Below are 144,179 nucleotides of genomic sequence, written 5' to 3' on the forward strand. Positions count from 1 at the left end.
CCGTTTTCTTGCGGGATATTTTGATTATAGCAAGCCGAGAGTGTGATGATATCAAAGGTCGTATGAGTGTACGATCTTTGATGGTATCCACAGAAGCAAAAAAGAAAAACAAAATTTACGTACCCCCTAGGCAATTACCCCTATGATTAGTGTCTACGGGAATTATTCAATGCAAGGGTTGAATGCAAATGTCTACTGCACCAGTATTCGGCCACCAACGAGCGCCGCAACGTCCCCGGTGCAATTTTGCACCAACAGTGTAGAGCGCGATGCATTTTCAGCGGCCTTGCACACGCATTGACATTGAGCACGCATATCGTGCAGTGTGACTGCGACCGAGCAAAATGCTCCTCCAACGAAAAAAACAATCAATGTTAATTTGAAAAATCATCAAATATCAAAGGTCGTATGAGTGTACGATCTTTGATGGTATCCACAGAAGCAAAAAAGAAAAACAAAATTTACGTACCCCCTAGGCAATTACCCCTATGATTAGTGTCTACGGGAATTATTCAATGCAAGGGTTGAATGCAAATGTCTACTGCACCAGTATTCGGCCACCAACGAGCGCCGCAACGTCCCCGGTGCAATTTTGCACCAACAGTGTAGAGCGCGATGCATTTTCAGCGGCCTTGCACACGCATTGACATTGAGCACGCATATCGTGCAGTGTGACTGCGACCGAGCAAAATGCTCCTCCAACGAAAAAAACAATCAATGTTAATTTGAAAAATCATCAAAATACGGGCCAGTTTGTGATGACGGAGAACGAACTTTCATAAATCTAGAAGGACATAGTCCCTCAAATAGGCCTAAACGTAAATTTCGGAATTCTTACGAACATTTGAGCAGCGAAGTCGGATCGTTGGGGAGTTTATGTGTTCGTATGGTAGCGGAAAATCGCAAAGTGAGAAACGGGAAATTTTCGGAATGGTCACTATACCATGGGGTCAAAACTTCAAGGTCACACAGAATTTGCAAGGGTCAACCGATTATCACCAAAATCTAATCGATTCTTCCCTGTCATTATCCAAACATTCCCTGAACATTTCGTGCAAATCCGTTTACCCGTTCTCTTGTTATCTTGTACACAAACAAACAAACAAACAAACAAACAAAAAAACAAAAAAACAAACAAACAAACAAACAAACAAACAAACAAACAAACATACGGAACCCTTTACATAACCCCCTGCCGATTTTCATCGGCGTGGGTAATTAGTGGATGCCATCACTTAAAATGCTGGAGGACAAATTCTTCATTTATGTGCAGACATACCTGAAATGACCGTGAGAACTGCTACCTTCAAGTGAATCATTCTTAAGACCACAATATATTCACTGATTATTTTATATCTTTTATTTTCACTACATTGAACATTTCTCGGGTCTCATCCTGGAAATTTACAGAATTGTTTAAATATGTGCACCATCTTTGTCTATATAACCACTCTTTTTGAGGGCTCCAGCAAAACTGAATCAGTCATTATTTTTTCAAGTTTTTTTCTTTTTTCCATATGATATCATACTGTCCTTTCTATACCTACATAATCAACAGACATATTAGTCTTGTGTTCTGTTTCAGTTAACAAAGTCAGATCAGCCTTTTAAGGGATGTTATAGTTTTAGTGGAGATGGGGCTTCAGACCTTTTAAGGGATGTTATAGTTTTAGTGGAGATGGGGCTTCAGATTTTTGATTTAATTTATTTCTGTGAGATGATAAAAAACTACTAAAGATATATACAAGAGCATACAATTCTACAAGGAATTCAAAGTTTCTTTGATGAAAATCGGTTTTGAAATGGCTGAGATAGCCAAAAACAAAGTGGTCCTAATGAAAGGTAGGGCCCACTCACCTCAACCACAACTGTACCATCCCTTTAATGAATGCATGTGATACAAAGGGAACATTAAATAATCTGTACCACATAAAGCACCCACGTCCCTAACGGGGCTAGTGTACCTATAGTACAATTGTATATGGACAACAAAGAAGACAAATGCCAGGGCCCTAACGCTGAAGACAAGACGGGGACAGGCTGACACAAATATCATCGCAGGAATCTTGATGAGAATTTCAGAGGGGGACAGGATACATGAGAAGGACATCATGAAGTATGACAATAGCCATGATGATCAACATCTTTAATCTTATAGATCTTTTGGCGAGGTGGCACACAAGGACCGAAATAAGCCAATTCATTCTTTCTATTCAGGCTCAATGGTGCTGGGCGGGGGCAGCGGCGAGATCAAAGGACATTCTGTGCATTCATTGGTATTTGGAGGTGTAGGTAATGGTGCCATATGTGCACATGATTACAAACCGGCATATTCATGAGCTTTGCACAACACCCCCTTGTGTGAAACTTAGGACCACTTAAAGCACCCTTTACACAGCTACCAATAAATGCTTGCCATTTTGCACACATTATTGCACAATCAAAAAAAAAAAAAGTCAAATATAGGTATGTTTCTCCTCCCATTTGTCTGATAACACAGCTGATAACTCAAGTTTTTGTTTGCATGTATCTCTTTGCCCCTCAAGATTTTGCCTTGTCGTACAGGTGCATTACATCGAACTTGTTTGGGCTCCATATCTCTCATCAGTACTGTCTAAATGTGCTTTTCACTGGTTGAAACTGTATCCATGTACATAAATATTGAATCTGAATCAATGTCATGTGTCAAATTCCTAATCCATATGAAGACACAGGAAAGAGAATTGCCTCGTGGTAAAGTCACTTTGTCGCTATGCGATCACTTTGTTTCCAACCACTCTTTTTTTCACGTACAATGTAGGCCTCTCGCAAAATATTCCTGTCTACTAGTATTTGAACTTTGCTTGAGTGACTGATGAATCTAAAAACATTCTTGTCAAGGAATGCTTAATACTTCATGTTGAGTTTGGAATTTCATGGCTAAAAATCGAATAAAAAATTCTTTCATGAAGAGTTCATTTTGATGTAACAAACACTTAAGAATGTTATTGTCTACACTACTGTGCAAGCAACAGATGTAAAGACCTCTTGATCTTTTTTTTTTTTTTTTAACCTCAGGCTCAATGGACCTACAAAGACATAACTTCCAGACACTGAGTCGTATGGCATTACAGCCTCTTCTGGCAATATACACTACAACATACAAATCTGATCTTTTCACAAACAAAGACTACATTGCTAGTATATGTACCAGCAGAAAAGAAAATATGTCAGTATGGTATGCATTTGATACAAATAAAGAAAAAAATAACACCCTAAGTGCCAGAAAAGTGCAAGCACATTTAAATCACAGTTGATCTGGGTCTGCATCAGGAATAAAATGTAACCAATTCTACTAACCACTACCGTGTGTGCATATCACATGTTGATCCTCCCCAAACACTGCAGCAAGTGTAAGATGTTGACTTTACCACATGCTGGACCACTAATGTTGTCAGCCAGAGTACACTTTATCTAAAAGCGCTCTGATACACTGTGCACCGTTATCGTGAGAACAAGTTATATGAGCACTTAGCAAGCTGTGATGATTGCTTGTATCACATTTATTTGTATATGTGTGATTGTTTGTTGAGATTTCAAGGAAAACAGGGGCACCCAAAAATTTAATCTTTTTATCTGATTGTCAAGTAACATATACTGTGAGATCATCACATTCGGCTGCAAAAAAAAAAAACCAAACTAGTAACAGGATGTTACAGAAAAGCAAAGAACTAAAAACTAAACTTGGTGTTTAAAAAAAAAAAATATCTCAGTACGCGAATGGGAAAGTTGTGTGTGGTTCGTGCAGTGCAAAAACTGAAACAGAATATTCTGTAGCTTTTCTGGGTCTGTATTTTAGAAAGTAACACAGAATTTTGACCACCATGTACTGGGAAAATGAATTTTGCATATGCTAGCTCAAGCCAACCCCGCCCCGCCCGCCCCCCCCCCCCCCCCCCCCAATTGAATTAGCACCCTTGTGACCGCACACATTTTCATAGTTTGTCCGGTTCGCCTGGTGTATGCAATTATGATCTTCATCCTGAAACCTCTCTCCCATGAACTCCTGCTGAAAGACTGATCAAACATGGAGGGGACAAAAAAAAAGTAAAAAAGTCACCTTCCTCACCTCCTACTCATTGTTTTGGGAGTTTTATGATAGTTTAACGGTGGTTCACGGTGAGACCCTGGTCTGAAATGCCCTCATGTTGAAACAAGAACTTTTGATTTTATTCCCTTTTTTTTTTCTGTTTTTTCACGGCTGTGAAATTTCACACACAGTTGATTCACAAAGGGACTTAATACTTCTTCTTTTTTGGCACTATAACACTATATCAGGGTCTAAGCACTTACTGTTTGACAAGTGGGTGGAGTAAATTTGCATAGCGGTAATTAATAACTGATGGTAGGGATTTTTTTTTTTTTTTTTTTTTTTTTGGGGGGGGGGGGTTCAATCACTGCGATTTAATAAAACCAACAGGTACAGTCAGTCTGAAAGGTGTATGATACCAAGGAGGTACCAAGGAGGTACTCGCCTAGTACCTCCTTGATGATTCTAGAGTAACCACACAATAAAGAAGTCCAGAGTATTTTGCTAGTGGCTGGATTAGAAATATAATGACATTCCCTTACTTCTAAGGGATGCCTTTCAGCTAAAGATCATCAAAAAATGTTCTGTGAAGAAGTAAACAAATGTGTAGACATTTGACTTTGCTATTAAATGAATTATGATTTTAGTAACGACCCCAAACTTTCCGATTCCCGCAGTGAAAGCTAGTAGGTCATGTACCACTATCATCATGTACAAAATAACAATGTTGCGAAAAAGTCTGGCGCATTTTCTATCCACTTTCAAGGGTATTATCAATACTCTCTCTATTAATGTTACATGATCCCTAGTGCTCTTGATGAGTGAGAAGACACAGTTCATTTAAATTGAAAATTATACCATCTGTTGCTCATGATGGAGATCTCATTCTTGAAACCAATGTTTCATTTGCAAATTTCAGCCAGATTTCATTACATAAGCAAAATTTGATTCTACATTTTCTCAGGTCTACATGTAGCAATAACACAGCTGATGCTGCTGATACACAAGATATTTAAAGAAATGAAAGGAGTATCTTCATTTCACGTTATAAAGTCTTGACCAAAAATGGCTTGGGGTATGTTTATTGATTATAGTTATGTAGAAATATCAATCTGTTACAACTCTACAATGGGTCTTGAATTGATGGAGCCCTATTCGAAACCTTTCCAAACCCAGTTATTGTTGAAGATGATAGACTTGCCACGGGAATATGATTGGGTTAAACTAGATAAACTGATTTTTTTTTTTCCCCTGCAGGCTCATCCTTTGCTGGAAGCTACAAGTTAAGATGATCTGTGGGCACTCTAGGGATGATGAATTGCATGATGATTTGCAAACACACTGGGCAGTTTACAGTCCAAAGCTGTTTGTTCTGTGAACAAACATTTATCCTCCCTGGTTACCACCCAAAATGATACGATTCCCACGTTATCTGGCAGGACAACCTGCAAATAGTGATTGCACACATGTGTATGGGTATATGTACGTGTGTGTGTGTGTGTGGGTGGGTGTGTGTGTTTGGTGTCAAGGTGTATAAGACCATATATTTTGGGGTGGGTCCCAGGTAAGGACTAGACAAACATCATTTTGTGGACTCTATTTTGGAGCGGCAGGACTTTTGTCAATATTCCCCCTCCAAGGTGTCAATGCCTCCTTACTGCTAATTTAGTCGACAACAAAAGGTGCGTGTAACTACTGAAAAAGAAAAAGAAAAAAGAGAAAATGATGAGATGGTCTTGTCAATCTGATAGAACCTGGACCTCGGCACGAAGAAAAATGGGGGGTGGAACAACTGCAGAGAACAATGGCGCTCACAAGGGGGCCAGAAATCAATGGCTTCATTAAAAATGCATGGTGAAGAGGGGACCGATTCAATGGATATCTAGCACGGGTGCTAGGTGATGGTTTGTGTGTGTGTGTGTGTGTGGTTGAGCCCTCCCCGAGTCCACCGTCCCGCTGGCTGCGTGTGGACGCATATGGGAGCTGACTGCTGCCATCGATGGGCGGCAAAAGGAATTTGCAGGTGCGAGATGGAAACGAGGTGTGAACAATGTGTAAACAACGGGGTCTTCCATTTTCACATTCAGCACAACAATTATTGCTGACAGCTTTAGGAAGGTTTGGCCCCTTTATGAACAAAGCTACCCATGTATCAACAATTATCTTCCTTTGCTACCATACTTCACTCCTACTTTCCTTGGCACAGCTAATCAATTTGCCTGAAAAACCACAAATACCCTCTGATAACATGAAAACAAAGACTGACGAGACTATCATCCCAGGAATGCAAGGCCTCCAAATAAAAACACAATACAAGTGTGTGTATGTCATGTTGATTGCATCTGAGCATGCAGCTGGCAAAACATCCCCCTTTTCAGTTATACACATTTAATTAACATTTCATACAATCTAGAAGCTTCAATGTTAAAAAAAGCTTCAATGTTAAAAAAGAATGAGTACACAATGTCTTACAGGTAAATAAGATATACAGTCTGTACATATTGATTACATACAATATTCTCTTCTACAACTTTGCCATTGACCTACACACAAATCTGTACTACAGTTTCTGTTGTTTTTCTTTTTTTCTTTTTCTTTTTTTTGCATTCAAGGGAAGCAGGCTTCCTTAACATTTAATTATGAAATACTAGACAAAAGTCAACAATTAAGACTTATGGGACGTAAATTTGATGGGTTTATTACAGAAAACAATGATTTCTCTCATATGTTGATTGTATTATATACATCCATCAATAGGAGAACTGTGATGTGATGACATTATCATGATATCTAATTTGCATGTACAGTGATTGTGAGCAGCATTCTAGAATTGTTTTCATAGGAAAACATACAAAATTGTTTGAACTCCTTCGCCAGCTCAGTTCTGGTCAAACGATACCGACACTTGCATGGGTTCCCTTTGTTCCATTTTACTATCTTCAGTCGAGTCAATCTGAACATGGAGTTAAGTGTCCCTTACGAAAAACCTAAAACGCAATTTGTGTTCTAGGAAACTGCTGACTTTGAACCCAAACGCAATCACACTCTGTTTTTTCAAAGGGGAGAGTGAGTGAAATGTTTCTCAACATTAAGCATCCAAAATGAATTATGTACTTGCACAAATAATAACCATTGACCTTGAATCTATTGTCTGATATAAATAGTTCCTTGTTCAGAATTGCACTTTTTTCCCTTCACTTTTTTTTTTGTCAGATGCAACAGGAGAACAGTAATTGCATACGACCACCAACTATTCCCAGTGTCAAGGGTCACCATGGCAACGACCATAAACTTTGAAACTACTTGGAGTGCATTAGCCTCTTTCAATCACGAGGGCATGGACCTAGTCTATATTCTCAGCAAGCATTTTCACCCTGCTCCTTCTTTAAATGACTACATTTCTTTTTCTTTTCTTTTTTTTTTGTACACTGATGCAACTGATTCAATGGAAGTAATGATGCTTGAAGAAGTTCCCATATAATTCAATGTATGCAATGGTATTCATGGTAGCTGTCATGTCCTGCTATGTCCTCTCCTTTCAATCCAATTTCTTGATGGCATTGAAAAAAACAACACCAACAACAACAAACTTGGGTCTGGGCCTCAATTCATCTGAATTTTGGAGTGTTACAAAGACTGTAATTTATACTGGCTGCAGTTGTCATAGGAGCAGCCAGTAACCAATACCTGTGAGGTTTCAAATTTAATTTTTTGCTATGGTAAGTGTTATAATTGTAACATTATGAGTGCTGTGAATCATTTTTCTTTGGGTAGGGTGGGGTAGGGGAGCTCAAAATGCACAACCATTACATTTTCAACTATAGATGACCGATTACATACACGTACAGTTGTAGCAATGCGCCCAATGCACAAGTAATCAGGAGACATGCTTAAAAAATAAAAAAGAATAACATGATAAAGCATTATTAGGTATTTGCTGTAATGTGAAAACACATACAGAAAAAAATGCACTTAATAAGAATAACTTCATCATATCTATGAGTTATGTGTCAGCACTAAGATTACTGATGCAACCCAACATAGATATATCAAAGTCACTATAAATGAGACTGTGCTGAGCTAAGAAAATGGGTCTGTTTTTCGGAGACTTTAAAACCACTTAACACTGGGTTGAGAATCCCTAGCTGCAGAATACACTTGTAAAGAGTAGTCTTGAGTTGAACTTCAAACAAAAGTCTTGTGTAAACTTTCTGATCCCAGGAGTAAACGAAGGAATCTGGTTTTTGGTCCAGCTAAAACTAGCTCCATTGCAAGCAATTCTGGGGAGAGCAGGTGACTACTGCAACATCCATTCGTGACAGAAAGGAATGCGAGCAGATTTGTAAACTAGAGCACACACTCCATATTTGGAACTGCATGAACTTTGGGCCACAAATTAGATGTTTGATAGACTCTAGAGGGTTTAAGGTCATATTTATGATATACCTGTTATCTGATTAAACTCCTCATCATGATAAAAAGAGATACAAACTGCAAATATTGCCTCACTGCACATCTATATCTCAAGTGAACTTGGAAACGGATGTGATTTAAAACAAAAAATTCCATACATCAGCTTTTTCATTCACTGTTTTGTAGTGACAGCATGTAGCCTGTAAACAAAATAAGATGACTAATATCTACAAGCCAGACTGCTGACCTAATAACTTATGGTATAAGAGACATACAGTGTAAAATGACACAGTTAGCCTGGTCAGGAATTCTTTCATATGCAGTCGTTGATTATACTAAAATTTAAATTAAAGCCTAGAGCGTACAAAATGTACACCTCGAACAGTTGCCTCTGAGTGATATGAAATATAAGTGCCGCTAGCTGCAGCTGGAATGAAAAAGAGACACTTCAAAAGCAGGGTGACCTATTCTGCAATGCTGTAAAACAAGAAATTTTTCTGAATTGGAGCTGATGGCTTTTGTCAATGCAGGAATTTTCACGTTCACAAATGCAGAAAATAACTTTCACATGCATTTTAATTTCCTGAATCTTAGCTCTCGCAATATCAAAATGCATGTGAAAATTTCTGGTTACAGAGTAATCAAGATATTGAACTGATAATATGGCACATCTGTGCCCTTGATACAGCTTTCCTTTTTACTAAATGAAACCATAGACTTCATTAGCAGCATACTAAAGGAGTTCATCATTACACTAGTATCCCTCAACTCCTGTCAAACTATGCTGCAAACACAGAAGTGTACATATTGTCTTGGGCTTCCACTACAAGTAGCTTGTTGTGTTGGGTAACCAAGCGCCATGTTGATGCTTTTTTCTACTCCTGCCACTGCCAGTGCTCCTGTTTACAGCTCAAGCATAGCACTTGACAATGGCTTTAACACTGGGGGAAGGAGAGTCTCAAATCCTCCTGGGAGATAGCCTCTGTTATTGGAGCAATGTGACCCACAAAAGAGTCAGGATTGGGGCAAAATCAATGGTTTCTTGGGATCTTGGGCTCTCACTGCTCTTGGTCCCACTTTAGGGGGATTGTAAATCAATAACAAAAGGGGGCTCTTCAAACGACAGTTAGCTGGACAAGAAGATGACTGACCAGAGTAGCCATCACTCTTTTCTTCGGCTATTAACAGGTCACCTCATAAATGACAGGGGCTGTTGTTTCCTTCACAAACACAAAAAAGGGGGAAAATTGTAACAAAAGATATTCTTGTAAATTGCTTCAGTTCAGTGTGAGGATTATGATGCTCACATGTCAGAGTGTGTATGGGGATGGGCTGGGAAAATGGAACGGGAACAAATGGATTATCTGCTTTACAGGCTAACTGCCTAAAAGTAGGTACTAAAGACATTGTGAATCTATTTTAGGTTTCAGGAAGTCAAACTCTGACAGCCCTACAGTGTCATAATTCTTCAATTTGTCTTGCTCTCCCACATTTTGCATACCAAGAATGGTAACTGACTAGACAAAATTCCACAAAGTCAAAATTATGGTTATAAACAGGCCTACACAGTAGATCTCAAAATTTTAAAATTCTAAACTACACAAAATACTGCTTCAAAAACCTTCAGTAATGCACCAAAATAGTACAAATTCAAAGAGAAATGTTCTGCTGTAGAGCAATTTCCAGGATGAATTGATTTTTATCAAGTAAACAAGATATTTACTTGAAAACAAGAGAATAATGAATGTATGAATGAAAAGAGAACTCACAAACAGAAGTTGACATCATGTACATTTTGTACATGTACACTTACACAGATACAGGGGATATAACTTTATTTTTTTTAAGTTACATCTATATAACACATAATAATAATAATAAGTTTAGAAAAAAAGCAAAGGGTTTATAAACTGGACTATGGTACTTGTATTTGATAGAGAATACAAATTTGATTGATCTAACAATTAATATGTCTTGTCCAAGTACGCTTATAGAAAGAATTTGACACAATCCATCCAAACACTCTTTTCCACATTAATCTCCCTGCCAAAATCCATCGCTGCCTCAGTGTACAATCAGTTGTGGGAAAGGGATGGCACTGATTTCCTGGGAATACAGCAGTAATATCAACTGCAATCAATCATAATCAAAACATCTGTCCTTTTCTTTTATTCATCAAGAATATGCATTATACTTGATCTTTGACTCATGGCCACTAAAAATTCATTCACTTGCATACTACCAAATTTAGAACTTAATTTAGTCATTCATACATCGTTAAAGAGAAGTTGGATTCCCACAAACTAGACAAAATAAGTTGAATTTCCCATTTAATATATCATTTGTAGTATGGGTTTTAGTGCAATGTATAGATTATCTTAAATATTCAAGTTTATCTCAGGCTTTCCAAGTTTCACACAGATTGTAAGACCACCTCAATTTTTACTCTTTTCTTTTTTTCATTGAAAGATCACCAGCTGGCCTCTTGTTAGCTATCACCATTGTTAAAAGGTTGAAGATGATAACTTGTGATAACAATATTGATCAGGTGGGAGATTGGCATGTGTAGATAACATACAGTGCACTTGCCTTGTTTACATCAAAGAATTGATTGGACATTACAGAGCAAACAATTGATTGGGAACTTTGCCTCAGATCAGCTAGCTGGCTACAATATACACCTTCTGTATGGTATCTACAGCACATTGTTTGTAAGACAATGGACTAATTCATACCAGAGGACAAAAGAAAGCATGCTGTAAAAGAGAAATCTACTGTGTTCATTCACCTGTAATACCACTCATGCATACAAGACATAGTTATGTGTACAATGTACCCTATGCATCACATGAAACTAGCAGAACCTCTTATCAACTCCATCACAAAAGAACTACAGTTCCATACTGTAGCTAAGAACTATCAACTGATCCAGTAGTTTTGCATACAACTGCTTCAATGTTTGATGTTGGTGAAAAAAAGTTACCATAACAGTGAGTGGATGACTTTGTTTTGACTACTGTGGCTTGCTGATCGGAAAATCGTCAATCAAAGAAAAAGGGTGTGGGCGATGTAGCAATATGATTTTTGTCTTTTGATGTACATGGAAAAAAGTTAAACTGTCTACTTTTTGCTTGTCTAAGAACTTTCTCATGTAGTACGTATTGCATTTTTCCACCTTGATTACAGCAAAAGAGTGAAATGACCATTCTCTTCATCATCCGTTTTAATGCCAGTAATTTTTCAAAAAAATGTCAACAGGCTTCCCCATAGAGGTCTACATTATGTATGCATCAATTGCAATGTGGTAAATGGAAAAAGTAAAAGGAGACTGTACTTGCACATTTTCATATATTTGCAATGCCACATATTGTGCAATTCCAGAAAACTTCTCTGCAGTTGCCTAACTTCTAAGTTTATATGTTTGCCAACATGACATTTTGATATGAAACAACTTATAAATACAACTGCTTTGTTTGAATAGCACCATATCTCTTTTTCTGATCAATACTTTATGTTCTCAAGAAACCCTTTGTCTGATATAACTTGATCTAAACTGCAAGAAAAGAATCCTACGTCAAGCTTTGTTGCATGCAGCGGACTTGTCCATGAAAATCTAGGCAATTGATTTTACCGCAAACAATAATCCTTGTCACAGTCATCGGCCACAGGCGACGCCTCCGGAGTAGATGGCAGCTTCCAAGAGGGGAGGGCGAATCAATACATTGGTTTTGGTGGTCACTGCAGATTATTGCCCATTGGGAGACCTCTAAACTAGTTTGTTTTGGTGAACTTCATTGAGTACTAAGGTCGCTTTTTTCAACCTTACATCAAATGAATGCCTTTGGTACTCTTTGCGTTTGTGCCATTATGATGTGCATGATCCACCGTAATGTAGAAAAATGTTTATTTTATCATTTGACTTAAATATTTTGTCTTTGGAATGATGATTGATTAACTTCTTTCTTCCAGAATAGAGCTATCGATGAGTTCAGTGTAGTTGCTAGTATAAATCTCAATTTCATTCTGCTGAGGACTACTGTATGCATAGTGAGTGATCGTCACCAACTCACTAAACATCTATTTTCTGAAAAGCGAAATGTTACTGCTCTCTCTTGAGGTGCATGCTATTCATGTCAATTCCAGTGCTATCCCGATATCATTTTGATGAGTCAAAATCTGTGTACTCACAGAGGTTGATATGAAACTCAGTGAAAATTGGGGAAAAGTACAGTAGCACATGCCTGCTGTCCTTGATGGATTGCATTAGATACACAAACTAACCTTGTTGTGCTCTGTGATGTTCTCTGCGGTTTCACGGAGCCGTAACCTGTGCAACACGGGTTGGTGCTTCGAGGCACAAACAAGCTCTCCGAAGCAATGAATTACATTGGAAATATTGACTGATTACTCTTCCATGAATTTCACGACACAAGTTGGACAGCAGGAGGAAAGCCGGTTTCCTTGTGTACAAACAAAAACAGCTAAAAAGAACACATGGAGCGTAGCACCATGTAAGATATGACGCATTCCATCAATGGCATGTTTGATTATGCTTTCTTTCTTTTTTTCCTCACTTGCTCATTTTCAAAGAGTAGGCAGGTGAGTATACCAAACTAGAAGTAAAAATAAAGTGCAAAACATCCTACAATAACAATGCATTCCCCCCCCCCCTCAAAAAAAGGCATACTATTCACTAAAAAGGGGGTTAATGCTGATCGTAATAGCTTGGTTGATAATCATATCATCGAAGTTATCCATTACAGAGTCACTCCAAGGTTATGACAAATGATACAGCGCCCCACTGTCAGCTTGGTTGAGAAGATCACCCTCGAAATGAAAACTGCCCTACTCTCGGAACAGCTGCCGCCCTCAAGTACCTTGATATATATTTTGTGAACAGGTAGGCCAGGAGGAGAGCGACGGTCTTCCTTCCGCTCACGTCAAGTTTCAGAGCATGATCGGGAGTCAAAGCTGACAAATAAGTGGGGATGATGAATTGAATTGTCTCTTTGACACATTGGGGAGGTTGGCAGGTGCGCAGCAAGTATCTCGCCACAATGAGCTGTCAATTTTCTGGCCTGCCCAACCTCTCGTGTGAAAGTGTTACTAGCCAACAGTTGTCCTGTTGCTATCCGGCAGTTCAGGAGGAACAAATAGGCCAAAGCGCTCTACGTCAATCAGATCAAATATCAAACTTTGATATTACTGCAAAATTGTTTGTAGGCCACAAAGTACAGCTGTACACTGCTTGGCCTGCTTTGAGGATGCCGAACAACAATGGGGTCTGGACATCATCATCTACAATTTATTATAACCACATTTAACATGATTTTAATATAATCAACCACTGTTTCTGACTTTCTTTCTTTTTTGTGCTCAGATTGCATGGTTCTTGGACAGCATAGTATGAAGTTAATTTGTAATACATGATATGCAACCATACAATAAACAGACAAATGTCTTTAGAAATTAAAGTGAACAACAGGCAAAGCAAAGCAATTTAAGTTTGAGGCAAGAGACCTTGTCTCATAGTGCTTAATTACAGTGTACACTACAACTGATAATTGAACAATAACCATCAATTCCATTCTACCTGATGTAGTGACATACAAAATGATATCACAGTTATTTCCAAAATTTATAATCTATTTTCTTTTATGATACCAACACAATTTTTACATAACGTTTTTCATCTAATTTACCTCTATTGTGTGTAGAGGTGTTTTTGGAGGTACATATTTTGAAAATACAATGTCAGTTACAAAGTACAAAGTGACCAATATGGCAATTTCAAAGTTCACACATACACGTGTAATGTCCCATATGAGAGCTCAACTAAATATACATTCATAAATATTTTTTTCTTGGAACTTGATTGATTTTTGGGTCTAATTCTAACTGACCTGCACAGGTAGCTGTGACCTAGTTGAACGTCTACATGTTTGAATGCTAGAAACAACTTTCCTCATTGAGGTAAGTCTCCATTCCATGTAATTCTGCAGTACTGCAGATAAATGTTTATATAATGTATGAAAGCTACATTCGTGTGTATTGTACACTGTACACTTAAACTTAAACAATGTGGAAAACTGAGATAAAACTTAAATACATTGTATGTTTAAATATTCTTCATGGTACAAGGTTGCACTTCTTTTTGCTGATTGTGACTAAATGTTTCACAGACAGGCCACTTTTGAGGTACGGTTGTATTTCAGTTCCAGAGCTGAAATATTTATTAGTGGGACTCTTTCATTTCAAGATGCATTCACCATGCTACTAAATGCAATTTTCTTTAATATTGTTGAGATTATGATATGTATTCAATACACTCAAATTCTAAATAAAGTGTACAGTACAAACATATGCATTGCTAACAGAGCATTGTACAAGGGCACACATTCCTTTGAACTTCTTTAACGTGCCGCAACGGAGAATGAGGAACTCTTATTTGGTATAAAGTTAAAAAAATTGACTATACTGGTATATCCTTACAAAAAGTTGAGGCGTTAAGATGGGATTACCAAATACTCTCATCCACAGCCATAAAAGGTCAGAAAACTGACAACTGCAACTTGCAGGAAATTGCTGATTGGACATGCACAAAAGCAAGATGCATTGTCACTTTGTGAAGCAATACTGTGGTGATGATGTGATTGCACTATTTGGAAAACTATTGACATGGCTGTGAGTGCAAATGCTGTAATTAGGGCTGTTTTCTTTTCTTCATTTTGAAAAGGACTACCGGCATACAGAGCATGGGTTAAATCTACAGTATGGCACAGTATTGGCATGATATGCTTCATGTATATTACAGTTCAAAGTTCAGTGGGCTCCCTAGAGATGTAAATTTCTACATACATTACACTTGTACATTATGTATCCATGTAAATCATGCTACAATTTTTGTACTTAGTAAACTATTTAATGATGTTGTGTCACTGACAAATTGGCTAGACATGCAGACAGTGGGCAACACACAAACCTGTAAACTAAGATTCTTGACCAAAATATGTCCTTTAGGAATTAACAAAAATCCTCTAAAGTGCCAATCATTGGATACACTTCTTGTACTAGTAACTTACTGTGACAGTCTAGAATGGCCAGCTACAGCTGTAAAAGTAGACAAGACGGTGACATCTATGATACTGGACAAACTTGTGACTAGAATCAGCAAGTTTACCCTACCATTTTTAATACCATGTGGGGATTTTTTCTCAAGAAAAGCAGAAAAGAAAATATGATTTTAAAAAAATAAACAAAAAGTGCACAAAAGTGAAGTCTGCAGAAACATCGCAGGAAATCCATGGGATTCTCTCTGAGAAAAAAGAAACAAACAAGCAAACAAACAAGAGAAGACATTCCCCTAATCAATGCACAAGGTTTTTTACCTGTCTGATGTTACAATCTGCAAACTGTTAGGCTGGCCATGGCAAGCAAGCACCCACATACAGAATGTAATACAAGTGCTTGTAGGTTTGTCACACAATTTGTATCTAGGCATAAGAACTCTGTACATTATGTATTAAATGTTCCACATCATCAAGCAGCTGCTTTGATCACAAGATTCTAGAAACAGGCTAAGATGAAGTTCATTTGCTCTTTGTCCCAGCCAATTCTACAAGACTTACGTACAAAATGATGAAAATGTTGAGGCATACAAATTGTACACTTTAGTTCACAAGCATGAACAGTAAACAGGATTAGCATAGAGGCTATCAGTAATACAAACTTTTGTGGAAGAGAGGTGTATGAAAATGCCAATCATTTATTATTGACTGCAAACAACTCAGCTAAGAAGAGACTTACATGTATGATCACTTTGGCAATTATATTGATGTAGATTTTGTACATGTGGATGCGAAGAATCCCTCACTAAACAAGGGAGGGGGACTCCGACACAACCTTTCACCAACATACAAGTCGGTGATCTGGAAAATTCCTTGATGAACAGACAATAAAGGCAGTAACATCGCCCATTCACCCATCATGGGTGAATGCTCGCCAGCCAGACAGAGCTGAAAAAGTGACTCAGATGAGTAACGAAAATGTTCTCTCCATGATTTTCACAAGTAAGTCCAATTAAACATATTTAGCTTTTCTCTTTGTTAATCCACATTTCATTTTAAAATTAAGCCTGACCAGATACCAAACACAGTGCTCACAGTTTCTGATGATGAGGCAGGACCCATGCACTTTCATTGAGACACCCTTGTAACAATAATACTACAGGAAAAGCAACAAAAACATTTACATTCTAAGCTGTATTTTCAATGCTACTTTCATGTTTTTGCAAGATTTTTTTTTTTTTTCATTCCTGTCACAACATCTGGACTGACATTGATAGAACAAGTTTTACTCACTAAGTATTAATTATTCTACCGGGGTTCTACAAAATAGTATTGACGTTGGTTTAGAAAACATTGATCTTTCTAAATACTGTAAAATGAGGAATGTTCGCATGCATTTTAATTTCACGAATTTCACGAGCACCAAGATTTGCGAAATTAAAATGCCCGCAAAAGTTCTTGTCTGATGCATTGAACGCCAGTGGCAATTTGCGAAAATTTCATGCCACAAAAAAAGCAGTCGGCTCCAATTCGTGAAAATTTCATGCCGTGAATTTATCATGTTTTACAGTAATATAACTGAGCAAAAAATCTCACTCACTTTCAGTCATAACATGTAGTCTATTAAAAGACCCTTTTTACAATTAATGTAAAGTACATTCTGCCTTCCAATCACCATCTATTTTCTGTTTTGCATTCAGACACACAGAGTGAGACCAGAATTTGGACAGGTGCTACAGCGAGCGCGTTCAATGTACTGTATCTGCGCGTGTGAGGCTGCTGAAAATGCGCTGCAGCATACTTTGTTGGAGCAAGGTTGCAACAGGGATGTTGTGCCGCCTGTTGATAGAGCTCTGAGTTCTGGCAAGTTGGCACTTGCATTCAACCCCTGGGCCCTGCACATTCACGATTCAGTAATTGATTCACTTTGATTTTACCTCGACATTGGGCATAAAGTATTCAGAACTTATTTGCCCCTCAGCATCCTCTTGAGTCTTGCTGCAAATATTGTTTTGCACTTTTATCTACATAGTATTATTCACATGGGTAGGGCAAGAGCATCATCATGGGAATTTAGTGTCTGGGTCATAACAGTAGAACTCAATACCTTTCTAAATAAGATTTGAAGGAGTTTGCACTCAACTTTGTTGCTATTGTATGCCAGTGTGTAAAATTATGTGATATGTCACTTTATGTATTAGCCCGACCAGACGCTGTTAGTAGTACTGTAATAGTACGCTGTGCGAATACCTAGCGTGCTGCGGGGCTTCCTTGTACATTAAGAATTGTAGCTACAGTTTGCTACAACTTAAGCCGACCGACCAGTATTGGACAACCTGCCAGAATCTGTCCACTTATCAACTCAAGCCAGCAAATTCCATCGTCACAACACACACATGTATACATAAATAACTATACACAGCCCAGTCGCTGTAAGTAGCGACAGGTATGTGCGCAGGCAAGTTGTCTACCGGTAGCTACTCATCGGAGGGCGAGGGTGGATGTATGCATCAAACACACAAACACACAAAAACACACACACAACCTCATTTAGGTCTACATCATAATATACTTACACTTCCATAGTTTCCATGGGCAATGCCAAAATATTCCGGTTCCTGCCTTTCTTCCCTGCCGCCATCCTGGGTAATGGGTCGCGAGCTGACGGCCCTTGTCCCGGCGGCTGGTGATTATGATGGCTGTTCTGCGAATGAATTCTCAACATGAAGAACTGAGAAAGGGTTCATGTGTTCATCAGACGATAAAAGCGTAACTCCCGAGTCATACTTGAGAAGTGTTCTGCTTCTGTCTGGCTCATTGTCTCGTCGTACACAAAACGCTGAGGTATGGTCCTTTGGATGCCTACATATTGAAGGTGTAAACAGATACGTTGACGGAAATGTCAGATCGTGCCATGCAGCGGGCACTGCACTGTACTGCGACCGGCTACGTTGGGGCAACTATGCACGCACTATCTCGTTGAACGCAGCTGCTCTTCCGCGGCTATGGGAAAGCGTACCTAGCTTCCATGGCGACGGACGGAAAATCGGTCGTAAAATTCCTCGAACAGTCCTCACTCATTGATATGGTGTAAAATCTATCCTTTAAAAGATACTGCAATATCTATACTGGTATCAAAATGTCTGACAACAGCTTAAGTTTGTCGGGCTTCGACTACGTCGACTTTCGCAGCCCATCACTCGAAACCGGTGTTTCTTTGCGAAGGCAAAATGGCCGAGGTTAGCCTGCAAGATCTAGATTGATCCCATAATGCACCGTCGAGCGGTACTCGTTGACTAGGCGACTGGTAGTCTACTTGTGCGTGGTGAGTACACAGAGTTTTGATAGGTCGAGATTTTATGGTACAGTACCTTGATCTGCACTGCACCTGCTAATATAAAACTACGAATTGTGGAATTGAAGCAGTTAATAAATGTGTTGATATCCCTATTCAAGGGTCAAAAGTGTGTTCGACGCGTTCTTAATCATTGGAAAGGTTTTATTTTGCTGAATTTACTTTAAAATGTTTGAAAATGGCGCTTAACTTTTTTTTTTTTGTGATCAAGCCCTTCATTTAATTGTGTAGATTAATGTAATGCATCATTATGTCTATGGAAGGATTAGATATTGAAGACAAACGGCTACAGTTTTAAAATGAAGAACTTTAAGGAGGTCCTATGATATCATGAACGCTACTATAGGCCTACTAATAGTCACTACAAAACTTTTTTCCTGTTTACCTAAAAAACGGGGGTAGGCCCAATACTAACAATCTGTATTGTTGGAAAATAGTAACAAATGTTAAGCGGCATTATTCTTTTTATTTCCTGTCTGTCTTTTATGGAAAATATAAGATGAAATAGACCTGAAACTTGTCACAGCACGAGGACCAGGTAAAGTCTTTGCCAGTCAGCATATTTCGACTGTGTTTACGTAAACATTGCCTGTCGAACTTCTGAAGGTGTCAATTTATCCATTAAAGCTAATTCGATTTGATAATAAAGCCAAGTACGGAAGAATGTCGCCACCAACCTGAGAGAGCTTTTCTTTCTGTATGATATACCCCTCTTCAACCATTCAAAAAAGAAAAAAAGCCGATGATTGCCACATTAGAAGCATTCAAGTCTCCCAAATATTATGAGGATAACACAGGGGGCAACAAAACATTGTTTGTGAGTTCGTTGTGTGTTCCAACCAGTCTCTCCCGCGAAGGGGTACTGTACCTAACAGTCAAGTGTGTGACCCCTGAATGTACCCGAAACGTGACTTCATTTGTCCCCGACTATGTCGCGCCGGGGACCTGTAGAAGGTTGGAATACCTTCCGTAAGGATGGGTTCAGACTTAATGGGATGGTTGGTTTTAGTATTGGTTGAGGTGAGTATTAAGATTTTAACTTTTGTGACGTACTTAGAAACCACTTTATTAAAGGAGAGTACAATTCTGAGAGGAATTGACAGTTTATCAATATATTGAAGAAAATCGGTTTTAAAATAAATGGATGAGATATCCAAAAACCAGTAAAACAAAGGGATCCCTATAATAAAAGGTGGGTCCCATTTATCATTAGGGTCGCTTTGTTTTGGATATCTCAGCCACTTCAAAATCAATTTTCATCAACCTTCGAATTCCTCTTAGAATTATCTATATCCTTTTTCATAGTTCATAAAAGGTTTATCATTATCTTTTCTAAGAAAAAACCCGTTGGAAACCTTAAAACCCATCTCAATGGAAACTGTATCATCCTTTTAAGGTACATCTCACTTCTCACATCTGCAGTATACCTTATATTAGGTATAGGTGGGAAGTCTTCCCACCTGCCTACCAAGGGCCGGATCGCCCTGATGTATAGTTATATTTTTTTTTCGATTTTATTTCTGCATTTTCTTTCTCAAATATATACACAATGAATTTCTAACAATAAATCGATATCACGGAGGCCGACCTGGTCACAAATGATAAAATCAGTTACAAGGATGAACCAATATTTACATATTTGCATATTATATCATATACTTATATATTCATATATTTTCTTTTATGTCCTTGATTTTTGTTATTGTTGTTGTTTTTGACGCTTTTTCGTTGACGCTCATTTTGATAGTAATGTTGATGACGTTATGATTATGATTACTTCTTTTTTGTTGCAATGGCAAAGTGCGCGATGTGCATTGTTCTTTTTCTTCTTTTCTTTTCTTTTTTTTTTTTGGGGGGGGGGGGTTGTAATACCATCTGTGCATATATTTTGTATTGTGTTCAATGATCTGTCCGTCCCAAGTGGAAAGTCGAAATGACATATGTACCGCTTTGCATCATGTTTTTTTTTTTTAATGGAAATAAAAATTAATTAACTATTGAAGCCGGCTGAAACAATGAAGCAATGATAAAGTTGTTGTAATTGCTTGATTATAATTTTGGGGTGATGACGATTGTAATTTCGGACGATAGTGACGATGATGGTGGTTATAATGCTGATGATGACGACGACGGCACTATGGCGATCGATGATGACGACCATGATATATGCTGGTGTGGTCATGACGATGATGAAGTCGCTACCAGTTATTTGATTTTATTTATGTTAGATTCTTTTTCAATGGCCCATTGACATTATTTTGAATAACGTGGTGAACGGCAATCATAAGTAATCACGGAGTTGAAGAATTTACAATAAGGCCTATATACACCTTGACAAATAATGTGAGATCAAATACCCCTCCCCAGTCCTCTATATCGATATGACTATATATAGCTGCTACACAATTTATAGCGAATGCTGGGGAGATTGCAATGGGAAACTCTGAATGCTTGAGAAAAATCGCTAATCTCTTCATGAGATCTCACCTAAAGTGACCAGCCCCAGCTTCATCATTTTTTTCGTACCAAATATACTAAAATAAATGTTGGAAAAAGGCTTATATGAAAAAACAAAACCCGCCCAATATCAGCCTGTTACGGAGTAATTAAATGTGGTTAATGTGGATAAATCTCTATACAAAATACACTTCATTTGGGAATCTGGACAGGCCTTCTTTTGATTACATTTGTCTCGGCATATAGATTCAGAAAACAAGTGTTATTATTGTTGTTGTTGATAATGATATTATTTTTGTTTGTTTTGATGATGATAATGATGATGATGTAGTTGTTATTGTTGTTGTTGTCATTGTCGTCGTCGTTGTCGTCTTGAGACGCGTCATTCCCATGATCGAATATTTTTGCCCCTTAATATATATAATCTTAGTCAGTTAGTGATTCACATCAGAACAATAATCCTGCAAAGCGGGAGTATAAACTTAAAATAAATTTATTGCGCAAGACCACTCTGCTCGCATTTAAGAAGTACAGTTGAGGTATGCGCCCTGTGCATGATTAAACTTCTGCGTGCCAACTTGATTACCTCTTCATAGGTTTGCATTCAAAATTTGTGCTCATTTGACTGGTTGGCACAGAAAGGGTTAAAGGCAAAATCTGGTCGAGTGATGTGAGTGAAGAAACCGTATTGATAATCTTTTCTAAGGATCTCTGAGGCGTCACCCCCTTGCAAATTTCAGGACTTGAGTGAAATAAGTTGGTCTGCTTTTAGAAATTAAACAGGAAAGACACTGAATCTTTCTTCTACATTTTACACTTATTATTTTTGATTTTCAACGCGTGTGTTTCTATGGAGGATTATTTACAAGTGTTAATGAGACCATAATTCATTACTAATACTCTTTAAAGTTTGGTTGAAACCGCCCTCTCCAGCTGGAAATCATTAAAATATATATTCAATTAAATTCAAACAAAGAGACATTAACACACGTATACATACATAATATTCTGCGAAAAACAAAAAATGGGGCGCCCCCTTTAAAAAAAATTTGACTTGTGATAGAACAAATGTGGGTACCTCGCGGGAAAAAGAGGAAATAGGAGGGTGGCAAGCTTACAGCTACAAAAAGCGCAGAAAAAGGAGGAAAGACGGAACAAAATTAGAAAGAAAAGGAAAAGTGTTTAAAAAATAAAAAAAGAGAAAAGAGAAAATAGAAGGGTGGGGAAAGGTGAGAATTTAATTGTCGTTAAAAGGAAATAACAAACTTGATCAAAACCTAAATCAATGGTCAAACCCCACGAAGCCGAATAGCCACACCACTGTTCATGACAGTGTAATAATATGTGTATAAGAGAATAAGATATGAAATGAATCACATAATTTTTCTGGAAAAGAGAACGTGCACTTGACCCAGTTCCTCCGGTAGGCATGTTATGGAGTATATGAAATATACCTTAACATAATATGGCAGTAAAAAAGTCCAAGTTAGGGATTATATAATTATGCATTTTCCATATAAATGAAGATTTGTGAAAGTCCCATTTCCTTTGCCTTGTTTCACTGCAGTGACATTTCAATCTCTGTAGAGATTCCACTCTAACGTTGGTGGCGCCTATTTATCATAAAACGAATAAGACTCGTATAACCATTGATTGTAATTTTCCGCAAAATTTAAATGTAAGAATATTTAAGAAATCTTTGTGCATTCGCTGAATGCATGTTAATCGTACAGGGAGGGCGATTCCTTAATTAGTTATTGAGAGTGGCTCAGAAAATATTTGCTTGTCAAAAAGTTTTCTGCCGTTGTATCATTTTCAATCAATTCTACTTGCAACAAACGAATGGACAAACTTTGGTGGTCTAGCTATTGAGTTGAATGGAAAGAAATCCCACCAGTATATAAATGACAAACGGGGACGTGCACGGCTGATATAGCAAGACGTGAGTCTCCAATAAACAAGAATATTAACATCAATGCAAGTTGAAAAAGGCATAAATATACTTTGCTCATTCAAGTTTCTTCTTACTAAAACCATACAGAAACAGAAAATGGGTATACACATACTTTGAATTATACATGTATTTTTATTTCCACGAACACATTATGGGAGTACTTTGTATGTAGCTGAATTGAATACTCAAGTACAAAATAATTATATTCTAGTATTATTACCCAATATACGTTCACATAGACAGCAAGGCTGATATAGCAAGACGTGAGTCTCCAATAAACAAGAATATTAACATCAATGCAAGTTGAAAAAGGCATTTATTTTGCTCATTCAAGTTTCTTCTTACTAAAACCATACAGGAACAGAAAATGGGTATACACATTTTTTGAATTATACATGTATTTTTATTTCCACGAACACATTATGGGAGTACTTTGTATGTAGCTGAATTGAATACTCAAGTACAAAATAATTATATTCTAGTATTATTACCCAATATACGTTCACATAGACATAACAGGCCAAATAAGTAGGAAAGAGCAAGTTTGTACCTTCAAATAACTACTGTCTGCAATATGTTGTGAGTGCATCAGTAAACTATATCTGCAGCTGTCAAGATAAATTTTGGGATGGATATGTTATTTGCATATTAGTTTATGGAGTGATCCATCTTACAAGCTCCACTTTTCAGAAGGTCGCTCTTTTCCATCACTATACTATTACACTTCTTTGTTTTCTTTGCAAAGTGTGTATTATTCTCATTATGTATTCATTCGTACATAATTGTATTTTTCATCATACTTTGTGTCTTGTACTTTTTATAGAGCCCTACGAAATGTTAAAACTGATTTACATTGTCAAATGTATACTTCGTATAACCATTTATTACCTTCTGTTGGATGGAAATAAAGTAATCGAATTAAGTTATGTAGGAGATGAGGAGTATTACATTATTCCCCGTATGCACTAGATTCAACATCTTTTTATCAAAAGTTTTGAGTATGATACTCAATATACAGTGTAGTATAATTTGAGTAATAAAGCTCGCATGCTCAAGAGGGAGGGGAGACAGTTATCCGCTTGCTTTTTATGACCCTGTATGACGTATTCGCATACGCAGGGGACTGAATACACAATCTTGAACATGTTATGCAAACAGCTTAAACGATATGTGTGTTTATCAAAGCTCTTTGAAACGCACAAATCATTCTTCCCCTCCCAATCGTGTCTAGCGACTATTCATGTAAACACTGTAACATAGAGGGCGCTATTCCATTAACACTCGTGGGGCCGTTTTTGTCTCTCTTCTACCACGTACATGGACTACTGGTATATCTTGTGTAGATGATTTCTGAATACATTCCGAAGTGACAGGTCCAGCATATTGGGTTCGATTTTATCTATTTAATTTGTTTATATCAATTATATTCTTAGCAGTTTTCACACCTTGATTCAGATCTTCATAGGTACTACAGCAAAATAAGTACCCGACAATCCGGACATACATTTTGGTTAGGCCCAATACAATAATATGGTTTTGTCTAGACTTTAGACATCCATATCCGACTGATGAATGTGCGTGAAACAGAGCACACAATGTGTTCTCAGCTTCCCTTAGCATCTCTACTACCCAAACAAAGTGAGGCATGCTAATGGCAAATTCATTTGCGATGAAAATACGAATGATATTTTTTTTATCATTAACTTAAATCGTTTTTGAATAATTGTTAGTACATGTATGTTCTCCACTATTAAGACTTCCCATGTCTCTTCTGAGGAGAAACAGCTATGTCGAGTTTTTTCCACTATTGTTCAAAGCGTATTATTACACCATATTGTTAACATCGCTAAAACAACTGTTCATAGGTCTGCAGAATATGGTTGTTTGTTTTCACTATATGTCATTGAGAAGAATCTTTTATATCCCCGGGTATCCTTGCCTTTCATTAAAAAAAAAATAAAAATAAAAAAAAAATGGTCCTGTATGTTGCACCCGTGCTCCTCATTTGTTTTTTACACTCTGTTCAGAATTTGGAACCTATGCTTAACAAGCTTGTTTTTAAGTAGGTTCCATCATATATATATATATATATATATATATATATATATATATATATATATATATATATATTTAGCAACTATACATAGAGCCAAACTTACGAAAATTGACCGCCATGTTTTATATGTTTACATTAATTAAATGTGCATCCTAGCCGGATATTGTGATTCACTTCATTTTATTATATTTGATGTACATTCCTTCATTGAGAAATATGAAATTGAATTGAGTTGAATTGAATTGTACACAAACATATAATATCATATATGTATATATATATATATATATATATATATATATATATATATAATCCTATATATATATCATTTCAAATAATGCACATGATATCAATCTGGGTAAAAATGGTAAAGAAGCTCGCAGTATCTAGTTGGAAAAGTATCTCATTTTGTTATGACAGGTGATAAACAATATTTTTGTTATTCTTTATGTTACTGCTCTGTGGCAAATGCAAATAGATTTATTGTTCTTTATACTAGTACTTATACTGATTGAACTGATGACATTCAATATTTTCTCAGTCTAAACAGATCCTCTGCACAAAATCACAAAGCAAAAAATGATGATGATTACAACTATAATCTTTATCATAATTGTTATTATCATAATTGTTATAATCATCATCCTCATTTTGATTAATATCATTCATTATTCTAATGTTAATAATGTTGTGGTTGTTATTATCATGATGACAATTTCTCTTAGATAAGATTATAAGGATGTAATTATGATTATGACAACCCATTGGGGCAAAATAAACACTGTCACAGTGTGAATACTGCATCTAGATTACTAGAATATACATATCTGATTCGATATGTTGATTTACGAGTACGATTTACTAACACGTAACAACTACAGTATACTCAGTACTTTGTATCATGATGTTGCCACATCATTTATAAATACAGTACGTGTCGTAGTTACTGCACCCCTTCGCTCCAGACTGCATGCTCTTCAATTTGCACCCTTTTCAGAGCCTGACCCTTTTCACTCATTGCGCCCTCTTGTGCTCAAATTTAGACACGAGCAGCCGGTGTTTGCCACGTTGAATTGTCCAGGAAGGGCCGACCGGTCTGAAAGTTGCTGGAATCGTCACGTTTTTCACAGAATTTGCAGAACTGAAATACATTTTGACTCCATGAACATCAACGAGTACTAGTATCGAAAGATAAAATCGCCATTTATTTCGTCTAGGATAGTGCTAAAGGTGAGGTTATGTGTATTTTATTAACCTTGTATGTTATCTGTCTGTCGTTTATGTTGGCGTTGAGCTGCTGTAATTTCCTGTGGCGACTTCTGTCTGGTCTTGCCCGTAGTGCTGATGTGTACAAAAAGCCAGTGTGTGTGTGTGGTGGTACCGTGACAGCTGCCATGTAACTCCCACACAGGATAATTTCACAAACACGATGTTGAAAGTATTCACAATTGACGTTAAATGAATCAATCTAGAGCCTTAGTGTCATATGATACAATCTACTTACAACTTGAATGTCAAACTTATTTACTTGCCTGTTTAGTGCAGTTTTGCTATCGTGACTTGCGTTGAGGTTCTGTTTTATTTTTGTATAGACTAGGTCTAGATCTACATCGAATTCTAACTGTAAACACACCTAACTTGGTTAAATCGTTTACAGTGCAGTCAGTGCGTGCAACTATAGACAGAAAGATCCGTCTATCCGGAGAAGTCTTCTATTTTTATTGACGTTATCACTCTCCTCTGATCCATGAAGCCAGACCGCAGACGCAGTCTCCGCGGAACATATCCTCGACGACCAGATACAGACCGATCGATCCTTTCGCCGGTCGGTCAAGTGCTGCTAAATTACTGCCACTGAAGTGTCTTAACCAGGAAAGGCAGGCCTGTACCAGTGCAGTGGCAATGCATGCAGCTAGCAGTGTAGACAGAAAAATCTGTCTGTCGAGAGGAGTGTTTTATCATTTTTACTGCTCTCCGTAGATATAGGGAGGGGATAATTACATGAACATATATGAAGCTGAAGCCAGTCGCAGTCTTCATGAAACATATTACAGCTGGCATGGCGCTATCTGGTTCTTGCGTGCATGTCCATTATTTTGCATGTATGGCGTGCATAAAATTTGGCTCTCTATTGCAAAGCAAGCTATGACTTCTATGGGCAGATGGGTGGATTGATAGAAATCCTTTTTGCCATAATATACTGTACAGGGGCGGATCCAGGAATTCTGTAAAGGGGGGGGGGGGCGTGACTAATATTTGTGGTGCCACTACCGGGTTTCATTTTATTTTTTTCTTTTTATTTCTTTTGTGTTTAAGGAGAAATAAAGGGGGGGGCGTGCACCGGTTGCGCCCCCCTCTGGATCCGCCACTGCTGTATACGCCATATATTTTGCGAGTCTAAATTTTCGCGAATCGGGAATTCCCGACAATTTCGCAAGTGGTAAAATTCGCGATCATGGAGTCCTGTACTGAACGAAGAAGTGTACACGCGTACGTCACATTCACATCAGGATCAGAGTCAATATTTTCGCGCGTCTTTAATTTTGCGAATAGCACCTGACTCACGAAATTCGCAAAAATAAAAACCTCGCGAAATATTTGCCGTATACAGTAATCAGGTCAAATCACTCTAACAGTGGATTTTTCCATAATATATAGAACTCTACAATGTGTATGTAGATATCTACCTGAAATTACCATCGCTGGCAGTGGTTCTGTAAGCAGGGAAAATTCATAAAATTTGATCAGTTTTAACCATTGTCAGGCCAATTTATGCTACTTTTTTGGGTCAATTTTGTGAAATTACCAACAACTTCTACCACAGGCAGGCACACAATTCAAATTCTGCACACAAACGGGAGCTGTCTGACGAGATTTTGGCTAAATTCCCTGCAGCACTGGTCCATGGCAGCAATGTTTTGCTGGTGCACCGGGTCAGCACAAATGTGCATGCACTTGACTGCATATACATGCAAGCAGTATGGAGCATGCCAAACTACATTTGTATGCCACTAGATGAATGAGGAAAATCAGAACAGATCAGGGGATCAGAATGCTCTGTTTTGCACAAATATAACAGATTTTATAAAGAAAAAAAAAATTGTGAATGTCTACATAAGGTATGCAACTATGCATTTTTGGGCATAATTTATCTTCCTGCAGAACTTCAGTTCTCTGATGGTTTTGACTAATACAACAGAAAGCAGAAAAGGCATAGGCCTATTGCTGGTTTGTAACCGTGGGTCAAAGGCAAATGCAATGTACAATGTACTGTATCTATTCATGTTGCATTATCCATATGATTACCGTGCCACTTGTCTGAAGGAACTTACTGTAAAACGAGAAATGTTCGCGTGCATTTTAATTTCGCGAACTTTGCGAGCGCCAAAATTCGCGAAATTTCTTATCTACACTATATGCATTGAACGCAAGAGGCTATTCGCGAAAATTTCTTGCCACGAAAAAGGCCGTCGGCTCCAATTCGCGAAAATTTCGTGCCGCGAATATATCATGTTTTACAGTATTCTGCAGTTCACACATCACCTGACCAAAAGTCTGGCCCCTTGAGAAAATGATCATATTGAAGTTGAGGTATCATCCATGCTGTATTGAATGTTTTATGTTGGTAGTATGTTAACGTATGTAAGATTTCTGTCTTCTTTTTTATGTATTTGAGTTTCTTGGAGTGATATTCCAGATAGCTGTTTCTCTTCAAGATAAGGGTAAACACTACCAGTAGTTGATCCTGCCAAGACTGTTATTACACACTGTGAAATACACAGAAGTCATAAAAAGTGCAGTTACTGGTCAGGTGGTAATAACAGAGTTGACATACATGTGATTCAAAGTTATTCTTACAGATGTTTGAATCTGACAGTATTCATTGAGATGATTTATGATCTGATTGCTGCATTGCTTATTTGTCAAATACAGGTGTCTGCACAGGGGTTGGCCAGAGCCTTTCTTTCTGCTGGTGACCGGGAGAGGCGTGAGCCATGAAGGTCAAGGAGATCAACCGCACCGCCAATATGGCGTGGAGCCCGGCCGAGCAGTATCCCATATACGTTGCCACGGGAACGGCAGCCCAGCAGCTGGACGCGACGTTCAGCACCTCAGCTGCTCTGGAGATCTTCTCCCTGGATCTCGCAAAGGATGGAGTGGAGATGGAGCGGGTAGCAAGCCTCAATACCCAACACAGGTAAATTGTTTTCACATGTAATACTGCTGTACCTGGTAGGCTTGTTTACTGTACATGCATCAGTGTGCATAGTGAAACTGTGATGGTGGCCTTGGCACATCCTGTTAAACCAGATATTTTTTGCGTGCGTGAAACTGTTGTGAATTTCACAAGGAGCCACGATTCGCAAAAGTAAAATGCACACAAAAGATTTTGTCTATACAATCCATTACATGTAGTCTACTCAGATTGACACACACACACACAAAAAAAATGTGTAAGCCTCATTTTGCGAAACATTCATGCTGCTATTGTTTCTGGTTTTGCAGCTTGTGCACATTTGAAGAGATCTTACTGGCATGAGCTTTGAATCATAGGATGAAAAGATCAACTACTTGATGCATTTGCGCATATGGCTCATGACAAATTATTGTAAAGAACCAAAGCAAAACGAGCTTTGATAAGTATTCCAAGAGAGTACTTTGGTAGTGTGTGTTCTCACACAAGTGCTACCTTCTTGCCCTGATGTGACAGTAATTTATAATTGCTTGTCATCCTCAAGTAATGACATATGGCATCTGTGCAACACAACTGTGCACCATGAGGCATAAAATATTATTTCATGCCTAAATCAGCTTTTCAAAACGGGTATAGAATGTAAAATGTATTAACAGACTAACTAAATTAACAGATCCTATCATTTTTTTTTCCTGTGGGCTTTTATTTTTTGAGATTGAAATGAAAGAAATTATTAAAAGCAGGCTGGCTGAATAAACATCTCTTCATATCCTAATGAGAGAATACAAAGTCTACCCTAATATGGGAATTACATGTACATCATGTTTGAGTTGAGTTTGAGTTTGAGTTTGAGTTTATTTAACAACAACATATGTACAGGAAAGTTTGAATACATGTTTGTACATCAATATTAATACATAGCACTTGTAATTGTCTAAATAATCTAAACAAAACATATTGAATATACTCTATAATATATAATTGATAAATGATTATGTAATCTAAAACTATTAATCTAAAAAAAGAGCTACAATATGGCAATGTTGTACACAATGAGGTTGCTAAAAGAACCAAGAGGTAGCACAGGTGCTAGTAGGTGTTGGTCCTTTTAAACACGTATTACATAATGAACTATTGAGATACATTTAAAACTACTGTTATAACATTATTGGTTTGTAGTACCATTGTCTATACAGATTTAATGTGTTTTGCTAAATTACTTCGGAAATTTTTCCTGGTATTAATACTCCTTAACTTTTTTGGCAAAGCATTCCACAGTTTCATACCTATATAAGAAAGTGAGAGTTGGCCATACATAGTTTTACTTTTTGGTAGATAAAGCAAGCCTTCTTTTTTACCCCTTGTTACATGTATGTATTGCAATGTATGGAAAAGACACAAGCATCTCCCGGATATCCCTTAGGAATTTAGATTAGATTTGTGTACAAATTTTGGTAGCCCTGGAGATCACAACAGTCGGTTGAAGAAATGATGTTGTTAAAGGGTAAAGGTGACAGATCCTCTCTCTCCCCCCCCCCCCCCCCCTGCATTTGTCTACTTAGATTTCACACCTTGGTATGGGGCAAGCATGGCATGGCCAACGGCACTCTGGCTAACGGGACAGTAATCGGAGGTACTGACAATGGTGGTATCTACGTCTACAGTGGTGAGAAGCTACTTGCAGGCGAAGATGGTCTGATCACCAAAATGGAGGATGTAAGTTTAACCTGGGTGTGGGGTCTGTGTCTCTTATATCTTCTGTAGAAAAATGAAATACAGGAATCCAGGTATTTCGCATATTGTATACACGTTGGTTATATTTCACAGTGTCTTTAATTTCGCTAATTTTATGATTTGACTGATATTCGCAAAATAAACAACCTGCAAAGATACTACCCCTAACCTGTTGCAACACAAATGCGCTGTATGTATCATCTCTGAGAAGGAAAATCACCAACTTTTCTCCTGTGAAGAGATATTATTTATTTTTCATTAAGTGGCTGTGGGTCTTGATTGTGAGATTGTCTTTGCAAATCCCAATCTGTGAAATAAGATATTATACTCGCAAAATATGTAATGAGTACAATGACTTAGGAGGTCTTTGACTTTACAAAATCAAAGAATATAAATCATACATTGCATTCAGAACGTAGAATACAAGATATCCTAAACTGAATGGGTATTATCCTGTACCTAACCCTAACTGTATCTGTAGTAAGACAGACCAGCCCATTTATACCATATAAGACAGTGAACTAACCGTGAGCTGCTCTGTACCTGTTTGTTGTGTGTATTTCAGACGTGTCACATTTTGCAGAGGGCCTTTGTTATTGTGGCAGTACATTTTTTTTGATATATGGTGGAATTAACGAGAATACATAGCAAGGCCAATGTTTGTATACAACATGAAATAGTATACAAATAGTGAATGGTCACGAGTGCAATGGTACGAGATTTCGCACGAGGTGAAAGATAGAGGCGCTCTATTCAACGAGGCGAAGCCGAGTTGAATAGTGCGCCTCATCTTTCACCGAGTGCGAAATCTCGTTCCATTGCACGAGTAAAGACCATACACTATTTGATTTATACAACGTCCAAGTAGATCTTTTTGGTCTAAGTAGGCCTAGAAGTCTATATATGTATGAAAAATATAGCCATACTTACATGCGGATCCACTGCGATTCTCTTTCTGGCTTGTGCAATCAGTGTAGATACAGGTCACAGCTATACTAGCGCTCATACACGTACACTAGCACTACGTAGGCCTACGTACGCGCATGCATGTACCGCACGCGCACACGTACACTGGGCTAGCTGCATGCGATCCTCAATATGCAACACACAGTACACGCAGTACCGTACAATTTCTCGAACCGTGGAATAGAACGAAAAAATCGAACCAAGTTGCACGCAAAAATAGAACCAAAATTGCACGGCGCGTTGAATGGAGTACTTATTGAATATCACGTCACCAACAATCCTCCAATCAAATTACAAGGATCTACTTGGACGTTGTATAATATCCCATGAAGAGTATCATTAACTCATTGAGGACGAGTCCCGAGTATACTCGGGCAAGTGTCTATGAGAAATGTGTGTTGTGGCAAAATCAATCTGTCCTCACCAGGTTAATGTATGACGGTGTATGGTTGCAACAGGCACTACTGGGCAAGTTCTTATTTTTATAATTATTTTTTGTAAATATCAAACCTACAGGAAGAATGACAGATTTCAAGTTGTCTGCTCAGAGCATTCAGAGATCATGTATTGTAGTGCGGTGAGAATGGGACAATAAAACATGAATTTGTTGTGTGTACGTTCACAGCATTCAGGGGCAGTGAGAGCCTTGGACATCAACCCATTCCAGCCCAACCTCCTGTCCTCCGGAGCAAGTGACTCTGAAATATTCATCTGGGATCTCAACAATTCCGGCACTCCCATGACGCCGGGAGCAAAGTCACAGGTGAGTTCCGCTTAGCCCAGGGTAGGGCCCTAGATCTCAGTCAGAGGGAATGTCATTTGTTAGTTGTTGTGAAGTATGGCTCAGTCTGATGAGGGCGCCACTGCAACCTCGGGTCTCTGACACCAATGAAAGGTAATGGGTAACTTGCCCCCTGGTAAGATCTCACTGCAACAACAAGAGCTTGTGAAATACAAATACCAATTCTTTCCTTTTACAACATTCCTCACTGCAAATTGGCTCATATAGAGAGAAAAAAACACTATTTATTTGATAGATATACTGATTATTACAGTGTCACAACATTAGCTCTAATATTACAGTAAATGGTTTTGTTATATATTTAAAAAAAAGTACTGATGTTGTACCATCTCTTTATTTCCTTTCACACCTTTGGGCTGTGAGTCCAAGTAATGTTGCAGTACATAAATGTGAATATGAAAAACTTGCATCAGCTAAAAAATAGAACAAATTGTTGCAGGGTATAAAAAGGAATTTAGTTCTCCATTATCCTTCTCTTAAATCATTCAGTTTAGAAAAGTGTGCAGTGTTACAATCTACACATAAGAAAAAGAATATCTGACACTGCTTGAATGCTCTTCTTCACTGATAGCCTCCAGACGAGATCAGCTGTGTGGCGTGGAATCGTCAAGTGCAGCACATCCTGGCCTCCACCTGCCCTGGAGGGCGCTGCGTCGTCTGGGATCTGAGGAAAAACGAACCAATCATCAAAGTCACAGATCATAGCTCAAGGGTGAGCATTAAGAGTCTTTTATCCCACAAAATCTGTGTTTGTAAAATGAATTATGAATGTATCTTTGTCTTTTTTTTCTGCACAATAGAAATAGATGAGCTCACTGGACTAAGTTTGACATTTAGGGACAAGAAAGCCCATGTCTGTTAGTTTGACTGTGTTACCTCATAATAGCCAGTTCCATGGAAGGAACTGGAAGAGGACATTCGTAATAGCTCATAAGATGTTTAAATTGAATGTTATAGCCTTGAGGGGAGTTTAGTTCTCGTTTGTAATATCCAAGCATCAATAAAATAACAAAAAAAACAAAACCAAAATTGTATGCTGTATAGTGTTAGCATTGATTTCATCGTCAACCTTTCAGCCATAGGGTTAGATCTTACAAATTGATCCAGATCTTCATTAGAAAGTTGTTCCTACCTTCACCTGGTCTTCTGTCCTCACCGCTAAAGGTGCTTGTTTGTTATTCGTCTGTGTTTGTGCGTAGATACGATGTAAAGCAGTTGCATGGCATCCCGAGGTTGCCACACAAATGGTACTGGCGTCCGAAGACGACCACTCGCCCGTCATTCAGATGTGGGATCTTCGGTTTGCTACCTCCCCACTGAAAGTGCTGGAAAACCACCAGAGGTGAGCTAAAGACTGTAGCAGTGTTCTGTTTGCTGGCTGTAATCAATATGGGCTCATATTTCAGACTGACTATGCATGGCAGTTTTGCAATTCATTGACTGTCAGATAATGCAAGATGATGAAATTAAGAAAAAAAGCAACAAAAAGAACACCTCGGTAAATAAATGTTTCTGCTTTAGAGCTGCCACATCTCTGTGGTTGTGCAGGAGTCTGTATGAAAACTTCAGTATCTCGTCATGTCTGGATGAGAGACTGTAAAAAACTCCTTGACTTGGGCATTATTTTTGCCCACTGAGATGCATGTGACATTGCAGTATCTCCCTGATTGCTCTTTGGAGTCTGCATGATTTTGATAGGGAAATGCTGGCAGCCATGCAGTGTGTGAACAACAGTTTGATATGGAATGAACAATATTTACTTTCCTCCGAGGGTGATGGTCTCAGTGAAACAGAAATGCCTGAGGGCCAATTTTGCAAATTTGAATTTATACAGTGCAGTACAGTGCACTACCTTATTACAATGTCTTATCAGGAGTGCATGGCCAAGATGTTTTTAAGTACAGTATATTGTTTGTGATCTGATGAAAGGATATTGTTTCACTGCCAATATACCAGCGGGTAAGTGAGTAATGTGAATCCTTTTGATGTGTTCAGGGGTGTACTATCCATCGCATGGTGTCCGCAAGATCCAGACCTCCTCCTCTCCTGTGGCAAAGACAACCGGATCCTCTGCTGGAACCCCAACAGTCCCCTGCCGGGCGGGGAGGTGGTCTACGAGCTGCCCACCTCGTCCCAGTGGAGTTTCGACGTCCAGTGGTGCCCACGCAACCCCGGTCTCATCTCTTCCTCCTCTTTTGATGGCCACATCAGTGTGTATTCGTTGCTAGGGGGAGGCGGCATGCAGAATGGCCCTCGGCAACAGCAGGTTGACAAAGTAGGTTTGCATCATTTCAGTTGATAAGATGTAGAGATAGAAAAAAAAAATATCCCATTGGTAGAATATGCAAGGTTTCACAAAACTTGGGGATGCCAAATGGAATCAAAGGTTAGCACTGAGGAAACATGAGCTCAAAAGAGTTTGCAACATTTGCAACTAGAGATGTACTCTGAGAGCGCAGACCTCCGCCAAGCATGCAGCTCAATTCAACCACTGATCTTGTTCTTCCACAGAGATCAGTGATTTCCACCCATACGTACTTATAGGATTGTGTGCTGAAAGCCGCCCGATTTCCCAATATAGAAGCTTTTGTTATGTCATAAACCCTCAGCTGCACGGCGCGCCTCGCCCTAGCAGAAACTAGAGCATGCACTTTAGTGCGCGCATGCAAACCTCAAATACGCGCAGCCTGAACTCCCAAGTTCATTGACCCTACCTGCCAAAATATCAAAAATCCTTCATAAATTCCCCCAAAATTCTCGGATCACTACCAAAAGTTAATCATTTGTCACTTGTGTCATTCTCAACCTTTCCTGCAAGTTTCATTCCAATCCGTTAACTACTTTTTGAGTTACTTTGCACACGGACAAACTAACACACAACACACAAACCAACGGTAACGAAAACATAACCTCCTCCCTTGGCGGAGGTAATAAGGGGCAAAATGACACATAAAATTTTGCTTTTGTATGAATTTTGCTGTGCCGTCTTGCTGTTGCACATAGAAAACAGTGTGTATTACCCTGCAAGTGCTAAGCTGAGATCATAAACTGCTGCCTATGACGTATTGACTTGCTTTATGCCAGCGTTCAGTTTCAGTGAACCTCTTCACTGTTTGAGACTTCTCATGATGCTTTGCAAGTGACAGCTTGCTTGTTACTTGCATCTAAAAATTTGATTTTGTTCCCCATTACATTCCAATAGACATCATTTCGTTGTAAATTATAACAACATCTACCATAGAAACATTCCTGAAGTTTAAAGGATCTAGAATGTTTGTTGACATTTGCAGTTTCAGTCACTTGAAAATCTTGTGTCCAACTGGACCAAGAAATATTCATTGTTGTATTATTTGGAAGTGATAGAGAGATAGATAAGAATAAATCTGGTTTGATGATGAAAGTTGTTTTGTATGAAAAAGAGCTCCATCCAAGAAGAAATGTTTCTTGATGGAGTGTAGAAAATTCAATTCAGCTACTTCAGAACACACTGCAATCTGCTTTCATCACTCTTGTATGTAATGTATAAAACTGTTTGGAATTGTGACAACACTCACAGCTCCAAAGGTTGTGAATCATGTGTCATTTGTAATGTGAATTGTGCAAAAGAGCAGTGGAAACCTGGAGAAAAAAAAAAATGATGAAAAACTATTTAGCAGCAGCATTAAATTTTTCTACATTTTTTTTTCTTTCAGATTGCATCTTCATTTCCTGGCACAGATGGTTTCAACCAGCCTGCCCCACAGACTCAGGCCCCAGCAGAACCAGTCATCCTCAAGAAGCCACCCAAGTGGCTCAGAACTCCAGTCGGCGCTACCTTTGGGGTCAGTATCACACACAAACGGACATACTCACCGACAAGTGCACAGGCACATCCATACACAGATATACACACGGGTGCATCCACACATACAGGCACACGCAGAGATACACTGATTACAAATGCAGGAAGACTTCCAAGTGTGTTGCAAAGATAAGGCAGGTAATTTGCAAGTGCCTTCAAAAAATGTTGTGGGGCTGGCTGCACACAAGTTTAAGACTCATAACAAATATTCATGCAGAAGGAATATGGTACTCATAGTAATAATTATATGATTGTTTGGATCAAATTGTTACATCACTTTAAGATAACAGCAAGAACTTCCACTGCATCAGAAATTAATCATGTACATCATGTGTTTATTATTTGCATGTTTCAAAAACAGGGCAGTGTTTATTATAACACACAAAATGATATACTATAAATAGAGGCATATTCACATGCATCTTAATTTCGTGAATTTGCGTCATTAAATGCATGCGAGAGTTCTTGTGTACATTATATGTATTGAATGTTAGAGGCAACTTGCGAAAATTTCATTCATGCTGCGAAAAAGGCTGTGGGCTCCAATTTGCAAATATTTCGTGCTGCATAAATATCATGTTTTACTGTATGCACAATGCAATATATCACCTATTAGTCTTGGAATGGTGCACTCTGAGCACACTGCCCCATATGTGCAATCGGAAAGGTCAGATGTTATATTTGTGATTCTTTTGCTGTTTCATGTGCAGTTTGGTGGCAAGCTGATCTCATTCACAAGCCCCAAGATGCCGTCCCAGCAGCAGCAGCAGCAGCAGATGGCGCCCGTCTCGCGGCCTGTCCACATCAGCCAGGTCGTCACGGAGACCGACCTCATCAACCGGTCCAACTCGCTAGAGGATGCCCTCTCACGTGGGTCCTTCACTGAGTTCTGTAATGGCAAGATCAAGCAGTCACACAGCGAGCTCGACACACAGATATGGAAATTTTTGAAGGTATGGGCAGACCTTTTAGCAAGAAATCCCCTGTGTGGAATTGTCTTATGGATGCAGAGTGAGAGACACTTCTATAGGTCTCAGTAGGGTTGCAGGATATCATTTGAAAAAATATTCATGATCATATATATTGGGGATCATATTTCAAGCTGAATGTAGTGTGCACACATTTTAAAGCGGTACTGTGGCTTCAAATATTGTGCTCATAAGTGAAATTCGAAATTTGCACTTGGCTGGTGGCATTCATGTGCTAGTATGTGAATGGCAAAGCATAACTGTGGCTTTAAATCATATGCACACTAATTAATTAGTCAGACCTTAGAGAGTTGAATGATATGCAATGACATGATCTACCTAAACCCTATAGACTTGTTGGAGAGTAGAAAAAAGTGTGAAAAAAATAAGAAAACATCATGAAAGTCTCGGTCGTGAAGATTAAAACTCATGTTGAATTCACAAGGAAAGTGCTCTTTGTGATAAAAGAATACATTTTTTTACTTGATTTCTACTTGATTTTTTTTCCCTCTCCGCCATTTTGGGTGCTAAAGGTCAACTTTGAGAAAGAGCCCCGCAGCCACTTTGTCAGTCTGCTCGGACACGACGCCCACGAGCTGGCGCGGAAAGCAGCGGTTGCCACGGGAGCCACATTGGGATTGACCAATGGAAGCTTGGAAGGTGGGTCCAGACACACTCCCATCTTCATCTTAGCAATTCTGAAATGAAATTGAAATGATGTATGAGCATGCAATAGCGTCTTCCACGTGTGCATGTATATGAAAATATCACCTTCCCTTGGCTGGATGTGGTCTCTGCCACATTATCGTCATTACTTTTTTTCAATACATACAGGTGGAAGCCAACAACATGCTGAAGATTATTTGCGCACAATACACAGAACATTTCATATTCTTAGAAATACATATCTCATCATTAACCATATGCATGTTCATATTTCTTTTGAAAACCCATCATATTGACACAGGGAGGTGGAATGTTGTCATTATTGTCCTTCGACCTAGCATGTAACTTCTAGACCGACTTGTAGACAATGATAAATTAAAATTTCTCTTTAAAAGGACAGATCCCCCCCCCTTAAATGCATTTTGAATTAGAGCAGCACTTTGTAAGTTTGAACACGAAACTTAACTGAACTTCCCCTGTAGCAAAATGTTGACCATGTTTCTTACCAGTTTGTCACAAGAGTACTGACATGGTGAGGCATACTTGTCATTATCTGCACTCTGCAAACCTGTTAGAGAGAGTTAGATATATATTTTGGTCAGAAATTTAGCTAATGTAGTCAAATGTTCATTGAAAAATCTGTATCTGAAGGTTTTCCTCTGAAAAGATACTCTCATTGTGCTCTTTTTTGTTTGAGATCTATTCATACAGAATGTTTCAATCTGTAGACTATACAGGCAGAAACCCCATGATGATTCATTTTGAATTAGAAAAACACTTTTTCAGTGTGAACACAAAACTTGCATGAATTGCCCTTGCTGCAGAATGTTGAAAGTGTAAGCAGACCTTTTTTAAATAACTGGCCTAATTACACATAGTTTTCATTGTTTAATATTTGCTGGTTTATTATCTCTGAGTTAAATCTAGGTGGAGAAGTTAGTCACAGTTTGTCATAAATTTAGACTGTGTAGTAAAATGTTCACTGAAAATTTGTGTCTGCATGGAATTATAGCAGCCAGGCTTTCCTCTTACAAGACACTTTCATTGTGCTATTTTCTTTCTGGTTTATTGCCTTTACAAAATGTTTGAATATCATTTCACATTCCACATTGACACTGAAAGGCACTTGGTTCTGAAATAGTGCAGGACTGCCATTAAAAGTGTGATTTTAGTGGGTGGGCCACCGAAAGTGAAAGTATTAACTGTAGTATACCACTATCTGAGTCATTTACTGTGGTCAAGGCAGTGTCCTTTAGTGAATGGTTTCAACAACTCACCAAATGTATTATGTCGAACTGCTAGCAGTATCCCAAAATATGTCACTGCCTTATCAACATTGGCTTGAAGAATTGCCATAAATCTGAGCGTTATGTTAGAATGAAGCTCCTGCGAAATATATTTCATATCTGTTGTCTATGGTTTTTGTTTTGTTGTTGCATTAATACATAAAGCCTCGGGATCTCCAATGAATCGACATAACGTCCGCCCATATGCCTATTCTTCACACAAAAGGGCCAGCTGTAAGTTACTGCCCATGTGTAGAGCGTATAAATGTTTAGCTGATTCAGCCTGTGCGTAGATGTCAGTAACCACTTCCTCCTAAAGCAGTATGAAAGTGTATGTGATCCTAAGAACTCTTCTGGAATGCGGACTTTTATTAGATGAAAAGCATTTGGTGTAATTTTCATTGTCTCATGGTCTGTGCCGGTAGCAATTTCTGTAGACCTCTGAGTATGCCATGTAGGTGGATGATGTATAGTCAAACGTTCAATCACATCTGTGTGTGTGTGGAATGAATTGTAGGAGCCAGTTTGCTTCTGAAATGACACTCAGCTTGCTTTTTTCTTTTAGAATTGTTCATAAATCCAGCCTACAATGCTTAGTAGATATTGTTGTGAATAGCTAAAAAATAATAAAAATAATAATGAGAACAGACAACCCCTTTAAACTTTTGAGTTGCCAATTCGCATTCAAAAATATATTCAACAGTGTACGGAGTCTTTGGTGCAAATTCAATTAACATGAAATGTAGATATGATGCTTAAGAAGTTTTTCGTTACACGTGAAATGCAGAAGGCATTTAGATAAAACAGACAAACAAATTCTTGAAATCCTTTTTGATGGTATCGAAATGAAGAGTTATGTAAAAAAAAAAAAGAGAAAGATTCTAGTTGCTGATGTCCATATTTAAAAATGCCCTATCAGTGAAAATTTTTAAAAATATTTTGCTTTCCCTTTGCGATTTTTGCTGTATTGAAGGACCATCATTTGAGGAGGGCAAACAATCTTCCTCAGAGTGTCGTATTCGTTGATGCAGTCAAAAGATTTGTATTCTTTAAAGTCATTTGTTCACTCCATTGTACGTGCAATCATGCCTTGATGTTACTTTTACTTCTTCTCCTAGCTCTTGTCTATTTCTGGAGGTGTGTGTGTCACAAGAGCCAAGGGAATTCTTGAGTTATATGTGCTGTATAAGGATTGTGTCTGATTCTGCATCTTATAGCTCAGTTACCATCTATCTATTAAAAAAAAAAAAAAAAAAAAAAAAAAATTGAAGAGAGTTCCATGCAATCAAGATGTTACTGGAATTATATTTTCTTTCATACATGCTAATAGTACTGTATTTCTGCAAACTATCCCATATCAAGCTTTCGTTTCAGCTCTTCCTTTTCTAGCGCTGGTAACTGCCACTGTTTACCTATGTTAATGTAGCTACATGTATGCTTGTTGCCTTCACATTTCATTGCCACATGCATTTTGTATGTAGCAAAAGGCATTGCTTGCCAATTTTCAAACCGAGGCTCCTCTTTCAGTCATATTCCAAACCATTATAGGAAAAAATGAAAAGCAACAAACATCCAGGAAGTCAAATCACACGTGTATGTAATTTTGTGGCCTCAGTAGCAGCCATTTGGTGGCCTTTATTACAGTGAGCTGTTTTACAGAATTTGAAGACCTTCCGGTCCTCAACTGTCACTGTGTCACACAGGTGGTCATGTGTTGTGTTCAAATATATCACATGATTCAAACAGCACTGACTAAATGTATGTAGGCTAAATGTATACAGGCATACTTAATTACTATGATACATTTGAACCACGGCAATGTTTGCTGTGCACAATAATGACTGACCCTTTATAGAATTTGTGTAAAGAAATGTGAGTGAAGGAAAAGACTAAAATATCTCAAGCCCAGTTTTAGCAGACCTTACCGTGTCAATGTCGGATAACGTCTGGAGAACAGAATTTCTCGCCTCGGACAATAGAACACTGCGACAGTGCGACAATTTCCAAGCAACAACCATTTTGACAGGCAGGGTGAAAATAGATTACCTGGATGATGCTACAGTAAATCTAGTTCAAAAGGCTCTGTTAAAACAGGGCTTCATTGCCCAGCTGTGGATATGTACATTTGTAGTTTAAATCAGAGCAGATTAGCTTATATGTAGGTCATCTTATCACATGTAGTTGTTGGCACTAAGGCATGTCTTTAATTGGCTTGGAAATACTTCAACAAGCAGGGAATAAATTATGAGTATGCATAATACAGTGATATGTAGTTGATTCATATGTAGTTCATTCGTGTGGATCTTAATTTAACTACTGCATGTCTTGAGAAAACTAACAAAAAAAGTACAAAAATGTTTGATACTGTCACCAGGTGAAGGTGGTGTAGATGCGGAGGAGCTTGCCGAGAGAATGCAGAGATTATCATCGGGAGGCCTGGAAAAGGAGGCTAAGCTTGGCAGTGGGTCAAAGGTCAGCATTGCTTCACTGAAGCCATGTTCTAGTTCAGATGATTTTAAGGGAGATTAATGGATGCATTAGTTTTTTGCGCAATTTCAATGTAATGGGAAAGGTGTGTCGTGTATACTACACTGGAATGGAATGCATATCAAACATATATCCTGCAATTTCAGCAGTGCACATGTGAGTTACAATTTAGTTGATAATGATTTGAAGTAGGGTTTTATGGACTGGAATATGCTTTTCCTTTTTGTTCATCTTTTCTTTTTTTGAAAGAAAGGAAACAGGAGAAAGTCTTGACCAACCCTGTGCAGAAAGATTTACGGGCACATTTCATATCAAAAGGATTACAATTACTGGAAGTTGCAATGATTGCAGTCACCATAGCTATGTGACTTAAAGATTTTCTCGTCTGATTGGTCATATCAAGATGCAAAAACAGTTCGCCAAGAAATCTGCTAGAAGTTTTCAGGTATATTGGAGGGAATTTTATGTGTAATGTCCATATTTTTGTGCCTTGATTGATGTAGACACCGAATGACATGCTTGGAGACGGTGATGGGGCAGCAGCATTTGATGCCATCTCGGCTGCCGGTCCAGTGGAGGTAGAGAACAGGACACAGTCAGAGGACAGCCGGGCAGCCTCCCCTTTCACAATATCACAAGAAGACGGTGAGTGGGGCACCCATGTTATGTAACACACCCCTTCCAAATATGTGATGATTAACGGTCATAGCTGTTGGAGTAATGTTCCCCCCTCCTAAGCTTGGTATGTTGGCCACCTTTGTCGTGTTTAGGAATAGCTTCTGCCTGTATACAATTTGGTTATTGGTTATTTCATGAAATATGTGTATCAATGAGACTTGTTAGGTGATAGAGTTGTATAATATATGTTGCTATGCCGGTTTTGAAGAGTGTATCACATGCAAAGGTAAATCTTACATGTGAACAGCCATTGCAAAGTATTATGTGCTATTGATTTTATGCCCACCGATAATCAATTTGGCACACTGATCAGAGTTACACATGTAACCACAAGATGCGCATTGTCCTAGGATATTTGGCAAAGCGTCATATGGTTTCTTCTTGAATGGAATGCAGAGTCCTGAAGTTTTGGCAATCAGGAACTATCTACTTATGTTACAACAGCTCTAAGAAAGTTTGAAAAGGCCACAATGTTAAGCAAGCTGCAGCTTGCAACCAAGAAAAATTACAGTGCATAAAGCTGAGTCTTTGAAGGTCAGGAGCACTGGGATTTTTACCAGAATTTGCAGCCAAACCCAATTTTATTGAAGCTAGTAGATGTCAAGCAGATTGGTTTGTGTGTACAGTGTTTAGCTCTTTTGGGATGCACAGCATGTGGACATATTTTAGATTTTGTTGTCTTTTGTTTTATCTTGTCATATTAAACTTTGGTGGCAAGTCAAACATTTCATTAGCCAGGATCGGTTGTTTTCAAGTCAAAACATTGTCTATGCCTGTAATGATGACATCTATTTTTTTCATCACTTTATATATTCTACTCTCAGATACGAATGGTCTAGTAAGCCAAGCCATCCTGACGGGCAAGTTTGACATCGCCGTGGAGCTGTGTCTCCATGACAACCGGATGGCCGATGCCATCCTCCTGGCCATTGCTGGTGGTCCCGAGCTGCTGGCGAAGACGCAGAGGAAATACTTCCAGAAGAGCAAGAGTGATGTATCGAGGGTGAGTCTAGCAGGATGAATTCTGATTATTGACAAGAAAAAAAAAGGTAGAATAGCTCCTTCTTCATTTTTTAATCATGTTTAAACCAGTATCATATAGCAGACTTCCGCATTTCTTATGTTTTTACAAAACAGTAATATATATTAGTAACCACGTCTGAACATAGAAGAGATGATAATATTGTCACCTCACAGATCTCCCATTGGTTTGCATGTTATGAATGTCATTATTTCATAGTAACTGTAGTAGCATAGTAACTTCAAACCCTTTTATCGCAACAGTTATCATTTCCAGATCATTGCAAAACCACAGTTATTTCAGGTTATTTCAATGAAAAAGATTTTTTTTTTTTTTGGTATTATATCATGCCCTCCCCCCCCCCCCCCCGAAAAAAAAAACAACAACAACAACCAAAAACTTAGAGCAGGATGTGAAGACTTTATACATACAGGTCACTGAAGGAGTTGTGAAGTGATGTCATGATCTCCTCTAATTGACATATGTCATACTCCATTAAAGTCAGCATTAATATGAAATAGAATTTGCAATGCAAGATGATTGAAACTCACCGAGACCTACATTTTTGTGTCCTTATCTATGACAATATTGCTCACACATGTAATAAACACGTATGTGCATGCATACACATTATGTTTGTACATGTGGATTATGAAGTTGTGTGCCATCTCACAAAGATTCATTGCCCCAATCTTGTGTTTTATTTCCAGTTAATATCATCAGTGGTGACGAAAGACGTGACAGACATCATCCAAAACACAGATTTAGAAAACTGGAAGGAGGCCCTCACAGCTCTGCTCACCTACAGTTCACCAAAAGAATTCTCTTCCTTGTGTGGTAGGTTAAACACTCGCCTCCTCTGCACTGTTGGTTGGGCAGCCATAGTACAGCATTGCTTTATCTTTATTCTTTACTTCTGTGGAGATACATTTTGGGTTTTTTAGAATTGTTTCTCTATGCTGATTGCCATTTTGGGGCTTTGTTGCATAAAACAATTATTCCCAAGAATAGCAGCTACTGAAATTAAAGCCACAATTTTGTTGTTGTTGTTAATTTTGAGATTCTATGTTCTTTGCTACAATAGTTCATGTCACTGTATATTATCTATGTAGCAAATCTTACATGTAGTAAAGCCCAGGTCTGTATTTGATTGCAAAGAATAAAGATTAAATGATGAAATGAATACTATTTCCCCCACTCATCTCATTTAAAGATACAAAGTTTTTTTACATTTTTTTTTTAGCCCTCCATTTTATGTATCTTTTCTTGAACTTTTATGCTTATCTGGTGAATATTGCTTTGTTATTTTTTTTTCTTAGATGCCCTGGGTCAAAGGTTAGAGACAGAGGGAAATGGAAAGATGGCACCCCAGGCATGTCTATGCTACATCTGTTCTGGCAATGTAGATAAACTGGTGTCCTGCTGGGCTCAAGTCAATCATTCACCTAACTCACCCCTGTCACTACAGGTAAGAAATACCTGGATGTAAATCTATGAGTTCTAGCGCTGACGATGAGTGAGCAAGATTTAGTAACAAAAAACAAAAAACAAAAACAAAAAACCACACACACACACACACACACACACACACAAATTCAAGCATCTTTATTTAATTGTCATTTTTGTTAAGTTTTCTTCATTGAATGCTGGTGTAAAAGAAACAAATCTGCACATTTTCAAGTTGGCTGCTTGACATCCAAGAAAGCTAGAGTAAAGTGTGACAAGCAAAAAGTATTTAAAGATTTATCTGATGTCTGTAGATGTCAATTTGAGATTCTTTGTTTGGGTACCTGATTTGTGTGTGTGTGTGTGTGTGTGTGTGTCTTGTTTAACTACTGAAATCCTATTCCATAAAAATAGAATGGTCCTCTCCCGGGCCAAACTTGTGTGTTGCATAATTTTTCTGCATGCGTAGAAGTGAAAAATTATGATGTCCCCTCCAGAATATGCTCAAGTGAACAAACATCGATATCATCAAACTTTTTTTTTGAGGGAGCAGCAATGAAGTTTCCAGTGTTTCTCAAACTGCAGTTCTGCTTTATCTGAGTCACGGTCTCAAGCTCATACCAGAAACTGAGTTATTTTATTTGGCAATATGACATCCATATTGCTTGTCTTGTCTTATTGATACTCTTAGAGACACACTTCATATTCGCCCTCTTCTTCCTTTCACAGGACCTGGTTGAGAAAGTTGTAATCCTGAGGAAAGCCATCGAGCTCAAGCTCGGATACACCCCTGAAATTCAGTCGCCGATTCTGGCGACGCGGCTGACAGAGTACGCCCACCTATTGGCGTCGCAGGGTAACCTGGCCATAGCGATGAATTACCTTGGGCAGTCTCAAGAGGTGAATGTTAGCGTATGATCATATCTATTTCAGAGAAATGCTGTCTTGTTGCGGTGTAACAGAATAGTCCGTAGGTAAATTGTGACAGATATAATATATATCTTTAAAAGTTTCCATGATGGTAGAACAGTTAGTGGTGGATGGTTTCACGGTACACCATATGTATTCTTCCATGGATGCGAGTGTGTTCCTGAAAAGGACCTACGCATTCTTGATGTTTAGGAAAAGCATGTTCTTACATTCTCCTGAGGACGGTAAGATAGTGCTCACCAAAGCGTCGAGATTGAGTAGGTCCTTTTCAGGACCACACTCCCAATGATTGTTCTGGAACATTACATTATATTGATATGTAGAAATTTATAAAAAATTTACTGTGCTACATGTTTACCCTTCAAAATTGATATTATTTTATTGATTAAACATTTTTGCAAAATTTGATCACCAAAGTATTACTGCTATTGTACAAGGCAATAATTTCTAGAACATTCTAGATGAGTAGTCTTTAAAGTAAATGGTTTGAATAAATACAGAGGTAAGCCATGTATGCATATAAGCAATGGAATCTTTAGAGAATTCTATTTGCGTAGCCAATGCAAGGATCAGATAAAAGCACAAAGATAACTGGGAACGGAGTTAAACACTTTGACTTCATGACCATTGTTTCTCAGATATCATCAGACTGGGAGTCTTACACTTTTATATCTTGGCAATATACCCTTTGTTGTAATTTAACACCACTTCTGTTCCATGCAGTCAAAGATTCTTGAGCTGAGGGACAGACTGTATAAGGCACAGGGAAGTGATGCGACAACACAGTCACCATGGAAACAAATGGATGTTGCAGCTCAGCCTGCTCAACCAGCATCTACGCTGGTACATTTTTTTGTTCTTCATTTGTCTATTGTGTGTGCGTGTGTGTGTGTGTGTGTGTGTGTGTGTGTGTGTGTGTGTGTGTGTGTGCAGGGATGCCAGTTTTCCGGCAATAGCCGGAATTCCGGCTTTTTCATATTTTGGTGTCCAATTTCCGGCTTCGTGATATTATTTCCGTCTGTGTGGGAAAGCCGGAAAACAACGAGAAAGAAACAAAGAAAGAAAAAAGAAAAACGAAAAAATATGATCATCTAAACTTACGGGACATTCACTTTCACGATTTCCGTAGTATGTTTCGCATATACTTGGGCATGAGAATATCACAAAACGACTGTCATGCAAAACTAACGCAATATTGCTGCTGATAGCTGGGACATGCAACACGTGCGATGATAGCGATCGAACAGTGTGTGGTGTTTCTATGCGATGTACTATGTGCGGTCGCGGTGCATGAATCATACTGCGCTCGCTATAGCTACAGCGCTGAGACGGTGTGGTGAGTCGATTGAGTCAGCTGAACAAAGCAAAACTACGGATTTTACGGCACTAGGACTTCTTTATTTTTGCTACAAATTCCTTTTTTTTTTCTAGAATACGACCACATTATTGTCTGGAAAGCGTTATACCAGCACGTGCGATCGCGATCGAACAACGTGTGGTGTTTCTAGGCGATGTACTATATGTGCGGTGCATGGATCATGCTGTGCTCTCGCTATAGCTACAGCGCTGAGAGAGTATGGTGAGTCGATCGAGTCAGCTGAACGAAGCAAAACTATGGAGTTTACGGCGCTAGGACTTCTTTATTTTTGCTACAAATTCATTTCTCTGGATTAGATTTGAGGGAAGAAGAGCCCTCAGAAATGCTCAGATTGCACCAGAGAGCATCTAAGAACCCCAGAGCTTCCAGGGCCCTTGAGCGGGCCCTGGACCCCGGCCAAAGGGACTTCGCGCTTCGCGCTCGTGATGTGCGCGAAACAATTTCGTTCACAAAAAAAATTTCCGGCCCAAGAGCAATTTGCCACTGGCATCCCTGTGTGTGTGTTAGTGTTATGACTTTGCTTGATGAAATTGAATCAGAACATAATGAAAGAAAAGCTTAAAGGGATAGTACAGTTTTGGTGGAGATGAGAATTGGGTTTTTAACTTTTTGTGAGATACAAAGAAAACACTTATGATATAGTACAGAACATACCATTTTAAGAGGAATTCAAAGTTTATTTGACGAAAATCGGGTTTGGAATGACTGAAACATCAAAAAACAAAGTAAAACAAAGCGATGGTAATAAAGTGTGGGTCCCACACTTTATTAGAATCGCTCTTTTTTGATATCTCGGCCATTTCAAAACCAATTTTCATCAAATAAACGTTGAATCCCTCATAGAATTACATGCTCTTTCACATTTTATAAGAGGTTTCTTATTATCTCACCAAAAAATGTTAGAAACCTGAAATTAGGTCTCAACCATAACTGTACAATCCCTTTAAAAGATAGGCCTTCATTATATCCTCCAGTGAAGCTACACAATCACTTCTATCAATCTTCAACCTTCCCTTTAAAGAGTTGCTTGAAGAGCTCTTGAATGTGTAAACATTTTCTTCACATAAATAGCAGGTACTAACTGTAGTCAGCAACCTTTGTGACAAATTAAAGTGTAGAACTTGTTCAAAAATTCTTCGCTGCAAGTATACTTTCATGTGTTCATTGTCTATTCAAGATGTGTTTGCCATTTCATGTACAAGCTAGGAAATAAAAGCTGATTGTAAAAAGATGCATTGCAGATGTTTCATAGAGTGAAGCTTACAAGAGAAATTTTCTCTTGTAGTCAGAAGAGTGTGTGATCTTGAACTTTTTTCCCTGACTGTGTTATCGCAACCTAATGGTGACAATTTGTAATATTTTGTGGACTTTGCATGTGTCCAACCATGTGATGCCTAACCCAACATTGACTGACTCATACACACATGCATCCAATGGTCCTCCTACCATGCCTGTATCTCCCAACTCTCCAGGGAACAAATTCCTTCCAAACGACCACAGTATCGAGCAGTTCCTTCTACAATTCACAGGTCAGTTCCAGAGCCCAGAAGACAGCCTATGGCAGCCAGGCCTATGCCCGCGGACAGCAGCAGCCGCAGCAGCCAGGGCAAGGGCAGCAGAGCCAGGCTGGCTACACGGCGACCCAGACCTCAGCAGCAGGAGGTGCATCCTCTGCACAGTCCCCTATGAGGGCCAGCATGGGAGGCCCGAGGCACTACCCGTCGTACCCCCAGACCGGCATGCAGCAGTATTATGCAGGCACCAGTGCCAACGCTGGGACTGCGGGCCAGTACGGGAGTCAGCAACCAGACCAGACCTCGTCGTCGTATGGCCAGCCACAACCGTTCTACGGTCAATCCAATGTCCCCACCACGGGCCAGCCGACGAGCAACTTCTATAACCCCTTGGACTACAGCGCGCAGAACCCAGCCATCTCCCAGGCAGCACCAACTCCGGGACTGAGTGGCTACTCTGCCCCGCAGCCCACCCAGCCAGTGTCCACTCCCTCTTCAATGTACAGTGCACCGCAGCCCTCAGGTGGCCAGGGAGTTGAAGTCAATGACCCCTCCAGGGCATGGAATGATCCTCCGGCCCTTAAACCCAAAGCAGTAAGTAACTGTGTTTACAGATGTTACTCTCTCTCTCTAAGGGATTTTCAGTTCAGACTAAACATTGCCTGAGGATGATCATCTGTTCATCACAAGTTTGCTGCGTGTGCAGTGTGAATCATGTAAACCTCAAAACTTTATATCACAGTATGATAAACCATTATGAATTTGTCCTTCCTGTCTTTACTAGTTTTGTAAGCATTGCATACAGTTTTTATGTGACATGGCCTCAGACATCTTGTTGATTCTTTCCTCATTAGCAACCAACGGCGTACGTGCCACCCCAGCCCATCACAGCACCCATAGCAGGCGTGCCAGCAGAAGAGCAGCAACCCGCAGCCCAGCCATACGGGGGAGGACCACAGCCAGTAGGCTACCAGCAGCGTCCACCGCAGCAGCAGCCGCAGTATGCGCCACCGCAGCCCAAGGTACAGCAAGAAGTGAGTGGTGGCGTGTCATACTAACCTCTTCATGAGTTGAATGCTTTGGAATTATGTGCATGCTAACCCTTGGCTCAGAGCTTAACATCTTGTAGCAAATTATCGTGTCAGTCATTTGGTGGCAGCTTTGACATCTTTGGTGTTTCCTTGCTATCCGTTACATATCTGTATCTGTATTGAAAGCAGCAAGTAATGCTGTATGCTAACTAAAAGGGATTGGTAATGGTTACAACAAAATATTGTGCCTGCTTTCGGCAAATACACTCGAGAATGACCAAGTCTCCCTGATTCTGCAGAAATCTCCTTGCAAACTGAAATACACCCCCACATCCTGACAATAGAATACCAAAGCCCTCCTGATTTAAGAACTAATTTTACCTGTTGAGATGCACATGGCAAGTATCTCCTGCAAGATTTCAGGAATTTCCCTGATTTTCCTTAGTTGTTTCAAACCATGTGAAGTCCACAAAACTTTCAAATTGTCCCTTTGATGATGTTTCTTCTCTGTTAGCCAAAATTTAGTAAGACTACTGCTTCATGTGCACTGCTTAAATTCACTTGTACGCCATTGTTATGACAGTAATGACAATGTTTGGAGTGTAAATGAGCACAGCTTGCTGTTGTTATAATGCAGTCATTGCATTGACACTTCCGCTTACATGTCTGCCCTCGAGAGGTATTTGCAACTTTTTTTCGTTTCGATGTAGAAAAATTTAGTCCAAGTAATCATTGATATTTTGTAGCATTTGTTGAATGGAAGGAAGTCATACACCCGTATTACTTTCCGTATTGTGGTTGAGAAGAGATACGAGATTGGTTTGTTTGTACATTATTTCACACTCAAGGCAGAGTGATCCACAAAAAGTGATGCAAGTGTGTGGGAGTGATATGCTAACATCTTTATGCGATACTGTCTGTGCTGTGCCAAAAAAATATTTGACATGCTGTAACAAACTTGTATATAAACCATATGTGCCCACAAACAATGTAATGGACCAAAATAGTAATTTTGGTTGACTCATCCAAATCTTTAAAGTTTGTCTTACTTTGGAGAGTAATCCCTTCTCTACCAACTGTCAAAATTTGGCGGTGTAAAACAAAACCAAAATCAAGGTATTAGCAGTTTTTCTTGATCATATTTTTTTTTGGACAGATGCTGTGTTCACTGTGATTTTCATTGATACTTCTGCACAGAACGCCTGAGTGACCTGAAACTTTAAATCCTCCTTTCTCCCTTTTCTATGAAACTGCACCTCCTAACTCTCTCTTTTTCAATCATTTTTGAATGGGTTAGGATGGTCCAATTGTATCAAGTTATATATCATTTTAAAGATTAGACCTTACTCTTTGAAACTATATAAAAAAGTGAACATTCATTTTACTGTTTGTGGGTTTTGAGCCGGGCGATCACATATAGGACAGCATAGCAGTGACTCATTTAAATACTGAAGATTAGATATGAGACATTGTCCCTCAATGACAGTGACTAATGAATGGGTGTACAGTGCACCACATGACAGTCCTTCATTGCTTCTAATTCTTCCATGCATCTCTCATCATATGCCTGATACTTTACACTGTCCCCACCACAGACTGCCCCAGCCCAGCCTGCGAAGGAGAAGCCCAAAGCCCCAATCCCTGGGGAGCATCAGGTCCTCTGCGACACCTTTAACTCCCTGGCACAGAGGTGCAGCGCCTCGCCCTCTGTCAATGCGGTGAGTCACTCCCCTTCTCGGAATTTGAGAGTTCAGAGTTTAATCTGATTTCAGATTTAATTACTCTGCCCAAAATCCACTTCTCAGACTTTTGGCAATTAAAATGCATTGAAATGTTTCCAGTTTAATGCACTTCAGACATTTTTTGTCCCCGCCGAACGAGTTCGAGCAGGGGACTATGAAACGGGCTCCGTACGTGTGTGTGTCCGTGTGTCCGTCCGTGTGTCCGTCCGTCCGTCCGTCCGTCCGTCCGTCCGTCCGTCCGTGTGTCCGTGTGTGCGTCCGTGTGTGATCAAAATCTTCAATTTGCTACTTCTCTGTCATTTATGAGCCAATTTTGATTCTGTTTGCTTTATATGATAGCACTACATGGGAGCTTTGAAACTTCTACACAGAATTTCAGTCGTGACCTTTGACCTTGACCTTTGACCTATATTGTACATTTTGCTACAAAATGCTACTCCTTCGCCATTTCTAACCCGATTTCGATTCCGTTTGCTTTATGTGATGGCACTAGGTGAGGGCTTCAAAACTTCTACACAGAATTTTGACCTTTGACTTCTTTGACCTTTGACCTTGATTTTTTGACCTATATTGTACATTTTGCTACAAAATGCTACTCCTTCGCCATTTCTAACCCGATTTCGATTCCGTTTGCTTTATGTGATGGCACTATGTGAGGGCTTCAAAACTTCTACACAGAATTTTGACCTTTGACTTCTTTGACCTTTGACCTTGATTTTTTACCCATATTGTACATTTTGCTACGAAATGCTACTCCTTCGCCATTTTTAACCCGATTTCGATTCCGTTTGCTTTATATGATGGCACTAGTTGAGGGCTTTAAAACTTCTACACAGAATTTTGACCTTTGACCTCTTTGACCTTTGACCTTGATTTTCGACCTATATTGTGCATTTTGCTACAGAATGCTACTCCTTCGCCATTTCTAACCCGATTTCGATTCCGTTTGCTTTATGTGATAGCACTAGGTGAGGGCTTCAAAACTTCTGCACAGAATTTTGACCTTTGTCTTCTTTGACCTTTGACCTTGATTTTTGACCTATATTGTACATTGGCTACGAAATGCTACTCCTTCGCCATTTCTAACCCAATTTCGATTCCATTTGCTTTATGTGATGGCACTAGGTGAGGGCTTCAAAACTTCTACACAGAATTTTGACCTTTGACTTCTTTGACCTTTGACCTTGATTTTTTACCTATATTGCACATTTTGTTACAAAATGCTACTTCCGGCGGGGACATATGTTACGCACCGCGTAATTTCTACTTTTCCTTGTTTTTCATGATTTTCAGATTTGTTTTCAGATTTTTTTTTCAGATTTTTTTTTCCCTGCAAGTACTCCCACACCCCTGCCCCTCCTTGGTGTGTGATATTCAGATATGTGCACATGTTTGAATCGATAGTTCATCATGGGGGCAGTGTGGTATAGTGGATGAGACTCTTGTTACTTTGAAATGGAAGGCCTGAATTTGAGTCCTGTATCTGGCAGTGATGGGGGTAATGATATAGGCAGGGCCCTCTGAAAGAACTTTTGAACAGTGCTAGCTAGCACTGAAGGAGTTGCCATGATTAGATGTAAAGACCAGTGCCCTGTTGCATAGAACCCTTACCGCTGGACTTACCGCTCCTTTCTAGAGGTAAGTCTTCAAATTAGCGGTAAATTTTGTAATCCTTGATGCTGATTGGCTGTGACGCCTAATTTTGACGGTAGTTACCATTGAAATTCAATGGTAAGTTTTATGCAACGGGCCCCAGATCATTATTGATAATTTATTTAGTGGCACCTGGGTGTGTTTTCTCAATAAACTTCAGTTTTCCAGGCGGATAAAAATCGAAGAAGTCATTGGGTTTCCTTTTGATGTCTCAGAGCTCCCAGAGTGAGTGAATTAGTCAAAGAGTCAAATCATTCAATAATGGTATGTCAAAAATGAGATTCAATGGACGATCTTTGTATTCTGCAGACCCGCCCCCCAACCCACCCACCCCATCAAAATTCAGATTTTGCGTTAGCTATACATTATTTTCCTCATTGGGCTTAAGCTTCATGAAGTGATGAAAAGCAATAAATTCGTCCACGGTGAAATCTTGGGAAATATACAGTTTACTTGAAATTTTGCTACCACTACCCCCTCTTACCTTCACAAGTGGAACTTTCTAGTTTGTTTTTGTGAACTGATGGATTCTTCAGTTTATGAAAGGAATATTTGCACTGTTGTATTGAGCAATGGAGTATTGCATGCAAGTCTTGCCTTAAAACAGGAATGAAAATCAAAGCATTGCATTTGAAGAATCTAGCATCTGTACTTTCTATGTTTTCCCCTGTTGACTTCCAACACCCAGGACTTAAATTTGCTTGTTGTAAGATCATTTTGTATCTGTGTGTTTATTTAATTCTTTTACAGCAAATGAAGAGGAAACTGGATGACGTTCACAAAAAGCTGGAAGTTCTGTATGATAAACTGAGGGAAGGGAAGGTGAGTCTTGGCAACATATGTCAAACAAATCTGAACTTTTGAAAAATCTATTCTGTACAATGAACATCATGTACTGTTAAAGAAGACAGTTTTGCATGAGTAATTTTTTTCGCACATTACCGAGTAGTATGAATTTTTGTGTGTTTTTCATTCCGCATGATCTAGACATTGCATTGTGGCACATATAACTTCAAAAACAAAAATGTTTGCGTGCTTTTATTTTTGTGCTAGTTTCTGGTCATGCAAAATGCATGAAAAGTTCCACGCCGCTAACATTTCCAATGTTACAGTATAATGTATAGACACTGTCACCACATGGGGATTTGATTTTTTTCCAACATTGTCTTTCATTGGGAGCCAATTCTCTTTCTTTTTTTTTTGTGGGGGGGGGGGGGGGAATGATGGGGTTGATATTTAAGGGCAGATGAGGAGCATATCTGTGGACACTATTGATCTGTCCGACATTCAGATGTCCGGAGGTGATGTCATAAACCCACAATTGAACTATAAACTTCTGCAACAGGAGGAGGAGCAGTAGTTTTTCTTCCAAGTTTAGCTTCTCACAGAGATTTTAATTTTACCTTGAGCACAAGGGACAAAATCTTTTGAAAAACTCTGGAGTATATTGTTATGGCTGAGGCTTGCCAACACAAACGTATAGGACATGCTGACACAAAGTACACCTGTTCCAAGTGTCTATTTGCATGGTTGTTGATACAAAAAATAGTATTTTCACCAGTCTCACAAATGTAAACACTCCTACAATGTGCAGACACACCAAAAAAATTCACCCTTTTAATGAACTGGTAGATGTTCTTGTGGCCAGTAGATGGCATTATTCATAGACTGTCAGAATGTCACTGAGCTACCATTTATTTTGTCTTGTCTGTGTTTGCACCGGACTAGGTGTCTCCCATGATACTCAATGGCCTGCATGAGATCGCCCAGGCCATCTCGGCCTACAACTACCAGCACGGCCTGGCCGTCCACACCCGCCTCGTCACCAGCGGCAACTTCTCCGAGATCAGTGCCTTCATGCCGGGACTCAAGGTGCTCATGCAGCTGGCCACGCAGCTTCGAGTGTGATCGTGGCTAGGCACAACCCCTTCCCTTCCCCTCCCCTCCCCTCCCCTTCGGCCCCCTTTCTCCCCCTGGTTCCGTTCTCCTTCCGTGTGAACCACCACTGCCAGCTATCTGTGATGAATGAACCATCTGAAGGACATTTGTGTAGAGGTAGTTTGTTGGACATTACTTTGTTGAGTCTGCAGCCATTATCCCCAAAGGAGAGCTCGACTCAGATGGGCTTTGACGGAAGCAGAAAGCCAAATGTGTGACATGGGAGTGACGGATTCAGTCAGTTTCAGCTCGCAGAGCATAGACAATGGCATCAGTGTCATCCTTTTTTTTTTCTCTCTCTCTCTCATTGTGGCATATTTGCTCTTGTGCCATTTTCAGGGAAGAGTAATTCCAAGTGTTTCAAGAGACAGTTTTGCTTTTCAGGAAAATGCTAGAATGATTTTTGAAATTCTTATCATTTCAAAGTGTATTATTTGACTGAAAGAGTGTGTCGATAGGATTATACATTTTTGTTCTTGTAGTTACCCATAGCGTCTTCTCGTAGGAATTTCTCATTCTACAGTGTAGATGAGCCAATATGCCGTCTGCCATTAATTTTCCTTCATTTGCTACCAGATACTGGTGATTCTCCCCAAAGATACAGAGGATTTGATACTGCTTCCAAGGTCGAGGATGAAAAGAGTCGGTCACATTGCTGATAGATTGTTATTTATGTCTGGATGGGAGTAGAATCTCTGTGCATGATCTTTTTTTTTTAATGTGGTAGTTTGTGCTGTTTCCATTCCTTTCCCCTCTTTTTTTTTTGTGGGCCTGCCTCAGTAGATGTTTTTATTTGCATTCCAAACTTTCCATAAGCTGTGTTCTGCTTTGATGTAGAAGGCTTACCAAGGTCTAAAACGGAGTTGCCATCTGACAGTGGCTATGTTTGAGGACACATTGCGGCTACACAGAGTTGCTATGTTTATTAGTTACCGTTAGTAGAATGTGGAGATGCCAAGTTGAAGTGATGGTTATTATGGACCGGCACATGAACATTGGCAGAGGTAATGCTGGGTTCAGGTGATGGGTGCATGGGTGGAAGGAAGTGTTGGCTTGGGGGTTCCACAGAATGGAGAGGACAAGGTCAAAAGTTCAGCAGCTTTTCACAAGTCAGATGAGATATTATCCATGGCAAAATTGAGTTTTCCCCAGCAAACATCGCTATCGCAAGCTGGCCGGGATTCCCAGTAGCAGAAATTGTAATGTGAGTGAAAACATCTAGATTTTTCTAGAGCAGCCAAAGAATCAGGCTTCACAGCATCTTTGGAATTCCTTGTGTCACAAATGAAGCTACTGGAAAATTTTGCAGTAACAAGCAACTTGACAGTATGGAAGTTATGAGAATCTGATGTTGCATGTGGTGGCAGAGGAGAGATGGTCATTTTGTGTTCCTTTTCTCCCCTGTTTAGCCCCCATTGTCTTCTCAAATGTGCAGTGTCGATAAATACCCATCTACATTGGTAGTGCTGTTGGTTCTGATGCAGTAACAGCCATTCCTGAGATGGTGATGTTGATGTTTCCCAGAGTCGTGTGTCCCATAATGTCTCAATGGAACAGGTCAGGGGTTTACGGGATGTGCAGCTCTACCGTCAAAACACCTCTTTACCAAACGCGGGATGGTGTGATTCTTTGCCGTATCAAGAGTCGGTGGTTTACGAGGTTTTTGAAAGGATTTCCCGCAATTTCCTGGAGGCCTCATTCCAACAATATGCAACAAACCAAAAGACAAGGATGATATGTATATGGAATTCAAATGTATAATTGTGAGATTGTTCGAGGAATTTTGAATACTTGCCAAATAATATGCACACATGCATCACATACTGTGTGTCAATGACTATGGTCTGTTAGCATTTAGAGTAGACATTGTTTTGTGTAGCTTATGTCGACTTGTGCATGTCATAGAACTATTGTCTTATACTATGTGGCATATCTTTGATATTTTATTTTTTTCGTATGATTTTTTTTGCCTTCATATTGCATTAAAACTTTGTGATAAAGAAGTAAAAAAGCAGTCAGAGACTGTGCCACTAACTAATTATTTGCCAACATTCATAGATATGTCCAAGATAATGAAATTCAAAGGCATTTCTTTACAAAGTTCAAAATTAAAGAGTACATTAGTGTAGACTATCTATATCAGATGTTCCTTGTGATATTTCTTTACGTTGAAATGTAGAGGCAGGCTGTTTTCTTCTGTTTGTGTTCGTTGGACGTGCAGTAGGTCGTGGAAATGTTATATTTATTTGGAGGCGTTCAGCATAAATCGTGTGAGGCAGGATTGGCGAGTTCAGAATGTGGAGAGGTTCACTCACCATTTCATGTTGGAGGTTTACATGACACGATGTTAAGTGAGTTCTGTGTATCACTATTTCTTTTTTTCATTCGACAGCAAAATAGCTTCTTCTTTGTTGTATCTGCAAAGTTGGGGGGGGGGGGGGAGGGAGGGCAATTGAAGGAAGTGAAATTTCTGTTGGCTTGTTCAATTGTTGAAACATTTTAACTTGATTCCAGCAACGAGCAGCATTACAGAAGTAACATGCAGAGGTTTGAACAACGACAACAAATTTTACGTGATGATGTACGACTTGACGCGCAATGGGGTAGGGGTTGTAAATAATGTGAATAGCAAAGGCAGATTATCTGCGTCAATCAAGCCTATACACACATAGTATCAACTATCAACATGTGTGTCAGAAGCCTATTGTATCACAGTTCCTGTAACAATAGTGTGTTTGTGTGTGTGTGTGTGTGTGTGGGAGGATGTGGGTGAAGAGAGGAGAGAGGGAGAGAGAAAGAGAAAAAAAGTGAGAGAGAAAGAAACTCGTAAAAAATTCTTGGAATGATCGCATGTGTAGAGCGACATATTAAATGAGAAGTTTGGTTGGCAGAAATAAATAGTTTAATTCATGCTAGCAGAGGAAAGATGACGCTATGTAAAATTCATCATTTTAATACATGCAGATATTTTATAACTGTGCTCATGTACATCTTCTGTGGACTGGAGCATGGAGAGCACCTGATTCACTGTGACTTTATATCCAAATATGAATAGAGTGACGAAAATAAACATGAACTCTTGGTAAAGTGTATGATATACTGTATATCAGTTGTTTCTGTGTATTCTTGTTTTTTTTTCATTTAAGTGTGCCAGTATCACAATGCTCTGTGTGTGTGTGTGTGTGTAAATATGTGTAGGTATGTGTGTGTGTAAGTATGCTTAATCTGATATATTTATGTATATAGCGTGTGCTCTGCAAAAAAAAAAGGAAGTTATGTTAAAAAAGGTGATTTGGTAGCACATTTTTTTTTTGGGGGGGGGGGTGTGTGTGTAATAAGGCACATTTTGATTGGCTTGATAAGGCTCATCAAAATAGCTTTTTCTGAGAGTTATGCAGAATTTAATGTCATTTTTCTTATAAAAACATGGTATGATTTGGAAAAAAATCAAAATATATTGTACTGTATGTTGGAAAAATGATTCAGCAGCACAAGAAAGAAGAACACAGCTGTTTTTTTTTTATTGGTAATATCAATTTCATTGTTAATATGGATTTGATACTGAATGAAATTCAAATAAAGAATATTATTTTAAAAAATGTGTGTGTGTGTGTGTCTGTCTGTCTGTCTGCATGTCATAGGTGAACGGTAATTGAGAGAAAAGAGAGGGAGAGAAAAAGATCATGATGAATTATCATGTATATGTCTTACTGATAAAAGCAAATAGTGCTGCCTTCTACTTGAATAATTCTGGTGTACTGGTGAACTCTTTCATTACAATGAATTGGTTTCATAACAACTACATGTTTGGCTAGGAATGTATGGCACGTGAAGATTATGGGTCACATGTGCTACCATCCAACCAGCTGAGAAGTTTACAGTTGTATCACTACCAGTACCTGTTAAGAACAGCGAATGGAACGAAACTGTTGCGGAAAAAGTGGAAATGTGCTAGAGATGTCTGTGTGCGTTGTGTACTAAGTATGTTGCTAGTTAGTAGAGTAACGTTTGTTTCTGCTGTTGTGAATGTCGGGGTTAGTGATTTGTTAACTGGGAGAGTCGTATAGGCATGTGTATCCTCTCTTTAGTTAAATTCGATGTGAGACACGCAGATGCTTTCACTGGAAGAACGATATTTTTGTAAACGCATGTTTATCAAAATGTTTTACTAAGGTGTTTAATCGCATTTAACATCAAACAAGCATTTCATGACAACATTTCACTTACACAGTTGTTTCTTAACTTACTCAGGATAAACAATTTCATTAACTGCTCCTTGTAAATCGATGTTCTTATCGGTTTTACCAAATGCTTGCATCACATCGAAACACTTGACACTTTAGATTAAAGCCAATTTCAAATACCATCATCCTAATCACTGGATTTTATACAGCGTATCTGATATACCTTGCATACATGTATTGGTGTTTTGCTCGAACAATTTGGCGAATCCCCCACCATTCACATTCCTGATATTTAAAAACACTTCACAGATTGTATAAAGAACAGATGTTCAATGGGAACAGGAAAATGGTAATACGTAGCTTGGATTGAGATCAAACACTGTAAAATGTCGAAATCTGTGCAGTCAACCTCTTTCTTCCAGACAAAATATACAACGAAAAAGTGAACCACGTAATGACGGGATAGTTGGGACAGTGAGATTTTCTTGTTACATGTATAACAAGATCTCGTTAAAATAGATGAAGTAAATACGGTATGAAATTACAGTAAAAAAAAAGAAAGAAAAGAAAAGAAAAAAGATCAGTCAGACCCTGTAGCGCAAACGAAATCTCCTATCCGTGTTTGCTATGTCATGACGAGATTCGCTTGTAACATACACCCCCCCCCCAAAAAAAAAATTGATAAATAGATAAATGAAATAAAAATAAATAAATAAAAATTGTGATCATCTCGATCATGCTCGTGTGTGCACATGATTCAACCTGAGCGATTGGTCCATTGTAGGATAATATACAAACACCAACTACGGTATTTACAATAAAAAAATGTATGGCCGCAACACGATGAACGTTGATAAAAATGTAATCAATTTCAAGTGTATAGGATAAGCTAATTTCGTCGTATACAGAGTAACCTGTTCCCGATACGGGACTCTCAGTGTGTGCTTCCACATATACAGTACCCACCGTGGGGAGGGGGGGGGGGGGGGGTAATATTGTGAACTTGTAAACATTCCTGAGGGAACATGACATTTAGCTTTGCTGTAAATGTAATCTAACCCCTCATAAACATATTTACGACATTATAGTCTCTGAGACGCCAGCAATTATACAGTTCTTAACTGTTGCAGCATTTGAAGGGGATCAGAACGGTTGCTGTTACCGGCGTTTAGATTTGCTTTCCAGTGACAAAATTCTACTGTGTATTTCAGTTTCAAAGGGGACAATAAATTTCTTGGTTCCGTATCCAATATTCAGTATCACAGGCCATGCCTCTTTCATTATTAAGTGTTTGAAGAATTTATTCCGCCATTAAAGACTTGTTCAATCATTAAAAGATTTCTGAGAACAGAAATGGACAAAATCTAATCGTGTTGATATTAAACTTTTACATTTATATAACAACATTGAGCTGTACAAAAAGAGGAATTGCTATGTACATTCCCATCAAAGAGGTCTTATTTCACCTACAGCTGACCCTGAGTACAGTCAATATTCCAGGTTTAGATTACAATGAGAATGAATGCGAATACTTCCATCATTCAAATCACCGTGTCATCGCCTTCTTTCAAATCCTTTATTTATTGTTGTCATATCGTAATGTACGAATTCTATGACAACCACAGTCTCCTCTTCGTGCAAATTTCCATTATTTGACCATAATCAGGAAATTTGAAGCGACTCCATTCCTTTCACTGCACAGAACTATCAGATCGAATAGCACATTTTAGGTAAGTATAATAACACATTATTTATACAGCCTTGGTTTTTGTATAAATGCCAGTAAAGCCACTTAGAGACCATTTCACAGTGCAATGATCTTGTTCATTTTCCTCGTATAGGTCAAAGGAAGACTTGTGACTGGTCCATGAACATCACACGTCTCGTATACTTCCATAACATTCAGCGCCGTTTCCGTTTGTCGTCGCACGTCCTACAACACACCTTGCTGTACCCTGGGAAATTGCAGAATGTCTCAAAGCTTGACTCTTCGCATAGTACACTGTCTTGTGGTACGCACTCGTTTACTGCAAGAGGACAAGGAGAGAGAAAACGGAGTTAGATTGTTTTGGTATTAGTCAAACCATATTTTTGTACATCTAAAATTTAGCGTACTCATTTTTTTTTTCATGGTTTTGAAGGTATATAGGGTAGTTAAGTCTTGAGGACAACTGACAAGCCAAAAAGGCAATTTTGAAAATAGAAAAACACCGAAAAGACATTTGAAACTGGAAATTACAAAAATCTGACCACATAGGCCTACAAAAAAAGCAATGACACCATTCATGCTATTACTATTATACCCATCCATCCATACACACTCTGAAATACAGACCTACCAACCACCCCTCCCGCATACACAGGCACACATACACACACACACACACACACACACACACACATACACACATACACACACACACACACACACACGCACACACACACACACATACACACACACATACAGAGAGAGCACAACTAACCCCCGCCCTACTGATGTCACACATCAAAGGGTAGGTGAGGAGCGCCTAGGACAAGTCCACCTTCATGTGGATTGAGTGAATGCAACAATATCAGTAGAACACATCCGTGAAAATTTGAGGAAAATCAGACAATTCTTTCAAAGGTTATGAATTTTTAAATATCTGCACAGTCACTGCTGGATGAGGAGACTACTACAGCGTATGATGTCACATGCGTAGAACGATATAAGGAAAATATATATAGGCCTAAGAGAATTTCATAAAATTTTACTTTTTGAAAAAAAAAGCACATTTCCTCGACTTGTCACTGACGTATTTTAAAGGTAATATTACCTCCCCCCCTGCCTTCTGAAAGAAGGAATTCAAGTCTTCTTTTATTAGAAAAGTGAAAATATGTTGAATTTTCTTTACATTTTCTTTATATCTTTTTACACATGTGACATCACAAGCTGTAGTAATCTTCTCATCTAGCAGTGACTTAGCAGAAACTTCAAAAATTCATAATTTTTGAACGGATTGTCCGGTTTTCTTCAAACTCTCACTAATGTGTTCTACTTATATTGGTGCATTCACGCAATCCACATGTCTATGAAAGTGAACTTGTCCTTTAATCATTTCGTTTGTCAATCATGTCTACTTACCGGGACATGCATCCTTCTGACACGACTTTGTACTGGGCGGCTGCAACCCCGTACATTCGTAGTCGTCTTCGGGAGCGCCTTCGGGCACGATACACGTGACGTCCCGTTGTTTGACCCCCGGTCCACACGTTACGGAACACTGTCGTTTGTATACATGGGAATGAATAAAGAATAATGCAAGTTACACAGGTGGTAAGATAATTTTTGCTGTCCTCACGTAACGCGAACACAAATATAAACATATTCAAAATAATCATTAAAAGTTTGCCCTTGTTCGTTGTCTAAGTTGTAGTTTAAAACATGCGATACAATATCCTCTGTCATTGACAGTGAAGAAAGCAAAACATACAAACAAACAAACAAACAAACAAATGCTGGTGGTATATTAAATATTTTTTGAAATATACCTTTTGAGGGTTTTTTCTGTGTAAGGAGTCTTTCGTTTCACTTAGACACTGAAACATAATATGGATAAAGATCTTGAAGCATTTTTCTCATAATCATCTTCCCATCAGGTCATAATTCAAATCAATTTGTTGCATTCTTTTTCTACGAAGACATGTGATGCTGGAATTGATTCTATAGGTTTGAGAACCAATCAAAATCAAACAAGATGACTAGAGGAATGATGGTAGGAAGAGTGGTCCTAGGGGATAGGTGTTTTTTTTAACAGAGTCATTACATACATTAATGCTCTGAAACGTATAAAATCGGTTCTGCATAATCAAGGTGGTCGCTATACAAGGTAAGTCTTTCTGCTTAGCATCCAAAAACATACAAACATACATAATATTATACACTCACGCAGAAGTAACAAATAAACTATCAAGAAATCGATTGTGGGCACATACCGGTGACCACGCCCCTGTTTCCCACGTGGACGGACATTTCGGTAACCCACACTGTTCGGTCTCGGGTGGGCGGGGTGCTGTGCAGCTCGCAGGGTCTGCGAATTCTTTCTCTTCACCGATGAACTGGGGATTGAATAGAAGAACATGGGTGACAAGTCTTGAGATCAACTGTGATGGAAGATTATACAGTTCAGATTGAAGATAATGCCTGTCATAGTTGATATAAGTGAACATCATGTTTCTGGGAGTTAGTTTTTGTTGTTGTTCTTTAACGAACAGGAGCATTTTTTTTTAAAACAGAGAATCTAAAACCCACAGAATTGGCAGAGTTGACTAGAAAAGTGTCATCAATAACCCCCCCCCCCGAAAAAAATCAAATAAACAATGGGCCAACAAAATTTGTAATTAGACTAATGGACGGGAGGTGTAGAGAGTGAATTTAATACCTGGAAGCAGGCGACAAGTCGTCTCCTGGAAGCACTACCCCCGCAGGTGGCGCTGCACTCACTCCAGTCAGTAGCTTGCCACTCGTACCTACACAGGGCACCAGAAGCATTAGAAAACAAAACTGGTTTCGTATTATCTTAATGTATGTATATTCAATTTGATTATGTATATACGAATGTAGGGGTGCATGCATGTTTTAATGTAAAGGCCCTAGATATGAATACAGCATTATACAGCAAAACAAATATACAGACAACACCTTTCACCTTCCTGAGCTATCTTTAGAAGATTGTGAAGAAGCGTTCAGTACTCGTAGACATATATCTTATCAAAATAACAATTTCTCTGAAAGCAGCAACATATCCTACCACTCACGAAAACAAAAAGTTTTCTCTTCTCATATTCCTTAGACAAACCCCCCCCCCCAAAAAAAAAAAAAAAAAAAAAAAAAAACTCTAATCATCGCAACTGCCGTACGCGAGTTTGTAAAAGAAATGTCTTATGCTGCTCCGTTAGCTTGTCGTCTTCAGAATCAAGACTTATACTCTGTTACAAATAGTACAAGTTCAAAGTTTTCGGTATCTCAGCAGACCCGTACTCACGTGATGATCAGAGGTTGGGTAGGGCACGGATGCTCGTTACATGCTCTTCGCACACCTTTCGGGTTGTAGTTCTTTTTCCCGCATCGTTTGTTGTTCACTCGGCGGTTGTCTTCGATGCGCGTGCACTGAAAGCGATGGAATGCGTATCCTGTATCGATAGAGAAACAGTGATAACGTGTCCAGACATATCACAATCAATGATTGCACAAACAATGGGAGGAATCTAATTACAGTCTATTCTTGATTTAAACATCCTCTGTAATGCCTCTTACAACATCAGGAACCTAATTACCCCCATCAGCCTCCAGTAATTAGCGAACTTTAGATTTGCGATGAGGACGTTATTTAAGACGACAGTTGCCTAAACCGTTCTCCTCTCTCCCTGGGTTGTGTTGCAAAGTAGCTTTAGATTTCGCAACGACGCAGCCTATACAAAGTAAAATAGTGCCCCCATGCTATGTGGTTCCTCAAAATGGCATCAAGCAGCTCTCAGCGTCGTGAATTTGAGCGGACGCCAAAATGGCCCAGAACCGCGTGGCAGACCTAAAGCTCCCTAATAATCAAGAGCGCAGACTCAAACGTCCCTTCACGTCATCGGAAAGACCACAGGGACAATAAGCCTTTACTTATTATTTTCTAATTAACGTCACATGAAGCTAAAGAACATGAGCTAATTAACAACCCGTTCTATGTGCTTGCCGCCTTTACTCGGAAACATAAGGTAACCTTTGAAATGATTAACAATTCCAGATTGTTCTCTTGCTATAATCTGATCAGCTCTGAAATTATTTGAACCTTTCTTTCCTCTACGAATTGTATTAGATAGTGTGGTCATTTCCATTCCTACTTCATGTCGAATGTTGCATCCACTGTCCCCATTCCGGTGGTTTAGTGGTTTGCTTGCTTGACAGGTTATGGCTTCGAAACTCTGCCTGCATGAGCAGAAGTATACTTCTTTTTGGTACAACTATACTTCTTTTGGTTGCTAGAGAGGTTATTACATGTACGAGACTGCAAAGGAATTCTTACTAAACTTCATAGAAGGTTAACGATAGGACGAAGGTTTAAGGGATACATCTGAAGCGACAGAGATTCTTCTTTTTACCTCAAGGCTATGTCAAACGTTTGTAGAGGTCGTAGTTTCTCAAGTCTGTGAAACATCGCGCTCACTTACCGCCACCACATTCCCTGTTACAGTCGGTCCAACCCATATCATCCCACGAGTACTCCGGGTCTGGTGCCTGCGTCGCTGCGGGCGCCTGTGTCACTTCGGTCTGCTCTTCTTCCGACTGTCCAGCTATCAGCGTATCGGTTTGAATCCCCGCCTCCTCCGCAATAACGGGCCCGAAATCTTCGTAGTATTCGACGCTGTAATTCATTGGACGGGTGTCTCTAGCGGCGAATGCCTACGGGGGAAATGAAAGATGGGGACAGTCGACGCTGATGAGTAATGTGTTCACTGTATCAACTCTTCCTGTCCCAATGAGACAAATGTGCACAAATTTCACACACAAACCTATGGAGAAGAAACTAATGTGGCACTCAGAAGCTTAACACAACTCTTCAGTAGTCTTGCCATTCATACATTCAGCTATCTATTTTTTTTTTGATATCTAATATAGATATCAATGAAGCATAGCTACCTTTTTTAATATAATTTATCTTTAATATTACTTCAGTTGAAAGTGTGACGGAGTCTTAGTACAGCTGAGTTCCTTTCCTTAAAAACACAAACATTGCGAAACAATAACAATCACTGAGATGATTTCCCTCTATTCTATATGTTCAAAACACTCTACCTATGTATCTCTATCTATCTATCTATCTATATATATATCTATCTCTCTATATATCTATCTATCCATTTATCAATCTATCTATCTATCTATTTATACATCTATCTATCTATCCATCCATTTATCTATCTATCTATCTATCTATTCATCTATTTATCTATCAATTAATCAATCAATCAATCAATCATTCTATCTATCTATCTATCAATCTATCTATCTATCTATCTATCTATCCAGCTAGCTAGCTAGCTAGCTAGCTATCGATGGATCTCTCCGCTTCAATTCGTGCAATTACCACTATACCTACTATACTTACCATTAACAAGAGGGTGAAAGGAATGGGTCCCTTAGCCGTAAGCATCTCATATTCGCCGTCAGTGTTGTAGACAAAGCGGACCCCGGACTCGATGAATGCGTGCGAGTGAGACTGTTGCTTGCCCCTGTTTAAAATGTACTTGCCCGTCTCCTCAATCTTGAGAGCTGGGTGGGAGAAGGATGAGTAATCAAAAATATTATCACATGCTGTTTTTTGAAAAGTTCTAGATGTCTTTGTCGTGTTTGTATTGTCAAAAAATGGTTTCTCTCGTAGAACCGACAAAAAAAGTGTGAAAACATTACAAAGAAAATCGAATTTCGAATTGAAATGGTTTATTGATATCAACATCGTCGCAGCCAAAGGCCGAATTGTGATGGTTTACAGCAAATGATATAAAATAATACATAAAAAAGCTCAAAAGAGGAATACATGTACAAAGAGATGAACTATACACATAAATATCCATAACAAACTCAAATGAAGTGTACGACTTATTCTATAAAATATAGAATATTACAGTTGAAAAAAAAATCGCGAGATTAATATTGCACAATATCATAATATACATTTCAGATTGCAAAAAATAACAATCTTTTTTGTTATCTTACTTCCCATTTCTCTCTCTCTCTCTCTCTCTCTCTCTTTCTGTCTTTCTCCCTCACTCCCTCCCTATCCCTCTTTCCTAGGTATGTTTCACAGTGTCTATGTTTCCCTCTTTTTCTCCCTCTCTCCCTCTCCTCTCATCTCCCTCTCACTCCCTCCCTCTCTCTCTCTATAAATAACTCAATGTTCATATCAAATTAAAATCATTCGATATCATCCAATATGGTAATTCTTCTAATACTTACATATATATAACAATAACAAATATTTTGTATATTATATACATTATCATGAATATCTTATAACTTTAAATATTTCAAAAGATACACAAGCCATTATCAAAATCAGTGACAAGGACCCGAAAGTGTGAAATAATAAAAAAACCAAGGATACCAGTATTGCATGTGTACAAAATGATGTCTTAACCCGTGTATATCACTATTTTATCTATCAGTTACACACGAAAACAGCACAGTATACATAAAAAAGTATTGACCTCTATTCTCCTTCAATATCCCATGATATCGTCGAATTCATATAGGATACAACATATTCTTTTAAACAAACACAAAATACAATCATACAAAACTGATAAACAAAATTCACTGTAATTGTAGTCATACAAAAGATTTGCCGTGATCAAAAAGGAAGAACCAAAAGGGAACCAAAACATCATCACATGCTGGTTTCTGAAGAGTTGTATATGTCTCTGTATTGTAAAAAAAAAATTACTCGAGTGTCATAATCTCTCATTCATTCAAACACACACATAATATAAGCGCACCTCGCTGTTCGCTCTTTTCATTTTTTTTAATGAGAGATATGTTGTAATTTGCCTGTAGTACATGTTTGTGTGTGTCAATGTATGTGTCTTTTTGTTTGTCTGTTTGTGCATGTCTGTCTGTAGCCGTGCATATACTTAGTTGCCATTTGTAATTTGATCTGGTTCACATGCCCCCATTTGGTAATGAATCGTATAGATTTATGGTCGTGCTTGCTACAAACTGTGCAGGTACCCCCTTTCCTTCCTTTGCCCCGCAAACATATAATTATTGGCAAACATATCTTCTTTTTCAAAGTCTATGATATACTCATAGTATACGAGTCCATGTAGAAATGAATTATGTGCCTATCATAATCTAACTACATGTATATTCATATGCGGATACTTTACTTTGCAGATTATGATAGGAGAGTTCACACTCTGAAAGTAGGCTGATAGACGCTGATGAAAATTCTCTGGGATCTTTTTTTCTTTTTTCAACATGGTTTGATTGTTTTGTATTGCTTGTGGTTTTGTAGTTTGTTTTCTGTTTGTTTGTTCGTTTCTTACCAAGAAAGTGCGATGAAGGCACAAGCTTGGTGACCTGCAGGTTCCACATCCCCGGAGACAGGGTCATCAGTTTCTTGTATTCTGCAGAATGATGGATGGTTGAAAATTTATGAGAGTGACAAATACAAACAGATGATTACAGATTGAAACACGTATCACAGGCATGAAAAAATCGGGGTTGCAGTAGGAAAGGAAACAGTACGACAGACGCTACCAGCAAAACGTTATGTGTATAGTAGTTGGGAGTTTGTTGTACTCTCAAAATAACGAGAAACCAAGAAGGCAGAACTTGAAAAATCGGCTTTAGGTGAATGAAAATATGTTCATATAGGAAGAGAGTATGATTGATCTATAATTCCATTTTCCTCACGCACTAACTTTTCTGTTTCGGCTTTTTATCGGCGATGTTGTTGACGACGTCGTAACACGTGGCGTTGCGCCCGTCGCACACGCCACAGTTGTCCCACATCTTGGTGGAACCAAGCTGCACATCGCATCCGATATTCTGGAGGTAAGAATAGGACAGGAAGTGTGAGAAACAAAGAAAACAACAACAACAAAATCTCTAGGTAGAAAGCTATCCTTAACCCAGCAATAAACAATAAACAGAAGCATAAAATTCCCGTTAAATTCATTAACGTGAATATTAATATTTTGATCTTACACCAGCAACAACATTGTGTCTGTCGAAAATATGACTAATAGAAACGACCATATCAAAAGTAATGTCTGTTGCCTGGTCTACGTTATCAGAATAATGTCAAAATTGAGTGGCAGAAAAGAAGTGACGCACTAGGATCTTCACATATTTACATTAGGTCAAATTCATAGTCACTAAACAGTACTCGGCGAGGGTGACAAATGGAAGAATTTACGATACAACAAATAATTTCATGACGTGTCGCTGTCCCGAGCTTTTAGTTTATTTCATCACAATACGTTTATTTTGAACCACCCCCCCCCCTTCGACTATGAAATATATATCATTGGTTCCCATTGATATTTAAACAACTGAAAATCAAAAACTCTCACCACCACTTCACCGTTGACGCAAATGTACTCTGGGTAGTCGTGAGAGACAGGCGTTCCGTCGATGACATAACTGTCGGACACGTAGACTTCTCCCGAGCTCTCCGAAATGCAGGATAATTTACACGTGGCGCGAGCTGTTACAATGATATCGTATGAGTATAAGAAAAGGAAATCGTTGGACAGATAAGGAATCAGGAATTGAGCGCGACTCTGAAAGTATTTTTTTTTCCGCATCAATAATTCTCTCTCTTTTAAGCACACCGCGCCGGCAGAACTTAATCAACTTTGAGAGCTTAAACTTCAGGGAGTTTCACCTGTGTGACAGTGGCTTGAGTTTGTTTTGCAAGTTGAGAATTTCCCGTGGAATTTGACAATGACTTCACGCATAAATATGAAAGAAAAAACGCTCTTATTTCATTTTCATTTAATTTCATTTCATTTATTTATTTTAGCACGGCATATGATTCAGCCAGACGGCTGTTCTTCCTCATGTCCGTGTATCATAACGTAAAAATGACATAAACTTATTTCAAAACATATACACACGTACATGAAACATAAAATATACAACATACAATTACATGAAACAAATCAGACCAAAAGTATCCAAAAAAAAAGATTTTTTTTCTTATTCCATAGTCCCTACACGAGGGCCCGCGTGACAGTTGATAGAGTTTGAATACTCACGGTCAGTGTTTGGATAGGCCAGTAAAGTCTCGCCAGATGTTCTCTTCGAATGACGAATACACTGTGCTAAATGCTTGTCTGTTGGACCATCGGGACATACCTGTGAGTGGGAGAAAAAGAATACGGAACAGGGAATCATTAAAAGTATATTATTGCGATAAAAAAAAACAGTGAGTCCAAACACTGCAGGTATTCATCAGTATTCTGGTAACAAAATCACTATCAAGATTGACTTTCAAGTATGTTTCTTTTGTGAATAGAATAAAAAAAGAATTTACTATTAGAATTGTAATCTAAACAGACGTGCAGTGAGTCATTCTTCACAAATTTTCAGCAATTTGTTACGATATACATGAAAACAGAAGATATTTATTTTTGCTTTCTAGTACAAAAATGCCAAAGTTTACTGACATTCTGATTCATGTCAAATCTATCCAACCCATGACAGACGTTAGAAAATATTCCATGGGATGTTCTTAAAAGCGATTTGTGTATCTTACCTCGGTATTACAAAGCCGAATCTCTTCCGCGTCACCAACGCAGTCTCTCCCGCCATTTTGGGGCCTGTGGGAACAAACACAGCCATTCGAAATCTGATTTATCAAAATATAAAACACTTACCCATCTTTCAAACAATATTCATGTTACTGGCACTAGTTGTGATGATCGAAAACTCGAGAGGTATTAGAACTAAACGTTTTTGTTTTTGTTTTTGTTTTTATGACAATATCTTTCCGTTTACTCCATGAAGACCCGATTGTTTTCTTTCCCAGAAGAGTCATTTTTCTCTTTCTGAGTCATGGTTATGAAATAAAATGGATATGAAATTTTAAGCAGTTCTTCCCATACAAAAATCTTCACGGAAATTGAAAGAATAAAACAGGTCATGTGTGAATCAGGTTTTAGTATTGTAGCACTTCTCGAGCGACAGGCAAAATCCTATACTATTATTTTTTTGAACAGAGTGCAACTTCGCGACTCTACATGACATGCTAATAGTCAAACAAAAATAATAAAAAAATGATGTCTTATTTTGCTCAGATTCTTATTCATGAAGTCTTTTTGATTAACAACTCTCGTGCAGATCGTTCCTGTAAGGTTCCCCAAATTGAAGGGGGGGGGGGGGGAGCCTTGACATAAGAGGCGATATTACATTGTGCGCTGTGATTTTCAGATAGGCGCACAGTATAGTATTCGAAATGTGGGGAAAACCCGCTTCCATAACTCTATGATGGGTCACGGTGAAAAGGTCACAATACAGACATCTCGTCGATAGCTGCTCGAATAGCCATTTTGTGAGTTCTACGTCATCTCTCGGTAGTCTGTTCGGATCTTTAAAGTAAGACCTTATTCAACCTCTTTATGCTCGCATCTTCCTACAGGCTGAACAGACTACACGGTCGTTGTGATCTCATGCCTAAATGTAGGCACTACTTCGGAACCAGACAGAATCCAACCAAACTAACCACGGAGGTACAGCATACTTGGTAAGCATACGAAACAATATACCCGCACACGCATGTTACTTGTGCCTGACACGGAGTGTAGTTTACAAATGCATGATCCCTACATGCCTATAGAATTAATTCTCCCTTGTTCGTTTGGTGAGTACCTCTACTATGATTTCGCTGATTTTGTTTCACATGTTTAACTCCATGTGCAAGAAAAAATGGCATAGCCTGTTATAATAACGTTATTTCAATAAAGATATTCTTTTGGAAATAAATCACCGTCTACGGATTCTATCACAAATTGGTGAGATGAAAGCCCTTTCCTCATGACAACACAATCGACTAAAAGGCTGAGTCTAGTATACTGTAGTATTCACACGCAAAACAAGGAAGAAGGTGCAAGTCATCTGAGGGTCGTGGGAGGATTCGCGAATGGCCTGGTTGTATTACCCACTTAAATATTAAATAATCAATATTGAATTACTTAAAATTCACGAATTTTATGCGTTTCTGTTTTAGTTGTCAATACTGCACTATATTACAATATTGGTTTTATGGGTTTGATTATTCATATAAAAAAAAAACAATTAACGTATAATCGCTTCCTTTAATTTTTTAAGAAGCTTTATGAAGAATAAACAATAAAAGAGAATTTTGTAAAGATTTTTCTTTTTTTAATTCTACTTTTAGATTTCTTAGGGGGCATTCCATACATCCGGTCCAGAATGTCTTGAGGATTTGTGAACCGATAGGACTTTCGGGTTATTCAAATAAATGTGATTGTGGGTACACATTTGATATGAATGACTATTCTTCTTGAGTTTTTGTGTATTTGAACATGGATGTTGTTGTTTGAGAAACATTGATATCTAATATGAAAACGTTTAATTCGTGAAACAAAGGATCAGTAGTGAAAAATGTTGCAGCCTCGTTTTGTATAAATGAAAATACTGTTCATATTGGGAAAAGCCCTCAATTTTCTCATGTTAGATTCGAGTATGATACGCAGATATTACACAGAAGAATTTTTAAAGCACTCCGTGTTTGTTTGTTTGTTTTTGACAAAAAGTGTTTTACCCTATAGGCCCTATACAATATTCCTATTCCTTGCCTAACTGGGAAGATGTATACGTGTATTAGTTATAAATGTATACATTGTATGATTCCAGCTTGAATTGATTATCAGTATAGTTACTCCTAAAAACTTGTGTATATGATCCCTTTTGTCTAATAATAAACCATCATTCTTTATACCAGAATCAATCTGTGGATTAGCATTGCAGCGTGTTGTTTGAAAATGCACCAAACTTGTTTTACCGATATTCATAGATGATTTTTCCCAGTTCTGCATTTATTATCCGAAAACTAAAGTAATACTTAGATGGTTCTTATGAGAAGCAGTGATATCATCCGCAAACATGAAGAATCGACGATGAATTTATCATATCATTTATATCAAAAATAGTAAAGGAGTAGTATGGACCCTGGGGGTTCCACATTGGATATTTGATATGGAAAAATCATATGACCTTGCACACACACAATTTGTTGCCAGTCAGACTGGTATCAATTTCGAAATCATTTGCAAGTTCGAGCAAATCCAAAACAGTAAAGGCGTTATTAGATATTGAAAGGAGATGCAATTGTAGAAAAAAATGCTGTTGAATCTTCATAATTAATCCATCTTATCTATTTGAAGTCTTCGGTTTCAATGATTGAACAACAAATATAATTTCATTTTGAGTTGTGGCATTAGAAAATATATTGTTTTATTTAATGGACGTGATACGAATTCAGTGTATCCTTCAAGCTAGATTGGGTCCGATGGAGAAAACTCATCCTATGACAGGCTCACCAGATAAATCAGCATTGTTGAGCCGGGAAATAAAACATATTTCTTGGGGTTTTATTATAAACGGTAGTCACACGCGTATCGATGCTAACTTGTGCCTCATTTTGCTTCAATAAATTTTACAAAATGCAAAGAATGCCAGAGCATGCCTGGCATTGACCCTCCAGTTTCTGTCTGGTAAATAACCACGCTATTGATTCTGGTTGTTCTATTTAATGCTATGTGTTTCTCTTCTCATAGACAAACAATCACCATGGCAACATTTCATCAAATCAGCAGACAGAATTTGGAGTGTCCTATCTGCCTGACACTCTTTAACCAACCTAAATTACTGGCATGTTCTCACACTTTCTGCATTGACTGTGTGGAACGCATCGTTCAAACTCAGCAAAAGGAACAAACTATAACCTGCCCTGTGTGCAGGAAAGAAACGCCCCTACTAAGTGGAGATGTGAGGAGGTTACAAACAAACGTACCGCTGAATTATCTCGTGGATGAAGTGAAAACCAAGAATCCAACATGCACAGTTTGTGAGATGGACGAAAAACCACCAGCTGTATCCTTTTGTCAGGACTGTGGGAAATATATGTGCGAATCGTGTGAGAAAGGCCATGGTACTTGGAAACCGGTGTCCAACCACGAATTGGTGCCCATTAAGGAGCTGCTCGAGGGCAAAGTTCCTCTTAAGAGGCGACAGAAGTGTAAGAAACACCTTACTGATGATGAAGAGTGTTTCTGTACCGGATGTCGGGAGTACATTTGTTGTAAGTGTGGGATGCTGGAGCATCTGCAAGAGGGTCACAAGCTGGAGCATGCAGCCATCCATGAGGAAAATTTAATGAAAAATATCAAGAAGTTACAAGAAAAGGCAAAATCGAAGAAAACAACTTTTGAAAATCATATCGATTGCATAGAAACACAACGAAATGAAATAAAAAACATGATGAGAAAGGTCAACCATGACATCGACAAGGCGTACGAGGAATACATGCAGCTATTGTCAGCCAGAAGAGAGGCCCTGAAAAGCCAGGTGAAACGATGGTCTGAAAAATTCACGTATAAATTACAAGCCATGGAGGAGGAGAGTCACCAAACAATTCGTCACATAAACGCTATGGAAGAGCTGGTAACTTATGGTATGAAGGTACCGCTAGAGAAAGACGCCGTGTTTGCACACGACAAGCTATGCGAGAACTTAAAGAGTTTTCTGGGACGAGATGATCCTGACGACCAATTACCGAGAAGTGTGTCAGAACGAGCTCAGCAGATTTCATTCCGTAAGGATGTAAAATTCAATGAACTTTGTCTTGGAGAGCTGGAAGGTTACACATGGGAAGTCAAAGCAGACGTAGAGCTCCCTATAAAAGACGGCATGGATCGTATCACTCGGGCGCCAGACGGTAAGATGGCGGTGGGGTTGTACCTTGGCGGCGGAATCCATCTCTACTCCCCTGATGGCGAGTTACAGCATACCGTACTGAAGGATGTCCGCATTCGTCAGTTTGGATTCCTGTCTGATGGTCGAAGTGTTGTACGTGAAACAAACAACAAGATGTCACTATACACTCCACAGTGGGAGAAGCTAGACGTCACGTTCGAGACAATGAGTGACGATGAAGGGGGTCATGGTGGTCTCACTGTTGACAGAGATAACAATATCTACGTGAGTTATAAAAAACCCAAAAAGATTCAGGTATCTAGCCCACAGGGTGGTAGGGCAGTCAGGGAAATAATGTGTTATGGGTATACACCCCTGCAATTATTCTCTTTTCACACCACCGGGAAACTGATATTAAAAGACTCATCAGCTGTCGTGTGCCTTGATGGTAAGGGGAAGAAGGAGAATGTTTTGAAGAAGGAGGGCATGTATGCCTTCCCAGCTGTGTGTCGAGATGATTCGGTCATCGTAGCCTGGGTGAAGCACAAGGAGGGTCTCGTCAGTATAGATCGATATACGAGAGATTTGGCGCACCTGTGCAACATCGTCACCGATTTCAAAATACGGAAACCAGAGAGAAGAAATTGGTATTACCTACAAGAGTTTGAGAGTGGTGAGATAGCTTTCTGCACTACCGATAGACTCTACATATTATCTGGTGCGATATAATTTGGAAATGAAGTTATCTCCACCGATGTTTGTGTGCTGCTGTTTGAAGTTAGGAAAATAAAAAGATTATCTCTATGGGATATTCTTGGTAATTTGCATGCAATGTAAATAAAGTTAATACTGTTACCATGGTTACAGATTTACGTTTGCCACGTCTGCTTACATGAATATGCATACAACAATGTCAGGAGGCAAAGGTATACCTCATAATGATAATGATGCTTGACAATTCCAGTAGTCACGATTTATCAACGTTACGTGTTTCCAGATTGCGTTAATTCGGGCCAACGTGTCACTCAGCATCCATACCACTCCAAGTATACACTCTCCATATTTGGATTTGATTTTTTGATTTTTTACTTTTTTCATTTCTTAATTTTTCACAAAGTGAGTATAAATTTAACAAACCGTTTTTCAAAAATCATACCTTGGATACACAGATATAGTTACGGTGTGATAATGTAATATATAGTAATGCAAATGTATGTTGGGACCTCATCCTTCCCAAGGTCTGCTGACAATGTCTGTCTCCTGCAGTAGTTTCTGTAGTGTGTTATGTTCTTTATAAGGGACAGTCTTGTTGCGAAATTAACGATTCGTATATTGATTTGTATCTTATTTTTGTGCATATTATGTATTACTTGGAAATACGATACAGAAAGTGAAACTAAACCAATAAAAACACCAAACAAACAAAACAAAGAAGTATGACAAGACAAGGAGTACAGTCAACACCCGCTGGAACTACGCTGAATGGCGCCCCCATCCCACGAGTGGTGTTTGTACAAAAAGCCAACGGAACTTGTACAAAATAGTTCGAGTTGTGTTTCTAAGAGAGAATGTCATTGTCGTTCACAGTCAATTCCGTTCCAAGGAAAACCTCCCAGTCGTTAAGTGTTTCTCTTTGATATACATCACTCTGCAGTAAAACATATTTGACAAGGCGTATCCATTATACGATTGAAAATACTTAGATATTGATTATACAACAATGTTACAACGATAACCTTTGAATAATATCAGAGATACACTTTCTTCTTCACTCTGCTTGATTTTATATTAATATGAGCCTTTATACAGTCTCGTGTTGTACATGATATAACGCCATACGAGAGTAAGGAGAACTGTTCTGCTTCGTGCTCACATTGGTTGGAAAATCGATGCTTACATGATTACGATGTAAATTGTCATTGACTGTGTATTTGTATTGTAATGATTGTTGCATGGTATGTGATCTGATACTTTGTCATGTAATTTCATAACAGTATAACAACATCGAATTACATGCCTAGAACGAATATGGTATCCCTTATTCTGTTCTAGCTGTTTGTTAATAGCATGTAATATGATGACATGTAACATGATGACTGCTTGCTGTTCTTCCATGGATTCAACGAATGAATTCCCAACAGGAATGTCACCAATTGTTTGTAAAAGGTACACGGAAAATTAATGTATGGTGTATCATGTGTATGAGTATGTATACATGCATGCTGTCTCTGCTCTGTATGATTAAACAACAACTTCAATGCAAATGAAATCGCTGGCCATTCAGTAATCGTTTCCTTCCTTGCACTCGTATTTTATTCACGGTTATTAATCTTGTCTTTGTCCATTTTTTTGTTGGACATTTGGGGTTTGTTTCGGTGACTGACATGAAATATAGGAAAATGATCTGAAATATCAGAATGAATAAGACCACTCTTGTAATCTATATCAATACAATTACAAAATATATTATCGATCAAAGTAGCGGTATGGCGCGTAATTCTTGTAGGTTTTGTAATAGAGGGAAACAAACCAAACTGAAAGAGTGTTTCGAGAAAACTATTTGTTTTGTTATCTCTTTCATAATTGAGTAAGTTAATGTTGAAGTCGCCCATAAAATAAAAATCTTTATTACCAATATTGGTATCTCTTAGGTAGTCGGAGAGAATCTGCGCGAAAATAGAGATGTCAGTATTGGGTACTCTACATAACAACGACCTACTATAATGGATTTATTTGTTTGGGGTATTTCAATAAACACTGAATCACAAACACTACTACTGGCTGGCATTCTAGAACAGAGTGTGAATTCCACACCGTTTCTTACATAGAGGGCGACGCCGCCACCTTGCCTGTTCGGTCTGTTAACATGAACGAGTGTGTAGCCATTGAGAGAGAAAGACTCAATTGATGTATCATTACGAAACCAGGTTTCTGAAATACCAATGACAGTAAATTTGTAGTCTACAGCAAATAAGAGTAGTTCCAATTCTTCATGGTTTCGGACAAGGCTTCTTGCATTTACGTGTAATAATGCAAAATCATCAGAAGTTGCCTTAGTTTTATGAAGGAAATCTTCACAGAACAAATAATTACAAAAATTGGAGTCATTGACACTGTCGTAGGCACTCAATGCAGCATTAAAATCATTGGTTATCGGATTAAACTTGTTCATGCTCATTGGATTCACAGAGAGGGAGCAGAATCTTTCTTCATCAACAATTTCATTTAACTTAAAATATGAGAATAATGACCACAGAAATTGATCATTACTATCGTAGTGATTAAATGGAAACAATTCAGAATTACATGTACAACAGAATGAATTATAACGTAAACAGTTCTGTTTGGAACAATATATACAATGGTATAACGGATTCGATTTGACAATACCAGGATTTCGGTCAGCAGTAGAAAAAGGTAGCTCACAAAACAAACATTTGTCACATATCCAATCACATGTTTCATTAAAAATGGCGATGCTTGAGGGTGTACATTTCAAATGGCACCATGACTTACACGAGACACAGAGGAGTGCGTTTTGATTGTTTCGCACGGAGGTATTACAAACGATACATGGGTATTTCGGAGGCATTTATGAAATTGAAACCAATTAGACGAGAATGTAACTACGAAATGTGTATGTACAGTTGCAAATATAGAGAGAGTGAGAGAAGTAGAAGACGGTAGAGAGGGGAAAAGAAGTCTCAGACTTACACGTTTCCGAGTTTTTCGAGTTCGTTTACAGTGTTTATTGGTATTTTCCTGTTGTCTGTGGTTAGAACTGTGATTCGTCCGTCTTGGGTCCACGTTCTTTGTACGTTCTTGCGACGTTTTGCTTGCATCAAAAGTCGTTGCCTGTAGGTGGTCAGAGATTCATTGATGTAGATTCCCTTCCCTTTCAGCTTCGCTTTGGACTTGTAGACGAGTTGCCTCGCGTTGTACGTGGCGAAGCGGACAATGACGGCTCTCGGTTTCGGAGGTCGACTTGTTCGCGTCTTGTCGGCTTGTTGTCGAGGTCGCTGTGTAAGTCTATGGCTGCGGTCGATGTCCTTGGCGTGGAGGTCGATGCCCAGTTCCTTCTTGGCGAACTGCGAGATGACAGTGTCTGTGCTCTCGTTCTCGTTCTCGGGGAGACCATGGATGACTTAGCAGTTTCGACGACTATATTGCTCCTGGTCGTCGATTTCCTCGTTGACTTCATCAAGTCTGCGATGAAGTTGTTTTAGCTGGTTGGAAAGAGCCTGAAATTCTTTCTCTTGTCGTTCCATGTCCAAGCGGAGGGACTCGTATACCTGTTGAGTGACGTCTTCCAATATGGCTTCTTTCACGGCTTGAATGAGGGCCGCCATGACAGGTTGAGAAAGGAGAAACGTATCTTTTCAGATAGGAGACAATCAAGGTCATTGTCTCCTTTGTCTGTTGACTGATTGTCCGTGGGGTCGGTTGGATGACCAGCTGAACTCCCTTCAGGGCCGGTGGGAGTGGAATCTACCGCAGAGTTGCCGGGGCCAGTTGTGGTCTGATGTCGTGTTTCCTTGCCTTGTCGTGTCACAGGCATCGTCACCACTTCAAAGTTGTCACAAAATTCAGTTATTTGAACGGAGTTGGTGGTAACAGAGCTTATCCAATATTTCTTGAGCTCGACATCGTCGACGTCAGGCAGAAAAATATTTCTCAGATGTCATTTCAGTCACGTTGTCAGAGAGAAAACAGTAATTTTAGTGGAGCAACAAGCAGTGCATGACCCTGCGATGTAGACGTTGATGATATATATAAGTCCTTTTTGTAATTCAACCTTAGAAACACCTATGCACATATTTTATGACTGTGAATCTGTTCGTAAGCTCAGTCAAGAATTAATTTTGTACACAAAATTGGTGAAAAATGAATATTAAGTTGGAAGATTTTACGAGGAAACGACTGATGTTTGGCTTCGTCGGACAGGACCCGACGAAATTATTGGTGTTAAATCATTTGATAATTATGTTCAAAAGATAAGATATATTTATATTAGCAAATCCCAAAACACAACACCGTGTTATGTGTCATGATATCATTGATATCATTATTCAGAACACAAAATACATAGAAAGTGGAAACAAAAGAAAACTGAAAAAAAAAATCATTACGAGAAATGGTTTCCTGTAAAAAAAAAATACTTCGATCCTTATCCTTAATCTATACCGTTACCCATTATGCATCCTACTATGCTGTTTGACTGAATTTCTTTCAATTTTTTCGTTGTGTTTGTTGTATGTTTCTTTTTTTTCACTTTCGCATTTTGATCCTACTGTATAAATTCATTACATGATTATTGTTGTTTCGATGGATATGTCTATTATCTGAACAATAAAAAGTTTCAAAAGGAAGAAAAAAAAAGTTTCATATCGAAATGCAAGTCAGAGCAGCCTCGATGCTGACGTGGAAGTACGTCATACTTGGTAAGCATAATACGGTGTATTCACACAGATATACGTGACCTGCGTCACTCTAAACATGCCGGTATAGGCCCTACTGGGCCCTAATATTTAACGTTTTAAGGATAGGGGTTTGTGTTTGTGTAATGACAGAAAGGCCCATGACATCGTTTTATGAACTTATAGAACCCTGAAAAAACCAACGCTTTTGTTGGGTGTTTGCTGACTTTGCTGAACATTGTTATTTCTTTTTTAGCCCCACAATTATTGACCCAACAATTTCGTACCATTGTACAGTGTTTATAGACCCAGTTTATCTAGTATAATAATATGCATGTTTATTATATTTTGTCGGTTTTCTTGTTATTCAACCCCTTACATTGCAATGTCATGATCTTTCCTTTGACCCTAAACACTGGTTCGTTCTAAATTCATGAGTTATAACTTAGTTTATAGTTTGCTATATTTATGAATGTAGGCACCCTATTCTGTAAACTATTCATGCATGCTTTATCAAAACAAACACAGCCATTTGAAATCTGATCAAAAGAGAAAACACTTATCCATTTGTCAAACAATATTCATGTCACTGGCACTAGTTGTGATGATCGACAAGTCGAGAGGTTTTCTAAACCTTTTTTTTTTTTCATGACGACATCTTTCCGTTTGCTCCATGAAGTGCCAATTGTTTTCTTTTCCAGAAGATTTATTTTTCTCTCTCTGAGTCATGTTTATGACACAAAATGGAAATAAAATTCTAGGCTGTTCTTCCCATACAAAAAACTTCACGGAAGCTGAAAGAATAAAACAGGTCATGTGTGAATCAGGTTTTAGTATTGTAGTACTACTCGAGCGACAGGCAAAATCCTATACTATTATTTTGTTGTGAAATTTTGAACAGAGTGCAATTTCGCCATTTTACATGACATGCTAACAGTCAAACAAAAATTATTTTTAAAATGATGTCTTATTTTGCTCAGATTCTCATTCATGAAGTCTTCTTGCTTAACAACTTTTGTGCAGATCGTTCCTGTAAAATTCCCCAAATTGAAGGGAGGGGGGGGGGGGAGCCTTGACATAAGAGGCGATATTACATTATGCGCTGTGATTTTCAGATAGGCACACAGTATAGTATTCGAAATGTGGGGAAAACCCGCTTCCATAACTCTATGATGGGTCACGGTGAAAAGGTCACAATACAGACATCTCGTCGATAGCTGCTCGAATAGCCATCTTGTGAGTTCTACGTCATCTCTCGGTAGTCTGTTCGGATCTTTAAAGTAAGACCTTATTCAACCTCTTTATGCTCGCATCTTCCTACAGGCTGAACAGACTACACGGTCGTTGTGATCTCATGCCTAAATGTAGGCACTACTTCGGAACCAGACAGAATCCAACCAAACTAACCACGGAGGTACAGCATACTTGGTAAGCATACGAAACAATATACCCACACACGCATGTTACTTGTGCCTGACACGGAGTGTAGTTTACAAATGCATGATCCCTACATGCCTATAGAATTAATTCTTCCTTGTTCCTTTGGTGAGTACCTCTACTATGATTTAGCTGATTTTGTTTCACGTGTTTAACTCCATATGCAGGAATAAAAATGACATAGCCTGTTATAATAATGTTATTTCAATAAAGATATTCTTTTGGAAATAAATCAAGTCTACGGATTCTATCACAAATTGGTGAGATGACAGCCCTTTCCTCATGACAACACAATCGACTAAAAGGCTGAGTCTAGTATACAGTAGTATTCACACGCAAAACAAGGAAGAAGGTACAAGTCATCTGAGGGTCGTGGGAGGATTCGCGAATGGCCTGGTTGTATTACCCACTTAAATATTGAATATTAAATATTGAATTACTTAAAATTCACGAATTTTATACATAGATCATGCGTTTCTGTTTTAGTTGTCAATACTGCTTATGTTACAATATTGGTTTCATGGGTTTGATTATTCATATATATATTTTAAAAAACAATTTATGTATCATCGCCTCCTTTATTTTTCTTTAAGAAGCTTTATGAAGAAGAAAAAAGAGGATTTTATAAAGATTTTTTTAAATTCAATTCTTAGATTTCTTAGGGGGAGCATTCCATACGTCCGGTCCATAATGTCTAGAGGATTTATGAACCGATAGGACTTTTGGGTTATTTAAATAAATGTGATTGTGGTGTGGGTAGATGTTTGATATCAATGACTGTATTTTTTTGAATTTTTGTGTATATTAACATGGATGTTGTTTGAGAAACACTGACATCTAATATGAAAACATTTAATTCGTGAAATGAAGGATCAGTAGGTGTTATGAGGGAGGAATTTGTGGAAATTGTTGCAGCCTTCTTTTGTATAAATAAAAATACCGTTCATGTTGGGAAAACCCCTCAATTTTCCCATGTTGAATTCGTGTATGATATGCAGATATTTCACAGAAGAATTTTTAAAGCATTCAGCGGGTTTCTTGACACACAAAAATGTTCATCTTGTACATTATTCCTATTTCTTTGGCTAACTGGGAAGATGTATAAGCTTTACATGTACAAAATGATTCCAGCTTATATGACTATCAGTATAGTTACACCAAAAAAAATATTTGTATAATCCCTTTTGCCTAATAATAATCCATCAATCTTTATACCAGCATCAATCTGTGGATTAACATTGAAGCGTGTTGTTTGAAAATGCATGAAACTTGTTTTACCAATATTCATAGATGATTTTTTTCCAGATCTGAATTTATTGTCCGAATAATGCTATGAAGGTTCTTATGAGGAACAGTGATATCATCCGCAAAAATGAAGTTAAGAATCGACGATGAATTTATTATATCATTTGCGTATATCAAAAACAGTAAGGGAGAGGTATGGACCATTGGGGGTTCCACATTGGCTTTTTGACATGGATAAATCTGACCTTGTACCAATACATTTTGCTGCCACTCAGATGTATGTCTTTTAAACCAAGAATAATTATCCATTTACCATAATTGCAAATAACAAAATAAATAAAAGAACCATAATTACACTAATATCTAAGGAGAGTTTACTGTACATCTTGTGGCATCAAAGGCCTCGCTTAGGTCGATAATATGGTGTTAACGCTCTTTTTTGTGAGTTGTTTTATAACCTTATATCTATCATTACTTTATGATGGAAGAATTCAGTCCACCATTTTTCCTACAACCAAATTTTGATTGATTGAAGATGATTAAATTGTCAAAAAATAGGCCTTTCTACAACTCCTGAAATACATATAAAGGGCTTTAACGAGATGATAATGAGATGATTTTTCCTCGTTTCATCATATCTTTGAGATATTTAATTAGTATTCATTTTGCAATCTCTATAGCAAGTTCGGGCAAGACCAAAGGCCCATTTGATACTTAAAAGGAGATGCAATTGAAAAAAAAAAGTTTGAATCTTCATATCCAGTTGAAGTCTTGCGGGTTTCAATGATTGAACAACATAGACTATATGATTTCACTTTGAGTTGCGGCATTAAAAAATATTGTTTTATTTAATTTACGTGATACGAATTCAGTGTATCTTTCAAGCTAGATTGGGTCCGATGGAGAAAACTCATCCTATGACAGGCTCACCAGATAATAAGTTAACTGCCATAAATCAGCATTACTGAGCCGGAAAATAAAACATATATATATATATATATATATATATATTTTTTTTTTTTTTTTGGGGGGGGGGGGGTGTTATGATAAACGGTAGTCACACGCGTATCGATGCTAATTTGTGCCTCATTTTGCGTCAATGAATTTTACAAAATGCAAAGAATGTCAGAGCATGAATCATGATCAGAGCATGCCTGGCATTGACCCTCCCTTTTCTGTTAGGTCAATAACTATACTATTAATTCTGCTCGTATTAGTTGATCTATTTAATGCTATGTGTTTCTCGATTTCTCATAGACAAACAATCACCATGGCAACATTTCATCAAATCAGCAGCCAGAATTTGGAGTGTCCTATCTGCCTGACACTCTTTAACCAACCTAAATCACTGGTATGTTCTCATACTTTCTGCATTGACTGTGTGGAACGCATCGTCCAAACTCAGCAAAAGGAACAAACCATTACCTGCCCTGTATGCAGGAAAGAAACGCCCTTACCCAGTGGAGATGTGAGTAAGTTACAAACAAACGTACCGCTGAGTTCTCTTGTGGATGAAGTGAAAACCAAGAATCCAACATGCACGGTTTGTGAGGTGGACGAAAAACCGCCAGCTGTATCCTACTGTCAGGACTGTGGGAAATATATGTGCGAATCGTGTGAGAAAGGCCATGCTACTTGGAAACTGGTATCCAACCACGAATTGGTGCCCATTAAGGAGGTGCTCGAGGGCAAAGTTCCTCTTAAGAGGCGACAAAAGTGTAAGAAACACCTTACTGATGATGAAGAGTGTTTCTGTACCGGATGTCGGGAGTACATTTGTTGTAAGTGTGGGATGCTGGAGCATCTGCAAGAGGGTCACAAGCTGGAGCATGCAGCCATCCATGAGGAAAAATTAATGAAAAATATCAAAGAGTTACAAGAAAGGGCAAAATCAAAGAAAACAACTTTGGAAAATCATATCGATTGCATAGAAACACAACGAAATGAAATAAAAAACATGATGAGAAAGGTCAACCATGACATCGACAAGGCTTACGAGGAATACATGCAGCTATTGTCAGCCAGAAGAGAGGCCCTGAAAAGCCAAGTGAAACAATGGTCTGAAAAATTCACGAATAAATTACAAGTCATGGAGGACGAGAGTCAGCAAACAATTCGTCACATAAACGCTATGGAAGAGCTGGTAACTTATGGTATGAAGGTACCGCTAGAGAAAGATGCCGTGTTTGCACACGACAAGCTATGCGAGAACTTGAAGAGCTTTCTGGTTCGAGATGATCCTGACGACCAATCACCGATAAGTGTGTCAGAACGAGCTCAGAAGATTTCATTCCGTAAGGATGTAAAAGTCAATGAACTTTGTCTTGGAGAGCTGAAAGGTTACACATGGGAAATCAAGGCAGACGTAGAACTCCCAGTCAAAGACAGCATGGATTGTATCACTCGGGCGCCAGACGGTAAGATGGCGGTGGGGTCGTACCTTGGCGGAATCCATCTCTACTCCCCTGATGGCGAGTTACAGCAGACCGTACTGAAGGATATCCTCATCCGTCAGTTTGGATTCCTGTCTGATGGTCGAAGTGTTGTACGTGATACAGACAACAAGATGTCACTTTACACTCCACAGTGGGAGAAGCTCGACGTCTCGTTCGAGACAATGAGTGACGATGAAGGGGGTCATGGTGGTCTCACTGTTGACAGAGATAACAATATCTACGTGAGTTATAAAAAACCCAAAAAGATTCAGGTATCTAGCCCACAGGGCTGTAGGGCAGTCAGGGAAATAATGTGTGATGAATATACACCCTACCAATTATTCTCTTTTCACACCACCGGGAAACTGATATTAAAAGACTCATCAGCTGTCGTGTGCCTTGATAGTAAGGGGAAGAAGGAGGATATCTTGGAGAAGAAGGGTACGTATGCCCACCCAGCTGTTTGTCGTGATGATTCGGTCATTGTAGCCTGGGTGAAGCACGAGATAGGTCTCGTCAGTATCGATCGATACACGAGAGATTTGGAGCCCGTGTGCAACATCATCACTAATTTCAAAATACAAAAACCAGCGAAAAGAAACTGGTACTATCTACAAGAGTTTGAGAGTGGTGAGATTGCTTTCTGCACTACCGATAGACTCTACATATTATTTGATGGGATGTAATTTGAAAATGTAGCTATCGCCACCGACAATTTTGTGCTACTGTTTGAAGTTAGGAAAAAAGGGAAAATTATCTTTATATGGTATATTCTGGGTAATTTGCATGCAATGTAAGCGAAGTTTTATATTGTTACAGATTTACGACTGCCACGTCTACTTACATGAATATGCACACAACAATAATGCTCCTATTATACAGGTATGTCGGGAGGCACAAGTACCTCATAGTGATACGATGCTTGACAATTCCAGTAGTCAGTCACAATCTATCAACGTTACGTGTTTTCAGATGGCGTTGCAAGTACCACCTTCGTGAATTCGGGCTAAAGCGTCACTCAGCATCCGTGTCGAGTATAGACTCTCCATATTTGGATATATTTTTTTTTACCCTACTTCATTTCCATTTTTTTTTTCACAAAATAGATAAAATGTAACAAACAATTTTTCAAGCATCATATCTTGGATACATAGATATGGTATTATATAGTAATTCAAATGTATGTTGGGGCCTCATCCCTGCCAAGCTTGCTTGAAGCTTGAAGCTTGAAGCTTGAAGTGGTAATCCTTTTTGCAGCTCACTCTGGAAGCTATACCGGGATGATGTGCATGTGTGCAGTCAACGGCTGACAGTGATTAGGAAAGTAAATTTACAATAAAAAGTGTGAAGTGCAAGTAAAAACATGACCGGGCTTACAGGAGCCTGAATCCAGGGGGAGGCTGCATGCTTCTAATGATGGGGACAGCAGCTTCCCGGAAAGTAGCTGGGGAGGGTGTAGTAACAGCTACCTAAGATAGTTCCAGATTCTGACGGTGCGTGGATAAAAAGAATACTTAAAGGCATCTACATTTGCGTCCGGAATGGTGAGTTTTAGGGAGTGGTCTCGTCTACCAGTGAATAAGGCTGGGGTAGTGGTTGGTGGGAGAGGAATGTCTACGAGATTGTGGTATATTTTGAAGAACATGGTTGCTTGTGCACAGAGTCTACGAGTATGGAGGAGGTCCCATCCCAGGTTTGACACGAGCTGCGATGAAGATGTGCTCTTCCTATAATCACGATGAGTGAAGCGGGCAGCAGCTTTTTGAACTCTCTCCGGATCTTCAATACTCGTGGTCGTGTGAGGATTCCAGGCTTCAGCACCATATTCAATCTGAGGTCGTACAAGGGCTTTATAGGCTCTGTTTTTTATTTCTTGGGAACATGGTGATAAAGTTCTCCTAAGAAGGCCAAGAGTGCGATTTGCTTTATGCCGGATCTGTTGGCAGTGGAGGTTCCAACGTAAGTCGTGTGATATTGTAATGCCAAGGTATTTATAATGGTCAACTCTCGGGATACTTTCACCAACAAGTTGATACAAGTGTGTGCTGGGTTCCCTTTTCTTGGTTATTGTAAGGACAGCACATTTCTTTATGTTGAAGCCCATGAGCCATTTTTGGGACCAGTTTGACAGTGTGTGAAGATCTTCTTGAAGGATGTTGTGATCTGTTTGAGTCCTGACTTCTCGATATACCACTCCATCGTCAGCGAAGAGGCGTGTGGTGGACTTGATGTTTGTATAAATATCGTTGATATACAGCAAGAAAAGTGCAGGGCCAATGACAGATCCCTGTGGGACACCAGAAGTGACTTCCAGTGGCGTATCTAGGGGGGGGGGGGCAAGGGGGGCACGTGCCCCGGGCGCCACTCCTTGGGGGCGCAAAAAAAACGAGGAAAAAAACGAAGAAAAGAAGAAAAAAAGAAAAAAACGAAGAAGAAGAAGAAGAAGAAGAAAAAAAAAACTCGCCCGGAAAGGGGGGGGGGGAAGGAGAATGATTGGGGGGGGGCAGAAAACCAAATCAAACAAGATAAAAACAAAACATGATGATGACGCGGACAAAATGACAATGTTTATTGTGTTCACACAAAGAATTCCATGTTCCGTAAGCTGAAATACAAAAATTTTCGGCTCGCTCGCTGCGCTCGCAAGCCAATATAAAAAGAAGGTAAGAACAAAATTGATGATGACGCGGACAAAATGACAATGTCTATTGTGTTCACACATGTCATTTAATATTTAGCAGGCAAAATGTTTCACTGAGCAGCGGCTGCAATTTCGTTCGTTCTGAAGCGATCGCCAGTTGGATCAAAAGGCGCCAACGGTTTCGAACATACGGGGGGGGGGGGGGGCGCAAAAACCCCCAAATCAAACAAGATAAGAACAAAACGCAATGATGACGCGGAAATATACAAATTTCGGCTCACTCGCTCGTACTAATTTAGAGTATTTTTTCAAGTCCTCAGTTTGTTGGTATGAATCGTTATCTATAAGGCCGTCACTATATCTTGATTAGAATTATAAGATTTAATAAGCTAAAAATGACAAGAGTTCCATGTTTAGTAAGTTGAAATACAAAAATTTTCGGCTCGCTCGCTGCGCTCGCTCGCCAAAATTTATCAAAAAAAGGAAGAAGAAGATAAGAACAAAACGTGACGATGACGCGGACAAAATGACAATGTCTATTGTGTTCACACATGTCATTTAATATTTAGCAGGGAAAATGTTTCACTGAGCAGCCGTTCTGAAGCGATCGCCGATTGGATCAAAGAGGACGCCAACGGTTTCGAACATACGGGGGGGGGCGCAAAAAAAAACAAATCAAAAAAGATAAGAACGAAACGTAATGATGACGCGGAAACATACAAATTTCGGCTCACTCGCTCGTACTAATTTAGAGTATTTTTTCAAGTCCTCAGTTTGTTGATATAAATCGTTATCTATAAGGTCGTCACTACATCTTGATTAGAATTGTAAGATTTAATAAGCAAAAACTGACAAGAATTCCATGTTTTGTAAGCTGAAATAAAACGATTTCGGCTCGCTGGCTGCCCTCACTCGCAAAATCTATCAAAATTCGCTACATTTAAATTACCCTCAAAAGACCCCTTTTAAGTGCTTGAAAAAAGCATATCATGTGGACTTTGTTTAAAGTCCCTACCGGGATGGGGTTGGGGTTGAACACTTTTTCAGAAATTAGGGGCGCAATTTTCGCGCTTGCCCCGGGCGCCGTTTTCCCTAGATACGCCACTGGTGACTTCTTTCCAGGAGGAAGGAGACACATTCACCACTACTGTCTGTTGTCTGTTTGAGAGGAGAGCCATGATCCAGTGTAGGGTGTCCCCCCTGATTCCGTAATAGTTGAGCTTTGTTTGTAAGTGATGGTGCGGTACCCGATCGAACGCTTTCTGGAAGTCTAGAAAGATTACGTCGGTTTGGCCTTTCAGATGTAGGGTGTGGGCCCAGTCATGAGTGGCTGAAATGAGTTGAGTTACTGTAGATAGCTTCTGGCGAAAGCCATGTTGATTGTTGAAGAGGATATTGTTGGAAGAGATGTGTTTTGAGATATGACTAAGTACGATATGTTCCATTATCTTTCAACAGATGCACGTCAGTGAGATTGGCCTGTAGTTTGAAGGATCTGATCGCTCACCGGATTTGAAGATGGGTGTAACTAAGGCCTGCCTCCACTGACGTGGGACTAAACGTGTGTTGTAGCTTTGCTGGAAGATGAAGGAAAGGGCCGGAGCAATCTCGGTTGCAACTATCTTCAGCAGTCGTGGCGGAACTTCATCAGGCCCACATGCTTTAGATGGATCCTTTTGAAGAAGTTGTTTTTCCACGCCTAGCCTGTGAACATGGAGATAGCCAATGTCCTCATATGGGGAAGGTTCCGGCATGGCTGCATGATTTGCTGTTACCTTGGTAAACACTGACTGGAAGGAGGAATTAAGCAACTCAGCTTTCTCTTGGGCACTGGTGCAGAGCTTCCCTTGGCTGTACATGGAAGGAACCCCTATGTTCTCCGTACGACGAGAGCGAACGTATGACCAGAAAGACTTCGGATTTTCGAGGAGATTGTTCCCGACAACACGGTTTATATAGTCACAGTGGGCGTGATGTACCACCTTGGTGTCTTTATTACGATATACTCTGTAAGCGTGCCAGGCAGTTTGAGTGGAATGTCTCCTTGCCTTTTTGAAGAGACGGTCGCGTTTCCTCATTTGTCTCTTTATGCTGTTAGTTATCCAGGGCAGGTGCCGTCTCCCTTTGTAGGTTTTAGATGGGACAAGACTTGCCATACTGTCTTTAAGGAAACCTACAATTGCACTCCAGTTTTCATCCACCGAGTTCAGTTCTGGGGAGGATTCCAAAAAGGTTGACATAAAGCTGCTGGTTGCGTCTTTCAATTCTTGATGATCTGCTTTGTGGAACTGGAAAACTTTCCTTGGTGGCTTTGGTGTGAGGGCTGGTCTTGAAGAAATATTAAATGTCACAATATTATGGTCGGAGATTCCAGAATGAGTATATAGAAACTTCTGAAATGATGGATGGGTTAGATGCGAGCACCAGATCAAGGATGTTATTTGACACTGGGCGACTTATGTCCCTCACGAGCTGAACAATAGAGCACTGAAGCATCAGATCTAGCAGTGATTTGTGTACGTTTGCAGTTGATGGGTTTGTTGTAGTGCCACATATCCAGTCAATATCAGGGAGGTTGAAGTCGCCCCCAAGTATAATGTTGGGAAGGTTGCGTCGGTGCTTTAATAGCAACTTGGTTGGAGAGCTTGATAATTCACGTGTGCTTTCTACCTGATTTCCTTGTGGCCTATAAAAGCTAGCAATCAGCAGAGGTTTTGCATTAAACAGCTGAATATTACACCATAGGAGCTCACAGTCTGTGTCCAAGTCCAGACATGATGTTGCTGCTATTGTGTCCCTGATAGCAATGAAATCACCTCCTCCGTGTTTGTTTCTATCCTTGCGAAATGCTGTGAAGTTTGCTGGAAATATGCTGCTTGAGGTGATGTTGTCATCAAGTTTACTCTCACATCCTAAGATGACATCTGGTCCATGATGTTCTACTGCTGCCTGAAATTGAGACTGCTTGGGCAAGCTTTTTAACCCATTACAGTTGACCACCATCACCTTGATGGTTTTCTTTCTGTTTTTCATGCTTGGTTTGAAGTTAGGGCGAGGGGCTTGCCGTGGAGGAGTAGAGGTATGGGGTTGATGAGACAATGACGAAGCCTCACATGCACTGTCATCTTCAACTGGCTGAATTGGTGAAAACTGGTTTGCATGGACAAAGTTTGCTTCAGACAGTATAGAGCTTGAATCCATGTTAGGATTCCCACATTGACAACATATCCAAGAGAAGTTGGTTGATCTGTTACACAATGCCTCGTATGACTGAGAAGAAATGCCTACACAAGAAGTGTGACACCAGTAGTTACAGCTGTCACACAACAGGGCTGGATCAATGTCGTTGACGTCCTCCATTCAAACAGCACGAGGGAACTGAGGCACAGCTGTAGCTGCAAGAGGGCCTGGGTTGGTTTCGATCTGGCCGCTTAGGAGTAAAAGTATGACAAGGCGACTTAGTGATGCTGCTCTTATGTGCATATTTGATGATGCACGATTAATCTTCCTTGCTGGACTTGACAGCAAGACTGAACATGAAGTAAGGCTGGTAATATGAATCATCTTGCGAGGGAGGGAAGGAGGATGAAAGGCTGTCTGTTCATGTAGACAGTGTGGTACACTGCAGGGAGTGAAGCTTGACATAAGTAAAATAACTGATGCACCGACAGTTAAAAAGATCATGATGAAAGGATGAGATTTCCTCTGAGTATTTGCCATCTTAAACTTCAGCAAGTTATATCCAGGCTCTGACTTGGGTTGTAGAAAGAATATGAGGTTTGTGTAGGCTACTCACAAAACACCTAACATAGGCTGGTAAGGTGGTAGTAGTACATGTACATGTAGCTTCCTGGCTTTGTTAATCCTTCCACTGTACATAGATGCTGTTTGCCTGTTCCCACTTATAGGCATTGGTGTATAGTGATCCATAGGTTAGGTGTGAAAACTTGCATGGAACAATTAAAAAAAAAATCGTCTCAAACAGTAAAAATAAAGCGGGAAAATAACAAACTTCCAATCAAGGAGCACTTAAGATGGCCAAATGATGGGAATATAGCCAGAGATGACCAAACATTTTCAAGATTAAAAAGGATTTGAAGTGAAATAAAAGAGGCCTAGAGAGATGCAACTGTCAGCCATGACACACACACATACGGTAAGCTCTGCTTACAATGTCTGTCTCCTGTAGTAGTTTATGGAGTGCATTATGTACTTCATTAGGACAGTCTTGTTACGAAATTAACAATTCGTAAATTGATTTGTATTACTATGACGTAAAAACATATTACTGTTATGTATTACTTGGAAATGAGATACAAAAAGTGAAACTTAACCAATAAAAAACACCAAACAAACAAACAAAAACGTATGACAAGACAAGGAGTACAGTCAACACCCGTTGGAATTACGCTGAACAGCGCCCTCCATCCCACGAGTGGTGTTTGTACAAAAAGCCAACGGAACTTGTACAAAATAGTTCGAGTTGTGTTTCTAAGAGAGAATGTCACTGCAGTTTACTGTATAGACATTTCAGTCATGTGGACGACTCCTTTCCAAGGAAAACCTCCCAGTCGTTAAGTGTTTCTCTTTGATATGCATCACTCTGCAGTAAAATATATTCTACAATGATAACCTTTGAATAATGTCAGAGATACACATTTTTCTTCGCGCGGTTCACTTTCAGTTGATCGATCAATTCAATAATAATTCAAGAGAGATTAAGGTTCCAGTTCCGTTTAGCAGGATTTAACTTGTGGCCACGCCAGAGAACATGTAAATTATCAACTTAAAGTAGATTTTATTGTCGATTATGAGCAGTGTTCGACTGTGTCTCATGAAGTCACGCCAATGACATAACGTAAGGTTGTTCTTCAGATGAAGTGACTGTAAAGCAACCTCTTATTACATGTAGGTATGATAGTCGGGGTCATCCCAAGAGACCGATATTGAAAATAGGTCCATGAGTCATACAGCCCACGAGTTATACAGCCCATCAGTCACATACAGACCATGACTTCGACACTAGGGAAATAGAGCCCATGAGTTCGATACTATACGCAAAGTCGAATTAGGCTCACGAGACCGACACTACGCAAACAAAGCCCCTGAGACCGACAGTACGCAAACAAAGCCCATGAGACAAGCACTACGCAAAAGAGGCTAACGTGAGCGACACGATGCAAGAGAGGCTCACGAGACCGATGTGACGTGCACTCTAACAGTCAACCTTGCCTAAGTCGAATCTATTTGGACTAAAGAAATAGCTTCGACTTTGAGAAAATTCGATTTATGAGGGATTAGAATCATTAGAATACAAAAAGAAGAGGACTTGAAAAGACCTCCAACTTGGGCGATGGTAATTCAAAGGGTGTAGGGTCCTTGAGGCTATAGTTAAGTCACTTGCATGTACAAAATTTTTATCCGTACATATACACGTTTACTGTAGACATATATTAAGGTATGCTTTATTCACACATTGATAAGTTCCACAAAAATATTTTATAAATTGATTGAATATGGCAATTGTTATGATCTATGATACATATACAATAGTGGTTTTATAATGCAAGCCAGAGGGAAATCATAACCTTTATAGTCTATAAGGCGACTTTTATCAACCAGTTTCAGTAGAGTTTCATTATTGTAAAACTTCTTGTACCCGCAATTTACTGTTCTTATCAACATAGATCATGATACATTTCTCCAGTCATGTAGGCCTACAGGCTGCCAGTCATAACAAAAACTCCCAGTTGTTGAAATATTTGAGTAATTTTCGTGTTGTAGTTATCTTTCGTTCATTACACTGTTCTCTTGCATTGTGTTCGTCAATGTAATGACGTAGTCATGAGACTATTAGGTTCCTGATCTATTTGACAGGCAGCTGATATGTGACTGATTCAAAGCTCACGATCACGTGTATATTTTTATAATGCAAGCCAGAGGGAAATCATAACCTTTATAGTCTATAAGGCGACTTTTATCAACCAGTTTCAGTAGAGTTTCATTAAACTTCTTGTCCCCGCAATTTACTGTTCTTATCAACATAGATCATGATACATTTCTCCAGTCATGTAGGCCTACAGGCTGCCAGTCATAACAAAAACTCCCAGTTGTTGAAATATTTGAGTAATTTTCGTGTTGTAGTTATCTTTCGTTCATTACACTGTTCTCTTGCATTGTGTTCGTCAATGTAATGACGTAGTCATGAGACTATTAGGTTCCTGATCTACTTGACAGGCAGCTGATATGTGACTGGATTCAAAGCTCACGATCACGTGTATATAGAGTAGTAGGTTTATGAGCCGTGATTTCGCTTCCGAATTTGCCTTTTATGTTAAGATACACTGTACTGTATATATAAGTTCAAGCAGAGATTAAATCACTTCAAAGTACCCGAGAAGTTATTAGCGCGTCTGTGATTTCCGTTATTAAAAGGAAGTATTCAGGTTCTTCAACCGAGGTGAAATGTAGTTTCTGCAGTAAAATCTAGGCCGCTCATGAGGAAAGAGAAATTAGCAATATCAGAAAAGAATCGACATGTATTTTGGTAATGTTTTCACACTGGAGATGATACAAACAAAATAATCTATTTTCCATCTCTTTTTCTTTCTTTTTCACATATTTCTTTTCGAATGTCATTCCTTAGTAGTCTTTTCGTATTTTGTAAGCTTCAATGCAAAAATGAAGTATTGAGCCATACTACTGAAGTCGTTGCCTGATTTTGATACTCGGTTGAATAAAATCTTGTTTTATCTTCATACTCTGGTATAGGGTATGATTTAGGCTGAGAATTACACTGTATTATATAATCAAAACAAAGATATTTTGTTACCTGAAGTGCTTCCCGCAAGAACTGGTACTATATACAGTCAGGAATACGTGATTTTAGTTGTGATTATTGAAGTGGTATAACTGACAGTATGTTACCTACATACCCATTTGTAAGTGCTCATGAGCAAATGTCAATGAATTCAACTATTCATCTGTCAAAATATCAATATGAGCCTTTATACAGTCTCGTGTGAATTACTCATACATGGTATAACGCCATCGAGAGTAAAGAAAACTGTTCTGCTTCGTGTTCACATTAGTTGGACAATCTATGCTTACATGATTACGATGTAAACTGTCATTGACTGTATATTTGTATTGTGATGATTGTTGCATTGCATGTGATCTGAGTTTGAGTTTATTTTATTTCACCATAGGTCACTCACTTCAGCCAATGGCTGTTTTTCTGTGAGTCCGTGAAGTAAAAACCATATACAATTACAAAATACAACATTTTACACATAGTATAGGAAACAAAAAAAAAACCCCAAAACAAACAAACAAATACACAAAAGCAAAACATAGAAAATCATGCATATTACGTAAAGAAAATGGGAATTAAGATACTGGAAAATAAAACCCAAAAGAAAATGATTTATGCACAGTGTTACAGTTCAATGCAAACAATTACTACGTATATAATCTATCTACCTTATTTTTGAATATAGAAAAAGATACGCTCTGCTTAAATCATCTGATAGATTATTCCATAGATTATAGCACCTCGATATGTTACACTACGTTTCTTGAAATTAGTTCTCGGGTGTGGTACATCTAGTTTCATTATTCCTTTTCTCAGTATGTAAGTAGTCTGCTTAAATGGAAATAAATTACATATAATTTGTGGCATGGTCCTCTTTACAATTCTATACATTACATACAATAACTGTTTATCACTTCTTTCAATAAATGTATCTATCTTTAACTTTAAATTTGTCTGTATCAAATCAAATAATACGTGAAGATTTCCATTTTACATTCATAGAAACTCTTAGTGCCCTATCTAATAATTTTTGAATTTTATCAATACGCATTTTTCCCGCGTTTCCTCAAATTATACTACAGTAATCAATCGTACTTTGAATAATAGTTTTATAAAAAATCAATGACATTTGCTCTGTTATATAAGGTCGAAATTTTTAACAAATATAAGAGGGTTTGTAATTTTTTATACAATGAATCTATTTGATTTGACCACTATGAATATTGATCAATTTGCACACCCAGATACTTACAATTTGAAACACGAATTATAACGGTGTCCTTTATCTTAATACATCTGATAATTTCATGACATTAATAACAAAATAACATTGTGATAATAATGTTATAGTCATATACCACATGAGGTTTCGTTATTCGTCGTTCCTTCCTTCCCGTCAACTCTTTTTTCCTTCCTAGTTATTGGTTTGGATTGTTATTATGTGAACGCAAACCAATCGAATTACATACCTAGATGGTATCCCTTATCTGTTCTATCTGTTCTTTGATAGCATGTAACATGATGACTGCTTGCTGTTCTTCCATGGATTCAACAAATGAATTCCAAACAGGAATGCCAACACTATTACTTGTTCTTATAAGGTACAAAGAAAATATCGCGTTTATTAGAATGTATATACGCATGCTGTCACTGCTCTGTATGATTAAACAACAGCTTGAATGCCATTGAATCGCTGGCCATTCAGTAATCGTTTGCTTCCTTGCACTCGTATTTGTGTTAATGTGTTTAGTGTGTGTGTGTGTGTGTGTGTGTGTGTGTGTGTGTGTGTTTACTTGCCTTCATGAAAGGTTTATCAAATACATGTAGAGGTGTGAATTTCTATATGCAAACATGAAAGAGAAACTCGGAAAGGTCGTGACTCTCAGGCAGCATTGCAGCAAAATAAGGATCAACACACACACACACACACATACACACACACACATGTACATATATAAATTATAATTATGCATGCATAATGAAAAGGAGAAAAAGGTAAAAGGAGTAGAAAAAGAGAGAAATGGTATTAAAGGGCATGGCGATATTACAGTAACAAATCGCCAAATACAGAGTTTTAAGCACTTATTTTGACCATCCATAAATTCAACTGCATAACATTAAACTCCCTTACATACACGCTTAAGTAAAATGTAACTACGCTTAAAATGACTCACTTCGGGTTATTGCATCGCCTGTTCCTGATCTGCACTCCGAGGCCGCAACTGAAGGAGCACTCACCCCACGGGGTCCACTCGCTCCAGCCACCGTGCACGATCGTTACACGAACGCAGCGTTCCCTCACGCATTCCTGGAAGTGCAATTAGTCTAGTCGTACCAAATTGTGTGGTGGTATTTAAAATGTTGCTGTTTTTTTATACCTTGATTTGTCTACACACACACAGTTTGTTCTTTCTTCCGTTTTTGACTGTTACACAAAAGAGGACATCCGACAAACGTAATAAACATTTATAGGGGAAACTGTTTGTATGGAGAGTTATACATCAAATCAGTAAAGAGCGAAGAGAACTAGCAGAATCTGGATTGTCAGTCACTTCTACTAGCCTTGACTTTCTTCACTGTCAGAAACGAGAACCATGGGGTGTTTCACGAAGAATTTAAGTCGATCTTTTAGAAAAAAGTTAATGAGAAATTTCAGTTCTGTTTGAAGTTAGTCTAATAACCGGGGGGCCAAAAGCTAAAAACAGAGGTCGAGTTGCACTCTCTCTACAAACCAAGTAGACCATGCTTATTTTCAAGTTTTTATTGTAACAAACAACATTCCACTGGTCTACCTCAAAGAATTTGTTGCGAAAGCCTCCAAATCCAAGATGGCGTCCAAGATGGCCGCCATATTTACTGAATTTGTTATTTGAATGATAGAATTCGATAGAAACATCAGATTTCAACAAATGTGATGTCATATGAAAGAAAATAAAATTTTCTACAAGTTGATACCATTTTTGTGGGTTATTGTGATAATTGGATTGAGATTTTAAGGAAAAACACTCATTTTTTGATATTTTTCTGAAAAAAGGAAAATCATGAAAATGCTTGATTCAGCATAAATCAAAGAAAGACTGAATGATTATCTTGAAACGTTTCAAGAATTTTGTTTGACATATAATTAATATTTGGAGTAAATTAGGGGTCAGTATCGTTTTCGGTTCAGGAGTTATAATGTCTCAAACTTGAAAACTCACTACGTAAAAATGGCCACTTTAGTTGTGACCAAGACCTTGTTGGTCGTAAAAAAGTCTGCGCGCGCCAAGACTACTCCACGCACCACTGGCACTGGCGCTTGTAGCAGTGCCAGTGGTGCGTGGAGTAGTCTTGACAAATGCAGACTTTTCCTTTGACAAACAAGGGTTTGTGCCTGCAAACCAACTTTTCATACCAAGTGGTAGCTCAGGTGATACTGATCGTTATTGTTTCAAAGTAGATTGTTCTGAAGCAGATGAGATGAAGTAAAAAAAAATTCAAATAGAGGTAGTAGCTTGAAACTTGGCACCCATCTTGTTATAGATAGTTTAAGACAGAATTTAGATTAACCGCTCAAAAAAAAAAAATCAAGATGACAGCCATCAAAGTTGACATAGTGTATTGCGCCAAATTAAATGTATTATTTCGTTTTTGATACAAATGTGTCTGTTGTGCTATCTTAAACCGTCTTAAGTTTTTATGGACACATTTTTTTAAACCAGTGATATTCTACTCTCCGAAAAAGAAAAAAAAAACCAAATCGAGTGGAAGTTTTTACTTTTGATGTGAGGAGTGAATAACAGAAAACGGTGAGTTCAGAGTGAAATTGGAGTGACTTTTGAGTAAAAATGTTCATTTTCACTCATTTTAGAGTGACCTTAGGCAGAGCTCCACACTAACTTTTATTTTTGGTGGCCCAAAGGCAAATATCCGACCTTTTTTGGTGGCCCGATCAGGCCACCAAATTCTTCATTTCTGACATTTTGGTGGCCCGACGTGCGTTTTTTGTGGCCCCGGGCCACCGGACCACCGTTAAGGTCGAGCCCTGCCTTAGGGATCACTAGTCACTCTTCGAGTGATCCCCGAGGTCACTCTAAAATGAATGAAAATGAACATTTTCACTCTCGAGTGATCCTGATATCTAATATAGGAAAGCATCTACCAATGGCATAAGTTCAGATCAATTGTGACACTATAACCCACATGAAATCAGCCTAAAAACAATGTAAGAAAAATCTGATAACGGAAAATACAGTTTCAGCATGCTTATTTGTAAATGTGAATATACAGCACGAATAATCAATTTGGACAATTTTCTTCGAACAATATACTGAAAAGTAATTTCGCACAACACATTTAAGAGCAAAGTTGAGAAATTGCCGCCATGTTGGATTTTTTTTTTTTTTTTTTTTGGGGGGGGGTTCGGATCAGAAGGGCTTTCAAGCACATCTTCGGATCAGACATTATTACACATATACCATCATCATTCACGTTTCTACAACAGCAGAGTAACATACAAGTAAAAAAGCATATCTTTGATACAGAAGCATTTCTTTTTTATCAAAGATTAGGCCTTACCCAAACACTGGAATAAGCTCCACCCCCCCCCAAAAAAAAAAAAGACCCTCAATATGGTTTACACTAGTACAATATCGTTCGGATGTATAGAAACATGTAATATACAGCAATATAAGAAGATTTAAAAAAATATCAAATTATAAGTTATAAGTTGAGATAACTTTGACGCAACACACTAAAGGTATTGTTTACCATTGGGAGAGATATCACATTCGATTTATATGTGCAGGTTAGTTGTATTACAAAACATTCTACCATGTAAAAAAATTATAATACAGCCTAAAACATACGGAGATATCACCATTTCTTTTCAAGAAACCATAACCATGATAACTGTTGACATAAAAAAACATTCTTATCAGATCTATTTAGCATATCTAACAATATTTAGCATTAATTATACTGATTTAGGTTTGTACATTAATCCCTAACTCACAGTTTAGAACTAGTTTGAGGAATTAAGTAAGGGTTTTTGTTTTACGTGCACTAATGGTAAATAATGCCTTGAACGACAACCTCGATTAATTACCGCCATCTTGAATTTTGTGTGAATACTCTTTTTATCGCTAAATATTACACATTGGCAAAATTTGTGCCAAATTTTAAGCTCCTATCTCTTTTTGGAAAATACTTTCTGTTCAATCTTATCTGCCTCAGAACAATCTACTATGATGAAATGCTACAGTAATAGCGACCAGCGTCACTTACCACTTGGCATGAAAAGTTAGTTTGCAGGTACTTGCAAGTCACTAGACCATTACAGTACTACATGTGACCATGTAAACACATTGTAAGCAAAATTTATAATGCATAAATATAATTTCTTCAAGTTTTAGATGTTAACTTGTCAACAGTATATGATATTGCCTGTAATTCCAGAAATATGAATTATGTCTCAATCTCAGTAAATCTCAATCTCAATCGCAGGTTTCAAAATAATTCTTCGGTTCTTCTTTGATAAGTACTAAATCATGCATTTTTACATTTCTTCCTTTTTTTCAAAACAATATAAAAATATGGATCCCCCCCCCAAAAAAAGAGAAGCAAACAACCCCCCCCCCCCCAATTTATCACAATACACAGCTAAAGTGGTATCAACTTTTAGAAAGTTTTACTCTCCTTCATATGACATCAAATTTGTTGCAATCCAATGTCTCTATCAAATTTTATGTTTGAAATGTTAATTTCAATAAAATGGCGGCCCTGTTGGACCGCATCTGTACTTTGCAACAAATCTACTGAGGTGTACTTACGGAACATTGCTTAGTGTGCTTAATATTATGTATGGTCTTGTTTATAGAGAGAGTGGAACTCGAAAAGTAAGCACGATCTTGGATCTGACCCTCTGTGACGTCTTTGGGAACAGATGCGTGTAAAAAACATATTATGTAAAATGGGATTTCAAGTTTGAGACATTATAACTCCTGAACCAAATACAATACTGACCTCTAATTTTCTCCAAATATTGATTATATGGGAAAGATGTTAATTTCTGCATGGTTTTCATAAACGTTTTTAATTTTATTTTTAAAAAACTTTTTAGAGAAATATTCATGGTGCATTCTGAAAAATGTCTCCATAAAAACCTAAGATGGTTTGAAATGGCATTAAAATGTTCAGAATATATAAAAACCATATGAATAGACAGCAAAACAGACAAAATTGTATCAAAATCGAAATGATACATTTACTTTGGCGCAATACACTATGTCAGCTTTGATGGCCTGCAATCTTGAATTTTTTGAGTGATTGATCCAAATTTTGTTTTAAACTTTCTATAGCAAGGTTGTTTCAAGCTTCTACCTCTATTTGAAAGATATTTTTTGCTTCATCTCATCTGCTTCAGAACAATCTACTCTGAAATAATAGCAATCAGCGTCACCTGAGCTACCACTTGGTATGAAAAGTTAGTTTGCAGGCACAAACCCTTGTTTGTCAAAGAAAAAGTCTGCATTTGCCAAGACAACTACACGCACCACTGGCACTGCTACAAGCGCCAGTGCCAGTGGTGCGTGTAGTAGTCTTGGCGCGCGCAGGCTTTTTTTACGACCAACAAGGTCTTGTCACAACTAAAGTGGCCATTTTTACATAGTGAGTTTTCAAGTTTGAGACATTATAACTCCTGAACCAAAAACGGTACTGACCCCTAATTTTCTCCAAATATTAATTATATGTCAAACAAAATTCTTGAAACGTTTCAAGATAATCCTTTAGTCTTCCTTTGATTTATGCTGAATCAAGCATTTTCATGATTTTCCTTTTTTCAGAAAAATATCAAAAAATGAGTGTTTTTTCCTTAAAATCTCAATCCAATTATCACAATAACCCACAAAAATGGTATCAACTTGTAGAAAATTTTATTTTCTTTCATATGACATCACATTTGTTGAAATCTGATGTTTCTATCGAATTCTATCATTTAAATAACAAATTCAGTAAATATGGCGGCCATCTTGGACGCCATCTTGGATTTGGAGGCTTTCGCAACAAATTCTTTGAGGTAGACCAGTGGAATGTTGTTTGTTACAATAAAAACTTGAAAATAAGCATGGTCTACTTAGTTTGTAGAGAGAGTGCAACTCACTCGTTAAGTAAGCGACTTTTTGGGGTTTGGCCCTCCGGCTATAATAAGAAAGAGTAGAATCTTATAAACACAATAGCGAAGACTGATCAAAATTTGAAAAGAATTAAGGAAGTAACGAAATTGTGAAGTTCGGTTAATTTTGACAAAACACTTTTCGAACAGACGATGTGAATAGTAATGAGTAAGTTAATGGTGTCATTTCCTCGCAACTTTCCATATAGTTTATACATAAAATCTTGAATTTTCCATACTTTTTGGCCAAATGCATTTTTGCCCCACTCGCAAACTCTGATATGCCTGACTGATCATTATTGTGAAGTTATTCACACGGAAATTATACCATGTTTTACAACTTAATGGTCGAAAAATTGACAGACTGAAAATGTTCACTGTCACTTATCTTATTCTGTTTATTAATGGCCGCATTAAAAAAGTCTCCAAAATTCTCACTTTCATTTAGAAGTTAGAATACCATTGAAGACACACACAGCATATACCTAGATTTTAAGTTACTTAACCTTTAAGATCGACTTTGTGAAACACCCTATATAGAATGTGTTTCATAATATACCGGAAGTATTAACCGCAGTGGCGGATTCAGCGTTTTCGTGTTGTGTGTCTGTGAGTGTGTGTGTGTTTGTCGGCTGACTAAACCCGGAAGTGGCACCAAAAATATAAACTCTTTGTGCCCTCCCCCTCCCCCCTTCTTTAAGGAATTCCTGGATCCGCCCCTGCACGGATACTAACCCTTTGTGGCCCGCAAGAGGACCCATCCATCGGCGGCCCTTTCTTGAGACACCCGCCGTCAAGGTCCGGCCCAGTGCAGTAGAGTTCCACGCAGTAATCCACGTCGGTGTGCTGTTGGGACGAAAGTACAAAAGTGAAAGATTAATTTTAATTTCGAGCTTCTCAACAGGTGGGCAGCGAAGCTCTCTCAGATGGGCCGCCTTGATATCAGCCAAAAATGACATAAAAAATAAATCTATTTTCGATCAAAACTGGGCCTCGAAAATATTTACTAGAGCCAAAGTGGGCCTCAGGCTTAAAAATAAAATGAGGATGGAATTTTAATCGATATCATGGTTGTGGAGAGGAAGAATTCCCAACAAGAGAAAGGTTTCATGGAGAATGGAGTGCGAACATTTTAATAGGCCTGTGCCACTCTTCCATCTTCGACTGGACACTTAAATTGTAGAATCAATTCATCAAATTGTAACAAGCGCGCAAAATCGCAAGCCAGACATAATTATGCGTGTTTGCATGCATGCATGCATGCATGAATAAATAAATAAATAAATAAATGAATACATATATAAATGCTGATCTAATTGTTAATACAAATTAATACACAAACACATATTTGTTTATTTGTTTATCTATTTATCAATTTATTTATCTATCTATTTATTTATTTATTTACTTACTTACTTACTTACTTACTTATTTGCACATAATTATGTAAATGGACGCAAGGAGAGGAGGACTGTACTTAAAGATATTGGCAACAGAAACACAGGACTTACATGGCATTTCCGGTAACCCTCTCCGAACTGGAACTGACACTGCTCGTCCATAGTGTAAATTTGTCCAGGTCGCTCGATGCTGGTCGCTCGTGTTCCCCCAGTGGGCTCGTCCAAAAGGCAGGTCATGTCTCTGATATCACAGTCAATATAGATGGTTAAATGAATGGATAAGTATATGAGCAATGAAAAAATAAACGATTAAGTAAATTAATGAATACACAAATAACTAGATAGATAAGTGAATGAATCAATATATAGATTGTGGCAAGGTGGGCAAGGTGGGCAGTCTATGAAAAAAAATTTTTCTAGCAAATCTAAGAAAGGTATGCATTGTATCAGATAACATTAATGCCTGTAAAATCAAAGATTATAATATGCCATCTGCAAACGATAATATTGTTGTTTTCTTTTACTGTAGAGTGAAAAAAATGACTGTCTATTGACTGGTACGAGCTGATGTAACTGATGTTGTTTCCAATTTTAGCACCAGCTACAAAGAAATATGATTTTTATGAAGCATTAGAGCACGTACGTCATTGTACGTTCTTTCTTCGGTCCCAATGTATAACATACTTTAATTCTGATTTGTTTGCAGTTGCTGACACAGCGACAAAGAGTCTATAATGATTGATATCTACCTAGCCGAAGTATCACTCAACGAGTTGCCGGTGAGATCCCGTAATTTTAAACACTATATATGTTGATACAAATTTTTCCCAGTAGACTTTCATGTTGGAAATCCAAGCTAGAAATGACTGTCACAGCAACCATGGACCTTGATCACGGTTAATCTTTTACCCTCGCTTTTTCATCTAAAATACTTATCTATCTAATCACATCCTCCTCACTGAATCATATTAACACTGCGTTTTCTTAGTTTAAGTTTTGGCTTGAAATTATATTTTAAGCAGAAGTGCAGTGACCGTTTACATTGATGTTTGACCTTCATCCCTGTTAATCCGTTGTTGTATTTTGCCGTTTCTTTCTCAAATTTTTGTCGTATTGTTTTACCACTGAAAACTGATTCAATTTTTAAGCTATAATGTCAAGGCTTGACGATGAAGTTTTGCATTTTTCTGAAATGACGAAGAAAGGGGAAAAGCTCACCCTAGTGTCGCGTGGAGCTCGTTTCGGCTACACTCCGACCAGTAGTGATCCCTGGGCGTGGACTGTACCACTGTGGCCATGATGGACATTCCGTGGGCGTCATCGAAACACGTGTTACCATCACCGTCATGCTCCATACCTAACCTGGATCATGACGTCACAATATGATTATCTGTTTAGCATCATTATATACAACCATTAACCTCATCATTTCGTCTGCCGAATTTGTGGCTTGGTGAACTTTTAGAAAATTAGAATTATGCTTTGTTTCAACATTTCCTGCATAACGTCGCAATCAAAGCGACATTTGCTAATGGACAATTGCGAACAGTCATTTTTATGTAACCAAAAGAGAGATGTGAGTGACGAAGATCAATTGAGCCTTTTTTTTTGGGGGGGGGTTGAAAACTTGTAAGAAAATACTGATTTGAAAAAAAAAATAATAATTTCGTTTGTCAAGACATATAGCCGGTATGAACATTTCATTCTTCCCATATCAAACAAAACGTTTGACTATCAATGTTTTTGAAAAACTTCGAAATGTCATATCATCCTCATTTTATTCATAAAATAATCTTATTTCAATAGAACTTTTACTGTAAGTTGTATGTGTTTGATATCACTCAACCCATCAAGGTTAACTTTTTGCACATTAAGTGTGGAGTGCTCCTTTAAGGAATCTCTGCTGAATGCAGCATATGACGATAAACCCCCCCCCCAATAAAAAAAAAAAAATATATATATATATATATATGTATATATATATATATATGTATATATATATCCGGACCTCGGACAACTTACACGTGGCCCGCCTCGTGGGCTAGAACGAAAGACATCTGTAGCCCATCCTCCTTCACCAGTGAGCAGCTGTAGGTGACGTCACACATGGTACCGACTGGGGCGTAGCCTGCACGGAGCCGCGATGAGTTGGGGTGGATGACAGAGTGATGATCCAGGGAAATGTTCCGAGAAGAAAATACAATGTATTTCAAAGCATGGCCGTTTAACAATGATGAAATGACTTCGCCTTTTCATTTATACATACAATTTTTGTTAAGAATGCTAATTGTTATAAGAATGCTAATGCCTGACGTCACTCGGACACAGACCCAGCAATATTTTGAACAGACTCATATCGTGTCGGCCACTGATCAGTTCTTCTTCCAACTCGACCCTACTTACTTTGAAGGCAAAGCTCGAGCCTGTTCACTTTTTTTTTTCCTTCTTGAGGGGTATGGGTGGGGGTGGGGGTTGGGGATGACTGCATTCATAAGTGAGATTCCATTTCATTTAATAAACTAACAAGCATGTTGAACGTTCAAAATCAATCTTCAGATTGCTCAGCAAAACGGCGGCACCGAACCTCGATTATCTAAGGCACAGTTAATGCACCGTATAATTCTTTTACACGTTATTTGTATGAGAAAACTGACAACTGTTTAAATAATTACAGCTAGTTGGAACTCCATCTCTTAAACCTCCTTGCTTTGGCGAAAGTCTTGGGAGCGTTCATCGGCACTCACTAGAACCTTTCGAAGTCATGCAGTCTTCACTGGCCCCCTATGCAAATTTTTGACGGAATGCCGGTTTCTGTAACGTGTCATGTTAAACCTTATTGCCATTCATACGCAAAGATGCTAAAAAATGTGCCCAGTGTTGGTAGCATCAAATTTCAACATTAGAAAAAAAAATTATACATTAAACAAAATCAAAAGATTCATTGTCATTGTCATTTATGTCAGTACTCATAATTATAGCCATCGTTAGCTGTCGCTATGACCAAAGCGTCAAGTTTTACATAAACCTCATAAACGATCATGCGCGATTTTGTTTCTTTGCATGAGATACAAATAGTTAGTGATGCATGTGGAGAGATGTACCTACCCAGTAAATATACGCCAATAAGTCTTCCCTTCTTGACTGCAGAAGGCTAATTACCAATACCGCCATTCAGGCAAGAAAGTGTTGTCATGACAATCTGGGGAATGCACTCAATAGATTGTCCTCAATCTGACCCTTAGTATGGTCTACAATCATGTGCAATGACGCCAACTTTTTTAAATGAAAATTAACTTCACGTTACCCGCCGGTCCAAAGCTGATCCGAGTGAAGAAGACGGAATGGTCGAAGTAGTCCTCGCTGCCATCATCTTTGATTTGTCTCCCGCGTTCCACACGAGCGAAACGGCAGGTATTGGCGAGGCTGTCTACGGACTGGTTTGCCAGCACAAGATTTGCAGACTATGGAAAAAAATAATGCAGCTCTTCTTCATTAATGATGGGTTCAAAAGAGAAACCCTTTGCGTGTATATTTTCTTTCGTGATGACTGTACTCAAGGATATACAACAGAAACAAGAAGAAGGAAAACGTGTAGGAAAAAAAATCAATGTAAATATCTCATCCTAAAAATGAGTTTTTCTCTCAGTTATACGCTTGTTTATTCGTTTGTCAATTTGTGGACTCTTGTCCTTTATTACCCCAGTAATTTCATTTTCCCGTAGAGTCGATTTTGGGCCCATTGTCCTGTGAACACCAAACTTTACTAAACGCAACCTTTTATGTCTTCAAGGAGAAGGTTAATGCGGGCCATAGACCGATCCCAATTTTGGGACCTTCTTTGGTATTCTCGGGCCGACATTGGGCCGACCACAATACAGTATTGAATTGAATGAACGGTGCTCTCTGTTGGCGATATACATAAAGACGTCATTACATAACGCACTGTCGTTGATTCGTATGACTTCCTCTAAAACAAAATACATGTTTTGATTTATTAATGATGCAGTATGTCTCAATGGAGCTCGTTTGGCCATCTAAAATCTTGCAGTAATAGCATCTATAAGCATATCTGTCCCAAGATGACCCGACAAATCATCTATCTGGCCAAAGAGTGACCCTCGTAATCACCTGCTGATTGGAATGATTGAAATGTCCATAGAATTTGAGAGACTGCTCGTCAGGGGAGTAATCAAGAATTATCAAGCCAGTGTGAATTGATGGCGCCGTCACATGAATTAGCAAAGCATCCCCACTCTGGTGGTAAGGAGATATACCAAACCAAAACATACATGACACTGTGGTATATAAGGACTATTGCACAGGACTTACTTGGTCTCCATCCAATATGTTCATCCTGGTCAGCACAAACTCGATATGAGCTTCCAAGCTTGGGTGGGTGTAAACCATATTTACCTGGTTTAAGTAAAAAAAGAAAAAGAAAAAATATGTCGGTCACATAATGAAATCTGGTATTCCATGTATAATGAGTATAACATTTCCCTCAGGAGAAAACGTTGACGCGGATGAAGCTATATACATCTTGCAAAAACAAAATAAAGACTACAATGTTACAACTTCGAGCGCTGCCACTACTAACTGTATTAGTTCTACTCAATCAAGTCGTAATGTAATGTATCTTAAGGCTTTACTTATCTCGTTTAAAACAAGTTTGTTGTGTTTTAACTTCAATCTAGAATAATCTTCTCTTTCTCTTCTCTTCTTTTGAGTGATTGCACTGAGGTATGTTTAAATGAAATTTAATTTATTTCACCTTACTTTCACTGACACATGATATCAAAGCTTATAATTTCGGGCAGATAACAATCATGGACACAAGAGATGCTATAGTTTCGTATCTTTCTGTAATGAAGTACTGCTACTAACTTCATTCTTCACTTAATTTTTGCCAAACTTCAGACGGCTATTATAATTATATCCTCCCTATAAGATAAGTTAATTTCTCATGCGGCGATTTATCCTATATGTAGAATGACTCAAACTACCTCTACATAACACCTTATAATAACCTGAGATAGTTAATACCTTTATTTTTATCACCTCAATACATCTCTAAGCATGAGGAGTGAGTGAATTACTTAGAGTGATGAATATCTATGCATGAATACAAAATATTGACCCGAAAATTAATTCGGAGAGATATTATAATAAACATGTTCTTACGATATTAAAAATGGTGATCACGTATTTGACGACGTTTTCATCCCCGTGGAAACTGCGCAAGCTGTCATCCACTGTTGCCATGGTTTCCACAAAGTGATGACGCCTACGAGTCGACTGCCTCTTCGCCCGCTGTCTGAAGTAGTTGGCTTCTCGACCGACTCGAGGACGACGGCCAGGCAGTGGCATGATGTCCTGACTGAAGTCCACCAGACCTAGAGGTGGCGGTGTGTCGCCTTCGAAGTCGTTTCTCGCCTGCGTTATCACGTCTCGGCGGCGGTACATGATGTGGACGAAGCCCTCGCTGAAGTTGTACGTCTCTGCCCGCACCTCGTCGACTTCAAGAGGCTCAATGAAGTATTCGTCATCGTCGGTCTTGATCCAGCCACTCTGTCGAAAATGAATGCAGACATCGGTCAATGTTCGTCATGTTCGTTCTCGCGTAATGGTTAATTGCGTGAAAGAATCAAATGTGTATCAGATTTACGGTTTAGGGTTAACGCAACTATATACATTGTATAGCGTAATTACCCCTTCTCCAACTGATCAGGTCCCAATGTTATTAACCATAGTTTGCTTCTGATGACCAGTTCGAGAAAATGAAAGATTCATATTTATACCAGTTTACCTTGACGTGCCTCCCTAATCAGCAGAATCTGATCTTACCAGAAAGAAGGGAGAGACATTTTATCAATGTGCATTTTCCTGACAATTCCAATAGGGCCTGCTTAAATTTTACATTTAAAAACTGTGTTGAAATTCCAATAACTATCAAAACGTAATTAAAATCTAACAAGACCTTTTTTTATCTGACATTGACAATCAAAATAAATGGTTGAAATATGACCAGAACAACCATGTTTCCTCATGATTACAGTATCATCGGGCGTAGATTGATGTCATTCAACTTATCGTGTTGCTGAGATTTCATTTGCCAATGTGATCCTTGTTATCACATTCGCTGCGGCTTACCCACGCAAGATTGATAATTACATTTTATGCACACACAAAAAAAAAGAGTATCTCTGTACAGTTCTTTGGCTCTGGCTGGTCTTTTTTAATTTCCCGGTATCTTCTTACAACAGTCTTTTCGTTGCATTTGGCAGCTACTATAATGCCTTAGCAACGTACTAGGAGTAAACGTCTCTGTTTTTCATGTAAACAGGAAGATGCTTGTTGATAGTTCGTCTTCACGCTGCTAGCATCCAGGGGGACTTGAATTGACAAGTGGCGGGAAATTGCTCCTGCGCTCAGACGGAACATGCTAATATCATTGTCGAGGGGGCGCTGTCACTCTCCGGTAATTTACATGAGAGGGTGCGTCGTGAAAGGTGGGTGGGGGTTTGAGGTGTCACTGAATGTCAGAATCACTTTGCCTGCAGACTTTCTATTGAAACATAGCCAGAAATTCGAGCGGTTGTCGAGCCAATTTTACGTTTCTTTGAACTTTCTGATCTCAATCCGAATGTGTGAACTTATGTTTTAGTATTTGAACACACTTCTGTAGCCTGCGATCTATTGAAGTTCAAGGACCTTCGCCACTGCTCGGTAATGTGCAATGGTGTGGAAACAAATTGAGACGGAAAATCTAATGTGCTGCTTGTCATCTTATTAGACGGGTTGAATGATGGAAAATATCATCTCACCATTCCCTTGCAGTTGCTGACCGCCACCGCTGAGTTGTTAGCCCCGAGTACGTTCCCTCGGTAGAAGCAGTTCATCCGCGGTCTTTCGGTAACCACCGATCCATCGGAGAAGTGGCGATGTACTGCAGGAGGACAAACCAAATAGATCGCGTCATACATTTAAATACATCGAGCTGTCAGGTCTAGCTGAAACCTTTGTACACGGTGTTTTGCAAAGTAGAAGTATTTCACTCAGGCACACGACGAAACATGTTAAAACCCCTTGTCACCGAGAAACCATGGTTCTTGCTATAATTATATCCCGAGCATGACGCAGCAGGAACTCTTTGGCAATGGATTCTTTCTCAAACATATTGGGAGAATAGTCCAACGAGTCTATACCCGTACGTACGGGGCAGATTCCGGCAACATATAAAAAACAAATTGAAGTCACATATTACTTGCTATAGTGCATAGATCAGTAAGTCATGATACATGTTCAGATTGAAGAAACATATTTGCAACAGGTGTAGATCAAGAAGTCATAACAGAAATTCAAATTCAAGTTACATCTTTAGTGCTCACCTTTGAACGTTGGCGATGTAAGGCCTGTGCTTCTCGTGACATTAATGGTAATCTTCGTGCCGAATGCATTCATCGAAAAATGGAACACCTTCTGCACCCCTTCATTGTAGTCCTCATCGTTCCCGACATCTCGCCGTGATCGTCTCCTCCCGGCCTGTCTCCGAACGCGGTGGAATTCAAACTGATCTTCTTCGAACTGGGTCGAGAGGTCATAGGTTCCCCAGTCACAATCCGGCGAACACCGCTTTGGCCGGACTATATGGTAATCTCTGAGTGACGAAATGAGGCGTTCTGCGTACGATCGATAACAAAATTGAGGAAAGTGCAATCGTGATCGTTCATTCAAAACTTCAAACCAAACATCATTATCTAGAGGAAATATTGACTAAATTACAATGATATACATTGTAGTAAACGTTATCGACTTAGGCATCTCATGTGATTATGATCGTACAGAGACCGAATTTACTAGGTGTAGACTGAGGCTGTTCATGTCTATACCATCGACCCAGGGAGGTGGGATCCCCTGATTTATCATTGTCTGGTCTACTTAAATTAATTTGACCAAATTCCAACCTTTTTAGTTTCCTTGCACATTTATCAATTCTTCCTTTTTGTTGAATCATAATAGCTGATCGGATCATTTCACTATGAGAAACTGACTTGAAATGTAACATGTAACATAAGATCTACAATGTTGGCCTACAAAAAAAATAAAACAAAACATATATATTTCATCACTTTATTGATATACAAATCGAACAAAGGAATACATAAATACAAAACATAAAAGCCCAGGACATAACTGGATAAACAGAATAAGCAGGGCATATACATAAATATCACACAATGTTACAGAAGATTTACGAACATAAATACACATAACTTTGACAGAATCCTACACATATTCAAAGTGTGAAAAATATTGTTAAGCAGGCAAAAGGATAAGAAATGAGACCAGAAAGATAGGAGAAAAGTAAATAGCATGAAGAAGAAGAAGACGAGGAAGAAGAAGAAGAAAACTAGGACAAGTGTAGTACATACATGATACACTTTTCTCTTTACGGCATTTAACATACCTATTGAATTTTAACAAACATTTGCATTATTTTGTATTCCAGTGAGTCCAATATAATAGAGTGGGCGATTCCGCATACGTAAATTATTCACAGTGAGACACGGTCATTCATTCCGCGCCCCATTAACATAACAATAACAATAAATTACATAAATTATTAATATCACATAAAACGACTCCGCCCCGGGGAACCGAAAAAACCCTGAAAAAGCCCAGGCCCGGATGGGGACGCCCCATTATTATAAACCTTTAATTTATATTCATATATATTAAAAAATATATATATGTTATAATGATAACCCGTCTCAGAAAAACTCATGCCCGACAACAAACCCTCCCGAATATCAATCCGATACACAATTAATCTAGTGGCCTCAACCTAAACATAGGGCCACGGATTAAAATTAGATTATGTCAAAGCAATAAATTTTGACATTCCCATTTTAATTGGAATATGTCAAACAAAACAAAACAAAACAATACAAAAAACGGAGATGTTATAACTGGCTTCATTCGTTTGTCGTTTGGTTGACCTGATGGTCTGAGAAAAAGTGGTTGAGGGTAATCACTCACTCTAAAAATACTTTTTTCCCCTTAAACTCACCATGTTTTTCACTGAATACAAGGCCATTGGTGTCTTTGTTTGCCTGGGAAAACGAGGGAGAGAAAGAGAAGAAATATCATGAAGGAGGTAAACCTTGAAATAACTTATCATATTCTATTTCGGCTGGGGTAACATCCACTCCATACCAATCTATCCACCGGTCATCTACAACTGTTACTTCTAATCGACTACCACGTACATGACGATACACCCCCCCCCCCCACCCCCCTCGCAACCAGTTGCAAAGGGGGTGAATGTCTCTCCATGTTTTCTCTGCGAATCTTCCACTTCATGTGACCTCGAGGATATGACTAGGACGTGATTTCTTCCTCTTGTTAAAAAAAAAGGTATAACATAACGATAAATAAGAGTGTATGTGTGTGTGTTTGTGTTTGTGTGTGTGTGTGTGTGTGTGTGTGTGTGTGTCTGTGTGTGTGTGTCTGTGTGTGTGTGAGTAACAGAGAGAGGAAAGAAAAATCTTTGACTTGACTCAGATGCTACCTGACCCATAAATAATCTCTTTCTGAGCCTCAACTATGTCTGACATCTGCTCCTTTCCTTTCAGCCACATTTTGTCTGATCTCCAGCTCTTGGAACAGGGAAAGGAATTCTTTAATAAACCCCTATATGTGTTTTGACTGCGATGTTGATAAGGCACTAAGTGGGTGTCCTTTGTACTGAAACGTGGGGTTCAGATTCGCAAAGTGTAAGCCTGAGTTCAGGTGCGATACAAATCGACGACATCATGTTTGCACCCTGCCGCCTGTGATTAACACCTCGATAGAAATCCACCCACGCGCCGGTACAACGTCCCACTAAGTAACATGTGACCCTTCTAACTAAATGTCAGGTGACCCGATAAAGTCACTTTTGGCCCGTCTATTCATGGTCTAAGTGTTTCCAGCTGTGATATGTCTCGAATGCGCCGTAGAGGACAAGGTCGTATAGTTTTACCACACCTTACCTCAGTTCTCCCAATCATAGCTCATAGCTGCAGTTTCGATGATACGGTCATGACAGTAGTCAGAAATTTCCGTCTGTTTAGGATATTTTTTTTCTTTTGACTTTGATGGTTTTCCTCCCAATGCAATTATGATATAGGAGAGTAATTCCGTGAAGCCAGATAGCGTCCCCGAGGAACATATCCGCATTGGCATAGACTGCTTTTTCGGTCAAGTTCAATGAAGTAATTGATGTAACACATTGTCTCTTCTTTGACCTTCATAATAGCCAGATAGGATCCATCCCTTTGGACAAATATTCCCTAAAACACAGTTCAAAAGACCAGTGAGCTTCAAATTTACAACCTGTCGCGTACAAAATTTAGTATTGCAAAAGGACCACTTCCCTCGTATTTATGCATTCGGAATGGAAAAGTGTCTACAGAAAAAGGTTTCGTCTCTCCTTCCTGGTCTACACTTTTCCCTTAACGTCAGCTAATGATCTCAAAAATTGTCGCTCATATTACTTTTTGTATCGTATTGATGTGTGTGTGTGTGTGTGTGTGTGTGTGAGTGTGTGTGTATGTGTGTGTGTGTGCGTGTGTGTGTGTGTGCATGTGTGCGTGTGTGCTTGTGTGTGTAAGTATGTGTGTGTGTGTGTGTGTGTGCGTGTGTGTGTGTGTTTTTTTTTTTTTTTTTGGGGGGGGTTTAAAGTTTAAAGTTATGAGTAGTTGAGGGTTGGGTATGGTGGAGAGGTGGGAATGAGGGTGGTTTATGTTGTTGTTGTTGTCATCGTTCTTTTGATATAATAGAAATTTCATTTCCTGTTTTTTTAGTGTTTGGCTAAATTGCTCACAAATGCATATATGAATTCTGCTTGTTTGTTTTGTAGTTAAAAAGGAATGATCGGATAATTCATTCTATTTCCTCTCTTCTGTTTGATATCTGCCTTAAAATGAATTGAATGATTATTCTTGTTTTATGGATTATGGATTATGTCTCATAACTGTAGGAATATCTACATGATCTATGACAAATGTTATGTAGAATGTGTGTAATTTTTTTTTGAATTGTTATATTCTCAAAGGAAATGGAATTAATAAAAAGATCACTGAAAACAAAAAAAGTGTATGTGTGTGTGTGTGTGTGTGTGTGTGTGTGTGTGTGTGTGTGTGTGTGTGTGTGTGTGTGTGTGTGTGTGTGTGTGTGTGATACGAGGACAATTCTTCATTTACTGTACTAATTTTTGGTTGACGGCCAAACATACCGAATTCTTTAAAAGATGTTGATGACTTTCCTTCTTACGCTGCATAACAATTTCTTCCTGCATTATTCCAGAGATCAGACTATAATCAGGGAGGTTTCTTCCACCTCCCTCTGGTAAAAAGGACAGCGTTAGACAATCCCCGGTAATGGATGAAGCTTGCATATCTCGGGGGCCTCTATCTTGAACAGAGCTGTGGACGAACTGGTGGGCTGAAGCAGGGAGGTCTCTCTCCCACCTCCCTGGTTGAAGCAAAATATTTTGGAACGACTCAAGAGATGAGCATAGTGTACGTGGAAGCACGTTGGAATTGCTCCATCATTCCTGTTTAAAAAAAGTCCTGTTGAAAGTTGCCATGGAGATTAAGCCCAACGCTCCCTCTCTGCCTGTTGGTTGACGAGGCGTGGACGTTGACGATAGTCACAGCTGGGTTGGTTAGAAAAGTTAACGTTAGTTCTATTTTTTGTGTGAAAAAAACCCCCGATAATGATAATGTTCAAAAGGACGACAGCCAGCCCCCTAAAACAGATTGTGAAATTGTAAAAAGGGTATAATATCTCACTTCAAACGTTTCAAGTTTACGTGATTACTCACTCAAAGAGCGCATGTTGATCTCCTTTAATCCAGACTGCACCCTTCAGCTTATCAATGGCAAACTTAGCAGACTGGTGGAGGTGAATGTCCAAGACCTGTTCAATCTAGATCTTCATAGTGACGGACAAGACATGTATGATAGTGGATCTGAATCCTTCTCCGCATATTTTGCAGTACACTCCCCCCCCCCCTCATTCTCATGGAACCTTGACACAGATTTTACATATAACCATCGAGCTCACGCTGTGATCAAAAGGACAAGGGCATCTTTTAAGCATTCCAGTGGAAACGTATAGGCCTACATGTGGATGAATTGATAGATGAATATACAGGCCAAGTGATAAAATAACGAATGCATGGATGAATGTAAATGTGTCATGACTCAGAACGGCTAAATCCACACTCATAGTATGGTTTGAATATCCTTTTTGAAGCGATGATTGGTTGGGGATTCTATCGTGTTCGGGAAAAGTCGTAACAAGACCATTACAAAGCTAATGTTATCATTTTACACCGAGGTATTCACATTGTTCATTTCCTTACAGTATATGTGTCAACAGCATGTAGGCCTAACGACTGCTGAGAAACTTTTTATTTTTCCTTCCCTGAAGCTGGCTCACATATGGACCTACTCAACATGTCTGAGTGCATGAGCTGAATTCACCTCTCTGGCTGATTTGGTAGGGAAAGCTCTTGAGAGATGTCAACAACGCTACAAGCATATGTATAGGTATGATCATACATGGCTTGATATATGATATATTATTCGGAAGATTTACACGGCTTCATGGATCCACGCGACCCTCATAAATGTCACTCACATATTCAGAGGCCAGCAAAGCTCTGCGGAGAAGTTATTTCTGCGCAAAGCGGCGATTGCATCTCCGTTTATTAACTCTTTGATGTAATTCCAATAAAATGGCGTTCCTCGAATTTCTCCAGTTTTATTAGTGGTCGCTGACTATCCTCGTGAAGGGGCTTCTCGGAGGTGGGAATCGAAGTCAGAAATCCCTCCCACCTAATAAAGATGACAAATTGCCATCTCTGACACACTTTCCCCTTTCCTCCTTAATTCTCCTCCCATTTTGCGACATTTTCTCCTCCATTCGATTCTTCTTTTGTTTGTTATTCATCAATGTTACATTTCCTTGCTTCGTTGCTTTCTATTGACTTCATCCTGCTTGAAAAATCACATTCCCGTTCTCAGTTATCCTCCTTATATCGTTACTCTTCTTCTCCATCTCTCACTATACCCTTTCCCTCTTACCAAGGAGCTTCAAACTGTTTGAAGCTCCTTGCTCTTACTGTCTGTCCGTCATGTGCTCCTTGACGTCACTTTGATTCAAATCCCTTTCTCTTTTTTTTCTCCTCCGATTCATCTCTTTCTTCTTCCTCTTGTTTTTTTTTTATGTTGTCTTTCATCCTGACAACGAATTCTGCCACGTTCGTGACGTACACAAGATCCAGGCCATGTCGTCACGGCCAAACGATCCCGACGTCACAGGGCGAGGTATCGCATTCCTGAAGAGGACCCCTTTGCGTGCCCTTAACATGAGGTAAAGGGGTTAAAGGGAAGTTCTTCATGAATTCCCTCAAAGATGTGGGACAACTACTGGACCTTACTCCACCTTTCTCTTTCAAGCCTTTTTCATCCTCTACGTTCATTTTTCTTTCGTTATCATCTGCTCTTTTTACAGTTAATTCCTTTCATTTTCTCTATATTTTCTCTCTCTGTATCCAAATTTTTCTGTAATGTGCAAAATCATTCCCTCTACGTGTAAAGGCACGTATTCTATCGTCCTTATACATTAGTACATCATATCGTGTTTGAATACAAATGCAACAACAAATTTGGCATTATCTTCTCAAATACCTCTTTGGGTTTTGCATTCTTTAAGTGGTCGGTACTTGACACTAGAATTTTTTTTCTTTGAACTAAACGTTTTCCTTTGTCTTTTGGGAGAACTTAATAACGGCTAATGATTTCCTCCCATGAGATGTAAAGGGTATCACAACAGCTGCTCGCGGCCCGGTGGATGGATATACGACAATATTGGTATGGCAAGGACCCATATATTTTCCATCAAACTTTGACCTCACGTGCAGTCGAGATCAAAAAAATTACACTGAAATGGAGATGGATAATGTCCGTTTCCTGACCTGGGACATTTTTATGGAACACTGCGAGTCTCTACTAACGGTTTTCTATGTTCATCTGGGTATGACCGAACAACAAAAGACACAAACAAACAAGAGTGTATTTCCAGGAAACTGGGTGTGGCGTTAAGCCAGGTTTGAAAACCATCTTTAAATTGTTAGGACGCTTACTGCTGGTCTGAACCCCATCCTGTATCTCTATGCATGTACCGAGAAAAATTTGCACAATATATGAGTATATTGCACTCACTGTCACTGTCATTTCTTTTCTTTTTACATTTGATCTCCTCCTGCTGTTAATGGACCTTATGTTGTAAAATGTTGTAAAACCTTGGTTATTATTGACTGACAGTTTAGAAATAAAGTCCTTCCTAAAGTAAAGAAGCAACTCCCCCCCCCCCCCAAAAAAAAGAATAAAAATAAAAATCGCTGGTTCCAATGGTAATACATAGATTAAAGTCAGACAAACAAACATAGAAGAAGAGTAACATCGAAATCTCATACGAAAGAGGCTACAAGGAATGATACAATAATAATAATAATAATAATAATAATAATAATAATAATAATAATAATAATAATAATAATAATAATAATTATAATAATTCACAAAATTTATATAGCGCGTTATTACATGAAATGTCTCTAAGCGCTATGGGAAAAAGAAAACAGTAGACAGGGAAGAAGATATATATACAGTATATATATATATATATATATATATATATATATATATATATATGTATATATATATATATATAATCATCATCATCATCATCATCATCAAATTTTTTTAGCAAATGCTGACCCCTTCCTCCTATAAGTCATCGCTATCAGGTTATTAAACGGCCACAGTAATGACGTCAATGATGCAATCCCTTTACTGATACCATGTCAAGAGGGAAATCGTTATGTTTGTACAGGTCAACAGGAGACATTTAAGGTGATGACATCTTAGGAAAAAAGGAACCACGGGACTCGAACCTGTCATCTACTGCTTTTTTCCCCCGTCATGTTTGTTAAATTACAGATCAGCAGTTGCGATCTTGCAAATGAAATTTGCAGAGGGAGACAAATTGAAGGAAATTCGCATCTCGACCTTCATCCCTCTGATTGATATTTTCTTTCTTTCAAAAATAATTTAATACCCTTACAACTTTCTTATTTAGGCCCGATTTAGTTGATGAAACCGCTATTATTCTGTTCGTTCCACTTTGACAGTCAATTCATTCATTTTTAGCCCGCTTGAATACGGTGATGTGGACACCGGGCTTTAAGCAAAGAGGATCCCCCTCATCCGTCTCTCCTCCCGGGCATGCACTCGGCTATGCAGCTGGTAAGTGGCTGCCAACGTGATGCCTGATGATGGATCTCAAGATCCCATGCAGCGTATACAATATAACCGAAATAAGAAAACCAAAAGGCGGATAGATAGATAAGATCCCCGTATTCTTGACGAAGATCAGCGTTACAATGGGCTATAGTTTGTTTGTTTTTTGTTTGTTTTGTTGTATTTTGTTTTGTTTTGTTTTTGTTTGGTTCTTCTTCTTTTTAAACATGTACGTTCTCAGTGGTACAAGTCGTATTAAAGTTGTTTTGATCGTTGAAGTAAGCAAGGAATTAAAGTCACATGTGCACTTGGAGACAGGTAGTTAGGAAAGCTACTGCTGATGGTTGCGTAAAATGGAATTTACAAACCTCTATATTTTTAACAGTCAGTGCGATTTCATTGAGATTGCTTCATTACGTCGATCAGGGTATAAGAAAAAAAAAATGCAATTTCAGGGCCGATGTAAGAGCCAATTGTTCCAAATGATTCACCCTGCAAAATTCATAATTTATCAATATGAAGCGTGTACAAAGAAATAAGTGATTCTTTGTCACATCTATCGATGGTGCTACAAGACAAACTCACACAACAATTAAGTCTTCGTGTCTATTAAATGAACAGGATATTGTAGGTAGTTCTGAAACAAAAAAAAAACAAACAAGAATATCAAGCACTTGAAACCACGTGTAGGCATACGCCCACAAAATAACAGATAAACTTGGAAATATCATGGGGAATCACGCTTTCTTGGAATGACCAAAGCTATGAAGGGAAATTAACATATGAACACTTGTCTATTATCATCAAATGAAAGGAAATAAGTGGGTGATCTGCACCCCCCCCCCCTTCTGATACGCCAATTCAAAATCCCACGTCATAACATCAGGGAGGTGAGTTGATGACACGTAGAATACAGTGACAGAATCTTCACAGCGATGAATTAACTAATGCAAACTTTGCTCGTGAGCGACAATTTAAAGCAGACATAGAGAGGAGCTGGATAAAAGGAAATAAGATGCCTGACATGCAGTTCAAACTAAAACATATTTGATTGATAAACCGGCATGTAACGTATATTGATAGAAAAATGATAGCAGAGTGTGCAGGACACAAATGTCCAAATCTTTCACACCGTCTGCACCTGTGTTTATCTACGAGCGAACTTTGTCCCAAAACAGGCCTGCTATGTCGTATGTAGGCTGTCTGACCAATCATAATTTCTCTGTTTGCCTCAGCGGTAGTCCCACAGGTCACTACGTTATTTGTCACTGCCCTGAAATGAACAAATGTTTTACACATAGCCATTATTTCAATATCGTCTAGAGAATCCAGCTGAAAGTAGGCCTACATGTGTGTGTGAGTAGAGTAGGAAGGAAAATAGTATTGCTTGATAAACATCCAGTTTTTTTCCAGAATTCTTCAGTGACGAACAGGTGTATATTTTTCTCACGATCACAGGAAATACACAGATTGAATCATTCGCCTTAGTTTTGGTTGAGATCTTTAGAGAAATGAATGACTTAAGTGCAATGTCTGTCCATGAGGTAGTTGAACTTATCGAGCACAGTATCTAAGAGAATTAAAAATCTCATGGAAATAAAGATAGCTGCAGGACTTTGAAGCCAAAAATATGTTTTCGCAACGCAGCGATATTTGTTGTAACAGCACAATATGTAAATCAAATGAGGTGAAAATTTCGCCCATCTCATTCTCATTCTCGAGTTTATCACAAGCATTTGCTCAAATTTTCACTAATTTTCTTCTCTTTTAAAGTAAAGAGCTAAAAATATCTGTATCCTTCGTATCAAGTTAGTGCAGTGCTATAAAGACCTAGTTATGATAACCTTTAAGGATGTATAGGACTCGTTGATGAAGTACCGACCACAGCATGATTTGTATGATATTTTTGTGTAAAATCCAAGGGAAAATTGTAAGTTGATGACATTATCACTTTGTCTAATTTTGCGACCGATATATCATTGTTTAAAGGAAAAAAAAAAACTTCAAAATTCCATAACTTTTCTTAAATGCATGTTTAAACTTAATAAACCTATATTCTGTTTTTGTTTGTTTGTTTGTTTGCTTGCTTGATTTATTTTCTTCAATATAATTTCATACATAAATCAAATTCGTTTTCAGTAATAACACAGAAAGAATGAAAGAAAAAAAAAGAAAAAGGAGAAGAAGAAGAAGAAAGAAAGAAAGAAAATAAATGTGTACATTAATTCCGTTATCAAAATTTATATGGTATCACTCAATTTTCAAATGACTAACTAATTTCTGCGATGAATTTACACAAGAATTGGCGCGTCGTTCCACTGTAGAACAGTCCGTCCTTTATCTCAGGTGTACGAGCTTCAGCGTTGTTGTTCATCATCGTGATGAGTAGTATATCCCCACTCTTTGTTTCGAGGCACGGGTTCTCTGAAGAGTTCTCATACAGACTGAAACCATGTAAGATGGCTGTTATGAGCATCACAGCCGACGAGAAGTATAGATTTGACATCTACGGGGTATAAAGGTTGGCAGTAAATCGTCTGCAGCATGACTGCTTGGCGCGAGAAAGACGATGTTACCCATGGAACGAAATGAGATTCTGATTCTGGAGTCGCAAAAATTATCTGTGAATCCTATTGTCTCTTCGCCAAGAGTAATGCGTTTAACCTGAAGAAGTGCTCTCACCACACTAACTGAGGTCAAGATCACAAGGAACGAAAGGTCACAGTTGCTGAAATCAAGCAAAGGGGACACGAAGACAGAAAAACAAAATAGTTTACGAATTCGGTTTACGAAAAGAGTATTCCATTTTTTTTTCTCAAAAGTTTGTATGTTGCTCATTTTGCTTGTCTGCTTGTGTGTTTCTGCTTCTGCCTCTTGCTTCTGGAAAAAAAAATGAACTGAATGTCACGGTCAGAAGAGTGGAAAAAAGGACATACCAGTATGGAATATATTCCCGAGAATATTTGTTTTTCTAACCCCTCTGAACTGTATATCAAATCCGAAGAGATGATGTTCATGATGTTAGTGCAGGCGAAATACTTCAAGTTTCCAGATCTTTGAGTTCAAAATAGGCCCTTATATTATATGATATACTGTAGACAGCTTACAAACCTTCTCTTTCACTCTTCTTTCTCTCACCCCCCCCATCCCTCTCTAGCGTTGATTGGGAACGTTAAAAGCAATCGTAATCAAAATCATTTGTAAAGCATTCGCCTTTGGCCTTCATCATAGATGTGATGTTTGCATTGATACTTCTTTGAACGAGAAATATGCACATGTGTTATATTTGATGTGCCTACAAGTAAATTGTGGTGTGATTTATAAACAGGCTGCATCTGAAATTCAAGTTAAGAGACTGTACTCAGAGAGAGAGAGAGAGGGGGGGGGAAGGAAATTTACTAATTTCCACGTCCAAGAGTCAAACATTTATTAATTCCACAGAAATCAATCAATATGCCCTGTGAACCATTATACAGGATTCCCTGATATCTATGTCTAAAGAGATATACAATTAAACTTATAGTCACTTAAACAATAACTTCTGCAATTAAACAAATCGTTGTTTTTGTTTGTTTGTTGTTGTTGTTTTGCTTTAAAAAAAAACGGGGTATAACTGTCTTATAGAGAAATGCTGAGAATTTGTACACCGCAGTTACAGACGAATACAAACAAGGGAAATTGATTCACTATCCAACTAGAACTTCGGAAATTGTCCTATATGTGATGTAATGCAACGGAAACAGTTTAACACAATGAGAAACGACCGCAAAATTGACATATGCCATTTATGGCTGTATGGTGGAAAGTTTTTGTACCACACAGCAGGAACTCCGTGACTGACAAAATGATTATATCGCCATTCTGACTGCAATTATATGTTTTGACATTCAAATCTGCACCTGTAAAACCAATCAATTTTGATTCATATCGGCCATGTTGTGGGTACATCCTTATTTGCAGTCGTTGGGAATTTTGGCTGCTGATTCCCTATCGTGATGAAGCCTGATTTCAATGCCATTGAGCATTGTTGTGGCAAAATGTTTCCTGTTATCTTTTCTCACACCGGCTTGTACCTGATAACATCCTAGAAAAGTTGATCAATTCCTGTAAAAATGTATATTATCGTGTAACTCGTAAGTATTCGGCTGAGAAAGAATGAACACATTGCATTATTCATGATTTCCATAATTACTTTCAAAATCATTATTGCCATTATCTTTCCAATAACCATTAGTGCAGTAAAGTTCATCACACAATTATATTCATTATTTATCGAACTGGGATCGGACTGATCAAAGTGATTCAACATGCAATTTCAATTCTCGACGCGACTCAAAGAATGAAAGGCGGTAATTCCACTTTGGGACATACAAGAACGTAACTCGCAAAGCAATGTGTTAGCAGCTGATTACATTACCCTATAGAGAGAAAAAAAGAATATGTAGCAAGGAGTTTTTGTTGGGACTATGAGGCGGTGAGCTCAAACATAAGAGACTCGTGTAACAAGTTTGCAAAACGTGACGTGAAGAATGGCACTACGACGGAGACAATACGACGGAACATCACTCTTCGTCGTATACTTACCACCGTGCTTACCAACAAAAGGAACTTGCAGGCACTCATGTATGTTACCATCGAGGGGAGTTGTTGTTGTTGTTGTTGATTTTTAATCCCCGAATTCATATCACATGAAACACAAGTTGGTACAGGTAAATACAGTCGCTTATAGCCAGCCTATACCTACCGCACAGACATCCTGTAAATGTATGCCTGGCAATGAATTTGTATTTTTACCCACGCCGATGAAAATCGGCAGGGGGTTATGTAAAGGGTTCCGTATGTTTGTTTGTTTGTTTGTTTGTTTGTTTGTTTGTTTGTTTGTTTGTTTGTTTGTTTGTTTGTTTGTTTGTTTGTTTGTTTGTTTGTTTGTTTGTTTGTTTGTTTGTTTGTTTGTTTGTTTGTGTACAAGATAACAAGAGAACGGGTAAACGGATTTGCACGAAATGTTCAGGGAATGTTTGGATAATGACAGGAAAGAATCGATTAGATTTTGGTGATAATCGGTTGACCCTTGCAAATTCTGTGTGACCTTGAAGTTTTGACCCCATGGTATAGTGACCATTCCGAAAATTTCCCGTTTCTCACTTTGCGATTTTCCGCTACCATACGAAGACATACACTCCCCAACGATCCGACTTCGCTGCTCAAATGTTCGTAAGAATTCCGAAATTTACGTTTAGGCCTATTTGAGGGACTACGTCCTTCTAGATTTATGAAAGTTCGTTCTCCGTCATCACAAACTGGCCCGTATTTTGATGATTTTTCAAATTAACATTGATTGTTTTTTTCGTTGGAGGAGCATTTTGCTCGGTCGCAGTCACACTGCACGATATGCGTGCTCAATGTCAATGCGTGTGCAAGGCCGCTGAAAATGCATCGCGCTCTACACTGTTGGTGCAAAATTGCACCGGGGACGTTGCGGCGCTCGTTGGTGGCCGAATACTGGTGCAGTAGACATTTGCATTCAACCCTTGCATTGAATAATTCCCGTAGACACTAATCATAGGGGTAATTGCCTAGGGGGTACGTAAATTTTGTTTTTCTTTTTTGCTTTTGTGGATACCATCAAAGATCGTACACTCATACGACCTTTGATATTTGATGATTTTTCAAATTAACATTGATTGTTTTTTTCGTTGGAGGAGCATTTTGCTAGGTCGCAGTCACACTGCACGATATGCGTGCTCAATGTCAATGCGTGTGCAAGGCCGCTGAAAATGCATCGCGCTCTACACTGTTGGTGCAAAATTGCACCGGGGACGTTGCGGCGCTCGTTGGTGGCCGAATACTGGTGCAGTAGACATTTGCATTCAACCCTTGCATTGAATAATTCCCGTAGACACTAATCATAGGGGTAATTGCCTAGGGGGTACGTAAATTTTGTTTTTCTTTTTTGCTTTTGTGGATACCATCAAAGATCGTACACTCATACGACCTTTGATATCATCACACTCTCGGCTTGCTATAATCAAAATATCCCGCAAGAAAACGGCGTATTTCTCGATTTTTAGCGCTTTTTCCGCGACCCGTCGCGTAGACAATACTCTTAAAACTGGACTTCATTCGCGCGCGCTTGGAAAAGTTCCGATTCTGCACTTTTGACGGTGGAATTTGGGATTTTCGATGGATTTTTGGAGGAGACTTAAGGACTTTCCTGTACGTGAATGAGTGTTAATACCGTATGTGTAATTATGTGATTTGCGTGTGATGTGACTGTAGAACCAAAGATCGTACACTTCAGTGTACGATCTTTGGTAGAACTCACTGGCTGGTGATAAAGCACACTGGCAATTAAGTGGCCGAATTCTGGTAGATGACCGAATGCACATTATGTTTACCCCGACTTTGTACTTAGGCGTGGGTCTGCCGCCTTTGACGGCCCCTCTCTAGTTTATATTGTAAACTGACTGTTTTGGGTGCACCAGGTGGGTTGGGGAGGATGGCCTGAGGGCCCAAGTCATTCAGTTGGCTCATTCCAGACCCAGGCTGCCCAACCTGGTGCACTCTTACCACTCCAGCGTATGTTCTGATTTCGAAATATGTATTATGATATTTGTGAATGAAAGCCGAATAAATAATAATAATAATAATAATAATAATAATAATAATAATAATAATAATAATAATAATCTTTGTGATATTCATGTGGAGAGAGTGAGACAAAACTGGGAACCGCCACTCCCCTACAGGATCACGAAGAATTCTAATTCCATTATGATAGATGCATTTCCTTATACTCGTACCTTACAGGCATAATTTACCAATTGCAGATGAAACAAAAACTCAGCATTAGTGCTTTAAAATAGTTCTAAATTAGATATGAGTTAGGGATAGAAACAACCACTGTAAAAAATTTGAATGAATAAAATCGATGCTAAGTATTGATAAATATACAAAATGTGAACACTAGATATAATAAAAATGCTTCCAGACTTAACCGTCTACAGTTATGGTTTATTGAGAAAAATACTGATATCTCCTTGTATTCAACTCAATTCAATTCAATTCAATTCAATTCAATTCAATTCAATTCAATTTAAAGTTTATTTCATATTCTTAGGCTTTATTGCAAAAATCTATATGGTAGGGTGTTTTGTGGTACAACAGACCTACACATAAGCATCAAATGTGATATCTTATTCTTTTTTTTTTAAATCACTGCTCCCAAAGGTAAACAGGACATTTAACATCCTCTCTCGTCTCAATTTGAAACGGGGAAAATATCCTCAAGACCTTCCACGTTAAGCCAGGTGTAATAATATTTAGTGTACGTCTTCATGAACTCATCGTATGCCACAAAGGCTGATGCTCTATAGAGCTTTTTATTAATGGTGTGATATTGTATATCTGGCATGCAAAGAGGTAACATTAAACAATCGGTGAATAAGTCAATAATAATGACAATGAAAACAAAAATGATAACAGGGACTACGATAAAATCATTAAAAGCAGTTCTTATTGCCATGATAATAACTCTCATTTATCATAATTGTTGGTCCTTGGCATAAAAATCTATGTGATGTAAACAAGGGAGTGAGGTTATCTTTCTAAAGCCGATGAATAACTTTACTCTTTAACTTTTTCCTCATATAGCACCAAATATAACATTCAAAATCCTCCTGCGTGCCCCCCCCCCCCCCCAAAAAAAAAAAATGTTGATTGTCAATAAAACTAACGAACACACAAAACAAAGCACGCGCGATGCTGTATATGGCATACCACAGACCAGAGATTTCAAGCAAGACCTTTTTTTTTCTTCTTCTTCTTCTTGGTTTGGAGTACTTCTTTGTTAGGCTCCAGGGGTCGTGCAATGACAATCAGAAATGTTTGTGCATTGATTTGTGTTTTGTGAGCTCCTTGTTTGCTCATAACAATTCTTCTGAAGCCATGAGCAATGACTGAAAAATTTTGCGAAATATTTGTTCCGTATCTATACGCATTGTTAAAGGGGATGGCTAGTAACTGATCAGTGGGAATCAGTGGGAATGCTAGGGGATGATTGTTCCAATTATTGTGGGATTCATTTACGAGTACATTACATATCTATTGTTGTGTGAAAATTACTTGCTTCAGAGTGGACTCATATTCAAGTAATGTGCAGTTTAATGCCCCGTCATTGTACAGGCATGCTAACCTGGAAACATTAAACTGCACATTACTTGAATATGAGACCATTCTGAAGCAAATAATTTTCACATAACAATAGATGTATAATGTACTCTTAAATGAATCCCGCAAGGATTGGAACAATCATCCCCAGCATTTCCACTGATTCCCACTGATCAGTTATACTAGTCATCCCCTTTAAATCTGATTCCATCACTATTTGCATTTATTCATTTCTTCATTTTTATTTTATCATTCTTATCACTATTATCATTATCATCTGGGTATTTTTTTTTTCCAGCTGTGAGGTCATCTCTTCTTCCAGAGCAATACAAAGTTTGGCCTTCGCTTCCTCATAAATACCATCTTTCTATAGTTTGTACAGCGCACTGTACGGACTCAGGTCATTGCCACCCAATCATTAACAAAAACCTATATCCCGCAGTAGAAGTATGGGTGGTATAATCTATTTAACCCTTTCAATACCACATACTCAATAGGATCATTAATATTGTAAACCAAATGGTTGTCGATGATCATGACAGACCTAAGCCTTGACAGACCCAGGACATTGCAGCCAATGTAGCCTACCCCAAAGCTAAACTTGTATAATGTTAGCAGTGAGACCAGCTCTTCTTTCAGTCCAAAACGAACCGAGCTGCGTGGGGGGTACTGACACTAGAAGGAGCTTAGCCTATCCATCAAACCAATATTGGGGAAGATTTACCTTAGAACTTTTGTTGACACAATGCACAACTATCTTCTTCTTTTTTTTATACAGTTGTTTTGCTTTTGTATACGCTGGCAACGCTCCTTGGTATTGTGTTGCCGTGTGTTGGTAGCAATAATCCACAGTCATTATATCAGTTCCCATTCTTATCTTACAGTGGACAGTGTTTGCAAAGGATTTGAGCTGTTTTTCGTCTAAGTAATGAAAGATGGGTGTGTGAGTGTTATGGCGCGAATGCCGGTTGTGAATTCATTTCCTTCAATAAGCCTGCATGGCTGACAACCCGTCGAAGAAATTTAGGTTCTGCGACATTAAAACGACGTGCGAAACTATTATACGACAGATACAAAAGGTGTTAAAAAACCGAGTTACTCTGAAGATTTTGTTTGCTTGCTCCAGACAGTTCGAATTCCTTGGCTTTTTCTTTTTCTTTTTTTTTTTCAACGGCTTATACGGTTGTTTTGTACATAAACCAGTTCTCACCTTCAATCCAACCCTGTTAGACCACCATCATATCATTCATCATCCTCGGTTTCTCTTTGTATTTCTTTTTTTTTTCAATGTTTTTCAAAAGCTGGTTTTGTAGCTTGTTTTGAGACTTATAGCGTTTTGATAATACGCTCTTTCCTTCTGCAGATAAAAAGGTGCTATATTCTCCTTCACTACTAAGTTGGATTCCAATTTAACCATGCAAGAGAGAGAGAGAGAGGGAGGGGGGGGTAGATAAAGGGAGAGAGAGAGAGATGAAAAAATTCTTGGATTTAAGATACGATGAAAATCATATCTAATGCACTTGAAGCTATTCTCACTTTCATGCAGACGGTTTCGTCGCAGTTTATCATCTAGGATATCGTCTTATCTCAGTCTGACAACGAAAAAGATGAGACAATGTCATTTTCTACCAAATCATTTTTTTAAAATCAAATCAATCCTGAAAGAATGTGTGCTTCTATGCCATTTCCCAGATAACCAAAAGAGAAATTATACTCTATCCGAGTGATATCACAGATAAGATGTTGCGGAATTATGCAGTGATCCGCTAGTATTGAATCCAAACGTTATCCTCTCTCGAAATCTCAAGACAAACTGAAACACTCAGCGCGCATGAGGAAAGTCCGTTTTCCTACAAATGATAAGGGATTGTTGTTCCATTCCATCATTAAAATAAAAGCGCCCATTAAGAACGATTAAATCTGCCTGGTTTGAAGTAAAAACTACGTTAAGGAAGTTTTTTTTTATGTCATAACATCGAGTTTAAAGCGAGAAATAAGAGTGCTTTTTATCATGCAAGCAGAGTCTGCGTCGTCCCAATTCTTTAATCATCCTTCTATCAAACATAACACTCCATCAAAAACTAAATACAAAGAATTACACCTTCGAACTTGTTTTATACTGTCGTATATGTTTAGTGTCTCTTGATATGCAATGCCTTGATCAACAAAACAATTGCATACAAGACGGGAGTCAGTTTCGTTTACTTTGTGTTCTTATTACCTCCTCTCCTTTAACGGTTGACCGTTTTGTAGATCCGTTTTATAAAGAGCAAACACTGTTGTTGTTTTTTTCTCTATCTCTCTCCTTTCTTATGGGAAGCCTGAAGTGTGTATTTTGCTTCAATAAACAATCGGACGTGAAAACCTTTGATACATCCGCCCTAGTGAAGTCTGTCTCGTCAAACATTACTGTCGCCTGAGATAAAATGGCACAACTGGCAAAGAGCAACCTTTTGGTATGAACCATGCGACAATAATATCTGGATGGGATGAATGCAAGATGAATGAGCCGTTACGACAGACTAGCTTTGTAATTGTCCATGATTACAAAATGGCTTGGTGCCAGCCGCGCGGGAGCTAGCGCATTATAAAAAGAGTCTAAGGAATGTCTTAATATGGGGCTGTTCGCATGTTACTTTCCACTTGAATAGAATTCGTCATATCTTCGTGACATCATAGTAGGGAGTCTATACAGTATGTCCCAAAATGTGTGTACTTACTTGGTGAAAAGAACAAATCAGGCGACACTAAACTGATCCATTCTCGATATAAAGACCTTCTATTGAACGTGTGTCAACATTGATAAGAATTCTCGGTAGTTCAATGTTACAAACCAACAAAAGAAAGAATAGAATAGAATAGAAAAGAAAAGCGTTCTCGCAGCACCAACGTTCCAGGAATTTCTTTGGAATAGACATACACAAAACATTTATGCAAATGATTGAGGGACAAGCAAAATCACGATATATCTCATATTCCATATATCTCATTTCGTAATACAGTCAACCTTTAAAACCGGAGAGATGAACCTAATCCTATCCCTAACTCAAACTCCTAACCCTAACCCTAACCCTAACCCTAATCGATTCCACAACATATCTTCCAACATATTATTTTCCTACTGCTGTTTTTCGTGTAATCCATATTCAAAATTTTATTATTGAGCATCTGATTGCATCAGATGTGAATGACCAAAGAAAACTGTCATCCTGTTTGTTACTAAAGGTTTACATTATCGATGAAATTATCAACGATAGGCCTGTATACTACCACACAGGGGGAAACCGTGGAATTATTTAAAAAAAAAAAAAGATTATCAGAAAATATTTATAATTTTCAAGTGCCACTTATTCATTAATTGATTTCATCTCATCCATGTTTCAGATTTATCAAAATTATGAAGCAACAGGATCACACCTTTCTTACATATTATCTAAAGTGAAGGAGAAGAGCGGTCACGCATTACATCCTGATATAGAGGGCTGGCCGAAACGGATGATACATTTCAAAGAGCTGACTGACATTGTGTCAATATTTAGCCATTGCTCACTCCTCTTCCTCCACCCCCTTTCTGCCTCTTTTGTTTTCTCTTGGGATATTCAACTACCATCCTTCCTGTGGTTATCATTGTTATCTTAACCAATTGTTGCCATTGTCATTATCGATATGTATCACCTCAATACACTACTTCTTGTTTCTCCTCCTCCACCTACCGTACTTTCCTTTATCATCCTCATCCTCATCCTCATCATCGTCATCATCATCGCTATCATCAGTGGCAGCGTCTCTCCTTCTTGTCTTCGAGTGCGTGGGTTTGGCACCGAAGTACCTATCATGGTATCAGACTCTGTTTATTGCTTCGTGTGACAATTGCTTTCATGGCATAACCGATGTATTTGTTTTATAATATTATGTACTTTATACAGTTGTTATCAAGTTCAGCATGGTTTCAGTTCATACAATGGTCATCAACGAGTCATGGAGTCACGCAGTACGATACGGTTATTCTTTCTCAGTGCCCTTGTGATATGTGACTTATCTCATCATACAGAGCAATCTTACCAGAAGTTAAAGGGATGGTACAGTATCGGTGGAGATGAGAATTGGGCTTTTAACTTTTTGCGAGATACCAAGAAAACACTTATGAAATAGTACAGAGCATACCATTTTAAGAAGAATTCAAAGTTTATTTGATGAAAACCGGGTTTGGAATGACTGAAACATCCAAAACAAAGTAAAACAAAGTGATCGTAATAAAATGTGGGTCCCACACTTTATTGGGATCGCTCTATTTTGGGATCGCTCTATTTTGGATATATCAGCCATTTCAAAAACCAATTTTCATCAAATAAACGTTGAATTCCTCATGGAATTACACGCTCTTTCATATTTCAAAAGAGGTTTCTCATTATCTCATCTAAAAATGTTAGAAACCTGAAATTAGGTCTCAACTAAAACTATACAATCCCTTTAACACACTGTACTAGGTAGAGCTTTAAAGATGTCTCGAAACCCATTGAAGGGGCATATTCTACATTTCTAGAATTGTTGCACCTGAGACGGTATAATGATGATGGTGGTGATGATGATGATGATGATGATAATAATAATATGATAATAATAATAATAATAATAATAATAATAATAATAATAATACGATGATGATAATAATACTAATGATGGTAATAATAATAATAATAATAACAATAATAATGATGATGATGATAATAATAATAATAATAATAATAATAATAATAATGATAATAACAATAGTAGCAACAAAAACAACAAGTGAATGTTGCTATACCGTCTCCTTTGAAAGGAATTTTCTTGCGATGTGGTATGGAAGGATGCGCTAAGTAGTTATGACTGGAACCTTTCGAGAGGAAGTCTATGCCACTTGGCCTGCCAATGTCACATTGCATTCATGAATGTCACATTGAATCGAACGAATTCCCGGTCACGTATACTTTCAAGGCGCGAGCCTCACAGTGTGATGTAAGCACATACATGCCAATGTTTTGCATTCAGAGATGTTGTGCCATCAGAAAAAAAAAACCAAGGTTGATGAAAGCACGGAGCAACTATATGTAGCTTCATGATGAAAGTCAGCCGAGTGCATACACCCATGAGAACATAAATGAAAAATAGAATAAACTAAACACAATGGAAAAGTAGTAGGCTCCTATATACCCAAAGCCAATAACTCAGCAATTGTGAACTTTTTTCAATCCGATGTGTTGTTGACAGATGACGGACCAGAGCAATAAATATGCTCATTAAAAGGTTTGACGAGATCGACAATACTCTTTTCCCTTTGTGCTATACGAATAGTAGTCAGGGCTTTGTGATATGAAGACATAATCATAAGCTCATTCAATGCCATTGATGGTCAGTCTCTTCTATAGTCACACCCCCGACACTTCTACTGCCTCACGTCTGGCCAGACATAGGTCGCGTCGGGAGCGATTGAAACACCTCCTCTCACCTGCCCAGCGAAGGCAAAAAGGGCATGGTAGATAGGTCTAGAATGCCATTAACTGACAACATTCAAGGTCATCGTATCAATCCATGACAGATAATGGATCAGCGATCATTTTACACTCTTTGTGGGTTTGAATACCATGGTAAAAGCACTGCGCACAGATCAGAAGATATTGCTCCTTGATCCACTCGGCGCGAATGATGTAGGCCTAAGACGTCGTTGTAAACTGTATTTTCCTTATCATATCAGGGAGGTGGAGTGTCCTTGTGTCTGCTCATACCTGGAAGAACATTCTCACATAGTGGTATGTGATACATATTATGTATTGATTACGTATCAACAACAGTTACAGATTAGGCGAGAACCGGGGTGAGAACTAGATATATGGCAGGTGTATTGTTTGAACTCTCCACGCTATTTTTCCATTAGAATGCAATTATACATGTGTAACAATTAAGATCAACCTCAATCAAACCAGGGAGGTCTCTTCACACCTCCCTGATCAAACCGTGGAGCTACTATAGCTCCCATGATCAAAAATCAGGTACACTTACTCGCTCGTCGCCTAACACCACCGCTAGAAATGTCCACAAGATGGCAATCAACAGATGAGCGTTCAAAATCATTGTGTTTTTCTACTCGAATAAACAAACGGAATACTTATTGAAGAACTGGACGCGATGTATCTCCGAATTGCTTCCTCACGATCAATGCAAACTTCCACTCTTCGACTTTAATAATGCCAGAGTATGACAGAACGAAGTTTATATAGACAGTATAAGCCAATTGCGTAAACGAATACACGAAGTTCCGACTGTGTCCGTGAGTGTAGCTCTTCTGGTAGGCCCTTTATGACCAGTCCCATTCGCAGAAACGCACATCCCTATATAATCCTGCACATCACAGCATTTCCGCTGATACAATTATTGTCTGGTGCGGTATCATTTTGACTGAAGAGTTCGAATGAGGAGGAGAATCGTATACTATAGTTCGAAGGGAGAAGTGATTGAGAGACAGAAGAGAGAAATACGTCTATCTGTTTAGTGCGGTGTCCTTGGAGTAAATGACATGAAATCTCTGGAGACAGACCGACAGCACGGATTCAAGAGTCACCTCTTTTTCGTCAACTCGCATTTGATTTTGTTTGCCCGGTTATTTATTTACTTTTCTTGTCTTTTTTTTTTTTTTGCCTTTATGAGGTCGTTTTCCTCACTCTATATCACGCACAAGCTGGGCTCAGCGGTGTGTTATTGTCAGCTTGTCTGCTGCACGGGTAGCGACGTAGCAGCGAATTTCCTTCGCAAACTTGTCATATTGTAAAAGAAAAGTTTATCGGCTCATGAAGCTCGCTAGCTAGCCTCATTTACGGTTCAAAGAATGGACACATCATTTCTTTTCTTTGCTCTTCTCTTTTTTTAATGTATATAAATATATATATTAGGTTGGCTATTCCAAGAGAAACGCAACTGCATTTTCAAGTTAACTTGGATAATGACAGCAAAGTGACACACAAACAGAGAAGGAAAACTTTGCCACAGAACTGAAAGTTTTGGAAAGTTTGATGTCCATTGAAACAAGGTGTGTGGGGGGGGGGGGGGAGGGGGTGTGCGCGCACGGGTTTGTGTGCGTGCGTGTGTGTGTGTGTGTGTGTGTGTGTGTGTGTGTGTGTGTGTGTGTGTGTGCGTGTGTGTCAATAATACAGCAACTATGACCTCGTGAACGTAAAACTTTTTATCATTGCTGATAGCAGAAACTCTTCAAGATTGATGCATTTTATAAACACTGAACTCTTCTTCGTGAATTTGTCTACAAATATGAAAAGTGATTCAACAACATTTTGCACACACACACACACAAAAAAAAACCTGAATGATGATTGTTATTTCCAGAGAACAGCATGAAGTTTTCCATACACTTTTTTATCCAATCTGAATGAAGTTCTCATTTATCTGCTCATTGTTTAGTTATGCTTAATCAAAATTGGTCTTGAATTAAACAAGAGAGGAACAGCTAGCACAAACATGAATGCACCGACACAGGAAAGCGCGTTTTTTGTTTTAGTTTGTCTGTTTGTTTGTTTGTTTGTTTCGATTTTGGGGAGGTAGACTTTTTCCATCTCTATCATGTTTATGTTGGCACGTCTTATAATAATCACTACGTTAAACCCTGACACACCGTTTCCGCTGATACTAACACTGTGATGTCTTCTTGACTTGTGTCCAAGAGTCGCTGTGAAACCCACTTTTTGGGCACTCCACAATAATGACGTAAAAAAGTACATAAAAGAACTAAAATGAATGAGATTCTTAAACCTTCACTTCTAGATCCCGAATTCCGCAATGTTTGTTTTGAATAAAAGTATGGTGTCAGAGAGTTTAAAGGAGAACTCAGGATGATTTTCAGATTTTTAACATTTGAAAAACTTTAATTTAGTTATACTAAGGACAGAGTTTCAAAATTTGTGATAATTGGGATGAAGAATAAGAATATTTCAAAATTTAGAACAAATTGCAATGAACAAGGATGATGACATGGCAGAGTCACCATAAGAATGCATGAGTAGGGGCTCAAGGAAGCAGAACAAAAGAAGAAGACATGCATAGATTATACACAGGCGAACTCGCAAGCAAGCGGCATTGTAATGGAATTACACTGCTACATTTCTGAAATATGTGAACCTCCTATGTCATCATCCTTGTTCAGTGTAATTTGTTTTAAGGTTTTTCAAAATATTATTACTCTGCTCAAGAACCACAATAAATTCCACGAATCTATACACGGAGTTGTCGATTTATGCACTACATGATGTGAAATTATGAAAATCGTCTGGAATGTCCCTTTAATTATACCTGAAACACTCTGGCAGTGAATTACGGAAGCATTATTGAGTGTTTTGTTTTATGGTCTGCTTTCGTATTAAAACGTATCATGAATTAGGCCTACATGAGTCTACATCATACAGTGAATGTCACACTGATATTCATAAATGTTTTCTTGAATGACAATGATGTAATCGTCATCTTTGTTGTCGCGTTTAAAATCTTTACAAGCCCACTAGAACAAACCTGCCATTTGTTTTTTCCCGGGTTTCCTCATAATTGTCCTCATATGAATTTTCATCAGTGTTTGAAATATCTATATCGATTCCGTCCAAGTTATTTATCATCATACGACAGTTCTTGTATATACAATAGTTATACTTGAAGGAGTAATGAAAATAGTAATCATAATGATGATAGTATCAGTGCATAATGAAAAAAATAATATTACTTAAATGTCTTCTATTGGTTTTCTTCACTCGTTGAGGGCGTATTTTAATCGCCTTGAACATAACCGTGTACCTGGAGAATTCTCTTTAACACGGCTTTGGCTAGGAGGTACAGGAAGAGTTCGTTACGCCCGGGAACTTTGTATTGCCAATATTCCTTGATGTCACAAGTCTACCCACGCTACTAGCAGTTAATTTTTCTATTGATACAACTTTGTATGTGCCCATAAACTCCACATTGCATATCTTACTAAAAGATCAGAGGAGCAAAGATACTTAGAAATTCAAAATTACTGTTGTTGTTATTGTTTTAAAGAAGAAAGAGAAAGAGGAAAATTGGGGCCCTATACATCAAATAATTTGCCCCAGACAATACAAATGTAAAACAAATAAATCTTAGCAATATTAAACAAGAATATTAAGTATACCATGATATCTCCTCAAGGGAGCTCATATCGTCTCCACGAGGGAGCTCATAATGGGCGTCTCCACAAAGGAGCTCAATACAGTCTCCACAAGGGAGCTCATATAAGAAAATACAACTATCAAATATTAATTATTATTGTTAAAGTAATATTATCCAAAACCAAAAAATAATCACCAAAGTATACCATGATGTCTTATTAGGGGAGCTCATATCGTCTCCACGAGGGAGCTCATAATAATTACTCGCAAACTCGCAATCGCTAGATAATGCTGTATTGATACCAAGATGTTATGTAATGCAAGGGATACTGCTACGTGCATTAAGTCAATAATATCATGGGCTTTAATGATACTGATATTAATAACAATATTTATTACTGTGAGAATGTTTTTCTCTTTTACATAATATCTACTGCCATTACTTTTATTACAAGATAGTTTTGCATGTGACGCTTTCCAAATGCGTCACAGACCAGATTCTTTGACTTAGTAAGCCCAAAACTTTTATTTCTATTTCAAAAATAAATAAGATAAGTTAAGTAAGTCGATAATCATATTTGGTTAAAACTGTTTATTTATTTATTTATTTATTTATTTATTTATTTATTTATTTATTTATTTATTTATCTATTTATTTATTATTTTTCGGTGTGTGTATTCAATGAGCCCCCAATATCAAGCTCGGCCTACTGGGAATCTTCCTGTATGATACTTTAATTCTTTTTAAACTATATCTCTGTTCTCTGTCACAATGATTTGCTTACCTTTCATGGGCAAAAATCAGCCATGAATAATGATGATGTCTATATTTCCGTAAGTGATCATAGCTGATTACTTCTACCATGCAGAAACAATATCAATGAAAATGAAAATGAAAATGAAAATGAAAATGAAAAACAACATTTTACAGCAGTGACATTGAAAACACAATTTGCTGGAAATCGACGGACAAGCAGAAAAGTTGAGATGTAGAATTTGATTCAGAAGACCATGCAAATAACAACGGTGTGTTTCTGTAATCTTATAATTCAGTCCGGCGGCTACGATGCTGCTGTTTTATGTGCCTTGGAAGAAAAAACAAATCATATAAAGCAACCATATAAGTCGAAACGTTGATATGAAAAACATGAAACAGGACAATATTTCCCACATCGTGGACACACCCTTTCCCCCTACAAATATTAACACAATCTAACCAATAATACTCATGGCACAACGAGTAGCCCTTTAACAGTTACTTGTATATAACCTATGAGCTGGATCCGTGCCAAGAGGGCGACTGTTCCGATTTTCTCTTCGATGTCATTATTTTTTTTTCCTACTCTTGATCCAGAACTTTGCTGACTTGCTACTTTTCAGACGTGAGGTTGTTCCCTATACACAACATTACCTCTTTCACGGAAAAACAAAAACAAATACCCATTAACTGCGTAGTTGCACTTGAACTGCCCTGGTGCTGGAAGAAAAATGACTGTTTGCAGGGGAAAGGCGAGAAACTATGAAGGCACGAAGAAAAGTAAAAAAAAAAAGGAACTGATGTGGGACCTCAGAGATTTTTTTTTCAAGCTCTCTTCAACGCATGGGAAAAGCATAAAGTCTAATACAGCAGCAGGAATATCTTGCAATCGCATGCAAACAAAGAGAGGAGAGAGCTACGTAGTTTCCATATTTGTACCTCCCTGATAGTGAGAGCAGTCACGGCTATATAATAATGCACCTGAAATTTCGTGATGGTGCGTGGAAGAGCAGTGTTAACACTGACAGTGCATTCCAAACCATTGCAAGTGTTATTTGTACATGTATTATTGTTTCAATTATTTGGGTATAAAAGATTGGACAAAAATTATTGTATAGTACATGTAATAACTGAAATAATAATTGTATCTTAGTTATACTTGTTTCATACTTTTGTGAACTCAAAGTGGAAATAAATATAAATCAATCAATCAATCAGGTTAACTCTGATAAATATTAAAAATTACATCAAATGAACAAAATCAGAGAACTATTTTCTAAATTGGACAAAGCACCAGGGTGTTCTACGATTTTAAATTATCGCGTGTTTTATCACAAAAGTTATAATGGTCACAAACCTCAACAGCGCCAATGTTGTCAAAATCTCTAGAAATACAGAAATCACTGGAAATAAAATTGTGGGGTTTCTGGTCTTTGATGAATCAACAGCAACCACTTACCCCCCCCCCCCCCCAAAAAAAAAAAAAAAAAAAAATCGCTACTGAGTAACTACAGGGCATGGCACTGATTTTAGGCGAACGATGCAACTTTGATTTGATTTTGATTTGATTTGACTTCAAGGGGAGTTCCGAAAAAGTTCCGGACAAGACAAGTTGATAAGATCAACAGTTGCAATTTTGATCAATATCGGATAAAAATCAAGGAGGTTGTGAATTGTGAAGGTTTCACAAATTTTCACAAAAATTCTTAGTGAACAGTCAATATGAATTGCAAATGAGTTAGTTGCCGATATCATCACCTCACAACTTGCCAAATCTTAACTTTTCATTGTTTGCTTTTTATCTTAATGTATTTGTTCAAGTATTTCGAAAATTATTTCATCTTTTACATACTTCACAATATCTCATACTGGATTTTTTTTTCTGTTCAAACATAACGTAGTGTTATTTTATGTATAGTAAAACAATCTATTATGATGATTTCAATGGAAAACGCAGATAGACTTAGATATAGAACGCAACTGACTGGACTGAAATGAATTGCTTCAGGTAGGTATACATGATATGAGCTAGCACCATTTTCGCCTTTCTGTTTTTTATCCAAGATTCTCTCGGGGATGGGGCTTTGTATGACTTTTACACGACATGTATTATATAAATGTCCTTGACTCATTTCTCAGCGATATCGATGACTCATACATCACTATCGGAAATCAAAGAGAATCTTCTCCGGTCGATACCAGTTCGATTCCACGAAATCGGAGTAATGTGATGCTGTTGGGCCATTCTGGTTTTATCCACTAAGGAAAATTCACTTAGTATGTTCAAATTGACACCAATATGACGAATGCAATTGCGCTATCTAAAGGAGGTGGTCCTGAGATTTCAACTTTTCTTGCCTCAAAAACAGCACGTAACGATTTTCGCTTCAACCAGAAGAAGGAGGAACTAGATGAGATTTAACGTTTATCTTGCTTCATCGAAACAGTATTATCGGTCACAATATTGCTCGTCACAATTGCACATAACGCAAATCATGAAGGCAAAATGATAATGTTGATATAAAATTTAGTAATTATGACCCTCTTCCATTTTAAGCAGTCTTCACTGTTAGAACTTCAGAAATATGTTAAAATATTACGCGGAAGAAATGATTTCGTCTTCTTGAATTCATGTTAAAAAGGAAGAAGGGTAGAGGATATTAGTGTGTGAGAAAATAAGAGTGCTGTGTGTGTGGGGGGCATGACATCATTACAAACATCATCTGTTTTTACAAGTGACGTGACTGATGGTGGTGTTTTGCCAACCAATAGTCTGCCCGGACTGTGAAGACCTGACGGTTTCTGCTTTCACCAATACAAGGTGAAGACCATTCAAGGAAGGAGTAACCAAAGAGGTACTCTTACCTCCTTGGAATAACCAACCATACTCTTGGAATATCACGAAAATGACTCCAAAAGGGGGATGTTCTTGAAAACATCTTTCAGGGCAATTGTCGAACGTTCAAAAACAGGTTCGCTTAATCCCGGTTTGTTTATAATGTGCTGTTGTGTTATTCACTTTATCTCATTTCGTAATTTTATCTCTCTGATGATGTTATCAGCATTTCACAGGAAATTTGACCCACAACAAGGAGAACATGGAAAAGGGGACGTGTCGTTTGACAGTGATGATAACATACAGTGGTCACAGTGGTCTATATACGTCACGTAAAGTCGTTAGTATGAATTCCCCCATATCACCTCTGCAAACAAGGTATGTCACGATTGGAGCGAATAGATAGATTGACTATGACAAACAAGACCGTTGTCATATACAGGGCGCCATCAATGTTAAGAGCACGACGCTTGAGGCCCATCGATCAGTGTTTGAGGCCTCACACTTGTAAATAGCATGGACTAGAAGTCTCATCACTTTGTCTTATCGAGCATACTAAAAAAATGTTAAAGTCAATAACGATAACCAAAATATAAGTGATAAAAATAATAAGCTGGGTTGTGGTTGATGAGGGTGAATTCCTCTTTTAAAAAATCGCAAGGAGGGTGAATACACTTTCTTTTGGTTTTGGCGCGGGTTAGTTTCATCTTTGTTTCTCTTTTTTTTTTCCTGGTACAGTAAAAAAAAAAATGGATGCAAAGTGTGCCAAAAGTAAAACATATACGTCAATATAAGAATTATCAATTGCATAACAACAGTGTCTATAGTTACATAGCATACAGGTAAAACAAAAAGAATAGAAGGACGCGGAGAAAACAATATAGGAATACAGGAGACCGTAATCATAATGTATGCAGAGCAAGACTTGGATAAGGTCCGTCTTCATTTTTTCCCGTAACTATAGCTTTACTTATGCAATTAACATCTATCTAGATACACCACTGTGTGTTCGTTTGTTTGTGTCTGTCTGTCTCAGGTCGCGGGACAGCTTTATAGATTGTATTCAGAGAGTGAGAGAATGAGAACGTAAAAATGACTCATGCTCTTTTTGGAGAGATAGAGGCAGGCATGTCTCTGTTGTTGTTTTTTGTCCACATGATATCATTGATTGGGAAACAATAGAATAAAAATGAGAGAGGGCGAATTTCGTAAGCGTGTATCGATACAGGAAGGACAAGCGGAAACAATATATAGGCAAACGATTTCAAGTAAAAGTACATTGCACACGTACTATCATTTGGCGAGATATCTAGCACTAAACCACGTTACCACACAAATAGCATTTTTCAGTTATTGTTGTTGCTTTATGTCTCTCTTGTGCTGTGAAAGAGTGGAAACTGATTGATGTAGTAGAAACTGATTGATGTAGTATACACGTAATTACTGCCTGAAATTTGTACTCGGAACGAATTGAGTTCAAATGGAAAGTTTTACATAAAATGTGTTCAAGACGAAAGGAAAACTCCTCGATTTCAGCAATAGGACATGTTACATGATTATTCACCACAGTATTTGTCTCTCTCTTTGTCTTTTTCCCCTTTATGAGCCCCATTTCTAACCCCTTTTCTTAAACTGTGTTTCACTTTAACGTAATCTGGATTTGGATATCCCCCCCCCACACACACACACACACATACACACACGCAGCATGGAGTAAAATGGAAAGGAATACAGAGATAATCCTGCAATGCATACTCTCCAAGAGCTCATTAGACCACCGTTTCATGAAAGTTGTCAGCCCTGACAAGTTGTCAGTCTCTGATAATTACCATGGTAACAGCCAGTGACCAAGAGCTTCTCAGCCAATCAAAACCAAGGATTTTACTAAAATTGTCTGAGACTGACAACTTGTCAGGGCTGTCAACTTTCATAAGGCGGTGTCCAGGTATTCTTTTTGTGCATTCTTTCATATCTACCTCACATTGTGTAACAATGGTAAGTTATAGAATCACAAATTTCAGCACATAGATCTCAAACGCAAGCTATGTTACACCTGTCACTCTATCCAGTGGACTGAATTACAATGGTGTGCCACATGTTTAAATGGAAGGTCGCGAATGACATAGGCCGAATTAAGATTGCATTTTCTATCTTCAAATAAACATGATTTTCGCAATACCCTAATTTTTCCACCTACCAAAATGGAGGAAATAGTCTGCAGCTGCTTTCAAAATTTAACATGTTTTTCCCTTTCTTTTTAGATAAAACAAAACCCATGTGACATGGCCATACCTATAACGTGTAGTTTGTTTTCTAGTACGAAGTATAAAGCTTGAGCAATACGCGGAATAAATGGAAACTCCATTGTGCAATGGAGTATGATTCATCCATTTTTGTGGAAAACTGATGAACTTAGACCTTGTTTACTCCACCCTGTGAAGTCCCCCCCCCCCCCCCCCGCTCTCCCCATCTTTCCAAATTTCCACCTATATGCACCTGTCACTTGAAACTGTCACTTGAAACTTGATATGTTCACATTTATATACTTTCAACAATTTAGCACACATGGCGGAACCATTGGCAGATATAATAACTCCGCTTTAGACTTCGGAAGAGAGTAGAGCACAGCTCAGGTTTGGAGTGAAAATGGAAAAGAAAAATCTGCTGGCACATACAGGAAAAGCCCGAGGAAATATCAAAAGAAAACAACCCCATGATGGAGAGCTCGAAGCCTTTGATTTACTAAAAGAAATCCGGGGGTGGAGAATTCATGAAATATTAGCAATAGAGCAGCTTCATAACTTCTGCTAATGATGGTGAATTTCTCTGCAAAATGAACCTAAATACGAGACTCACCACGCTTTCCTATGAATTAAGAGGAAGTATCAACATTTTATTCAGGAAACATTATATTATAAGTGCAAATTTTGAATCCAATCTTATTATCACGACTTTCGGAATGTGGTTTTCAGAGCAGGAGTGAAACAAGTCGTTTAACTTGAATGTAGAGCATAAAAACCATTCATGCTTTACAGATTTTAGTTAAGTTCTATTTTATCACACGTCATGTCATCTGTTGATGATAGTATAATCCCCGTGTGTAGATTAGCCAAGAAGGCCTACACCAAATTTGGTTTACGCACGGCATCACAATTGCAGGTCCAGGCAGACGTCAGGTGGCGCTCTTCAGGTAAACGTCAAATCGAACTTCGTTATTCTCTAAAAAAAAAAAATCGAGTGAAAATATTCACTCATGTAGGAGTGAATACAAAAAAGAGTGAATTCAGAGTGAAATTGGAGTGAATTTTGAGTGAAAATGTTCATTTTCACACCTCAGGGATCATTCGAAAATTTTGGAGTGATCCCTGACGTCACTATAAAACGAGTGAAAATGAACATTTTCACTCAAAATTCACTCTTTTTTGTTTTCACGCCTTCAAGAGTGCGTATTTTCACTCGATTTTTTTTAGAGAGTAGACACGTATTCTTTTGCTGTGTTTTTCGTAATCATTGTTATCAACTGATTGGGCATTTTACCTCAAATTACAATCAAGAATATAAGTATTCTCAATACATATCATATCATCGACTACAATCATGCATAACTATCAATGGCTGAGTTCCTGACCCCTGCTATATTCTGTGCATCCCTTTAACCCATCTTCTGCAGGGGACTTTCGACAGTGCGTAAAATGCCATAAGATTTCTATGCCAATCTACACACAAAGTACACATAGGATTAAAGCGTTACTTGCATCAACCCGATGGAAGTGTTTATTATTATCATTATTATTATTATTATTATTATTATTATTATTATTATTATTATTATTATTATTATTATTATTATTATTATTATTATTATTATTAGTCATAAAAGGACACGAATGTAAATAAATTACGACTGACGATCGAAGGCGAAGCTTGGCTCGGTAAGGTCCCTCATGCTGAGGCACATCGTCCGTGGTGTACCGCGGCGTGTACGGCCCTCGAACCTGACTACGTTGGTTGCATGCCTCATTACATTCTGGCATGCTATGTATGTCGTGTCTATCAAC

General features: G+C 38.4%; 3 protein-coding genes across 3 annotated transcripts; 2 read left to right on the top strand and 1 right to left on the bottom strand.

Annotated features, from left to right (window-relative positions):
• Positions 1 to 26,426: 26,426 nt before the first annotated feature.
• Positions 26,427 to 57,415, top strand: LOC139744052 (protein transport protein Sec31A-like). The gene is made up of 22 exons (XM_071654509.1): positions 26,427 to 26,601; positions 29,305 to 29,569; positions 31,129 to 31,282; positions 32,892 to 33,029; positions 33,640 to 33,780; positions 34,268 to 34,410; positions 35,064 to 35,343; positions 36,761 to 36,889; positions 37,620 to 37,862; positions 38,411 to 38,537; positions 42,204 to 42,301; positions 42,820 to 42,961; positions 43,819 to 43,997; positions 44,726 to 44,852; positions 45,335 to 45,483; positions 46,191 to 46,361; positions 47,115 to 47,234; positions 49,242 to 49,877; positions 50,138 to 50,317; positions 51,910 to 52,032; positions 54,460 to 54,531; positions 55,438 to 57,415. The coding sequence occupies exons 2-22, from the start codon at positions 29,367 to 29,369 to the stop codon at positions 55,615 to 55,617; spliced, it is 3,735 nt and encodes a 1,244-aa protein (XP_071510610.1). The 5' UTR covers positions 26,427 to 26,601; positions 29,305 to 29,366; the 3' UTR covers positions 55,618 to 57,415.
• A 4,318-nt stretch (positions 57,416 to 61,733) lies between these two features.
• LOC139744040 (A disintegrin and metalloproteinase with thrombospondin motifs 3-like) lies at positions 61,734 to 113,897 on the bottom strand. Its single transcript, XM_071654501.1, has 24 exons — positions 113,880 to 113,897; positions 112,916 to 112,958; positions 111,234 to 111,524; positions 110,670 to 110,791; positions 109,027 to 109,413; positions 108,175 to 108,258; positions 107,150 to 107,306; positions 105,868 to 105,973; positions 105,064 to 105,207; positions 103,957 to 104,086; positions 103,181 to 103,291; positions 97,467 to 97,600; positions 71,123 to 71,186; positions 70,623 to 70,722; positions 69,936 to 70,069; positions 69,282 to 69,408; positions 68,904 to 68,984; positions 66,968 to 67,131; positions 66,030 to 66,261; positions 64,856 to 65,003; positions 64,253 to 64,340; positions 63,807 to 63,929; positions 62,956 to 63,094; positions 61,734 to 61,858 (listed from the first exon to the last, which is right to left on the bottom strand). The coding sequence occupies exons 1-24, from the start codon at positions 113,895 to 113,897 to the stop codon at positions 61,734 to 61,736; spliced, it is 3,252 nt and encodes a 1,083-aa protein (XP_071510602.1).
• LOC139744039 (uncharacterized) lies at positions 81,973 to 86,523 on the top strand. The gene is made up of 2 exons (XM_071654500.1): positions 81,973 to 82,148; positions 84,660 to 86,523. Exon 2 carries the CDS (start codon positions 84,673 to 84,675, stop codon positions 86,521 to 86,523), a length of 1,851 nt encoding a protein of 616 aa, XP_071510601.1. The 5' UTR covers positions 81,973 to 82,148; positions 84,660 to 84,672.
• Positions 113,898 to 144,179: the final 30,282 nt, after the last annotated feature.

The sequence above is a fragment of the Diadema antillarum genome, unplaced genomic scaffold, assembly GCF_040938485.1.
Source record: "Diadema antillarum isolate AM-2024a unplaced genomic scaffold, OU_Dant_1.0 seq00001131_RagTag, whole genome shotgun sequence".
Lineage (NCBI taxonomy): Eukaryota > Metazoa > Echinodermata > Echinoidea > Diadematoida > Diadematidae > Diadema > Diadema antillarum.

Coding starts and splice junctions, on each gene's coding strand:
- LOC139744039 (XM_071654500.1), top strand. CDS start 84,673: ATGGCAACATTTCATCAAATCAGCAGCCAGAATTTGGAGTGTCCTATC.
- LOC139744040 (XM_071654501.1), bottom strand. Junction 111,525..112,915: donor TGTATTCAGTGAAAAACATG/GTGAGTTTAAGG, acceptor GATCGTACGCAG/AACGCCTCATTTCGTCACTC. Junction 63,930..64,252: donor GACTTGTCGCCTGCTTCCAG/GTATTAAATTCA, acceptor TTCAATCCCCAG/TTCATCGGTGAAGAGAAAGA.
- LOC139744052 (XM_071654509.1), top strand. CDS start 29,367: ATGAAGGTCAAGGAGATCAACCGCACCGCCAATATGGCGTGGAGCCCG. Junction 43,998..44,725: donor GCAAGAGTGATGTATCGAGG/GTGAGTCTAGCA, acceptor TTTTATTTCCAG/TTAATATCATCAGTGGTGAC. Junction 52,033..54,459: donor CCTCGCCCTCTGTCAATGCG/GTGAGTCACTCC, acceptor ATTCTTTTACAG/CAAATGAAGAGGAAACTGGA.